Below are 124,673 nucleotides of genomic sequence, written 5' to 3' on the forward strand. Positions count from 1 at the left end.
CTACTAATCATTATACTCGTATCATGCTTAATACGCAACGTCTCGGACCCGAAAACAAAATAATTTAAAAAAACCGGCCAAGAGCATGTCGGGCCACGCTCAGTGTAGGGTTCCGTAGTTACTCTTCCGTCACAATAAGCTAAACTGGAGCTTAAAGTATAGTAAATTGTTAACCAAAGGATGAAACGGTACCTTTCACGTGAGTTAAACAAATAGGCAAATTTGCATAATCAGTACCTAATTAAAGTATGTCTTTTTACTATGAAGGGGAAACTTTTTGCGATAACTCAAAAACAGCTAAACTGATCATGTCCGCTATAGTTTTCATTTAATGTCTTTCTTAAGCTCTACTTCCACGATTTTTTTAATTTTTTTTGGACCTATGGTTCAAAAGTTAGAGGGGGGGGGACACATTTTTTTTTTCTTTCGGAGCGATTATCTCCGAATATATTCACTTAATCAAAAAATGTTTGTTGAAGACCCCTATTAGTTTTGAAATACCTTTCCAACGATACCCCACACTGTAGGATTGAAGCAAAAAACAAAAATTCACCCTCAAAAAAATTAAATTTTTAGATTTTATTGTACGACTTTGTCGGCTTTATTGGTTTATATATCCATGCCAAATTTCAGCATTCTAGCACTAACGATCACGGAGCAAAGCCTCGGACAGACAGACAGACAGACAGGCAGGCGGACATGGCGAAACTATAAGGGTTCCTAGTTGACTACGGAACCCTAAAAATGTTTTTATAAATACAAATGAGTTTGATTCATACTTCTTTATCCCCACCTTTTTCAAATCGGGCACGAGCAGCGCCAGCGGTCCGATCGCAAGCCATTGTTTATTAATAATGCAAGGCTCTTAGTGGGAGTTCAATGAATAGTACGCACCAAAGAGCCAATACATATTAAATTCGCAATGTTCCTTCTGGAGTAGGTCCATGAAACTTTTGTATCATGTAGAATATAAACTGGTTCATTTTTGAAAAAAAAAATGGTGTGGTACCATGAGCCAAACTTGATATACAGGTTGATTCTTTTTTTTTTTTTGTTTTTTTTACAAGAATTTCAATGGTTAGGGGGTTAATATTTTTTTAGCACATAGCTTTTAGTCTTATTAATATTTGTACGAAATTTGAAATTCGTCACTTTCATAGTTTAGGAAAAAATAATTAAAACAGTTTTGGGGTTAATCGGGTGTTTTTCACCCCCAGGGGGTAACAGAGGGATGAAACTTTGTGCAGAGTATAACCTCCCTAAAAGGCATCGTTTGATTACAGTTTTGGCCCAAAATCGCTGGGGGCAATTTTTCCTAGGCTATCCTGCTACACCCTTTGATCACAACTTTACATTGCTAACGGCAGAGGGAGAGCAGTTAAAAACGTTGCGTCTAGAGCATATATTTGAGCAGATACCGTTTGATTACCGTTTACCGAATACCGTTTGAGTCCTTAGATATATTGACATATATCTAAGGACTCAAACGGTTTTAGTCTAATATTATTTGCCATGATAACCCATACGACGTGACAGGGCCCCATTTCTCGAATAATATTAGTCCACGAACTGTCAAGTCGTATGGGTTACCATGGCAACACACTAATAATATTAGACTAATAACGTTTGAGAAATGGGCCCCTGTTCGTGGACTAATAGGGTTGTTTCCATCTACAAATCTTAGGGCAGAATTGTATCCCAATAACATTGATGTACGTAATAGGGGTAGATGAGGTACCAGGCGCTCGATCGTGAGCCACAAAATATAGGTTCCGGGACCTATATTGAATTAGTCGTACGGGTGACGCTGAAGTGTCAACATTGTCATCAAATTCGATAAAATATTGCCAAAGAATGCCGTGTTGCGCCTTTTTCCAGTGCTTCAATAGCTCCAAGCACAAAAACAACGCTCACGGTATCACTTTTCATTCGTAAGTACTGTTATAACATTTGAAAACATAATTTTTTCTAAATAAAATTAAAAAATTTCTTGTTATTGAGTGAGCGCGACAGCTAAATAATGCATTACCCATGTGAGTAACACGTTTATCCGAGTGTCAAGTAGGCCTGCCCACTTCATGCATTGTAGAGTCAGCAATTTTTTTTATAAATAATGCAACTTTTTAAATCATGTGCTCCTATTCCTTGAAACTATAGAATGTAACCGGTTTTTATTTTAATATACGAATAACCGGTTGTTAACCAAAAATTCAGTTTTTCTGATAGTATTGTTAAAACAATATCTTGCATTAACTTGAAATCCAAATATCGGGAATAGTCCATCAAAAATTACTAAATAGTACTTGTACAACAATAGGAAAACTATGGACAACATTTTTAACGAGAGCTCGATTTACAATTTTAATATGCGAGTTATAGTGTAGTTTTAAGATGTATTTATGTATGTTGAAAACTGTGTAAAAATATTTAGAACAGATATTAGATCAATCAAATTTAACCTTTTATCATAAACAAAAGAAATAAATAATAATCATCTCTATTTGTCAAGTAAAATGTATGATGACTGGTCTGGCCTAGTGGGCAGTGACCCTGCCTATAAAGCCGATGGTCCCGTCCCGGGTTCAAAGTTCTAATGATGGAATCCATGAAGAATTGAGGGAACACTTAAAGTCTTAAAGGTACACATATAGTGATTTTTGTGGTTTTTGTTTACAAATTAAGCATTTTCATCCAAAAACTGGCAATTAGTGTAGTGGAACTGCTGATTATAAACAGAACGAAACTCCCTAACTACGTATTTACCGTTTGAGTATTTGTTTTAATTTGTCCTCTTTGTAGAGCAACTAAGGTGATGAAAATGAAAACGATGAAAATCAGAACGAATACTTTAAATTGAACATTCTAATGTAAGGGCACGCTGCCGTCTCAAATCGAGAAAAGTGGGACATTGCTAATTTCGCCTTCGATAGGGAATGATTAAAAAAAATATAACTTCAAAATCAGTATTAACGTTAAAAAAATGAAAACTATAATGTTTAGAGAAAAAACTTTCACTTATTTCTATTTTAAAACGAGCTGCAGCTGTGGAAATGCCTAGCGATTGAATTGTGAAAATTAAAAATGATGCTCGGTTTCGTTTTTGATACAATTTTTTTTTCTCCATACATTATAATTTTCCTTTTTATACCGCCCTCTCCGCATATTTTTTTTAATTGTATAGATAAACTATCGGTTTTACATATAAAATACATACAGTTTTACATATTTTATTTGTGTTAGCGAAAAAAAAATTGTTTTCCATAAAATAAATAAAGTGCCTATTTATTTTAATTTCGTATATATTTTATAAATATTTGTTTCCTGACGCTACCTAATAAAGACCGACGTTGAAGGCGCTTATTCCCATGACTTACAACTTGTCCAATATAAGTGAATCCGTATACGTATCGTAATTATGAATAAACAAGGTTCACACTTTTATATTGGTTATCTTGAGTCGTGCGCTCGGTGAACGATTGGAATATATAAATACCAGGAGTAACTACGAATTACCAGTGTTTACATTATCTCTTGTCAAGCGTACTTGTCTTTTCCGAAAAACCATCAGAAGTGAAACCTCGAGATCCCTATCAACTGAGATCATATCGTTATACTGGTTTTCTCGAGGCGACACGTTAGTTGAACATAGTGAATAGTCGACCAGGGTTTCAGAAGTAAAAAACGAGGGTCAATTTCATGCTTTACAAATATGATAGTCAATCATTTGATATTAATCTCAGTGTAACTCGCTCGCTCAGATATTTGCTTGAAGTGAGAGATGGTCTAAGATTAGGTAATATCAAATCATTGTATTTTTTTTAAAATCGAAATGACTTAATATCACTTTAAGACGACAATGTAAGAAGTATGTACGTCTCGCCTACACATTTGTATAATGTTATTAGTTTTTCTCTGTTGCACCTCGAGGAATACGCAAAATATAGGGGTCTCGCTTGCGCAGCACTGTTAACTATATTTGGTTATCCCTGTTGCTCGTTGTGCACATGTACATTATAATGGTGTGTAGTATTTGCAAATGAGTGGGTGCTGGACCAGATTTTAGTTTTGTCAACTATTAACGTCACATATCTACCCCTTTTACTTACATCAATGCCCAATAAATTCTTTGGGATTATAAGAACATGTTAAACTACTTTTAGGGGACCTGTAATGAGTAATGACCATATTTTTGTAAATATTGAATTTAAAATATCTTTTGGCACACGTCACGTGACCAAACTCGAATCGTTATTGAAGATTCTGATGACTCCACAACTCTCGGATTGACACTGTTGACAGTTAGGCGATAAACAACAAATGACAAATGTCAGTCGACAGTTCGTATCTTCTACGTGTGTATGTAGTTATGTGTCAAACCGTAAACTGTGACGTCACAAGATTTTCAAAGAGCGTTTTGGGCGCGAAAGCATCTGTCAAAATATATTTTGTTAATTTAACATATTTAAACCCGTTTTTAGTATAAAAGTTGTACTTTAGGGCAACTTTTAGTTAATATAGAACGTAATACAAGCGTTTCAAAAAATTGGAAACAACCCTATTATATTAGTGTAATACCGTTCGAGAAATGGGCCCCTGTTGCTAGTAGAAAGTTCAGTAAATATTAGCGATTTTCATAATTGTAACTATTGATATCAAACACAACAGATTGACAAAATGTAACGTCCACAGAAGTGTTATCGATACGTAGGTTAGGTACAGTCGAGGAAATTGATTCTTTAGCAGTTTACGGTCACCTTACATTGGACAGCTCTTAGGATAAGTACGTACAACAAAATTTACTTGAACCGCAAATTGCTAAAGAATCAATTTCCTCGACCGTACATCAACTGTATGGTTGTTTTAGATAATATCTACCGCGATAGGGAGCGTGCATGAACTGTAGGAGGTAGCACAGGAGCTGTCAGATTTTTGGCGCGAAGCGTAAATGTGATGTTTATTGTTCCGATGTAGCCCACAAGATGGCAGAACCTACTATGCACAAGAAAACACTTGACGTGTAAATGTGATGTTTATTGTTCCGATTCAGACCACAAGATGGCAGACCCTCCAACGCGCACGGTCCCTATAACCCATTGACATAACCCAATAACTAAGGACGGACTTCAGTGGTGTCACTCACGAATTTGAGCCAATCGTGCAGTCTAACGCAACTAGTTGCGACCAATCGCGCGCGTGATGCGAACTCACCAAGCAATCGCGTTGTGGCGTTAGACTGCACGATTGGCTCGAATTCGTGTGTGTGACATAGCTGTACTGCCCGTGTAGCTAACGTGCCTATCGTTCACGCTCTGTGGCGAACGAAACGCAACTGTCACAGTCGCACTAATAAGGAAGAGTGATATGGCTCCTCTACATGATGGCCCAGCGTAGGCCAGTCCTAGGGACGCATTTATGCGTTAGAGGGAGCAAGTGATATTGCTATCTCATTTCACCGCATAGCTGCGTCCCTTGGACTGGCCTACGCTGGGCCATCGTGTAGAGGAGCCCATAGAGAGAAATGACAACGCTACGCTACGGAGCGTTAACGATTGTAACGTTGGCCACGCGGCCTGGGGGCCTACCGCGAAAACCGAAATTCGCAAATTCCGGGGATCTTTCTCTTTTACTCTCACTAAGACGTAATTAGAGTGACAGAGAAAAATGCCCGCAATTGACGAACTTCGATTTTCGCGGTTATAGCCCTGGCCCCATTGTTATTGCCCGTAAGGCCCGTCCTTAGATTTTTTAATACTACGTCGGTGGAAAACAAGCATACGGCCCGCCTGATAGCAGTCGCCAGAGGAGTTACATGCGCGTTGCCGATCCTAACACTACGCACCCTCATTGTGCACTGGCAATCATAGGGCCGGTACAGAGGGACTGCAACTTGTATGGGAACTGCATGCCGACTGCACTCCAACTGCAACGTCGACGTGCAGTTCCCATACAAGTTGCAGTCGAGTTGCAGTCCCTCTGTACCGGCCCTTACTCACCGACAGGATTGTCCTCAGACATATATTTCAATGCGATAACCTACCTTTTTAATATATTGGTCATGTTAATGACTTTATGAGTACCTACTATAACTTTTACAATACTTTTCGTTTTTATGGCTAGTTACTATACTCTGGCACACCCAGTTGTCGGTAGAGAAAGGCGACCATTTTTAAAATTTTTGGCGCGAAAGGTTGGCTGCTTATACTGATAGAACTTGGATGTGTAAATAAGGTATATAATTGGGGGGAAACATAATTATATGTCTAATTAAATTTGATTTGTATTCTTGTAACATTTCGGTGGTTAGTTGTGAACTAATAGGGAGTATTACTGCAATGTTCTGCCGCCAGAGTGCAGCACTAGCACCTTTCGTAAACCATAGAGTAACATATACATACCTTTTTTTTTTTAATGAATTTAATGAATTTATTTCATAAACATCAAATTACATAGATTTCCTTAAATTAGAAACTCTGCTTCCTAAATAGGTATAACCTGTACTTTAGGGTAAACAGCGCTCCTCCCCAAAAATTTAATTGCAGGAGATGTTTTATTTATATAAATTTTAGATAAAAATTGAAAAACTTTAGTATCATTAATACTGAGAAATTTAACTTATAAATCTAAACATGTGTATGTGTGTGTGTGTGTGTGTGTGTGTGTGTGTGTGTGTGTGTGCTAATACTGAGAGCTTACTGCGAACCAAGTTCGACGTGTTGCCTCCGTGTCGCACTTACGTACGAATTCACAAGTGCGACAGAGAGGTAACACGTTGAACGTGGTTCGCGGTAGGCCCTCCGTTCGTTAAACTGTTTTTTTACAAGTTTTCACAGATAATAAAATATGACATTGATGCATCAAGGCGGTTGGTTGCGCGCGCGCACAAACGCGAAAATCGGAATTTAGTTATCTGCCTCTTCATTGCTCGAATATGCAAGAGTGATAGAGAGGTTAGATAACGAAATTTCGATTTTCTTGTTTCGCGGTAGACCCTCAGATTGTGATGGATTGTGGTAGTGGCGCCCCCTACGCAGTGTTTCGCGCAATATTCCCTATTATAATTAGATAAAGGTTGATCAATGTTTCATTTTGCTGTCAATCCTTCGTTTTTTCTAGAAATAGTTCTAGGTCTAAACGCATTCGAAGTTATCCCGAAGCACCTTTATGGTGTCGGTTAATGAGCTCTATTCCGAGGGTTCCGGCAGAAATCCTCGGGAGCCTGCTCTTGACGGAGAGTGAGCAACTTCTTGTGGCTCGCTTTGTGCTGGGACCTGCGGACAACGAGTTATTTACGTCAAGCAATCGTCACCAAGGGGTACTATAATTGTGTCTTCTTCCTGGCTTTGTCCCGGCATATTTCCACGGCTCATGGGAGCCTGGGGTCCGCCTGACAACTAATCCCAAGAATTGGCGTAGGCACTAGTTTTTACGCAAGTTCCTTATTGAGATTGTGGGGACATATATACATACTTAAACATATACATCGACCGACGTCGTGTCCGTTATAGAAACAGTGAAATTGTTCTGATAAGAACAGTTTATAGATCGATCGATTGACACTCTGCGGTTAAGCAGAGAAACGGTGACGTTTGCTCTAACAAGAGCAGTTTGAGTTTGCCCTGAGAAGGGCAGTTTTATGTTGCCCTGACAAGGGCAGTTTATGCATATGCGGAGCCTGCAGCATCCTCTTCGTGTCTTCTACCAGCGAGCATCAAGCAGCGGAGCGGGACACGGCGCACCGACGACACGATGTGCACCCTACGGAGGCCGGCCGAGAAAAGGACGGGAACGTTGGCTCGCTTTATTTTATAGGCGCGCGCGAATGCCGCGGCCACGCGCCGCAACCTCGCGCCCGCGCACCTCACCCCGCGCGTCCCGCGCGGGTACTATAATGTATCACACTCTTCCCTGTATATACATCTCTTTCTTACATTTCACAAATTCTGTATAAATTACGCGCATTTTGTAAATAAAATTCATTCAATCTTGTACATAGCTACAAAACGTCTTTCACTCCAAGCAACCTTCTGATACCTGCCCACATGGTACCTACCTCACCATAAGATTAGTCCGGTTTCATCACGGTGTTTTCCTTCACCGAAAAACGACTGGTAAATATCAATGATAATTTCGTACATAAGTTTCCTAAAAACTTATTGGTGCGAGCTGGGGTTTGAACTTGCGACCTTCTGATTGTAAATCGCACGCTCTTACCGGTAGGCTACCAGTACTACCTACTGTCATTGTGTGTAAAGGGCCGCCAAAATGTTACCTTTTTGCCATTGTCGTATTTTTCAAGCAGGAAGGATACGCTGACAGATGAGCAGATGACATCTCTATACATTGTGAGATTTAGCCTTTTTAGGTTATAAATTGTATGGAGCTGACATCTGTCACCGTACCCATCGGATTTGAAAAATACTATACCTAGTCATATACAAATAAAGTACAGAATAAAACTTTTTAACAAAAAAATAAAACCGACTTCAAATAAAAATTACGAAAAGCGCCATACATGAAGAAGTTCTCTCGATTTCTCCAAGATCCCATCATCAGACCCTGACTTGGTGCCAACGGGACCATATCGGGGTTATACCCGTTCGATAAAAAAAAATCGGTTCACGATTCTCGGAGATATCGAGTAACATTCATACAAAAAAAAAAACAGCCAAATTGAGAACCTCCTCCTTTTTTGAAGTCGGTTAAAAAGCAGCGACAACCTTCGGTTTGAGCAAATAATTTATTTTTAATTCTTATCTGAAAACCTGACGGTTAACTAGATTGATAACGTATGCCGTAACTTTGCCAGTAAAAATAACTTATATGTTAATGGAAAATTCCAGCGTTGATAGATATAGATTGTGTCATTCAAGAAGACGCGTGCTTTTACTCGTATTATCATGTTATAGGTTAGATTTGACAATTCTGCGCGTCATCGTGGATGACACGAACTTTAACCACAGAATAATAGTAGGTACTACCACTATGGTACAGAAATGACGGAATGATTAATAACACTTCCTTCAAAACCGAAGTTTGACAGCGATTCAGGGACGAATCATGTCCCTTTCTAATAATGTACGGCACTATCCCTTTCGGCTATTTAGGGTTGTCAAGTCATTATCTTACCTGTGGTTGTGCATGCAAAGGAACGTCAAGTTGTGCCAACCCCAATAATTTATCGGAGCAATGCTGAGGGCCTATCGCGAACGTACGTGTTGTCTCCCTGTCAAACTTACATACGAATTTACCGAGAGCACCCGAAAGGTCGAGTGTCATCCCATTGGCATAACTCTGATCGGAACATAAATGTGACGTTTCCAAGCAAAAAGTCCCAATTTGTCGCTTGCCATAAGGAAGCTTTGACAGGTTATTCGTATAAAGATATACAAGCCATTCTCCTCCTATATGGCAAGCGACGAAGTGGGACCATTGACTATACTTCGACACAAATAATGTATGGCTCTAGCTAGGAATCTTGGCTTCTGGCCCCCAGGGGGGATAGTTGAGCCATTTAGGTCTTTACATTGGAGATGTAGTAGCGGTGAGTCAATTCCAAAGTCTGTGTTGGTTTAGACTCGAGTCTTTTGAGTACTATGCTTGAAAACTCGACTCAATTTTCACTTATAAATCGCTTAACCGCTTAGAAGTTTTCGTCAAACGTGCTCGTCTCGCCGCCGGTACGAAGTTACACGAAATTTTGTCTTATTCATCAGACTGCGGGGAAACGAGCTGGATAGGTATTGTATATGTTTATGTGTCAGTCAGACTACGGTGGATAATTTTCACAGGCCACATAGCATAGGAATTTACAAGCGCAAAGTCGCAAGTCGCAATGTATTTTGTAAAAAAAGTAGAGTATACTGAGAAGGACTCCAGTCTGTATAAGACTCGGGTCGGATAGTTGCAAAACAGTTTCGATTTAATTTTAATAGTCTGAAAATCTGGTAAAGATTCTCAACCATTTTTACAAGCTTTTATTTAGTTTCACGTGTCCCGTTGTCTGTCGGTCTGTAATCAAATCTTGCAAGTTAAATTTGATCCACTTCCCGGTTTCCGATTGAGCTGAAATTTTGCATGCATATGTAAGTCGGGTGACAATGCAATATTATGGTACCATCGAGCTGATCTGATGATGGAGACAGGAGGTGGCCATAGGAACTCTGTGATAAAACAACGCAACCTAATTGTGTTTGGGGTTTTTAGAATTAGCTCGATGTGTATTCGCCTGTCTAAAAAAAAGTACAGTCAGCGATAAAAGCTTGTAACAAAAATGAAATTTTTGCCAAAAACTTATTTCACCTTATTATTTCTTTGGTCCATTCGAAAGCTTCCAAGCTAAGATCGCACAAATGCATAGCAATCCTGCTCAGAATGGTCAGGAACACGACGAAATTCGTGACGAAGAAACAGAAAAGCAGCACGAAGTCTTTCACGATGGTCTGGAGGCAGGTCTGGTCGGTCATCGTTCGGTAGGGGATGTATCTGAACCATAAATAACCAAGTTATTGACATTACTAAATAAGGGGTATCGTCATAATACTCGCGTTATCCCGGCTTTTAGCCACTATTCATGTGAGCCTGGGGTCCGATGGGCGTAGACACTAGTTTTTATAGAAGCGACTGCCATCTGACTTTCCAAGAAAGAGAGGAATCTAGGCCTTATAGGTATTAGTCCGGTTTCCTCCCGCCGCTGTTTTCCTTCACCGAAAAATATAAGTGTGATCACAGAGCCTTAGTGAGGTCTTAGTCCTTCCTCCTCCGTCCAGTTTATTGATTATGGATTTTATGACTTACTATATTTACTTACTTAACTATGTTTCAGTGCCTCAAAAAAGATCTTGGCCTCTGATACAAGAGAATGCCACTCTGCCCTATTCTGCGCCACTTCACGCGAGAACTCTTAGTTGGGTTTGGATTGGGTACACGGATTTTACGACACATGGATAATTATATACCTCTAAAGTTCTTAAATCTGTGCATTACATAGACATAGACATAGAAAAGTTTTATTTAACATCACAAATATGACATTGGTACATTTGAACATAAAATCAAATATCAAATATCAAACATTTATTCAGCAAATAGGCCACAGGGGCACTTTTACATGTCCATTTTTACAAACAATAAATTAAAAAAAAAACAATTACAAATATCGAATCTATGAAATAATAAATACTTTATTAGAGATGTATACTGTCTCTAAATGTCAAATTACACAAAAAAAAACTATGATAAAAAAATAAAACCATAAAATACTAAAATTCTTTAGAGATGTATAAGTCTCTAAGTGTCAGAGATAAAATATAAAAAATATATTAAATTATCCTTAGAGATGTAGAGGGTCGCCAAGGCTTGAATACTTATATAAATAATTAAAAGACAAAAAAAATAAAACAGACAAGAACCGAATGAAGTGTCTCACGTTAATGTCACTCAAAAGTAAAGTTACATACTTTAACATAACCTGTACCCCGTGTAAGCTTAAACAGACCGGTCTCCACAAACAGCACCCGTTCACGAGTATGACGTGTATCTCAGCCATCGCCTCCCAAATCTTAAAACTACTAAAACAATTTAATACTAAGATGCGTTGACTGACATATAAACAGCGTGATGATAAAAAGGGGCTCGACTCAGCATAAAGTTGCAGTAAATGTACTGCAACGCTGGTTTTCAGTCGGACCCTAGTAATAAAAACAAAACATAAGAAAACACATTTCAAAACAAAAACATTAAGACAAAACATTAGGGAAAGGAAGAGAAAAAAAAGTTAGATGGGTGTGTGTGTGTATATGTGACGAAACGGAGTGCAATTTATAAAATTATTTGTGTACCTACTATGTAGTTTTTGTATGTGCTTTAGTTTGTGTACAATATCATATTAGAGTGTTTTAATAAAGCATTTTTTTTGTATATATAAGTTAGGATAGGATATATAGTTGAGTGTGAATTTGTATTTATTAAGAATATAGTTAATTAATGAATTATGTTTGGCTGGGCTATTATAAGAGATAAGAAGGTATAGCTCTACAGCCAAGAGGTAGTGCATTTTGAATATGTAGAAGGTGTCGCTTAAGCCGTGTTTTAAAACTGTTAAGACTATTAAAAATCTGTAATGGTGGCGGGATATTATTCCAGCACTTAGTGGCTGTGTATTTAAAACTACCTCGAAACATTACCTTAGGTTGTACGCAGCACAGTTGTCATAGAAACTTTCTATAGCTCTGGTCAACAGCTTCTTCTTGGGAGACACTTTTTCCCCTTTCGGACCCACTACACAACAGCGGCACGACTTTCCAGCTGTCAGCGTTCCCATTTTACGTTCCAAATACCGAAAAACCTAAATTATAATTACTTATACTAGATGATTAATTTTGAGTGTCTATTTCATTTTTGGCATATAAGATAGTAATATAAAAATAAAAATAATTATAAATCTCTTGGTTGACGTTTGACTTGTGGAAACAAGTGGTATCCTTATTTCTGTTCTTGGAGCAAAGAGGATATATAACATACGAGTATACATAAAGTTAACATAAACATTTTTTCTTCCATTCCACTGGATAATCGCTAGCTATATACATAATTGGTATATACTGTTTTATCAATTAGAAATCTAGAGAATTGGGGAAATCTCAATAATTAAAAGTTATATTTCGTATTTAGATTACCTAAGTATAAAGGAGTTATACATTCTGTCTTTGATTTCAAAGACAAAATGTTCAAAATGAATGGTTCTATCAGACGAAACGTCATTCAAAGTCAGTGTATTCATAAAATAATCATGTGTTCGTGAAATAGTAAAAATGTGTCTTCTAAATTATAAAAATGTAGTTAAATAGCAGAAATGTTCGATCGGCACCACTTGACGGATTGGGCTGCTGGTGGCACAGCTCACCACCGCTTGTGGTGACTCCAAAGTAAAAACAACTGTCTGGTATGTAGTTATATATTCTATAAGACGATTCACAGTCAACACGCCTAGGCGCTTCCGTACTGACTTAGTGCAGGTACATATGAGTCTCCTGCCGCCGCATTTTTTCTTGCTCATAATGGGACCTACGGAACACTATACATGGGTGCAAGCACCGAATAGAGGACGGCGGGACAACTTGGACGCATTCTACCGGTGTATTTGTCCCCGCTGGGCACAGATGGGAATAGGCGCTTCGTATAAATCATTCCCCCCATTGTATGGCGGCGGTGACGTGCGGCGGGGACAAATGGTAAAACAATATTGTACCCGGAATGGCCAGAATATGCAAGCGACACGCTTGAGCCTTCGCCCAGCACTGGTCTAATCTAGGCTAGTAAAAAAGTATAAATAATTAATTTCATTTATTTGTCTACCTCCAACCGATTCTGACATTGCTCCAGGCGCATGCTATTTCTCTTATATTACTAACATATAATAAAAGAAAATGTGCGCGAGCCAAAAGAGCTTATCACAATTGCGCACTCGACCAATAGAGAAGCAGATAACATTTTTATTTGCAATTTCTGCGGTGGGCACTCTTTACTCTTGTGTTAAGCCGCGTTTTCATTGTTCCAAATAGTTATAAGCGAGCAATCGTTCGTTCATTTATTGGAAACACTTGCTCCAATAGTATACAAAGGCCTTGTTGGCGTTTGTACATATTCATTTGCTCAAAACAGAACACTAAAAACGCGGCTTTCGAGCGTCCGCTAACTAGCGCGGGAGCATGGAGCGGGTACGAGGGTGCCGTTCTGGATAAAATCCGTCGCACGCCAGTTAATGTTAATTCGTCACCCGCTCCGTGCAACCGCGACAGCTAACGCATGCCCTTACAATCGCACTTACCATACACCTTTTGCAGTGAAACGTAAACGGGAACCTTGAACAATGACCGCAAACCTTGAAAACGTCGGACTGTACCTTACCCGAAGCAGCCCTGCTCTCAGCGAGCGCCTCTACGATACCAGCGTTACGGAGTCCTCCATGCTCTGTATCGTGGAGTCTGACGCCAGCCACTCCATTAGTTGTCACACGTTATTCCAGACTTGGCAACCATGTAAGATTCTTTTTTACTTCTCTTGGTCGTAGAGTGGTGTTTCGTGGCGATATGAAGTTTAATGAATAGTTTTATGGAGTCGCGTTTTAGTTGTGCCAAGAGGGAAATATAGCACGTGATCGTCGATACAAGAAGAGAAAACGTTTTCTACTTTTAAATATACATTATCCATGATTTTGATAATGGAAAATATTTAAAAGATCATGTTATTGACACAATGAAAACCTAGGTTTATAGGTTTTCCTTTTTTTCAAAATTTTTTCTTCTTCCTAGCGTTGTCCCGGCACATTGCCACGGCTCATGGGAGCCTGGGGTCCGGTTGAAAACTTATCCCAAGATTTGTTAGATTAGTTTTTACGAAAGTGGCTGCCATCTGACCTTCCAACCCAGAGGATAAACTAGGCCTTATTGGGATTAGTCCGGTTTCCTCACGATGTTTTCCTTCACCGAAAAGCGACTGGTAATCAAATGATATTTCGTACATAAGTTCCGAAAAACTCATTGGTACGAGCCAGGGTTGGAACCCGCGACCTCCGGATTGCAAGTCGCACGCTCTTACCGCTGGGCCACCAGCGCTTTTCCTGTTTTCAATATGTTATTAAATATTTTTGTAGCATCCATTCTGAACTATGGTCTCATCATATGGGGTAAATCTGTGGATGTTGAAAGATCATTCCAACTTCAAAAGAGGTGTTTACGTGTAATTGAAAATGCTCCTGATTCAGGCTGAAGGTAGCAGTTGTAGACCTTTATTCAAACAGTTCTACATCTTACCTTTGGCATGTATATATATGTATATTCAAAATTTGTACTTTTATTAAGCGATGTCCAAATTATTTCGTAAAGCGTTCAAACTTGTTTTGCGCTAATCCAAGATCGCAATAGAAATATCTCCTCAATCAGGCACGATGTATGACTAGCATTTATGTAAAAAATGCTTTCAATAAGAGTATTGTGATGTATAACAAGTTGGCTGTTTTAAATTAAAGCTCTTGAAGGCAATGAATTTAAGCAAACCTTAAGAAATTGGCTTCTTGATCGGTGCTTCTATAGTACTCAAGATTTTTTTTATAAAGTAGTCAATAGCTTGTCTTAATTTGTAAACAATTGTTATTTGGTAATTTTTAACTAAAGGTAAAAGTTGTTTGAAATAGTTGTAAAGTTTTCAAATGTATTTATTTTTAAGATTCTTACATGTAGGTATATGCATGCTTTGTTACACAGTTATGATATGATATGATATTTATTGGTAAATATTTACATTTACATGTCATTTTATATACAATTATCTTGTCGTAGATTTTACTATGCATGTCTATTACATTATTTAATTATTTACTATACTCATGTATTAATAACTTTAGACTCATATAGTATTACAGTCAGCGTCAAATACTTTGTAGCAACCAAAGTGGCCAAATAGTTCGGTACACCATATATTTAGTATGGTGTACCGAACTATTTGGCCACTTTGACTGCTACAAAGTATTTGACGCTGACTGTACAATACATATTACAATAGCAAGATTTTATTATATTTCTATAAACCCTTAGTAGGTACACGATTGAGCCAATGACCCGTGGCCATCGGAGAACTCGTCAATAGCAAGCCATTTCTAGTAGTACAGCTTTTAATTTGCGGATAAATATTGCATCGCTAGAAGCTCGCTTTATTTCATCGTCCAGTATGTTGTACAGTCTGATTCCCATTACATGCATAGACTTCCTAGTTTTCGCGAGACGACACGGGCACGACCAACTGATTACGCCTGCGCGTCACACTACCTCGGAGTTGGCTATGTGTAGGGATCTGATCAAGATTTGTCTCACGTATTTGCATACTTCTATTATATACACACTAGGTAACGTAAGTATTTTACATTTTTTTAACAGTTCTTTAGCCGGATGGTCGAGTGGTTTTCTAGTTATAATCCGGAGGGCACGCTTTTGTAATTTAAATAGCCTCTAACGGTCCGCAGCAGTACCCCATAGATCTACACCGTAGATTAATATAGAATGGAAGTAACCATAGTAGGCCTTCCTTAGGTTTACAAGTACGGTTACATGTTCGCACGTGTTACAACTTATGTGTACATATGGCTTTTCATATCGATGCGAGGAAACCAAACAAGGCAAGGGAAATTTGAAAAATCAGTCATTAAAATTATAAACCTACGGCATTTTTTTTCCCTAAAGACTTGCAATCGGATACTTCGTATGTCTGAAGATTAATAATCCCCAACGAAAAACATCAAAATGCAATATTTATAACAACACACGTTTTTTATCATACTGCAGTAATTTTAAAATTATTTGTTCCTTAAAGTATGAAAATCTGCGGGATTACCTCTTACTTTTTAATTTTTTACTTTTTAATACTGCCAACATAATGAAAGTATTTTAGAGAAATAATAATCTTATACTTTATTAACATGAATACCTACGACTGCCGCAGAACTATTTAAGTGTGGCTGTATAAGATACTGCTTTTGCTCATTTATTTATGCAAATTTAACGTTTAAAAAATTCTTTTTGGTTTATTCCTTTTGTTACCCGCCTTATGAAATCAATGTAAATACAATTCAACAAAAGTTTGATAAAAAAAACTTACATCAGTTTTGATAAAAAAAATCCAACGCGGGATCAGTGAAATTAGAAAAATTACTATTAGTTCCAGGCGGGAAAAAGGGAAAGGTTTGCACAATATGGCTCGTGGTAGCTAGTCAGATCACAAAATGGCGGCGTTACATGTGATGCCTAGGACTATCACACCTTGAAGTTTGCACGATAGCAGACACGCTGGGCAGATCATGATTTGGCGATCTGCCTAGGAATATCACACCCTACTTATTTGATATGCTTAGGAATATCTTGATCTGCCCGATTTATTAAAGTAATAAACATTTCAGATTTGCCGGAAAATTGCCTAAAATTTGCTGGTGGGAGTATATTGTCTCTGGACTCCGAGATCGTGTTGCCCCCGGCACGGGCGCTAACTGACTACATCTCCAGTAGAGGCTCCGCAGGGAGCCAGCAGCTGTTCAGTGTTAGCAAAACTGCTCAGGACCTTATCAACGACTACTTAGAACAAGGTATCGTTTCCACTCACATGCTTCACTTTAGTTTTTTTTTTTTTTAAGGTTATAGTCTTCACATTGTCCAATCCCGTATCGGAAATTTTAATAAGTTCCAAAAGTTCTCGAAAATTGACAGAAACCAAAGGAGATTTTCATTTTGGCAATGGATACAAAAATGTCAGTGTAATTGAAATTATGGAATGTTAGTTAAAAATAAATAATTAACAGTTTAATAACAATGATGCCCCGATCCCAGACAAACACGGCATCGGCAGTCCGCTCAGTGCTTAGCGAGCTGCAACCTGAACGAACTCACGGCCCCCGGAATTATCTCTAAAATTGGCCACAATGTCCGTCCGTGCCGGTTTGTAAATAAGAATGCCGATACAACGTTTAACGCGCGGCCATGGTACCTCTCTCTTTGACGAGTCTTATCTACATTCTAAGCCTAGTAAGAATAATATATTGTTGCAGAAACAAACCCGAGCCGCCCAGCTACAGTATACCCGAAGAGAAAAATAAAGGTTAACCAAAAGTCACAATCTGATATTGATGTCACTCCCAGTTTATATAAGAGCAGTATACATACATTAGACCAGAGTATTGACTCTACATCCAGTGGTAATATTATTGAAAGTAAGGCAGTCGATTCCGTAATAATATCACCCACCGACAACTTCCGGGCCGAAGCGTGTACATCTCAAAACGATGCTTCGAAAAATCGAGGACATGTCAAAGTCAAGGGCGCGGCCAGGTCGGCCAAATCCATCTCTCACCACAACCAGTGCAGGAGCTACACCCGCAGGTGCCACGCGCACACCTGGGCCTCCAACTCCAAGTCCCAACCGTTCCTCGACCAACCCGTCTCCACCGTATGCTCATCCTTAGACGTCACCGCGGCCGCAAAGTCACTAGGCGAAGCGTTGGCAGCAAAACTACAATCGCTATTATATTCAGGCACTTCCAATCGAAAGTGCAGTTGTGAGTGTGGCTGTCAATCCAGTGTTACTCGAACTAGCTCACGTCACTCTGGCGTGCGTGAAGAAAGCGGAACAAAGTGCCTAGGCCCTCTATGCGGAAATAAATTAAAGATTGATAAGCAAAACGAAAAAAATAACTGCTCAGGCTCATTGTGCTACAAATCGCTGTCACAGAAATCTTATTTTGGACAAGATATGACTACTACAGTGAATAAAAATATTTCCAATACTCAAGATCATCCACTTTGCAAGCCACCCTGCGTAGGATCACTTTGCCGCGAACGTTCTAAATGTAATGAGCAACTGAACAAAAAGACTCCTACGGAAGTAAACACATCTGAGGCTCCCGGTCCTGCAGAAACAAAAACACTGCCTCTTGTGCCGCCATTATTAAAAGGGCACTGCACCGATTCTGAGAATTGCCGAGTCAAGACACCCGAGTCACAAACCCGACTTGCGAGTTCAACGACCATTGTACTGAAGGCCCCGTGCCTCGGGCCCGGCAAGTGCATAAACGAATCTCTTGACTCACAAACCAAGTGTCCAGGAGGTTGTCAGGCCAGGATAAGTCGTAATGTTAGTGATAATAAACAATGTGGACGAGTACAAAGTAAACAACATCATTCAGAATCAAAGACCAGGGTCGAAGCACCGATTTGGAAAGACTCATGTCCGGGGTTCGAAAAATGTAAACCTAAAACACCGCCACTAACCAGATGCCCAGGTGGTTGTAAAGTCAAAGACCCTGAACCAGTTTTACCAAAACCTGCTGCACAATCACCGATTTGGAAAGACTCATGTCCGGAGTCCGAAAAATGTAAAAACAAAACACCTCCACTCACCAGCTGCCCAGGTGGTTGTATAGTCAAGGACCGTGAACCAGATTTACCAAAACCAGCTGCACAATCATTGGTTCGGAAAGGCTCATGTCCGGGGTTCGAAAAACGTAAATCCAAAACACCGTCACTAACCAGATGCCCCGGTGGTTGTAAAAATAAGAACTATGAACTATCTGAACAATCACCGATTTGTAAAGACTCATGCCCGGGGTTCGAAAAATGTACACACAAAGTACCCCCAGTCACCAGCTGCCCAAGTTGTGATAAAGTCAAGGACTCTGAACCAGATACACCAAAACCGGTTGCACAATCACGTGGTTGGAAAGGCTCAAGTCCGGGGTTCGAAAAACGTAAATCCAAAACACCGTCACTAACCAGATGCCCAAATTTTTGTAAAGACAAGAACTTTGAACTATCTGAACAATCACGAATTGGGAAAGACTCATATCCGGAGTGCGAAAAATGTAAACACAAAGCACCTCCACTCACAAGATGCCCTGGTGGTTGTAAAGTCAAAGACTCTGAACCAAATTTACCCAAACCTGCTGCACAATCACCGATTTGGAAAGACTCATATCCGGAGTGCGAAAAATGTAAACACATAGCACCTCCACTCACCAAATGCCCAGGTGGTTGTAAAGTCAAAGACTCTGAACCAAATTTACCAAAACCTGCTGCACAATTAACGATTCGGAAAGACTCGTATCCGGAGTGCGAAAAATGTAAACACAAAGCACCTCCACTCACCAGGTGCCCAGGTGGTTGTAAAGCCAAGAACTCTGAACTAGGTTTACCAGAACCAGTTGCACATTGCAGATCGTGTCGTTCTGGAGGTTACGAGATACCTACACCCCGTCAGGCCAGAACGCCAAAAATTAACGAAACATGTCAAGCTACGTCCCAACCGCAAGCCACATGTCGAAAAGTCAGTTCATCCAAGCCCTGCAGCTCAAATTTAAGCTCTAATATCGAAGTGCCATGTCCAGGAGTCAGAAAATGCAAAGACAAGACATCTGATCTGCCAAACGATAAACTAGCCAAGTATAGTGTAGCTCACGAAGGCAGACATCGAGACCCTGCTTTTAAGACATTTGAGCAGCAATGTCCTTCGATTTCTCCAAGTGTAGTTTCGCTGACTTCACGTCTTCCACCATCTGAAGTACCTGCACCTTCAAGCGGAAGATTAAAACGCCTAAAACTAGAGATACAAATGCGGAACGTTGGCACTGGGTCATACTTGCCTAGCCCCGCTCTATCGTTCTCGTCTACAGGAAGCTGGGGACGTGAAAAATCTAGACAAAAGCAAAATACCTCGAAAAACTTGCGAAACATAAGTGTAGGACCCGACCGGCCGCTTAGTGACACAAAAAAATCACAATGTTGCGGTCCATGTTATTATTTTTCGGGATCTGCGAAATTAACACAAGGCACCAACACGGGACCCGAAATCATCAATGTCTCGCTGGCTTGTGGTGATGACTATATGCCTAAAGAAACCAGATGTTTAGCTGCTTGTGCAACCGCTGCCAGACCTGCAAATGATGTAATCTCTGGAATAAAATCAGGAAAAGTTAGAGAATCAAGGTTTGATGTAAGTAGTTCGGCACACATAGAATTCAAAAACAATGCAACAAAGTCGGTTGATACTGTTAACTGTTGCCCATGTGTTACACATGCAAAATCTCTTGAGCAACGTCACACGAACACAGAGCCTTCAAAATCTAGTACCGCCGCCGGGCCCGGACCGTGCTGTGGGGACTTAGGATTTACCATCATCCAGCAACGCGGAACTAATACGGGACCCGAATTTGGATCCGGTGAAATTCACGGAACAAATTCATGCTATGTGATATTCAAGAGAACCAAAACTGGCTTATTACGTCCTTGTTGTACTCATGAAGGGCTGAGAAAATCCAAAGAGAAAAAATGTTCATGTACAGGGAAATCTAGTGACAATGTATCGAATAGACCCGCTATAAAAATATCTCGATCAGTTACACATAAAACAAGTACAGCGATAAAAAAATCTATTTTACGATCTTGCTGCAGCTGCACACGAGAGGTGCAGGCAAAAGCCAAGATTTCGAGTCGTAGCATTGGCATCGGTTCCGATTTTTGTCTGGGCAGACCAACACGTTGTGCCGCAACGAATACACCCCAGTGTGTCATCGTTCCAGACCCAGTGAAACCCAGATCCTGCACAACAGTAGCAACCCAAACGAATACATCCCAGTGTGTCATCGTCCCGGACCCAGTGAAACCTAAATCCTGCAAAACAGTAGAAACTCAAATGATTACACCCCAGTGTGTCGTCGTTCCAGACCGAGTAAAACGGAAATGCCGCAAAACAGCAGAAACTCAAATGACTAAAAAGCATAACATACCATGTAAGGAAGCGGCTAAACGAAAAAAAACTACATATATACAAACACTCAACAAATTTTGCGCTAAATATTTTCGTTGTTTTGGATACCGTCCAAGTAAGTCTGTAGAGTTAGACCAAGCTAAGTTGGCAGCGGTTTCAATAGCATAGATTGTGAACGTGATAAAAGTAAGCGTCGTAATTTTCATTGACGGATAAAATAACACTTGCACAGTATATGCTATCACAATCGCTGCAAACTTAGTTTGGTCTGACTCTAGAAATAGTACTTTACTTAAATTTATTTTTATTATGGCCATCCATGGCTTGAAAGTATATCTACTATTAATTTCATTACAGAAACATGTCCTGGCAAGATTCCACCAGAAAATGAATCCAATTGCGATAAGCCCCTTTGTCCGAGTAAGCAGGACCTAGCTACAAGTGACAAGTGCGCGTACGACCGGATATTTAGCGACCAATCACAGGAAATTAGAAGCCAGCAAGAGGTCTTAAATCTACAGGATCCTACCACCCAACCCAAGTGTGAAAAGAAGTCACGTCGTGAGACATCCTGCTGCTCCAAACTAGATAGACAGACACAACCCACAAGCCAAGCACAGAGCATCAATAGCAGAATGCCCGACTCTACACAGACAATCAGAAACCAGGAAGAGGTCTTAAACCCACAAGAGACACTCACCCAACTCACGTGTGAAAAGAAGTCAGGTTGTGAGAAACCCTGCTGCAAACTATATAGAGAGACTCAACCCAGAAGCCAAGCACAGAGCATCGATACCAGAATGTCCGACTCTACACAGGCAATCAGAAACCAGGAAGAGGTCTTAAATCAACAAGAGCCACCCACCCAACCTACGTGTGAAAAGAAGTCACGTTGTGATAAACCCTGCTGCAAACTATATAGAGAGACTCAACCCAGAAACCAAGCACAGAGCATCGCTACCCAAAACTCCGACTCTACACAATTATGTCCTAAAAAAATAGGACTCAACAAAAAGGAGCTCCCTAGTAACTCCACAACAAACAAAACTTCCCAGACGAACAGAAGTCAAACGACATCCATAGAGAGCTGTAAAAATCCTTGTTGTCCCTTCAAGGGTTCACAGATATCTGAAAATCAGACGTCAATAGAGAGCTGTGGCAACCCTGATTTTGCTTTTGAAGATTCGCAGACGAGTGGGAATCAAACTACGTCCATAGATAGTTGTGTAAGTCCTAATTTCCCTTTCAGAGATTCGCAGACAGACCGAGATCAAACTACATCAATAGAAAGCTGCACCAATCCCGATTGCCCTTTTAAAGATTCACAGATGGATGAACAAACTACGTCCTTAGAAAGCTGCGACAATCCTTGCTGTCCTAATAGGGAATCTGAAGCAAACAGAAAAACTTCATCCAGACGAAGGTGGGCAAGTCCTAGTCCTTATCAAGACACGCCGGGTAACAACAATCAGCCTGCGACGCTGTTTTGTAACAGACAGCCCACAGTTAGTTGTAGATTTCCTTCCTGCTGTCGAGTAAAAGGTCCACAAATGCAGAGCAGTGCAACCTCCCGCAGGATGTTACAAACAACAAAAAACAATGTGCAGCAGTACAATAATGAGAAAACCCATTGGGCCAAGTCCTGCTGTGGTAACACCTTTCGGAGCAAACGGGAAACCATACAGGCTAACAGTTTTCATAACTGTAAAGCTAATACGCAATGTGCATGCTGTTCGAGGCACATGATCCTGACTAGCATGCACCGAAGCCCAACCAATTGCAGATCTGTCTGTTGTTTCGAAGTTTTACAAACTAACGAACACCCGCCATGCGTAAACTCATACCCCAGTGCTGATTCACAATCATACCAGTCTAACAATGATGAGCGCGATGAAGAAAAATCCAGTAAAAATAAGTGTTGTGAGTATACACAGGAGACACAGACCCAATCAGTGGAAATGCACTACAAGCCCGTACCACCATACTCATCCAAACTCTCAAGTCGAAAGGGATTGTGTTTGAAATTCCGGCCGGTTGCACAAAAGACACTGAAATACTTCGCGAGAGCGGCACAGGAGCATCCTTCCAGACCGCAGAAGGTTAAGGACCACTCCTCCAATCCACAGGAAGTAGGAGACTACCCTCCTCGTCCTCAGGAGATAGGAGACTACCCCACCAGTCCGCAGGAGTCACAGCGCTACCTGGTGAGCCAGCAGTGCGACTCCTCCAGTCCACAAAGTTATTCCACTAGCGCTCAAGATAGCGTCTCACGGCCACAAGGGAGACAAGGCTACCTTTCCACGCCAAGATGCGATCCTGAGTGTTCAGAGAGCTACCTCACCACTCCAGGATGCGACCTAGAGTGTCCAAAGGGTTATTCCGAATGCGCTCAAGATGGCGCCTCACGTCCACAAGGGACACAAAGCTACCTCAGTACTCAAGCATGTAACCCTGAGTGTCCACAGGGCTATTCCGGGTGCGATCAAGGTGGCGCCTCACATTTACAAGGGGTACAGGGCAACCCCACCACTCCACGATGCGAGCCCGACTGTCTCCAGCGCTGCCAAAGACCAGTCTGCCCACCATACTTAGAACGTGACTCAAACAGGCCAGCACTACTGTCCATATCATTCACTCAAACTGAATTCCCTTACGAAGAAATTAAACCTGAAAAACGGGCAAAGCAGAAGAAAAAATCAAGAAACGCAACTAAATCGAAAGAAATAGTACAAGGAACCGATTATCCTTGTGCTCAAGTCTACCAAGATGACCCGGTACCCTGCGGAAGCGCGTTAAGTTTGAATTCTTCAGAAGGCAGCTCTCTAAAATCAGAAAATTCGGCAACATGTGTAAATTCAAAAAAAGTAAAGTCACAGAAAGCACTTAAATCGAAAAAACAATCAAGAGTAGTCGAAATTCCATGTGTCAACATATCGCAGCAACAAATTACGCCCTGCGGTAGTAATTCTAGTTTAGCAATGTCAAGAAGAGCTAGTACTGACGGTTCAAAAAAATCATCAAAATCGGTAAAACAACCCAAAGTAAAGCCACCAAAAGCAACAAAATCCAAAAAACAATCATGGCAAGCAGAAATTCCATGCGACAACATATCTCAGCAAAAAATTACACCCTGCGGCAGTTATTCTAGTTTGGCAATGTCGAAAACAGCTAGTACTGACGGTTCAAAAAAGTCAGCAAAATCGGTAAAACAACCCAAAGTAAAGCCACCAAAAGCAACAAAATCCAAAAAACAATCATGGCAAGCAGAAATTCCATGCGTCAACAAATCTCAGCAAAAAATTACACCCTGCGGCAGTTATTCTAGTTTGGCAATGTCAAAAACAGCTAGTACTGACGGTTCAAAAAAGTCAGCAAAGTCGGGAAAACAACCCAAAGTAAAGCCAACAAAAGCGAAAAAACAATCAAAGCAAGTACAAATTCCATGCGTCAACATATCTCAGCAAAATATTACGTCCTGCGGCAGTTATTCTAGTTTGGCAATGTCGAAAAAAGCTAGTACTGACGGTTCAAAAAAATCAGCAAAATCGGTAAAACAACCCAAAGTAAAGCCAACAAAAGCGAAAAAACAATCAAAGCAAGTACAAATTCCATGCGTCAACATATCTCAGCAAAATATTACGTCCTGCGGCAGTTATTCTAGTTTGGCAATGTCGAAAAAAGCTAGTACTGACGGTTCAAAAAAATCAGCAAAATCGGTAAAACAACCCAAAGTAAAGCCAACAAAAGCGAAAAAACAATCAAAGCAAGCAGAAATTCCATGCGTCAACATGTCTCAGCAAAAAATTACGATCTGCGGCAGTTATTCTAGTTTGGCGATGTCAAAAAGAGCTAGTACTGACGGTTCAAAAAAAACATCAAAATCGGTAAAAGAACCCAAAGTAAAGCCGACAAAAGCGAAAAAAAAATCAAAGCAAGTAGAAATTCCATGCGTCAACATATCTCAGATAGAACTACCGCCCTGTGGCAGTTTATCTAGTTTAGCAATGTCGCGAATGAGTAGTACAAATGGTTCAAAAAAAATTGGAAAGTCGGTAAAACAACCCAAGGTAAAGCCACCGAAAACACCAAAAGCTTCAAAAGCGCCAAAAAAATCAAAACAAGCTACAGCGGTTGAATCCCCATGTAGTGTCTGTCAGGAGGAATTACTGTCATCCGATAGTTTATGCAGTTTAACAATATCAGCAACGTCGGTAAAATCATCAAGAGCAAAGTCTCCAAAACCAGCAAAAGTAAAAACATCAAAACAAGAAAAATGTTCAAAACCATTAAAACCAACTAAATTGGTTGAATCCATATGTCCTATTTGTCAGCAGAAATTAAGGGAATACGACAGTTTAACTAGTTTAGCAGTATCAGCTACATCGGTTAAATCATCAAAAGTAAAATCACCAAAACCTGCAAAAGTGAAGTCACCAAAAGTATCAAAACCAGCTAAATCAGTTGAATTCCCATGTGGTATCTGTCAGCAAAAGTTATTGTCTTCCGTCAGTTCATCTAGTTTAGCAAAATCAGCAACGTCGGTAAAATCAACAAAACCAGCAAAAGTTTCAAAACCATCAAAAGCCAATTCGGTTGAATTCCCATGTGGTATATGTCAGCAGAAATTAACGTCTTCCGAAAGTTCAACTACCTCTAGTTCAGGAGTATCAGCAACGTCGGTGAAATCGTCAAAAGTAAAGCCAACAAAACCAGCAAAGGTGAAGTCACCGAATCCTGCAAAAGTTTCAAAACCACCTAAATCGGTTGACTTTCCATGTGGTATCTGTCAGCAGAAATTTATGTCCTCTGAAAGTTCAATTAATTCAGCAATGTCAGCAACATCGGTAAAATCTTCAAAACCAAAACCTGCAAAAGTTCATAAACCACAACAAGTTTCAGCAGAATTCCCGTGTGGACACATCTGTCAGCAAAAACTGACTCCTGCTGGAAGTCCAGCGATATCACAAAGTGTTAGTCCATCTAGATCAAAAGTAAAAACTAAATCTAAAGCAGCGTCAATACAACCGCCTCCATCAGATTTCCCATGCGGCCACGTCTGCCAACAGAAAATTTTGCCGCCAATGATTTCACGTGAAGAGTCACCTAAACCTATATGCAGGACCACCGTCAAATTAAAAGATCCCGGCAGTTACAAGGGCGACCAAGAAGGAGTGATCAGCGTAGCGCAATATGAGAAAAACAAAAGAAAAAAGAAGAAAACCAAGCAACTGTCCACGGATGTGTGTTTGCCAATCTGTGGCAAAGATGACAAAAAGAAGAAGGAACGATTTCAAGTGGTGGACTGTGTCAAAGGTATAGTATTGTGCAAATTTATGTTACCCATAGATTTTCTTGATGTAGTTCTTGTCAACTATGATGACGCGCAGATGTGTCAAATCTAACCTTTAAAAACATGACGTTACGAGCCAAGCTACTCGTCTTCGTGAATAACCTCGCCAAGAACCTCACCAAATATCACCAAGGGGGAGGGGGGGTCAAAAACTAGCCGAAAAAACCTCGCGTGATTTGTGCACAAACCCTTACTGTGGGACGTAGTCAATTTGTGTAATAAGGTCCTATAATATTTATTATAATTATTTCTCCCACTGTTAACACATGCAATTCTATCTTGTTTCTTTCTCTTTTGTTCTTCTCGTTTAATGTTTAAACTCATTCTCAATGTTAGTGCTTAAAAATGGAGACCTAGAAACCTAAAAATACGTAAAATTTGCTTTATGTTAGTTTGACTCGGTATTTCGGTCTATGATTTTAATAAAAATGGGTAGGTTCAATTAATGCTCCTTATTATTTATTTATTTAACCTTTATTGCACAAAAGAAAACCTTATAGCACAAAAAGCGGTCTTAATGCCATGAGGCATTCTCTACCAGTCAACCTTTAGGCAAAGCAGAGAGATTGTGGGCGGTGCTACTTTAACCACAACAACCAAATATAGTATCATATAATTACATACTATATATACATATAAATATACATAGTTTTATGTATTACTTATAATAAATAAATAAATATTATAGGACATTATTACACAAATTGACTAAGTCCCACAGTAAGCTCAATAAGGCTTGTGTTGAGGGTACTTAGACAACGATATATATAATATATAAATATCTATAAATACTTAAATACATAGAAAACACACAACAAATATCCATGCTCATCACACAAATACATGCCCTTACCAGGATTTGAACCCGGGACCATCAGCTTCGTAGGCAGGGTCACTACCCACAGTACCCACTAGGCCAAACCGGCCGTCAAATAATATATACATAAACAACCTACATTATTATGTTCGAAATAAACCATTATTAAATAATAGACAAAACAAGAGCATGTCGGGCCACGCTCAGTGTAGGGTTCCGTAGTTACTTTTCAGTCACAATAAGCTAAATTGGAGCTTAAAGTATACTAAATTGTTAACCAAGGGATGAAACGGTACCTTTCACCCGAGTTAAACAAATAGGCAAATTTGCATAATCAGTGCCTAATTAAAGTAAGTCTTTTTACTATGAAGAGAAAACTTTTTGCGATAACTCAAAAACAGCTAAACTGATCATGTCCGCTATAGTTTTCATTTAATGTCTTTCTTAAGCTCTACTTTCACGATTTTTTTCATATTTTTTGGACCTATGGTTCATAAGTTAGAGGGGGGGGACACAATTTTTTTTTCTTTCGGAGCGATTATCTCCGAATATATTCACTTTATCAAAAAATGTTTCTTAAAAACCCCTATTCGTTTTGAAAGACCTTTCCAACGATACCCCACACTCTAGGGTTGAAGCGAAAAAAAAAATTTCACCCCCACTTTACGCGTAGGGGAGGTACCCTAAAAAAAAAATTTTCTAGATTTTATTGTACGACTTTGTCGGTTTTATTGATTTATATATCCATGCCAAATTTCAGCTTTCTAGCACTAACGACCACGGAGCAAAGCCTCGGACAGACAGACAGACGGACATGGCGAAACTATAAGGGTTCCTAGTTGACTACGGAACCCTAAAAAAGAGAATTTCCATTAAGTGGAAGTTTTTGTAGGACATACGGTGAAATTTTGTTTATGTTGTACTGAATAAGGAACTCGTAAGATCTACCAACAAAATTATATCAAAAATCTGGGAATAATGGAAAAAAAAGAACAAAATAAATTACCCTATTTTTTTTCAGGGTCCAGATCAGTTAAAGCCACCATCATTACATGCCAGTGTCCGAAACCAGGTGGGTGCATCAACTTTATCTCATCAGGTGTGCACTCGTTATGCCCTCGTATGAAGAATGCAGTAATCGAAAAAAAAAAATATATTGATAAAAAATTGAATCTATCTATGTGTACCGTAAAACCACCCAACTATAGTCCAAAGCTCCCAACTATGGTCCACAAATAAACTCAATTTTTCTCGTCCAGGTGTGTATTTTACTATACTTTTGTAGTTCTAAGGCAAAGTATGTTTATAAATGGAAGGTAAAACTAGGAGTAAACCACAAGGAACATTGGTATAGATACTTAATTTCCTTTTGAACTTGTGGACCATAGTTGCAGTATTGGACTATAGTTGGGTGGTTTTACGGTATTTATAATATTTTTTAAATGGCAGTAACGCAGATATTTAGTTATGAAAAGTACAGTATTCGTAAAAAAAGCTTAGGATACAAAAATGAAATGCAGCATTTACATCATACTAAAGTAAAACGCAGTATATTGTTGTTTGCTGCGTGTTGAAACAACGTAATTTAATTTATCTACCGCGCTAAACTAAGGTGAATCGCAGCAAGTGCAGTTTTTTATTTATTTATTAAATATCATTAAAGGCCATGTTGATTGTCCTACTATACTCAGTAAAATTTCCTTCACTGTTCCCTCGAGAAGGTTAAGGCACTTTCGTCTTTCTTTATCTTTATATCTTTATTTGCTAGAATCATGGTTAACACAGATGTTACATCAAAATTTTATCCAGCACAATTCTGCCGACTCACGGCGTGCAAATTTTACTATAAATACTTAATGACTAACATGCATTTACTCTATATTTACATTTCATCGATTAATTATTACTTAATAATGCCAATATTTATAATTTGTTAGTTACGTCCCATTAGTATTAACCAGGCTTCCATTAAATATAGGAAAAACAGTTTTTTGTGCAGGGCAGGCAGGAGTTTAATTAAATAAAGCTTTACTTAATCTAGACTTTGATCTATTTAGTGATAGCATTTCAGTAATAAGAAATAAATTAATTGCATTTTATTTGGGTGATACTTCTAGCGCAGGTTCGGGCTCGGCTTACTAATACTATGTAGCTACATGGATGCGTAGGTTTCGTAGGTACATTTAGATTTCATTGTATTTTGGATTCTCGTAAAGTTTTGTATAGTCAGTGGTGCAAGTGCATGGCTACTTTATGAATGAACTCCATTCCTTATATGTCCATGCAGTTTTGCAGCTTGCTGTACACATTAACCTTGGCTTGTGCTGTGGGTAGACAGATGTGTGTGTGTAACTGAACTGTAATTATATTTGATCTTTGTTATACACCGTGTTTTTATTGAATTGCGTTAACTCCGGGGTTTCGGTAAGTACGTTTAAGGAAACTAAATGGCATAGTTAATTTTCAAAAAAAAATTTTTTTTTTTAACTGTTTTTATTTTTATAAAAAGTAACTAAATTTTGCATATAGCGTTGTTGTAACACGGGCATTACATTTAACTCAACCAAACAATTGAAAACTGTGACATATCAATGTCATTTCTAACATCGATCGTCCGAGATAGTACGTACGTTAGTAGCAAATGTATGAACTCGCACTAAACACTAATCAATAAGTAAACAGGCCCTAAGGCAAGTGTACACGCTCGTAAGGGCCTTATAATATAAAAAAATATGATTGATTATCTTCGAAATGGAGTTAATTAGAAAATCGGTGTCTTTGAGAAAGTTACTTAATTTAAGCTCAGGAATGCACCCTCGAAATTAACGCAAATAAAAAAAAACACGGTGTATTTAATTTTTTATAAGTGAGAACCTGTAATTGGCTCTGTATTTCTATTGTATGTTATGGAAATGTTTAAAGCTGTTGGTTTTCCATGTCTGTAATAAAAAAAAAAAAAAAAAATAGCAGCTGTATGTACTATGTAGTTCTGATGACAATACAATAATATGATACTGTCGAGCTGATCTGATGATGGAGCCGGAAGATATGAACTGAAACTTCATGATGGAACATCGTATCATAGCTGTGTTTGGATTTGTTAGAAAAGTCTTGTAATGAACTTTGACCACGATTAGGTTTCAAGGTCTGATGATGAAGCCAGAAGATAGGCACTGGCATTCCATGATGGAATATCGTATCATAGTCGTGTTTGCACTTGTGAGAAAGGTCACGTATGGACTTAGACCCTTTTCCAGGTCGCACCAATCTACAAGGTTTTTCCAAAAAATCCAAATATATTCCAATTAATCCAGCTTTGATGATTCATTTGAAGACAAGTAACATTTCCTGAAAGTGTAATCTAATTTGAACCTTAAATCGGAATGCTAAAGTTAAAATTCTAATGGCACATAGCATAGGTCGATAAATTGTACTATGCCTGGAAATGGCTTAATAGATCGTTATACAACATTCCTTCTAATTGTGTCCATGGTGGTAATGGTGTCATGAAATGGCCACGTTTCATAATCTGGCGGATTTTACGAGCGGCCGCTGACATTTATACACCGTGGGCCAATTAAGCCCGACAGATTTCAAAGGTGTATACTTGACCGCATTTAGAGACTAAAATGTCAATGTTTTCTGAAATCGGTCTTGTTTTAGAGATAATGACAATTTCTGTTAAAATTTGTTTCTTTTATAACTTAGACAAAAACGCCTTTTTAGCTGTGACGCTGCCACTATGTGACTTGGTTTAGACATACCTACTGACAGATATTAAAGTTTTAAAGTAAACTCGCAATTTTCGTCTGTAAATAAAAAAAAACTACTTATTCGTGGTAATGATTTTTTTTTTCATCAAATTGTAAAAATAAATAACGTGTCGTGTGCAGAAAACGCAAAAGGAAATTTTTTTTTCCGAAAAAAAATTTTTTTTTTGGCGAATTTGGCCAAAACTCATATAACATTCTTTGCTCCTTATGACCTCAGAAATGCGTGGTTAAAATCTGTTGGGTTTAATTGGCCCACGGTGTATAACCAAATAGCCCATCTTTATAACAAACATTTTGTTGCAGAGCCGTCAAAGAAACGTGGAGCCTTGGCGTGTGTCCTGGAAACAATATGCAAATGTATGTCTTTAATTTATAATAAGTACCTACCTAAGATACAAACATTACCAAAAATACATGATAATTCGTTGTTTTTTTCTAGAAATCATGTCATACTCCTATAAAAATATGTAGATATCGTATATGAAGAATTTACACCTTTACACCTTTTTTTTTATTGACACGCTGCCCCTGAGCACTGCCAGAGATTTTAACAGTATATTCCTGATCATATTTAAAGACTAAAAAGTCTTATAAACTTTTTTAAATTCGCCTAATTTCAGAGTTAAAGCCACTTAAAAAAAACATATTTTTATTGACAAGTAACACTTTGCAAAAAATAGGTTTTACAAAAACCTTCCGTTTGCTCCAATACATGTACATTTTATTATTATGCTTTTTAGGGTTCCGTAGCCAAATGGCAAAAAACGGAACCCTTATAGATTCGTCATGTCCGTCTGTCTGTCCGATTATGTCACCGCCACTTTTTTCCGAAACTATAAGAGCTATACTGTTCAAACTTGGTAAGTAGATGTATTCTATGAACCGCATTAGGATTTTTACACAAAAATAGAAAAAAAAAACAATAAATTTTGAGGGTTCCCCATACTACATAGGGAACTCAAAAAATCTTTTTTCATCAAACCCATACGTGTGGGGTATCTATGGATAGGTCTTTAAAAATGATATTGAGGTTTCTAATATCATTTTTTTCTAAACTGAATAGTTTGCGCGAGAGACACTTCCAAAGTGGTAAAATGTGGTCCCCCCCCCCGTAACTTCTATAATAGAATGAAAAATCTAAAAAAAATATATGATATACATTGCCATGCAAACTTCCACCAAAAATTGGTTTGAACGAGATCTAGTAAGTAGTTTTGTTTTAATACGTCATAAATGGTATGGAACCCCTCATGGGCGAGTCCGACTCGCACTTGGCCGCTTAGTTATCATCTATGAGAAGAAGGCATTCTCTAATAGGTCAAATAACATTGGAAAGTGGGTCTAATTAAGCTGGCTTTGACCCGAACAATTTTCTAAACGAACATTGCAAGTCAAATAAAAGCTTATAAAATAAATATATTGTTTCAGCCCTGAAACCAGTGCCACCTACACCACAAGTTACTGTCCTGCCCCCTACAGGTACCAACTTATAGTAAAATCATTAATTGATTGATAAAGAAAGGACGCCTTGCTTGAGTTTTTTTTTTTTTTGAATTTCGTAATTTTGTATTTTCGGTATTTCGTAAATTGACCCACCTGTTTCTTTGTTCTCTCGCACGGTGCATTCTTCTTTTTTAGAGGATGGCCTAAAAATACGTTGACAATTTAAGAGGAAAGAGGATGGCCGCTAGTCTCCATATTTTTTATGGTCAATATTATTACATTATTTAATGTACCTACCTATATATTAATGATAGCTATGTATTGGTTACGTGGTCGAAGAAAACACCCAGATGCTTTCAATAAATTATTTTACAGTACATATGGTGCTACTTTACCGCACTAGTGCGAAAATTAGCATATTACGTTACTGTGTCGAATATTTAAAGGGCCATATGTACTGTAAAACGTTGTACGATACATGTGCGAATGGGTAATTTGCAACTCGTGTCGATTTAAAACACTCCCTTCGGTCGTGTTTTAATTTATCGCCACTCGTTTCGAATTTCCTATTTTTCGCACTTGTATCGTAATGTACTATTATTTTTAAATGAAAAAAAACTTTTGCCGAGGGTCGTGGAAAAGGTTCGTGAATTTAAATAATAGCCGGCTTGGTTCCGTGGCAGGACGGTACTCCCCTGTCGCGCTAGCTGGTCGCGCCGCTGGACGCTCCGGGCTTATGGGTAACGATGGGGAAGTTCCGCGGATCGCTGGTGCAGTGGTGGTCGGAGGCCTCTGCGTCCCTCGGTATTCTGCGGCCGGCCGGGGACAGGGAACCAGTTTTTCTAATCCGGAACCTTGCATCCCGGAATTAACCCCAATGATGTCTCTAAGTTAGGCGAAAGGGAGCGGAAGGCAGCTGGTGGGTGTTCATTACCAGAACGGAGTTACAAGGCGGGTGCAAAACCAAGTGGCAAGAATATAAATAGTTGATGCATACCATTAAAAAGACTAATATTTATCTAGTAGTTTAGAGTACTAAGCTCTGTTAAGCGGAAGATTAAAGTTACAAGATGATTAAATGGAATTGAAAGTTGGGCCAAATGTATGGGCAGCCACATTGTAACGGGATTTTACCGTTGCGCCGTAGCGTTCCACAAGCGATAACTCGGCAAATAATATAAATTGCGAAACTCTAAGCATGTAATAAGATAAAAACTTTTTAACAAAAAATAAAACCGACTTCAAATATTACCTATAACATTTGAAGAGCTCCCTCGATTTCTCCAAGATCCCATCATCAGACCCCGACTTGGTGCCAACGGGATCATCTCGTGGTTATACCTGTTCGATTTAAAAAAAAAAATTGAAAATCGGTTCACGATTCTCGGAGATATCGAGTAACATACATACAAAAAAAAATCTGTCGAATTGAGAACCTCCTCCTTTTTCGAAGTTGGTTAAAAACAAATAACACTATTTCGCTTACAGCGATAAGACCGCCTTTATTTATACTATTGTAACTCTGGTTTGAATTGGTTTTGCATGTGGTGCATGCAATAATAGTATATTTCGATGCTAGTGCGGAAAGAATCACATTTCCGCACGTGTAACGAACGACGTTTTTTAATACAGTTGCGAATAAATAAGAATAACAACAAGAATTTTTTTATGCATGTTCTGTAAGACAAAAACAATTGTAAATATAAAATATTATACTATTATTACCTACGTATCGTTATTTACGATTATTTGTGTATCGTATATTTAAATTGTATGAAAACAATATCGAATGTTGCCTTTGGAAACTTAAAACATTCTTGCAGTAAGAAAAAACGCCTCTGCTTTGACAGGCGTTTCGGCAGCTATTCCGTTCCATTCAGACAACTTATTAAGAACGGTTTTTCAAAATTCAATATAAAAAAATAAACGTGTTATAATGATGAAGAGGTAAGTAATGAAATATGCTTATATTTATAAGTTATATCGTATAGTCGTAATCAACCTTTTTATGTTGATTACGACTTTTAAGGAAACATTAATAGTCATTAAAGTGGATAAGTAAAAACCACTAGTTCGCGAAATCGAACTTTACGCACGCTAAACAGCTACGGAAAGTAACACTTTTTGAGCAACTGTATTAAAAATAATATTTACTTACTTACTATTCAAAGCGCATTAGCACTATAGGGACCGTGCGCGTTGGAGGGTCTGCCATCTTGTGGCCTGAATCGGAACCATAAACGTGTACATGTCACGTGTTTTCTTGTGCATAGTAGGTTCTGCCATCTTGTGGGCTACATCGAAACAAACAACATCACATTTACGCCTCGCGCCTAAAATCTGACGGCTCCTATGCTGCCTCCTACAGTTCATGCACGCTCCCTATAAGCAAGTACACTCTAGATATAACGTTTCAACACTTACTCTTTACTCGGGGTGCTCTTGCAATTTTATTACGTATTTCATGTAAATAATTTCATGAAAGACAAGGAATACTAGACCCGTCCGGCGCGTGTAAAGTCACGGCGCGAGGTGCGGGAATACTAGACCCGTCCGGCGCGTGTAAAGTCACGGCGCGAGGTGCGGGAATACTAGACCCGTCCGGCGCGTGTAAAGTCACGGCGCGAGGTGCGGGAATACCAGACCCGTCCGGCGCGTGTAAAGTCACGGCGCGAGGTGCGGGAATACTAGACCCGTCGGGCGCGTGTAAAGTCACGGCGCGAGGTGCGGGAATACCAGACCCGTCCGGCGCGTGTAAAGTCACGGCGCGAGGTGCGGGAATACCAGACCCGTCCGGCGCGTGTAAAGTCACGGCGCGAGGTGCGGGAACGCAGCCGGCACAGGGCACTCGAACGTTATGGTTCCTCTTCACGATGGCCAAGCGTAGGCCAGTCCCAGCGTAGGCCAGTCATTTATGCGTTAGAGGGAGCAAGTGATATTGCTATCTCATTCCACCGCATAACTGCGTCACTGGCCTACGCTGGGCCATCGTGTCGAGGAGCCCTTAGGCGCGGTCAAAACTGCTGACGCCGATGTTACGCCGAGCGTACAGTGGCGTACAGAATATATTACTTCTATTCATTTAAATTCTTATTCAGATTAACGACTCCTACCTTGATTAGAGTATCGTAGATCTTTACAGCATTGACATCTAAGGATGGGCTTTAAGGCCAGTTAGAAATGTTAGAATGGGGCCAGTACAGCGTCAGGCATACGAATTCGGCCAATCGTACAGTCTAACGCCACAACGCGATTGGTTGATGAGTTCGCATCACGCGCGCGGTTGGTCGCAACTAATACGTGAGCGACACCGCTGAAGTAGCACCATTCTTAGTGCCCGTAAGGCACGTCCTTAGATATAATATATCTAAGGACGTGCCTTACGGTTATTATGTCAATGAGTCTAAGAAAAATTGTATCTGTATTGGGTTATAGGTACCTTAGACATACGGTTGTGGCGTGTTATCTTGAGATTACCGCGTTATCGTATAAATCGTATGGATTTTATGACCGTAAGTTGTAATTACGTAGCTCCATGACTTCCCCGTCATATTTTTACATAAATCCGCTTTAGTGCTTTTCAAACTGTCAATAGGGTTGTTTCCATCTACAAATCTCAGGGCAGAATTGTATCCCAATAAATTCTTTTGGATTATAAGAACATGTTAAACTACTTTTAGGGGACCTGTAATGACCATATTTTTGTAAATATTGGATTTAAAATATCTTTTGGCACACGTCACGTGACCAAACTCGAAACGTCATTAAAGATTCTGATGACGTCACAACTCTCGGATTGACACTGTTGACAGTTAGGCGATAAACAACAAATGACAAATGTCAGTTGACAGTTCGTATCTTCTACGTGTGTATGTAGTTATGTGTCAAACCGTAAACTGTGACGTAACACAAACGTGACGTGACGTAAAAAAAATCAAAACGGCCAAACACAGATAATTTCTTTCTCATTCCATTCCCAAAAATTCGTTACGATTAGTTAAGTTTTGCAGGAGGGAAACGTCGAGAACGAAACCTCGATTTCTGAGATTTTTACGGAGGATTTTTCGCCTAAGCTTCAGTTGTCCTTATCGCATTAATTTTATGAGCCGTTCTGCCCGTCCCCGTCAGCGCTACGGAGGTATTTACCTGAAATTCTCAAATGCGAGAAAGGGCTCAGCTGATATATCATCTTAATGTGTAAATCCCCAATGTGAAGGCCAGCCACACATACCATAAAACCAATAAAGTACCCTTTTCCAGGCCGCACCAATCTACAAGGTTTTCCCAAAAAATTCAAATATATTCAAATAAATCCCGCTTTGATGGTTCATTTGAAGACAAGTCGCATTTTCCGAAAGTGCAATCTAATTTGAACTTTGAATCGGATGGCTAAGGTTGAAATTCTATTGGCGCGTATGTGGTCGATAAATCGTGCTATGCCTGGAAAAGCGTTAAACTAACTCCAATAGAAACACATGTTCAGAGTGACTACTATTTGAATGCCTGCAGGTCTACGAGAATTCGTAAGAACAAATATGAAAGATAAATCCCTGCTAAAGTATATTATATTATATTGTGATGGGGTCACGTTCGCCGGGGCGGGCGTGGCCTCATACAACTCCCTTGTTCCAGACGGGAGCAAGGGTTTCCTAATTAGCTCAGAGGAGAGAGAGGGTGCAGGGTGAGACAGAGAAACCAAAGGTAATGCTGTAACACAAATCGGCGGGCTTTTATGCCGGTTTATTCTAAATAAAGGTTCCTTAAATCTAGATGTCCTAGGCTAGGTACGACGCGGGGGATGATTCTAATTTATAGCAACAGGATTACGGGACGGCGCGGACCCTAAGCTACTCGCGAGTTTTGGGATCGGTATCCCCTAAGAGTAAAGGGGCGGTTTTGACGGGAGCGAGATAGTATAGGGGTGGATACCCCGGGTGCCCTCACGCGTCTGTAAACACGCCGGCACAACCGGGATAAGGAATCGGGAAGGGGTACGTACTCCAGGTGCCTTCACGCGTCTGAAAACGCGCCAGCTCGACTGGGCTACGGGGTCAGGAAGGGTACGTACTCCAGGTGCCTTAACGCGTCTGTAAACACGCCGGCTCAACTGGCCTACGGGAATCAGGAAGGGTAGGGTGGCTAGGGACCGGGAGCCATAACGCGTCTGAAAACACGCCGGCTCGTACCGGGAGAGCAGCGGTCCTCACAGCAGAAGGCGGTGAGAGCGACTGCTTCCTATCTAGGCGACCGCGCTGGCTTTTATAGTGCGCGGCTCGCGGGGCGCGGGCGGGGGCAGCGCCTCTCAGTCGCTCGGCGGCCGGCATGCGGCGCGATGGGTAGCTCGGGACAGATCACGCGGCGGTGGCGTGGTATTGTGATGCGTGGCTGCGCGCGCCATCACAGTCCCGTCACCCGTCTGGAGATTTTTACCTATTGGGAAAAATCACCGAATTAGAACATGATGGTTGAAAGATGTTACCTCTCCTCGTTTACTGTTGTTTTGTCTTTTTATTGATATTTACTGGAGCTATTCTATTTATCTATTATTTTTATATTTATCTTAAGTATTCGTATTCCTTTTTTCTGTATGTTTATTTAATTTGAGGCATTTTATTTTATGTCGCACCGGTATTTTGTATGCATATGTTTCGTTTATACTTGCTATCTTAATTATGTGTCTCTTTATCTTCATTTAGTGTTAGCCTATGTTCTCTGTTTTACCCGCGTCGTTTGTTTTTTAAAGTTATTTATTGTAGCTATATTGCTTTTACACTATTATACTATTCCCACTATATTGTTGTTCACTTATCGTAATGCTACCAATTCACTTAATTGTTATTTACGTACCCAGTGTATGTATCCTACTTACTATTGTTATGTGCTTCTATGGTTTTATCCATTTACTATCTCACTTATATAAATTTATTTTAAAGGTATTTTATATTTTATATGATTATTTTGTATCCTTTTGTTTCGCATATTATATTCACGGTTTATTGGTTTTGTCTTTCACTGCATTGTCTGTTTATTTCACTGCACTTTACTTATATATTTTTTTTTTTTACTTATCTGTTAAATTTTTATAGGTTTATTTTTTTATTTTTATTATTCACGGTTTAAACTTTTATACTGGTATTGTCTTTCACTGCACTGTATTTTTATTTCACTACACTATGTATATATCTATATATATTTTTTGTTATCTATTCTTCTTTTCCCCCTTTTCCTTCTTGCGGTGGCGTTCGTAGGGCGGGTGCGCGTGGCTTTTTTTTTATTTATTTCTATTCTGCTCTTCTAATGTATGGGTATCCCTTTGTTTATAACTTACTTGTTTTACTCGGATTTTCTGGTTCAGTCGGATTCGCACCTTATGCTGTAGCGCGTTAGGTCCATTTTGTATTCCTCCCTATATGTATTTTTCTTACTCTAAATTGACGTTTAAGGGTCCCATGTTCCTTTTCTCAAGGTGGCTGATGCCCTCACTCACCTCACTGTGTTTTTTTTTTTTATAGATATATCACTGGTTTTTTTTTCAACGTACAGTCCAACGTATTGAGGTGCTAACTTTGCCGCATAGTCGCACTTTGCTCTGGATAAATTGTGATTTCTTTTCAGGACGAGATTGACTTGCGGGGCCCATTCACGTTTTTTTCTGTCATAATGTCCTTTTTGTATGGCTGACGCTTGTTCTTGCTTACATTTTTCCTCCTTGCGTCGGGGTTCCTGGTCAGCTGATGCCATTTTTCCTGGTACCATTCGTGTTCTCTCGCTGTACTTACTGGATTTCTGGATACGCCGTCTGCTATCTCGTTTTGAGTTGCGCTCCGACACACGATATAGGCTAACCTGCCTGTGGGGTCCTTTATGCTGTTCAAGCAGTGTATTGCTTGCTGGTCCGTTCCTACGGTGAACTGGTCGCCTTCTAGAAATGCCTTCATTTTCTTTATACTCCCTCGGATTGCTAAGCACCTTTTCTCTTCTGTTGTATAACTTTCTCTGTGGTATTGCGTGCGCATCTTTCTCGGATATCTGGTTAATTTTACGGAAATCTACACAGGGTTGGTTCATTTCACTCACGTGTTTATCTATTATTTCTTGCTGCTTCGGATTTCGTGGATAATATCTGTGTTTTACGGGTTCTGTTTGCTTCAGTTTTATTCTATGTTGTACCTGTGTGAGCGGTGTGGTTGGCTGCTGTTGACTGGATTCGGTGGTTGTGCTATTGTGGTTTTCTTCTAAAGTTACTACTACTCGCTTTTCCTCTCCTTTTTCCTGGTTTTCTTTCTGGGTATTCCTGTCATCGGGATCTTCTTCGTCTTGGCTCTCTCCTGGCCATGGTATGGACATACCGAGTCGCTTCAATACGTCCATCCCTATTATAATGTCCGTGGCTGACGGCAACACTCTCAGCCAGTGTCGGATCGTTACCTCCTTGATTACTATGTCGACCAACAGGTTGTCGTGTGCTTGCGTCCTCATCCCATTTGCTAGTACTAATTCTCTTGTTTTTACTTTATTCTGGTACGCGCGGTCCTTACATTCATTGTATACCTGTTGATTGATGTACGAGTTGGTGGAGCCTGTGTCTATAACGCCTCGGTATCGTCTTCCCATTATGCGTAAATTCATGTAAGGGCGGTTGTCGCTCGTCTGTAGACTGTCGGCTGCTCCTACCTTTTCCTGGCCTTTCCAGGTTATTTTCCTGCAGCAGGCTCTGCTCAACACTCCCAGTTTTCCACACTGGCTACAAAATACTTGGCGTCTGCCTCTGCAGGCGTCTGCGTTATGTCCCGGTTTCCCACAGGACCAGCAACTGGTCTTGGGGTCGTACCTTGGATGTACTGTTTGGCTCGTACTCTCTCTCTGTTCGGGTTTCGGTTTCAGGTTGTTGTGGCGTCTGTCGTCCCTACCTTGGGTCGCTTGTTCACTGTTTGTTTGCTCGTCGTCACTCGATTTGGCGTCGTCGCCGGTGTATCGCCATGCTCCTGATGACGTTTTTGTACCGTATATGGGTGTCCTTATGTTTTCATACTCGGTTCCCAGTCTCAATAGCTCCGGTAAGGTCTTGTAGTCTTTTCTTTTAATGTATAGCTTGTAGCTTTGTAACATATTCTCGTGAATGCGGTATAACTTTTCTCTCTCATTGAGGTTTCCGTACCTGCGCATTAGTGTCTGTATATCCGTGACGTAATCGGTAAACCTCTCCTGGACTCTTTGCTTTCTGGTGACGATTTTGGCTATGAGATCCTCTTCATAATTGGCCGGAAAGTAGTACAACTTAAATATTTGCAGGAATTGCTCCCAATCGGTCCATGATTCAACGTAATTTCTGTACCAGAGCAGCGCCCTACCTTTTAAGATGCGTGGTAGTGCTGGTAATATATCCTCCTTCTTAATGTTGCTCGCATTGATGAGTTCTTCCAGCCTTTCTATGAACTCGACGGCGTCGTCTGTGGTACTGAATGATAGGTTCCACTCCTTTATGAGTTTTGTTATTACCTTTGCTCTGTTTTCTGCCATGTCTTCGGTTTTTTCTTCTTTCAGGATCTCTACCAAGCCCTTACGTATCTCTTCTACGGTTAAGTCTTCGGTCGGGATGCCACGTTTCGAGGCTTCTTGTATCAATTCGGGTTTCTTCAGTCGGTATATCCAATTTGTAGGCATTTGTAATACCTACCGGTAAGTAGTGGCTGTACGGTGAACGGTTATTTGTGCGGGAGTTGAATTTACCTGGATGGAGCGTCGGGACTCCTGGTGTACCTCTGTGTGGGCTAGATGTGATCTACGGGTGGGCGGGATGCGACAGTCCCCCCAAATCGGTGCGGTGATGCTACGTATAGCGGGTGTACGGTATATATACCCGGTACGGTATATGGCAAATATTTATTTATTTATTTATTTTTATCCCTGTCCTTTCTGTAGCACCGGTTCTTTTCAGGATACTGTCTGGACTCCTACGTGAGTTATTTAGTTGGGCGCTAGATGTGATTTACGGGTGGGCGGGAAGCGACACTCCCCCCCAAATGGATGCGGTAATGCTACGGTGTAGCAGCCCTACGGTATATATATTTATTTATTTATTTATAACTGTCCCCTGTCCTCTCTCGAGCATCGGTTCCTTCCAGGATACCGTATGGACTCCTACGTGAGTTATTTAGTTGGGCGCCAGATGTGATGGGGTCACGTTCGCCGGGGCGGGCGTGGCCTCATACAACTCCCTTGTTCCAGACGGGAGCAAGGGTTTCCTAATTAGCTCAGAGGAGAGAGAGGGTGCAGGGTGAGACAGAGAAACCAAAGGTAATGCTGTAACACAAATCGGCGGGCTTTTATGCCGGTTTGTTCTAAATAAAGGTTCCTTAAATCTAGATGTCCTAGGCTAGGTACGACGCGGGGGATGATTCTAATTTATAGCAACAGGATTACGGGACGGCGCGGACCCTAAGCTACTCGCGAGTTTTGGGATCGGTATCCCCTAAGAGTGAAGGGGCGGTTTTGACGGGAGCGAGATAGTATAGGGGTGGATACCCCGGGTGCCCTCACGCGTCTGTAAACACGCCGGCACAACCGGGATAAGGAATCGGGAAGGGGTACGTACTCCAGGTGCCTTCACGCGTCTGAAAACGCGCCGGCTCGACTGGGCTACGGGGTCAGGAAGGGTACGTACTCCAGGTGCCTTAACGCGTCTGTAAACACGCCGGCTCAACTGGCCTACGGGAATCAGGAAGGGTAGGGTGGCTAGGGACCGGGAGCCATAACGCGTCTGAAAACACGCCGGCTCGTACCGGGAGAGCAGCGGTCCTCACAGCAGAAGGCGGTGAGAGCGACTGCCTCCTATCTAGGCGACCGCGCTGGCTTTTATAGTGCGCGGCTCGCGGGGCGCGGGCGGGGGCAGCGCCTCTCAGTCGCTCGGCGGCCGGCATGCGGCGCGATGGGTAGCTCGGGACAGATCACGCGGCGGTGGCGTGGTATTGTGATGCGTGGCTGCGCGCGCCATCACAATATAAACGAAAGTCCCGATCTAATCCATATCGTATCTTTAGCAAATATTTGACGAATTTAAAATTAGAATGCTTAGATTGACACTAGGGTTGACCGAGGAGATTTCATAATTTTTAAAAGTTGTTAATCAAAAGTTATATCGATTTGAATTGCCCTGCTTATCGATAACAGGTTTGTCGATGTTTCATTGTGTCAATCCCTTGTTTTTGCTAGATAAAGTCTTAGAGGTCTACTTAAGGGGCCCAGCACGGCTAGCATAAGACGCGCGCGACAACGCGTTGTCTTGCGGACAAATATCAAAGCGACATAATTTTGTCGTTGGATTAATACAATTTACTTTGTGGAAATCCGTATTAATTAATACAAAAATATTACTTCGCTAATCCACGAAATAATTAAGTGCTAGTCAATCAGTGCTAACCCGTTATACTTACACGCGTATTTTTACAGTCAATGCATGCAACCTCCCACCTAAAAAATATATACGCAAATAGTTAAATAAACCAGCACCTAAGTACAAAAACTCGTCACGTGTTTCAATTGACTGTTGGATATAAACCGCGGTCTCGGGGTTTAATTAAAGGCATATCCGGGTACCGATGATTTATAATATGTGTACAAACACGCACCACGTAGAGAGGATGGGAGAGGATCGTGCTGTGAGAAGAGCGTATGTGGGGCACCCGGGTGGAAAACGTCCGTCTGGGCGTCCCAGATACCGCTGGAGCGACGAAGACCTAAAAGACCTGTTCGCCCTCGGAATACCCAACTGGCGTGAAGCGGCGCAGGATAGGGCAGAGTGGCGCTCTCTTGTATCAGAGGCCAAGATCCTGTTTGGGTCACTGAGCCAGTGAAGTAGTAGTAGTAATAGTACAAAAACGCAATATATTTTAAAACTTTCAGAATGGGTAAGGTAACCTACACCTACTATACTTAGGTACCTATTACTTACCCTAAGTAGGTATCTAAGTAGACTTTTGTTACTATATCTGCGTATAATAAAATAATGCAAAATAATGAATCAGATAGCCCAACTCAACCTCCACCTTACAAAAGACCACGGCCGTAATACGAGTATTCTGTAGTTACCACCCTAATGTACGATTCCCACCGACTGGCTGGAGTCAGACCGCACCGGAGCGCATTTTCAATATATCTATACATTATAAGTATATCGCAGAAGCGATAGAATCCGATAGACCGGCTTGCGGCCACATAAATGTGAAATGTGATCCGACTCCGCCCGTTCGGTGGGAGTCGTAGTAGTCGTTCTTAAATCTAAATATCTAAAAGAGGTCAGAGTAAATAAAATAACTTAATGTTTATGGAGCATTTATTTAAAAGTTACATTATTTGAGATCGTGCTTAATTTTCTTTAGATACGTAACAGACATTCTGACATTGTTTTGTGTATTTGCAATATGAGAAAACTTAAAAAACTAACGCTGCATCCATAATAATTTAATAAATAATAAAATAAATAAATATTATAGGACATTATTACACACATTGACTAAGTCCCACAGTAAGTTCAATAAGGCTTGTGTTGAGACAACGATATATATATATATAATATAAATATTTATAAATACTTAAATACATAGAAAACACCCATGACTCAGGAACAAATATCCATGCTCATCACACGAATAAATGCCCGTACCAGGATTTGAACCCGGAACCATCGGCTTCATAGGCAGGGTCACCACCCACTAGGCCAGATCGGTCGTCGAATCCATAGATCGCTAAAATACAAAACAGGCAAAAATAACTCAGTGTTTTTAACACTCGACTCGAGTGTCGTTGTATGGAGTAGGTTCCCAACTTGAGCCCTTCTATGTCCTCCGTGGCAGGATGGCTGCGCCCAGCAGCAGCATGCTTAGGTATAGGCGCCGTGTTTGATGACAGACTTGTGCATGTCATCTATCTTCGAAGCCAGCGGTGCAGCAGCTAGCCAGCCACAAGGAAGATATGTTGGGGATTATCATGAGATCTTCAGTCTTCTTCGTAAAGATGGTAGCTTATAAGACGAAACTTTCGGGTAATCTCAATTATTTGACCCGGGTACGTCCTTAAACTACGTCCATAAGAGAGGTATGGGCTTTGTGAATGTCATCTCGCTTTGTGTGGTAGGGCACAGCCAGTGGATGTCATTCCAGATCTAGAGCAGAGCCCAACTGGGGAAGTACCTCCACCTTACAGAAAACAGCAGCCAAATAACACTAGACCCTACTCATAGTGTTGTGTTCCTGCCGGTGTTCCTGCCGGATTATCACCTATACACCACCATATTACAATAAATAGTTATAATTATAACCGAGCAAAGCTCGGTCGCCCAGGTACTAATATTTATTCAGACAACACATCAATTATTACAAAGAAGATAAAACAGTGGAAGTTGAATAATACAGAACAGATAAGGATGTGACGCTGAAATGGTCTCCATTCAGCATTGCAGTTGGCACGACTAAGCGTTGTCAACGGCGCTAGTTTTCTGTGGAGCCAGTGAGGTGAGCGGAACGGCGTACTGCGCGACTTGTGCGACAGATAATAATAAATAATCAGTTATCAATAGGCAATATCAAATAAAAATACTTATAAATAACAGCTATTAAGGTACACATATTACACATTATACATGCGAGTTCATTATATTGCGGTAACCAGATATCTACTTGGGGGTTAATCATATTTAGGAACTGAGGCTATGTAGAATGATGACCTTAGGCAGCAATACCCTGTTGAGCTATTAGGTGTGTTTTCAGTTTAGAATTGAAGCTACTAACAGTTGCCGCCGTTAAGTCTGTTTATTTATTTTTTAATGCTAAAAGGATCGAACTACATTTTGTAAGTTAAAAATCATTACGAATATTAAAATTTCAACATTTTTTGTAATCTCAAAAGCCTGTAGTAAAAAGTGGAATGACATTTTTGCATAAATAATATTTCGAAACATAATTATTTACCCATAGGTGATGTGAAAAGCAGTATATGTCACATGTCAGCAAGATTATGTTCACCTTACCTCGCCGTAAATATGTCATTTTGGTCCCTTGTGACACAATTTCCTTTTGTTTCAGGGCCTTCTAAGTGTCTGCAGAATGTCCTCCTGACGTGTAAATGTCCAGCGCCTGATTCAGGTTGGATGACATTTAATATCATTGCATATACAGTAGCGGAAAAAATCTATCATGTTGCAAATTTTTTGAAGGCATTTCATTCGAAAAATGGCAAAGGTAGACTTTAATATCATATAAACAATGATTGTATTTTTTACTGTCGTCTTTTTTCGCAAATTCAGTTACGATCCAGCCGGCCTAGCCAAGGTGACAATCGCTATCGCTTCAACAACGAATCGCTTGGTGTCTCTATCACTCTTCCTAATTAGTGCGACAGTGACAGTTGCGATTCGATCGCTACGGAGCGTAAGCGATTTGCACGTTGGCTACGCGGCCAGGTCCGAAAGCCCAAAGATTCCGACCTCGGCGCGTTCTCGTGCATGGCCGAAGGCAGAGCCGGTCGGGAAAGCAGAGCTCGGAAACGAACCAAAGGCTATGCATGCGAGGCTGACTCTACGGAGCGCGTTCATGTAGGCCAAATACGAGCTTCAGAAGAGCTGAGCTCGGACAAGAAGAAATGGCTTTGTTTTAAAAAAACAAGGCTGTTGTATTCGAGCTGCCGTTCGAGGCCAAAGGCAAGGCCTGCGAGAGAAAAGTAAATTGCACCAATGGCCAAGTTGGAGTGATATCAAAGGCCCATAGGAAGGCACCGTTTTTAGGGTTCCGTAGCCAAATGGCATAAAACGGAACCCTTATAGTTTCGCCATGTCCGTCTGTCTGTCTGTCTGTCTGTCTGTCTGTCCGAGGCTTTGCTCCGTGGTCGTTAGTGCTAGAAAGCTGAATTTTGGCATGGATATATAAATCAATAAAGCCGACAAAGTCGTACAATAAAATCTAAAAATTTAATTTTTTTTAGGGTACCTCCTCTACACGTAAAGTGGGGGTGAATTTTTTTTTCGCTTCAACCCTAGAGTGTGGGGTATCGTTGGAAAGGTCTTTCAAAACTAATAGGGGTTTTCAAGAAACATTTTTTGATAAAGTGAATATATTCGGAGATAATCGCTCCGAAAGAAAAAAAAAAATGTGTCCCCCCCTCTAACTTTTGAACCATAGGTCAAAAAAATATGAAAAAAATCGTGGAAGTAGAGCTTAAGAAAGACATTAAATGAAAACTATAGCGGACATGATCAGTTTAGCTGTTTTTGAGTTATCGCAAAAAGTTTTCCCTTCATAGTAAAAAGACTTAGTTTAATTAGGTACTGATTATGCAAATTTGCCTATTTGTTTAACTTGGGTGAAAGGTTTACTTTAAGCTCCAGTTTAGCTTATTGTGACGAAAGAGTAACTACGGAACCCTACACTGAGCGTGGCCCGACATGCTCTTGGCCAATTTTATTATTAAGAATAATTTCACTTTCAAATTAAGTTTTTTCTTCGTATGGGTGATGAAAAACATTGTCTGTAACTCGGGGGTAAGAATATTGTTACTCGAGTTTTTAATTCACTCCAGCCTGCAGCTATCGTGAATATATAAACTCTCGTAGAATATTTCACTTACCACACTCGTTGCACAATGTACTATTGTTTAACAGGTTAGGGTCTTAGGCGTAATCATTTAACAAAATTCATACTATGTGCTGGAAACGGCGGCTGGTTCTCTGTTCAAAGTCGCTTTCATCTACAAAGCGGCAAAACGCTAGAATCAGCTTCGAGCGTAGCGCTACGAGAACGTTGGCAGTGAATGCGTTAAGAGTTACGAATCCCGCCGCTCCCATACAATCGAAGTTAGGCTCTCATTTCAAAACGTCATGCTTCATTTCATGGTATGAACATTTACATATTACTAACGAGTAAGTATTGACCGCGGCCGGCAAAACGTCCCACTTTGTCGCTTGTAATAAGGTCGAGATTTACTTACATCTTTGTACTGCAAATAACGTGACATGGCGTCCAAGTGGGTCGTTTGCCGGCCGCGGTCACATATCCATTTTCGTTATATAAATTTTTTTACCAGGGAAACATTGTATCAGACAAGGATATGTTACTTGAAACTTCACGTTAAATTTCATATCATTTTAGAATGTAGTTTGTAAAAAAAAAAAAACATGACTGGAAAGTTCGTGCCTACATTTACATATTTAATAGGACGAAACCTAAGACTAGGTAGATAAGGATCTTAAACTTAGGAAGATGAAACGTTTGAATTTTTCAGCGTGTACAGCGGTGGCAGAAAGTCCCCGACCGACTGGTGCCGAGACAGGTTAGATCTTTTCGTATTTTTATTAATTTGTGTAATGAGCACAAATTGTTGCACGAAATTGTTCCTGAGTCATGGGTATATCCTATGTAATTTAAGTATTTATAAATATGTATATATTTAATATATATCGTTGTCTAAGTTACCAAAACACAAGCCTTATTGAGCTTACTGTAGGACAGTCAATTTGTGTAATACTGTCCTATAACATTTATTTATTACAAGCTTTTTTAACTTGCAATGTATTTCTTGCAAGTTAAATTTGACCCACTTCCCGGTTTCCGATGAAGCTATAAAATTGCATACATATATATGTACGTCGGGTGACAATGCAATATTATGGTCTGATGATGGAGACAGGAGGTGGCCATTGGAACACGATACATAGCGCAAGAAAGGCGGACTTAATGCCTTATGCACTCTCCTGCATTTTTCTCATAGGCAAGTTCGGTCATCCGATATCGGAAGGCGCTTCCGGAAATTGAAACCATTAACAGTTTTGAAAGATTCACGGTTAGTTTCACTACACTTAAATCGACCGGGATATAAACCGTGCTTACCTTTTGTATTGTTTTTATTCAGTTCCCGATATTTCGACGCATACATGCATCTTGTTCACGGGTAACTGGAGATAGCGGGCGGGTGTCAAAGTTGTGTAGACCGCGCTCGGTCTACCCTCATTCGTGCGCGTCGACTGCGTCCGCTTTCAGCGTTACCGTAACGTTATAAATATTAGGAACTATTACTTATGCAATCAAATAAATTAAAATGTTCGTATATGATTTTATAATTGTTAAATAAGGTAGAAGTACTAGTGCTCGACGCTGCACTAGTACTCGACATGGGCACTTTATGTCAAAGTGACAAGAATTAAGTTCGAATACAGAAAAATCTTCGTTGTTCAAATTTAACCTATATTTCCATGAAATAAAGTGCCCATGTCGGTGACTAGTGCAGTGTCGAGCACTAGTACTTCTACCTTACTAGCCGTGACATTTTTCAAGTGTTTTTCTATAAAAATACACGTTATGATCCGTTATCTTCTTTCTAATGCTAAAAAAACGAACTACAGTGATTTTCATTTTTATCAAAATCCAAGCAAAATAAGCGATACGAGGGTAAAGCAGATCGTACACTGCATTTATTTATAAATTTCTTTAGACGCCGTTATTGGTTTTAGTCGCAAAAATGACAAATTAATAGATTTAGTCGATGAAATTGTACATTTTAACTATTAGAAATACTAGTTTCTATTATTTTAACAAATCAATTTTTAGAAAATAGACATTAATTAGTAATGAATTTTTTTCTGATGGACGTGTAAGTAAACGCGCGTAAAGCACTGATTTTGATGATCTTATTTGTAAATTTCGTAAAGTTTGGACTGCTAAAATGGTAATTTTGTACTACACATATCTTGTACTTCAACTTTAATAAACTACATTTTTGTTATTATAATTTTGAAGTAGTGTAAATGAAAGTTAGAATTAATTATCTGGTGCTTTATTTCATGCATGGTGTGAAATAATTTATCTTAAATACAGTCGAATACCCTATTGCGGGTATCTTACCAGTCAACCATAGAGTAAATCTGAAATGTGTCAAGGTGGGTGTAGTGGCGAAAAAAAAACATTACTTAAGTACCTCCTTTTCTACATAATTAGGCGTAGGACGCTATCTTTTTAATTTAATTGTATGAAATAAAAAATTAACAATAATCGTTCTTTCACCGGTCTCCCTTAGGGGGCGTCCACAAATTACGTAACGTAAATTCCTAATTTTTTGATAAAATCGTGCGTGACGTAACGCAAACCTTGACCCACCCCCTTCCCCAACGTAACAGGACCGTAACGCTTGGCTTGACCCCCCCCCCCCCCGCCCTCCAATTTGCGTTACGTAATTTGTGCACGCCCCCTTATTAAAGTCGGTTTTTTTTTCTTAAAAATTATCTAGATTGAGATATTTTGGGATTTTGTTAAAATTTATTCATTGATTTATATGTGACAGGTAGCGAACAGGCGTCGTGCAAGCGGAGCCCCGAGCTCTGTGAGGCCCCGGCCAACCGGGGCTTCAAGGTGCAGGTCCAAAGAAAGGGCCCCGCGGGGCTCGCAGCGTGGTGCCCCCTCCTCAATAAATGCTGAATTGTGCAAACTGTCACGTACTGTCATTTATAATAAATAGTCAGTAAACTTTCATTTTAACATACTTTTATTTTGCTCGTCCTGTGTATTTGTTTCGATTACAGTAACGGAAAATAATCTTAAGATAGAGAGATAAGAATAAGACACCCGTAATATAGCAACACCCATAGACTACGAAGACCGCTTAGCGTTGCTTGTTAGTCACCGTAGGCTACGGTGGCCAAAATCGAGAAAAAACTGTCCAAAAATTTAATTTTGCAAGTAGCAAGTACCAGGGCCTCATGAGTTACGAGAAGGTGTCGCTGACCAGCCGGCCGCGGCCCGGGGCGGGCCGGGCGCGTAACAAGGTATGCTCGCGCGTCTTGGCTATATACTTTTGCTTTGTTTACCTGAATTAAGATTTATTTTTGTTGACTCCTAGGAAAAGTATTGTATGCAACGTTGTATAAGTAGGTCAAAAAATGCTTGTGGCGTATTCCTTTACAATGTTCGCCTACGCCTTCGGCTCCGGCTCACATTGTAAATTGTAACTCACGCCACTCGCCTTTTTTGACCGTTCTTATACAACTGTTGCATAAAATACTATTATCTACACACTTATCATAAACCCTCTATGATGTCTTCAAAATCCGTAAATAATGACCAACGTACATTACGATATACTGTTTTGTTACAACAAATTTCTAATTTGTGATAATGTTTTAATTGCTTCATAACTACATCAAAATCGATTTGGTTATGATATTCAAATTTGGAAATTTTTATAAAAAAGTATTTTGATTTGACCTCTATTCTAATATCAGTCGAGATGCATTTTTGTTCTAAATGAAATGTCAATTGCATACAATTTTGACATATCTCGCATGTAAGTTTGTATCGAATGATACGGAAGTAGACCCCCGACTCTAGTTTGTCTCTGAATAAAAAAATAAAAACTACGAATGCGTGAAATGCATGAAAAAAGTTTTCATTTACCGCCATTTGACGTACAGTTTATCTTTTAATTAGTTTTAAGTAGGTATACAATGAATATATTTTGTTGTTTTTAAAGTAACTATAGCAAAAGCTTCGTATAAAATGAGCGATAAAAATATTTCGGTGACGCCACCACATATTCACGAGTTCCGCCAAGAGAGCAACGATGCCCCAACGTTGGCTGTAATTTGGGTTAGTGAATATACCATATAAAGTTTATGATGTGTGTGTAGATAAAATAGTGTATGTAACTGTACATAATTAGGCATTAAAACACTCGTGTGATCCTTTTAAGAAACTCACTTCGTTCGTTTCTTAAACCCACACTCGTGTATTTTACCTAATGATGCGATTTAATTTTCAAACGAGAGGCTAACGGGGGCGAAAAATTAATTCATCTAGGTTTTATTGTTGGTAAGATTCCCTTTTCAGCGGTTTCAAATAAAGAATTCAATGGATATATACATGCCGGAGAACGACAGAATTATGCCATCTATCGTCTTTAACAGGCTATTCATCACGCCATATTTGACAAATAGAGCAAGCTAGGGTGTTACGTTACACCTGAGTGGCGTTTGACGCAGTTCCGCCAAGGCGTCATAGAGTGCGCTGTTAAAACAATTGAAATCGAGAACAATTGAAGTTATGCTTTCAATCATTCTGCAGACGGAAACGAGAGAAGATGGCGGTTCCTGGGTCTAGTCTAACCCACTGGCTTGCTTAAGATAAGGAGTGTAACGTGTGCTATGATTTGTAAACTGTCTTGTCTAGTAAAGATTGTGAGTTGAATATCGTATTTCATTGAAAAACCGTCGTCATCCACTATTGAAGGTTTTGATGTGCTGTCGCTAGTATGATACGCCCACGATTCCCGACATTATATATATACCGGGTGTGTTCTGTAACAGGAGCAATAAATTAAACTGTAGGCTTTTTATTTAGTCGTATGGCATATTTCAATTCTTGGTCGCTTTACAAATTTACAAATTAATATCTAAGGTCTTCACTCAATGGGCTGCGTTTTCGCTTAGCTTAAGTAACTCCAGAGGATCTCCCTTGTACTTTCTTTTTGGACACTCACGGACAATATGGTAAATGGACTGTACGGGTGCTCCATAGTCGCACTTCGGTGTATCTCGCCACCCACGCTTAAACATAAATTCTCCGGATCGCCCGCTTTCAGTGCGAAGTCTATTTAGTTGGCACCATTGCCGTCTCGGAGCCGAAAAGCCCTGCGGTTTGCTGGTAGGATCGTAGCTGGCATGGGATGCCCTGAGCAAGTTAGCAATCCAGTCCTCCCTCCATTTATCCTTGATGTTAAAACTGCTTTCTTTAAGTTCCTGTGCCGTATTGGCCGGTGGACGTCGGGATTTTAAGCGTAGCCTAGGCGGACAGAAAAAATCAGAAAAGACGGGTAGCTTTGGATTTGAGGCAATTTTGTTTGCTTCCTTTAGCAGGGCTTGTTGTCTCCTGAGATGAGGCGGGGCAATGTGGCTCAGAGCCGGCAGCCATTGTGTCGGAGTGGACTGTATGGTACCGGTTATGCACCGCATGGTTTTTCGGAGCTGGACATCGACCTTCTCCACATGTGCACTATTGAGCCATACGGGTGCGCAATATTCACCAGCGGAATAAACTAGGCTGAGTCCCGTCGTACGAAGCACGTCAGCGCTGGCTCCCCAAGTAGTTCCAGTCAGCTTGAGCAGAATATTATTACGGGTTCCTAGTTTTTTGCTCAACTTACAGAGATGGGAACAGTATGTAAGAGAGCGGTCAAAGGTTACGCCGAGATATTTTGGCTGTGGATTGTACACAAGGGTTTTACCGTCAAAGTTTACTGAGGGGGTGTATGAGGCCAGTCTGTTATTTAGGTAGGCTGTACTCCTCGAGCTCACCAACATTTGTTCAGCAACTTTTAAAAATAGCTTATGTTTTAATTTATACTACACATTGAAGTTAATTCTAAGACGCAATGTATTGCGAAATTTGTTACGTTTAAAGCGTGACAAGCAACGTCAAATACACCGATGTCAGCGTACATTGAAAATAATATTAAATTTGTATGAAAAAGATAAAAACTAAAGATTTCATAAGTTTTAAAAGTTGTCAATCAAAAGTTATATCGTTTTAGGAGTACAATATATGGTTTAATTATTTGCTCGTGTTACAGGAAACACCCGGTATATATATAATGTCGAGGCATAGGTAGGTGGAAAAAATAATACGAGGTATGATTTTTCCATATAATAGAGATCAATAGCTATAGAGGTAAAAATATATGCCTAGTTGTTTGTGTTGTCCTGTCCCGTCAGCCAGGCGACAATAGTTTCATAGTTTTTCAGAAAAAATGTTATACCTACAACGTTCTACTAATATACTAAGTAGATTAATCTTATAACTGCCATAATATGTACCCCATCGAAAACAGAACATGTGAAAGAACACCAAGTTCGTTAACGCTTTCGTGAATAAAGAAGTGAGATCTAACTGGAAACCAAGTTCTTTCAAAGCCCCTTAGATCACAGTCGCAGCTCCTGGCATGCATAACGCTCTTAAAATGATTTGTGATGTTATGAGGCCTCTGTTTGGCCTGGCCTAAAGTGCCCGCGGTCGGAATCGAATCAGCGTCCTCCGTGTACGCGATGAATGCCCGAGCGGTCGTCTGGGCTCGGTGGGATGGCTCGAAATGTTCAAGTACCTATATGACAATTTCCCGAAGGCATGTGATAGGTAGATAGGAGTGGTAAATACGTACATTTTAATTAATTTTTCGATTAAATAATAAAATAAAGTTTTATTGATTTCGAGATTGAATATGATAGATTTTAATTATAAATCCAATCAATGCAATTCAGAAGTAATTATTTTTAGTAATTATAATACTGGGTATATAAGCGTACGAAGCTGGGTACGAAGCATCATTTGTACACAAGTCACAGGAGAGTAGACGGTCGCAAGTTGACGGCCGGAAAATATTACAGATATCTACAAACTTTTTCATTTTCAGAATTATATACAATGGTGTATTTAGAATAATAACAATAAACATAATGGATATATACAGTGGATTAATATATATATAGCGTAAATCTAAAATTACATATACATAAAAATAATGTTTGTCAATTTCTTGACTTTTTAGCTATTGCGATGCCATGAGCGTCAAAGTAAGAGGTCCTTATTAAAACAGTACGTTGTGTATACATACCTACATGTATTATATAACATGCTGTTTTATACTAATGGCATACTTTGTTTTGCTATCAGTTTTTTTTTCAGAAGACAGGTAAGTGCTGTATTTATGTTTTCCGGCCGAGTCCGTCAAACAGAAAAATAGTATACACACCTCGGCCAGTGAATGAGAAACCTCAGATCACATTTTTGTGGAATTTGGTGTGATCTGACACATTTCTCACTTTATTGTTCTAGGTTTGTAATACACATAGTATTAAGACTATTTATTTATGTCCGTTTTTAAGGATTTTGTAAAAGTGCAAACACGTATTAAAGCGATACATTTTTGCACTTCCTTATTTAAAAATTGTACAACAAACATCAGAAAATCGGAACATTTAGGTAGGGTAGGGTAGGATTGTTAGGTAGGCTCGTAGGTAGGGCACTCGACAGTAGGTAGGCAGGATTTATGTCAAGTGTTATTTAATTTGCATTTATTCATAATTCTCGCTACTATTGCCACAGCCGCTGTCTCGCTCCCAGTGAGTGTGGCGACAGTAGGAGACTCATCCCGATCATACCATTACCTAAGAGTAAGAACTCCTTATTAAAACGGTACGTTGTGTATACATACCTACATGTATCATATAACATACTGTTTTATACTAATGACATACTTTGTTTTGCCATCAGTTTTATTTTCTGAAGACAGGTAAGTGCTGTATTTTTCTGTTTTCCGGCCGAGTCCGTCGAACAGAAAAATAGTATACACACCTCGGCCAGTGAATGAGAAACCTCAGATCACATTTTTGTGGAATTTGGTGTGATCTGACACATTTCTCACTTTATTGTTCTAGGTTTGTAATACACCTAGTATTAAGACTATTTATTTATGTCCGTTTTTAAGGATTTTGTAAAAGTGCAAACAAGTAGTAAAGCGATACATTTTTGCACTTCCTTATTTAAAAATTGTACAACAAACATCAGAAAATCGGAATATTTAGGTAGGGTAGGGTAGGATTGTTAGGTAGGCTCGTAGGTAGGGCACTCGACAGTAGGTAGGCAGGATTTATGTCAAGTGTTATTTCATTTGCATTTATTCATAATTCTCGCTACTATTGCCACAGCCGCTGTCTCGCTCCCAGTGAGTGTGGCGACAGTAGGAGACTCATCCCGATCATACCATTACCTAAGAGTAAGAACTCCTTATTAAAACGGTACGTTGTGTATACATACCTACATGTATCATATAACATACTGTTTTATACTAATGACATACTTTGTTTTGCCATCAGTTTTATTTTCTGAAGACAGGTAAGTGCTGTATTTTTCTGTTTTCCGGCCGAGTCCGTCGAACAGAAAAATAGTATACACACCTCGGCCAGTGAATGAGAAACCTCAGATCACATTTTTGTGGAATTTGGTGTGATCTGACACATTTCTCACTTTATTGTTCTAGGTTTGTAATACACCTAGTATTAAGACTATTTATTTATGTCCGTTTTTAAGGATTTTGTAAAAGTGCAAACAAGTATTAAAGCGATACATTTTTGCACTTCCTTATTTAAAAATTGTACAACAAACATCAGAAAATCGGAACATTTAGGTAGGGTAGGGTAGGATTGTTAGGTAGGCTCGTAGGTAGGGCACTCGACAGTAGGTAGGCAGGATTTATGTCAAGTGTTATTTCATTTGCATTTATTCATAATTCTCGCTACTATTGCCACAGCCGCTGTCTCGCTCCCAGTGAGTGTGGCGACAGTAGGAGACTCATCCCGAGCATACCATTACCTAACTCAGCAATAGTTATTAATACTCGTATTAGAAAAGGTATAGTGTAAGACACATTCATGCCTCGAGCCTGACAGTTGCGCCGCACACTGTGTGCTGCAGTCGAGGTGTTTCATATGGACACGAACAAACTGCCAGAACATGTACCCACTGCCTTGAATCGCGAGCAGTAAGGCCGTGCACGCATATTCTGCCATGCACTGTACTGTGTCCATATTTAATACCTTAACTGTAACCCTGACTGTCAAAAGTTGGCATTTGGCAAGTCACCGACTATAACACATGCGGCGCCGTGTAGCGTCATCTGGTTCGGCTGTCTGTTTGCTTAGACCACACCTGTTCTACAATCAATAACCGTGTGCTGGGAATGCGGAACACGCGGCGGTGTGCAAATATTGGAGCCAATGTACACCGCTGAAGTAGGTGGCGTTTTGCGGCGCGACGCCATACTGTTGATTGGATTGGCAAACGCGAGCGCTTGTCACACTAGTCACCGCATGGCGTACAGGGCCGTGCCCACCTACTGCAGCGGTCCCACTTGAGGGTACAATATTAGGCACCACGTGTGCGTATCCTTGTCTATTCACGGATAATGTTTGAGAAACTAACTAACGAAGCCATTTTCACTTCAGATAAATTATATGACACCCAGTGCAAAGTATTGAACCGCGAGGACGACTACAAATGTAAGTACACCAGCTCTATCTTGGCTACTGTTCTCCCAAGTGCTCATCAAGACGAGTCGGATGACCAAAACAGCGTGTGCCTATGCTGCACCAAACCTGAGTTCCACTAGGTACTGCCAGGGTTCAGGATCAGCTCTATCTTGGGTACTGCTCTCCTAAGTGCTCATTAAGACGAGTCGGATGACCAAAACAGCATATGCCTATGTCACACCAAACCTGAGTTCCACTAGGTACTGCCAGGGTTCAGTATCAGCTCTATCTTGGGTACTGGTCTCCCAAGTGCTCATCATGACAAGTCGGATGACGAAAACAGCGTGTGCCTATGTTGCACTAAACCTGAGTTCCATTAGGTACTGCCAGGGTTCAGGATCAGCTCTGTCTTGGGTACTGCTCTCCCAAGTGCTCATCAAGACTAGTCTGATAACGAAAACAGGGCGTGCCTATGTTGTACCAAACATGAGTTCCACCAGGTACTGCCAGGGTTCAGCATCAGCTCTGTCTTGGGTACTGCTCTCCCAAGTGCTCATCATGACGAGTCAGATGACGAAAACAGCGTGTGCCTATGCCGCACCATACGTGAGTTCCATTAGGTACAGCCAGAGTTCAGCATCAGCTCTATCTTGGGTACTGCTCTACCAACTGCTCATCAAGACGAGTCTGATGACCAAAACAGCGTGTGCCTATGTTGCACCAAACCTGAGCTCCACTAGGTACTGCCAGGGTTCATAAGGAGGATGAGTAATATATCAGACCTTTAATCCCTTGGACGTACCCACTTAGGGCGGCACGTATTGCAACTCTATGAGGTACAGAACATTACGTCCCAAAGAATCTGGAATTTCCTGGATTCAACGGCCATCAGTAATGAACTCTAAAGGGCTGTCACAATAGATCACTGCCTGGTCGACGTGGCACTCACAGGCCCACAAACTACAATAATAATAAAACCCCTTGGACGCCTTTTACAAAATTACGATATTTATTATTGTTAATTGTTAATTATCAATCACATTTTTAATTATCATTAACAATTTATTTATTTTTTAATGGTCTAATTTAATTAATTTCCTTTAATTGATTCTAATTAACCTTTTTAATGGTTAATTGCATTAAGAATTTCATTGTAATTACTTTTTGTATACGAGTCGGTGCTAACATAATTTAAGGAATTGTAACTAACATTTTTCTTTATGGGCCCCGGCCTGAAATAAACGGATATTTAATTTAATTAACTTTCGGCCAACACTGGCAGGTTTGCTGACATTTTGACGCTTGGAGAGCGAAATGCTGACTGAGCGCCCGCCGCGGGCTCCGGGGTGCGATTTGATTAACGCAGTGCGCGCGGGGAAATGTGACAAATCACAATTTTAAAGTCGCTGCGATTTTTTTCTACTATTGTAGTACTATGCGCGCACTGACAAAAAAATAATAAATAAAATAAATCTTTATTTCCAAAAATTCAAGTTACAGAATGTAGCAGGGTCTCCGCACTAGGCTTTGCCTGTATCGCGGGGTACCAGGAATACATTATCCCACAGAATGAAAGTTACAAACATAAAGTCCAGCTTTTGGCAAAATAACTTATAACTAACAATCATATTGCAATACAATGAAAGTATATTATGTACATTATAGTCTGACTATACATACTTACCTATTTATAAAGTAAATTAGTTAAAGTACTGTTATAAATGGTCATAAGCGTATGGACCTGTTTTAATTTCTTTTAACACCTTCACTCCAAAATGAACCTTAACGTCCAGAACAAGTACATTATCTAATATAGCTTCTGTCTCGGCATAACTAAGAGTATTTAAGAAATTAAATAGGAGTTTTTTTGCTTCTATAGTGGTGCTAGATCTAAGGTTACAACACCGTTTAAGTATGGAATTGTAAGTTGTCACTAGAATGCGATTTCCAAAACGTTTCCCAAAGGCGGAACGTACTTCGGGAATTGGTAAATTGAAAATGCGTTTTTGAACTAAGGTATTATATGAAGGCAATGTTTTAGAGACTTTGTGTGTGCATAATAAACAGATTTTGTGTAAGAATAGCTGCCGGACGGTCAAAACTTGGGCTTAAGTGTAAAGGTTAGAGGTTGGAAACCGATAGGGTTTTTTGAGCATTACTTTTAGAACAGAGCGTTGGGCGTTGGGAGCGTTGGGTCGATTTCCAACATACAGGTCTTTGCTGCACTGCCCCAGACTGAAATACAGTAACTGATCACAGACTGACAAAGCGCAGTGTAGATCATTTTTAAAAGGCATTCATCTGCAGAATTACGGAGTTTTTTAAATATATATATAGACTTCCTAATTCTTCCAGATAGATCTTGAATGTGTTGTTTAAAGTTCAGCTTTTCGTCTACTAAAAGACCAAGATATTTTATAACATTAGTTTTCTCGATAGAATTACAGTTGCAGGGGTCAGTGCATGAGTGGATTTTTATTGTGGGATTGAAAGATGGTTGTGTGGAGGCGGTTTTGTGAAAACAGAAGAACTTAGTCTTTTTGCAGTTCAGGGTCAAGAGATTGGTACGGAACCAGTTAGATGCAGTTTGCCAGCCCTTTTCTGTTGTGGTGACTGCATCCTTCCAGCATGTATCATTAAAAAGTATTACCGTATCATCTGCATAGCAAAGAATTTCAGAATTTGGGATTTCGAGATTAAGGATGTCATTCATGTATATCGTAAAAAGAGTGGGGCCAAGAATACTTCCTTGCGGAACACCGAAATTAATCTGTTCAGTAAAACTTTTAAAAGATCCTACTCTAACAAGTTGCCTTCTTCCCGACAAGTAACTTGCGAACCACGACAGTGGGACTCCATGTACGCCCATATTTTGAAGTTTGCGAAGTAAAATTGGTATAGACACAGTATCAAATGCTTTAGCAAGATCCAGGAAGACGCCAATACATTTTACGTATATTTATAGGTTTTCTCTTTTTATTATTATTTTTAATTAGTTTTGACAATGCGGGTTGCAGATGAATTATGTGTAAATAGACATTCTGTTTTGACGAAACTTGAGACGAAGCCTGCGCTGTGGATTTGATGGAATGCTATTTTTGGTTAAAAATCGTAGTGCGCGCTTGGCCTAATTTACCGTTACTTGCCATTTTAGTTCTTTATGTAACCGCTAGATGCCTGCGATTCTATGATATAATTCAATTCAGTTCAAGTTCAAATATACTTTATTCATGTAGGTCTAGCAACAAGCTCTTATGAATAGTAAGACAGTATTACATATTATTAGCTTAAGCTAATAATCAGAGCAATTTATTGATGTAAATATTATTCGAGATATAATACTAATTAATATAATTCATAGATCAAATTTAATACTATGAATTTCACAAAATATCGTCAAACAAAAAACAACAATTGTATATTCTTATTCTGTTTTTTACTATACCTACTTAGAAAGCGACAGAGATAGCTTCGTTTGGAGTGAAGTTAGGCACATTAGACCGTAAAGAAACAGAAATACGTGACATGTGGCCCGTTTATTCAGTTTACTACTGTAGTAAGGTAAACCGAATTTACTCGTAGTTTGGCAGCTCATGGTAGTGGTACAGGTCACGTGTCCGTCTTACGAATTTTCAATCTGTCGATTCTGTCGGCCACGTGACCTGTCGCGAGTTAAACATTTTTTCCCCATCACAAAAAGTGCACAGCGCCGCTAAAGAAGTTTTCACTTCAAAAATAAAAAAAACCCACTCACCCTACAAACATTTTTTATTATGAAAATTGTACTGAAACTTATTATAAATCCGAATTGTTGAATGAGTTAGTAATTAACGCCCATGATTGCGGAATTATGATTTATTGCTAGTAATGGTGAGGTTATGCACTAATAGCGAACCCTAACTTTCAATGAACTGAAGCATAAAGGAGCTCACTGATGACCAGTTCGCCGGACGATAACGGCCTGTCAGTTATTCGCGATTGTCAGCTTTTGGGAATAACTGGCAGGCCGATATCGTCCGGCGAACTGATTTGCTCATCACTGAATAAGTGATAGTTCGCCAAGACAATATGTTTTCACATCATCTATTCGGAAATCAAAATGGCACTTTTCTTCTCTGCTCGGAGGGATCAATGCGGCATCAATCCACCGATGGTGGATTTTTATCTTGCACACGAATGACTTTCATCTTATTCATTTTATTCCTACTTATTATATTTGTTCCGTTCTTAACATTTAGTTTTATGTATATTTTTTTTAATACCACGACGGTGGCAAGCAAGCATACGGCCCGCCTGATGGTAAGCAGTCACCGTAGCCTATGGACGCCTGCAACTCCAGAGGTGTTACATGCGCGTTGCCGACCCTTTAAAAATCTGTACACTCCTTTTTTGAAGAACCTCATACTGTAGACCCTCGGGAAAACCTCGGCAGGTAGCTCATTCCACAACCGGAGCGTGCGCGGGAGGAAGTTCCTCTTAAACCGCACAGTGCGTGACCATTTAGGTTCTAGGGTGTGAGGATGAACACCCTGCCGACGTGTTTATTTGATGATTTATATAATATAGTATGTATTTACAAAGTCAGTGTTTATGAGGGGAATCCACCTACAGTTAATTGAAATTTAATTACTATTTGTGTTCATTTTTGTATTTTATAGTTCAATAATAATTTCAATAAGCAATTGAGTCTGTATATCTATGTTTGTGAAAATATTGATAGAATGATCGACCTCAGACGCCAACCCCACCCTACAGTTTTAGATGCACTCATGGACATTTACGTATCCTTACACCGTGTTTTTACGAAGTATTTCCATGTGTGATATGTATATCAAAATGAAAATGTGTTATTTTGTATCAAAATGTGCGTGTAACTTTACAAGATCTTTTTTGCATTTGTAAGTAATCTTTTGCATGTGTTATTTCCTCACCTCCCCGCCAATTTCATTAGAATTTTTTGTACGCAAATACCTGAGACATAAAAGCTAGTTTAGTTATGTATGGTCTAAGGCGTGCGCCCCTGAGGGACAGAATACACAATGCGACAAAATTAAAAACACGTTTTAACTTTCCTGACAAGATACAAAAAACAACTTACGTAATTTGGTTGAGTTATTGGTTGCCCCTCCTCCATTTCATCTCTACTTATACATATTATTATATAGTCTAAGTTCATGTCATGTCCTTGTGCCACCCTAGCGCCACTGGAGAGAATTCGAACTATTATTTACAACTGACAGCTGGGCCCTTTTACAACTGTTCTACCATAAGAGATTTTCCTCCTTCTTATACACTCCATAATCTTATCAGTTAAATGCACTGCAATGATTAATTATTTATTTATTTTGTTCGGTAAATTAAAACAACAAAATTATATGATTTTTTATTATTATATTTAAAGTTAATTGATTTATTGTGAATTGCCATCTCTTAAAATGTCAGCAAATCATTTGTTAGCAACTTATATAACTGCGGCATAAATGCCCACTTTACCCGAGTCAGTTTATCGGTCCAGGCATAATACTTTATGCTATTTTAATATAATCGGCTATTACTCGTATTTGGTAATGTCTGTTTGACTGAAATTTCTTATTTTATTACTTTCAGTATGGGTTAACAAAATCCGTGAAACAGGCAGTTGCTACCGCCTGATGTTGGAGCAAGAAAGAAGCTTTATTGCATCAAAAGAGCGGTGCGATGAAGACGGGGCCGAGTTGTTAGTCATCGACAACGAAGTGGAGCACGAGGTCGTCAGGGGGTTGGTCCAGGAGTTGGATCCTGTATACGAGTACTTTTACACGGATATAATACGGAGGGATAACGTGCACCACTTTAAGGTAAGTCCGCGAAAAAGTGCACAGTTACATTCATGACAATATAACACATGTTACATACATGACAATCATAGCTTAGTTCATGACATAGTTTTTTTATAGAACTGCCAATATATGGAGTGAAATCATATATTTCACTCTTGTGTTTTTTATAAAGTAATCAACTTTGTTAAGCAATCACTTTAATTACGTACTTTCCTTAGGACATATTTATAATATTTACAAACACTTAACAATAAATGCTCTCATCTTCATCTTCTAAAACGTATATTGTTTTCATCATGGGCTAACTCTACCTTTCTTACAACACATATGCTGGGTACATCCCGATCTACTTTTTTTATTTTTCATAAATGTTAGTCCAGGTTTCTTAACGGTGTTTAATAGTATTTTATGCAACCGTTGTCTAAGAGAGGTCAAAAAAGGCGAGTGGCGAGATTAACAATTTGAGGCGAAGCCGAAGCCCCCCAGCGCGCACAAGTGGTTTACAGAAATCGCGAAGCGTCTGGTAGATACAACGAGGATATCGCCAGCATCCTTGGTACAATGTTTCAAGGGCCTATTTTAGATTTAAGCTAGTTATGGTAATACTCGTGTATATATCCATTATGTATATTGTTATTGTAAATAATAGGAGGGCAACAAATGGTATACTTCAACTAAACACTGTTGTCAACTGTTTCGAAATAGACATCGTAAGTATCCCATAACTTCCGAACTTATTGTATGGTTTCACCACATATAGGGTAAAGGCACTAACTAGTAGTCCGCCTTTTTACGAAATTTCTATGATTAAGATCGTCTAATTTGCTCACTAATGCACGAATAAGTATTGTTAATGTTCTTGCTGTTCTAAATTTAATAATTTTTTTTTATAAAGAATAAAACTTAATTGAGTTTTGTTTTTGGGAATATTTCATTCAATATAATGAAAAGGCCTTTTTTCCAGTAATCAGCCCCCTGTGTACCAATAAACAGCTTATAAGTACCCAGTGTCCAGCCATCCCAATCTATTTGCTGACTAGTTGGTTCTGAGCTCAACGATCTCAAATTCCAGTGGTTGTGGCTGACTATTGGGCATTTAATTTATTTAAATCACAGAAAGTCATAATAATGTAAATAGTTAAAGGTGCGTGATCTATCGACTTATATTTCATTTGAAAATAAAAAGGTCTTACCGATTTCTGGGTTGACGACCTTTTTAAAATTACTGCCTCGAACCCAGTAGTCAGCCAGAAATCATTTATTGCGAGCCATGGTACATAGTTATTACATTTAAATTATAGAAACACATGGCACCCTGAAAAGGCAAGTAGGAGGCTGACTATTGGATTTCGTACAAAAAAAGTAGTTTATTCTGCCGCCTAAACATGTTACTATTAGGTATATAGATTTAAGAATTTTTTATTTTTACTTTTTTTCAGCTAGATTCAGTATTAATTATGTGAAGTAGTCCACATTCTTTTAACAACAAGTTACATTTTGGCTGCTAACGTCTTATCAAAATACCATGTGACACTCCAAAAAAAGGCGGATATCACATAACCCTTCATGCCATAAGACAAGCACTACTTAGCACTACTTTTAAGTAGTGCTGTCTTAAGGTTCATGCTAGACAATTATTTTAAAACGTATGGTTTTTTTAGATTAATATTTTATCAATCTATAATATGACCTACATTTGACATGAATATTACAAAAACTTTGCTAATTACAGCCAAAAATAGGCAAATGACCACTGATGCATGGGTGAGCACGGGTGCATTTACCCTAAGTGCAGTTTTAGCAGTGCGGATAGCACTACCGAGTTGCATCTACGCCATATTGTTCTCAGTAGTAACAACTGACAAAAAATCCAGTACGTAGTTACCACCAACTTACTTGGGTGATAACTAAAGTTTCGCCTGACCTTATGCCGCAAAGGGCGCCGTAGAAACCCTGTATGTAAGATTGCGTGCTCGGAATGTCGGGCTTCGTCTGAGTTTGCCGTGTGGGGCACTGTACCACGCGCACTCTGAATGTATGTACAGTGTACCTGTATGGTGGACAACGTCAGAGCGCGCAAAGCTTACCAGGCACTATATATGTAAAAGGGGTACCTAATGATTCTCCGAAAATTGATTCGCAGATTATCGATTCGCAGACAACGATTCGCCGAATATCATTTCGCAGAGTGATTTATTTGTAGATGTAACTTTCGGTCGACTAACGTCACGCAGACTCTTGATTCACATACAGTTCGCTCCTGTGTAAATTAGCAGAACTATTATTGGACGATTTTCGTATGGCAGAGTAATCTTTTCGTTTAAGGAATGTTTAGTCGATTAACGTTTCACATTTTATACATCATTATTTTCGAAATAAAGTTTTTACTTACAAAAAAACTGACTTCAAAAAGGATGAAATAAAATATTAACCTTTTTTAAGTATATGCGTTACGCATAGTTTTGGTTTGAATAAATGTTTTACTTAAATATGAACAAAGGCATAGGTATTGTACAAACAGCAACACTCTTAACTGTCCACCGGTGGGCCATCGAACCTATGCAATATAGGTTTTTAATATCTGGACGACCGAGCCTTGCTCGGAAAATGTATAGAACTAAAAATGCTTGTTTTCCCAGAGATACGGACCTAGCTAGATCGCTTTTTCGTCGCAAATTTCATCGAAATCGTTAGAGCCGATCCGAGATCCCCAAAATGTATATACATATACATTTAGAGTCTGTTCGGAAAGAGAAGAGTCGTGCACAGACTACAAGAATTGCTCCTTTCAAGGCATACAATTTTATGGTCATTTGTGTTAATGAAAATAAGTATATAAGTAATTAAATATATGAAAACCATACTTATCAGACTCAAACTAAAAGTTGTTGTGTAGGTTAGTAATTTCCTAGTCTAGCCATAAATAAGAGCGAAGTTTTGTTAATCAATATTAATGCCAGATGATTATTCGATCTATTGTGTTTCTATGATTATTCTACGAAACGTAAATATGCGTATCAATGTTCTGCGTATTGACTACTCGTGCAAACGACTATTATGCGTAATGACATTCTGCCAATAGTTACTCGGCCAAATAACCCGTCTGCGAATCGTTGTCGGCGAATCGAAAATCGGCGTATTGTTTGTCGGAAAATCAATAGGGCACCATGTAAAAGCTCGTTTCGCGCGCATTGAACGTCGGCCTTGGCCCGACCATACAGTGTAACCTTCGGCCTTTGCATTTACATGCACAAAAAGTCGAGCTTTCTTAGTCGCATCCTCAGTAATTTGTATAAAATATCGTAAAATATATCATTAAATTTAAACTATCTTATCTATCGACGGCTATCGTTACATCTGGTTTTTGATCCGAGCCCTTCCACTGGCTTTTAAGGACACGTTACACCTCAAAATATCCCTTTCTATGTATCTGGGTAATAACTGCCCTACCGTGTCAGATGTATCTTTACCATTTATAAAAACACAGTTTTGAGTAAATCGCCTTTAAAGTTTTTGGTAAGCGTTAAAAATAAACTCGCGTATTTCGTGAGTTTAGTGAGTAAATTCATTTTAAAAAGGTGTTTTGTGTTTCAGTAGACGGTAAGAATTATTTAAAGGGTGTTTTGTGTTTCAGTAGACGGTAAGAATTATTTAAAAGGTGTGTTGTGTTTCAGTAGACGGTAAGAATTATTTATCGTATGGCATTACAGATACTGTATGTAAATTAAATAAATAATAATAAATAAATATTATAGGACATTATTACACAAATTGACTAAGTCCCACAGTTAGCTCAATAAGGCTTGTGTTGAGGGTACTTAGACAACGATATATATAATATATAAATATTTATAAAAATACATATAAAACACCCATGACTCGGGAACAAATATCCATGCTCATCACACGAATAAATGCCCTTACCAGGATTTGAACCCGGGACCATCGGCTTCGTAGGCAAATCACTACCCAGTAGGCCAGACCGGTCGTCAAAATTAATACATTACATTAATTTTGACGTACATTAAATATTAACCTAGAGACTGATGTTCGCACTCTTCAGATGATTGATTGATTAATTGCTGTAATTATATACATCTATTAATATAATATTGACAAAAAACATAAGGCCATCACGATAGTAAGCCAGTACCGTAGCCTATGGTCGCTTACAACTTAATAGATGTTACTTGTCTAAATACAATGTTTTATATGTTTCAAAACCTGGACCGGATTTTATTAACACGACTAACATATAATTGCAGTGAGTAGTTTTTTTAAATAAAAACCGTGACATAACTTTTCGCCGGATTTTGAAATCCACCCATCTTTGAATGACCATTTAATCCATTCTCACAACTCAACAATATCAACAATCGTAAACAATCAATATAAAATGTATACACAGATTAATGAAGTCACAGAGAGATGAAAATTACTTTATTATAATGACCAGCCTTTTTAACTTATTGCAAATTAACTGTCTAACCACATACATATAATATTTAACATCCTTAGAAAATACATTAGGATTTTCCAAATTATACATGACACATCATAATGTTATTTCCCTTGAAAATAATTAGTATATCTCTGAAACCTTAACTACACTGCACGAACCCGATGAGCTTCTTATCAACCCACACACTGACTTGAGAGACATTTACGACTTGTTGAACTAAGATCTTATTACGTTGACAACATACTTAATCGTTTTTGTATTGAAATTCCCTATCGTGAATAAAGCCAAATATTTGTACTATCCTTGACTGTTACGCATCGTTCATAAAAGGACTTATTTTTGATCCTTCATTCATTAGGTTAAGTTAAGACGTTAATGTTTGCAATTAAAAATCAATAATTTAATGTACAAAATATTCTTATAATTTATTTCATTCAGATTGCATAGTTTTATAATTAAAATATTCAATTAAATGCACAAATTCAATCGTTATTCAATGTCTCCATGTTCTAATTTAACTATGGCAATTTCGTATTCAAAACTTTGACAGTTCTTAGAGCTTTCAAAAACTTACCGTTTGTTATCCGATTCCCAACGACTTTGCCACTTTTTGTATTTTTGTAATTTTGGACGTAAACCAGCGTCTAGACTACAGTCCACTCTTATTTATCACCTCGACAACACCTGAGACCAGCGAGGATTTTACATTGACTTACAATAACACCGTAATACTACTACTACTATACTTAGCAGCGATCCAAAATGAGTCTTGGCTTCCGACACGAGTCCACGCCAGTTGTCTCGATCCTGTGCCATCTCCCGCCAGTTATCGGCCTGGAGATCGCGCAAGTCCGCTTCAACAACATCGCCCCGCGCGCTGCGCGGGCCGTTTTTCCAGGCATCATACCATCGATGATGTCATCCGCAGGGCTTTGGTGTCGGCCAATATTCCTTGCGTTTTGGAGCCTCCAGGGTTGTGCCGCACGGATGGCAAGAGGCCTGATGGTCTGACATTGGTTCCATGGCAGAAGGGTCGATGCATCTTGTGGAATGCGACGTGCGTGAGTACATTTGCACCGTCCCACTGAGTCTCACTATCAGGTCTGCAGGGACAGCCGCGGAGTATGCCGCCAAAATGAAGCATGCCAAGTACTCTGCCTTGGAACCAATATACGACTTTGTGCCAGTTGCAGTCGAGACTGCGGGGCCTTGGGCTGTGGAGGCCAGGGACTTTGTGAGGGATTTGGGTCGGCGGCTGAGGGACAGGGGGTGCGATCCCCGGTCCGGATCGTACCCGGTCCAACAGATCTCATTAGCCATTCAGCGCGCTAATGCTGCCCGCGTAATGGGGACATTTGAGCCAGGTACGATTCGTGATGATTATTTAATTTAATTTAAATTGTATAAATAAAAAACTAACGAAGCCTGATGCGGATATCATCAGTGGTATATTTGGGACGTGACATGTTGTATTTGTAGCCACCTGACGAAGCATGCGTTGCGGATTTCTTACATATAAACTGTTTTTTTTTAATGTTTTAAATGTTGTAATGTATTTCATAAATTGTATAGTTGTTTGTAAGGATTTGTGTAAGAATGTTATAATAATATATCAAATTAAATTTATTTCATTCATTCATTCGGTTAAGGCGCGTATACATCAAGTCCGTTTTAGCCTGATTGCACTCAGATTATAATGGGAAAATGTACCCTTAATGTACCTTACGTGCCATGTGGGAAATCGAACGTACCTTCTTAGGTTGGCAGATAGATATACCTATGTGTTTAAATGTGGTCCAGCTGGAGAGTAAAATCTGCAGCCGGACGACTTCTGGACCCGCCGATATCCGCTACTTCAAGACATAATTTAAAGATGAACATACCTGTTATGTACCTCTGAACTAATCGTTTTTTACTTAAAAAATGGTCTATAAATTATTATTTTTATGATTTTTTTTTGGTTAAACGCGGAATCGTAAGCGCCACGCGTGGTCTGGCTGCAGATTTTACTCCCCAGCCGGACCCTTTTTATATAAACACATATATCTGCCAAACTATAGAGGTACGTTCGATTTCCCACGCGGCACATGAGGTACATTAAGGGTACGAGTACGTTTCACTATTGTAAAAAAGTTATCAGATCTCTTGTAGGGCCAAGCTTCTAACTCTAAAAGCTCTAATTTCACAAACTCTGCAGCTTAGTCAAAATATATGGCTTGGCCGTTTGATAATAAAAAAAACCGATCAAGTGCGATTTCGTTTTACTCGCGCACCGAGGGTTCCGTACAAACTTTGAATTATCTCGTGTAACTATAAAGGCGAAAGACTTTTGATCAGATGTACCTATCCTAAGCATATTTGTGTACAGCGCCATCTATCGGCGAATTGTCTAACTAATTAGTGCGATGTAATGCACATATGTTGGTTTTTCGAGGATAATTCTCTATCATGTATATATCACGATTTCAAAAATTTTGCTTTTATTTGAATAAACGTTTCTTTAATGTAATCTCATAGAAATTTCAAGTGTAATAAACATAAGTAAAGTTGGTTAAATTGCAAACTGAATTCGGAAATGTATTTTGTTAATTAAAAAAAAGTTACCAAGATAATGTTTTTGCTGTAAAATTTATAGTAATGTTAATATTAAGTAAAAATTTCATAATTTTTCGTCGGTAAACTTCGGAGATAAGGGGGGAAATGGTATTTTTTTTTACATTTTCCTCCATACATCAATTTTTATTTACTATGAAAAAAAAAGAATAAAATGTTTTGGATTGTACAATTTGAGTTCTTTCAAATGATACCCCACTTGACCTAGTCACTGGACTTTAAATTTTGCCCCCTCTTCATTTTGAGCATTTTACAATACAATACAATACAAATATACTTTATTGCACACCTCAATACAGAAACAGTACAAATAATACAACACATAAAGAAGAGGTAAACAACAGGCGGTCTTATCGCTAAAAAGCGATCTCTTCCAGACAACCTTTAGGTAGCGGAATTAAAAAAAAAAATGTACATTTTACATAGTTAATAAAAAAATAAAAACTTTTAAATTGTCTGGGTTATCGTTGTTCATAACTATACCAATTCAAATCGATAGCTTAAGTGGTTCTCGACATATTTAGCGATGTGACAGACGGACGGACGGACAGAGTCGCACCATAAGGGTTTCTTTTGTACCTTTTTGGTACGGAACCCTAAAAATAATGAATATTGTATACATTTTTCACCTTACGCCCATGTGACGGTAGCGAAACAGCCAAGCCATATATTATGACTACAGTGTGGAGTTTGAAAAGTTAGGACTTGTAGAGTTAGCAGCTTGGCCCTACAAGAGATCTGATAACTTTTTGTTAGTGCGAGCCTTATGGTCTTGGCCAGCGATTGATAATAAACATAGATGACGAACTAGCTAACAAGATTCAAACTATTCAAAGGTCGTCCTCTTGATGTTTCACAATGGTAATATATTTATATATGTATGTATATTTATGTATCATATGATTTATGTACGTATAATTTTGTGATATTTTTTTATCATTTTACTCTGTATTCTGAATTCTGACCCTGCACCAATTAGGATCTTGCGGTTTGGCTCATGGTTGACTGGTAGAGAATGCCTTCTGGCATTAAGTCCGCCATTTGTACTCTTCATGTATTGTGCAATAAAGTTTAAATACAACGAGGGGCGGCGGGTTTAGGGTCGGCAACGCGCATGTAACTCCTCTGGAGTTGCAGGCGTACATAGGCTACGGAGACTGCTTACCACCAGGCGGGCCGTATGCTTGTTTGCCACCGACGTAGTATAAAATAATAAATAAATAAACTAGCTCTGTAAATTAAAAAGACCCCACACCACATTGTGCCGAAGCGGGCGGGGCGTCAACTTTGTGCCGCGGAGCTATTTAGTTCGCTAATGGCGGCCCGTTGTCACAGTCTTAGTAAGAAGTATTAAAATTATATCTTGAATGAAAGAAATATGCCTTATTGTTCAGATAAATGATGTGCTTGTCGTTTCAACAAACACTGGAAAAATATGGGATTACACACGTATATAGTTTAGCTAGGATCATATTATTTTAATTTCTCTTGATCAAACAAAACAGGTCTTATATGGGGATGATGTTATGCATTTTAAACAATCGTTGATATTAAACTTTCATTTAAAATTTGTTCAGGTTGTTGTTTTAATAATTTAAATTCGTGATAGTAAATACGAATCGTCGTTGTAGGTGGCGCTTTTTATGTGAACATTTTTACTAAGTCTTGGTATCGTTACATACGCGGACGGCTGGACCGATGAATATTTCTATGTCCAGGGACGGTTTGAACGGTGAAAAAATATGGAAAGAATGCGAGGAAAATAGTAAAAACAATAATGATATTTTCCCATACAAACTGTTCCTTGAGGACGTGTTCAATACGATTTCTGCATGTTTGTTCTGATCAAGATGAAAATCGATATCTGAGGATCCTAGAGGACCTTTATAATGAATCAGAGGTCTAAAATAAAACAAACGCCCGCCATCTTGGATTTCTGCATTTTTTTCTCTGATCATAATTAAAATCAATATCTGATAAACGGGCCTTCATTATGATTACGAGGGAAGATTGGGTAAAAACGCCCGACATCTTGAAAATCTCCATTTTTGCTCTTATCATGATGATAATCGATATCTGAGGATCCGAAAGGACCTTTGTAATGAACCTGAGGTAAAAAATGAAAAAAAAAAGAATGTCTACCATCTTGGATGTGTGAGTTTTGGCTCTGATCGAGGTCAAAATCGATATCTAAGGGAGATTCATTATAAAGATCCTCTCAGATCCTCAGATATTGATTTTCATTTTGATCAGCGGAAAAATGCAGAAATCCAAGATGGCGGGCGTTTTTTATGTTTGACCTAAAATTCGTTATAAAGGTCCTCTCGGATCGTCAGATATCGATTTTCATCTTGATCGGATGAAAAATTTTGTCTGTAATTCAAACCTGCGGCATTTTTTTAATTTTTTTAATTCAAATTGATAATAAAAGGCCTCTGGATCTCCTCACAGTCGGTTTTCATCTTGATCAGAGCAAAATATAAAATTCGCAAATGCCAGCTGGTTTTTTCCGATTTTGACCTATCAAAGTTACATTACAATAGAAATTATTAGACATATTTCTGTGCCACCTAACTAAACATCGCAGGTGCCCTATAAGATGAACGATAAAATGTATTAATTGGTTCGGAGGCTTAATTGCCTTTAAACACGTGCGAAAAACAAACAAATAATAAGCCTGTATATTAATATACTTTAAAATAAAATAATAAATTATCATAAGTAATATTCAAAACATTCGATATCGCATGAAACCGTCTACGGGCATGAAACGGTTTACAGGAACATTCGACATTCTTGACTTACACCGAGGAGCCGAACACTCAAAAAGCAATTTCTGAGGGAAAGTGTCATATTTTGCTTCAAATACTAGACTTTTTGGTGGCATCGTCCACGGGCTGAAATTATCGTACTTTTGCGTACGATAATGCTCTTTGGAACGTACATCGTACCTGAATCCAAATTATCGTACATGTACGATAATTATCATACGCCTGGCAACACTGCGTCTGAGGGGTCTATAAGACCGCAGCTAAGCTTTGAGACCCTATTATTATTATTATTATTGAAGTTTGTGGGCCTTTGAGTGCCACGTCGACCAGGCATTGATCTATTGTGACAGCCCTTTAAAGTTCATTACTAATCCCCGTTGAATCCAGGAAATTCCAGATTCTTTGGGCCGTAATATTCTGTACCTCATAGGGTTGCAATACGTGCCGCCCTAAGTTGATACTTTTTTTTGACATTAGTGGTCCACAGGAACAGAGAATGTGGATTGCAGTCTCCTCTGACTCCTTGCAGAACCTGCATGTCGCATCTTGTTTCTTTGCAATTTGAAACATGTGTTTGTTCAACTTACAGTGTCCAGTCAATATTCTGGTCACCGCGCCGGCTTTGCATCTTTTGAGCCCTAGAAGCTCCCTAGAAGTTTTGCTGTTGAACCCTTTGAGGTTTTCGAGTGTTCTTGTCCTTTTACGAACTTCCAGCAATCGTTTGCCCTTATTTTTTCTAAATTGCTGAGCAGAGAATATGCATCCCGTTTTGTGATTCCACAGAACGGTTCTCGGCCGACCAGGGGTGTGTCTGGGCCCATTCTAGCAAGTTCGTTTCCTTTCACGTCGGAGTGCCCTGGTACATCTAAGTATGACTTTGTTGGAGTTAGCCAGTGCATTTAGGTTTGTTTTACAGTTCTGGGGTCGTCCAGAAATCATGTGATCATATTTGACCTATTTTTGACCCCCCGCTCCCCCGTGGTGATATTTGGTGATTTTAACGCAACCCCCTCCCCCCTGCCACAAGATCACGTGATTATAAAATTATGTGACGACCGGTCTGGCCTAGTGGGTAGTGACCCTGCCTATGAAGCCGATGGTCCCGGGTTCAAATCCTGGTAAGGGCATTTATTCGTGTGATGAGCATGGATATTTGTTCCTGAGTCATGGGTGTTTTCTATGTATTTAAGTATTTCTAAATATTTATATATTATATATATCGTTGTCTAAGTACCCTCAACACAAGCCTTATTGAGCTTACTGTGGGACTTGGTCAATTTGTGTAATAATGTCCTATAATATTTATTTATTATTTATATGTTGCGTGTACCCTTATACGCTAAGCAAATCTAATGTCGTTTCTACTGTACGAGTATATGTTTAAGATGCTATCTCTCTCTCGTTTTTGATAGCAATGGCGGATGATTGAGGAAAAACGTCTCATAGCTCCCGCAAATTGTGACAATTCTAAGTTGCGGTTGAAAAGCATGAGTAATGTATATACCTAGTACTTATAATAATTAGGTAGGTAATTGTAAAACAGTTATAACTAACAATAAGTAAATAAAGTTTGATTGAAACCACTTCTTTTCTCCTTGTTTTCCTTGTATGAACTCAGAAAAAAAGGTCTTTGTTCAGATCCCCATGCTTGGACATCATATAAAAATACACATTGGATGCTAATAAACAAATAACTGTGAAACCGTGAATCTACTCGCTACGAAATTTTTTAATATTAATTATTTAAAGTTGGTGCGATGAATGTTTTTTAAGGGTAAATACGCATTTAAAATAGAGCGGAGTATTTGATCTCATTACATTTTGAGTAATATTGCTGTTTTCAGCTTTCCCGCTTTGAAAAAAAAAATTACACGTGATATCTTCTCTGATCCCCCCCTCCCCCATCGTGACCCCCCCCCCCCCTCCTAAACGATCACATGATTTCTGGACGACCCCTTAAGGGTTCATATCATAATCATAATCATAATAATTTATTGATAATATAAAATTACATGTCAGGGTTACAGTATGTAACTACAATATTATACAATGTTAAACTATAGGTTTAACTTTAACTTTATTAATTACATTTTATATAGCTGCTTGTGGTCGTAGAACGTCTGCTCGAGAAGCCATTTTTTAAGCTTCGATTTAAAAAGTGACGCACTTATATTAAAGTATGTATTATGTTAAAGTATGTAACTTTACTTTTGAGTGACATTAACGTGAGACACTTCATTCGGTTCTTGTCTGTTTTAATTTTTTTGTGTTTTAATTATTTATATAAGAATTCAAGCCTTGGAGACCCTCTACATCTCTAAGGATAATTTAATATATATTTTTATATTTTATCTCTGACACGTAGAGACTTATACATCTCTAAAGAATTTTAGTATTTTATGGTTTTATTTTTTTATCATAGTTTTTTTTTGTGTAATTTGACATTTAGAGACAGTATACATCTCTAATAAAGTATTTATTATTTCATAGATTCGATATTTGTAATTGTTTTTTTATTTTTATTTATTGTTTGTAAAAATGGACATGTAAAAGTGCCCCTGTGGCCTATTTGCTGAATAAATGTTTGATATTTGATATTTGACTTGGTGCTGCTATAATTTCCCGCGGTAGATGATTGTACATCTTACGACCTTACCTTACCATAATAGAGGGGAAAGATCGCCTCCTTGTGGGCACCCTTTTGTGGTATAAAATTCATGCTCTATAGTATTGAGGGTCGAGTGGCTACTCTGTTCGAGAGCATGCTATGTACCCATCTGGTGGTGGTTTCGTCAACTGAAGAGTTGAGTATGGTTCGAGACCCTATACGAGGGCTGTTATTTTTGGATCTGGAAAACCAAAAACAACAAATATGCTTTTTTGCTTTTATATTTGTTCACCAAGATAAATGATGCATTAATATACATTGTAACCACTTTCCATAGCATTTGTTCCATTCTGATTTCGGTGTACAAAACGTGAATTTTACGCAAAAACGATTTTTTTGCGAATTTTTATTTTTCTTACTGCTAAATATTTAACTGAAAAGCGGTGATATGGCATGTATCTATTACTCACGCCGACAAATGTAAATAACATTTTGAAAAAGGGATTCTTATGTTAAAGGAAGATTTTACGATATTAATGACTCTAATGACGGATATAATAGCACCATAGATAGGTGCCACATTATGTACCACATTTTAAATGTTTTCATTGATTGATAGCTTGATTAACACCCAATACCGATCAAATCGGCAATTCCATCACAGCCTATATACAGTACCCATAGTGTAACTTTGATCGACATCATAACGTGACGAACGCGTTTGCGTTAAGTCTCATTTTGTATAGGATTTTGAGTTTCCAAGACGTCCCGCTTCGCGCGCTCTTTCGAAATCCAATACAAAATGAGACTAAACGCAAACGCGTACGTCACGTTTGGAAATCGAATTTATTTACACTAGGGGTACAGATCACTAATCAGCCAATACATGTTTAACTCTAATTTTGGTAAATGCTGTGTCATTTCATTTATATTAACAACAACGATAAAATCATTAAGGTTCTTTCTTTGTTTAGTTTTTATAATTACGAATCGAAACATCTTTAAATAGGGTTGTTTCCATCTACAAATCTTAGGGCAGAATTGTATCCCAATAAATTCTTTTGGATTATAAGAACATGTTAAACTACTTTGAGGGGACCTGTAATGACCATATTTTTGTAAATATTGAATTTAAAATATCTTTTGGCACACGTCACGTGACCAAACTCGAAACGTCTTTGAAGATTCTGATGACGTCACAACTCTCGGATTGACACTCTTGACAGTTAGGCGATAAACAACAAATGATAAATGTCAGTTGACAGTTCGTATCTTCTACGTGCGTATGTAGTTATGTGTCAAACCGTAAACTGTGACGTCACACAATTTCAAAAAGAGCGTTTTGGGCGCAAAAGCATCTGTCAAAATATATTTTGTTAATTTAACATATTTAAAACCGTTTTTAGTACAAAAGTTGAATTTTAGGGCAACTTTTTAGCTAATATAGAACGTAATACAAGCGTTTCAAAAAATTGGAAACAACCCTATTGTTCTATCTTGCTTCATTATTAAAGGGAAACAATGTTACTACGATATATTACAATATGGAATATTTTTTACGGATATTTTGCAATTTGGGTGAGTAACACACTTCTTTCTAAGCAAACTTCTTTTTAAAGCAAAAAATAAAAATCGTAAAGTATTCTTTGTTATTCCCAGCGAAGACGAAGGTGTAATTCAGGATTACAAGATTTAATATTATATATAAATATATTGATGGTTTTTTTATAAGATGTTATTCAGAGCCAGGATTTGATATCTATGTTGCCTTTTCTGGTTACACGGATTTTTTGTTACAACCTGTATATTCCTCAAGTGAATACTCTAGACCTTGTGATATCCAAAAATATTGAAAGTAATAATCACATTAAAGCAATTGAAAACATTTCGACGACCAGTTTGGCCTAGTGGGTAGTGACCCTGCCTACGAAGCCGAAAGTCCCGGGTTCAAATCCTGGTGATATTTGTTCCTGGATGAGCATGGATATTTGTTCCTGAGTCATGGGTGTTTTCTATGTATTTATAAATTATATATATCGTTGTCTAAGTACCCTCAACACAAGCCTTATTGAGCTTACTGTGGGACGTAGTCAATTTGTGTAATAATGTCCCATAATATTTATTTATTATTTATTTATTATTATAAATCATTGACGTCATGCCCAAACTGAAAGAGAAGTAATGGATTATTTGACAATATTGTACTCTTTTCAATGATTGTCACTATTTAACATAAGAACGGTGGTTTGAATCAACTTGTAAAGGTATTTAGGTAGCAATAGATGTAAGTATAAAATATATAAATTTATTTACAGAAATGTACACTTGAACGTTAAGTTTCAAATGTCGCTTGTATTGTAAACATATTTATGGCACATTGACTGGAAATATTATTTTCTGTAACGTTCAATGTAAACATGTATTTGTCACAATGTATGTTAATTTTTCTATGGAAGAAAGATTGTAAATATAAAGATAAATCTGTCAGGTGTGTTGTAAGCGTGTTTTGTCACGCTGTGTGTAAACTTATTTAAATGTAAAGATGTTTTTGTAACACTCAATTCCAAAGTTATCTTTGACCTCGACTGTATCTCTGTAATAGAAATCAGTATATCTATCCCTAATACAAGCTAGGCTCAAAACAAGAGTCACCCGCCAACCTGACGTCACGTCAGATTGGCGGGTGGACCTGTGAAATCCTGCATGCAAAACGAATGTATTTATATTGTACCTTCAGTATACCTTTAATAGAAACCAGTGTAATACTCCCTGAAGCGGGATATTTAAAACATAACGTCTTTTTTGTTACACTACACTGGTTTATATTAAAGGTACACTGAGGTACACAGAAGGTACAATATGTTTATAAATAATTATTTCGTTGAAATTCGCTGAGGTTCACCCGCCACCCTGACGCTCACTGAAAAAAGATCTTATTGAGGAAGTGTGACGAAAAATCTATTTTTACATACTATCGTTTATAAAAAAAAACCCGAGCACTTTTCATTCGTCGGAAAGAAAAGTGCTCAGGAAGATCCTGGGACCTGTCCGAAGTGACGACGGCTCCTGGAGGATCCGGAAAAATGCCGAGATCGAAGAGTTGGTGGCTGAGCCCAATATCATCGGCGTAACTAAATCCCACAGACTTCGCTGGCTCGGTCACCTACTCAGAATGGGGGAGGATCACGTAGTCAAGGAAGCGTACTTGGGGCGACCAACCGGCCGTCGACCGATCGGGCGCCCCAGGTACCGCTGGTGTGATATCGTGGAGGCGGACCTGCGTCGGCTGAATACCAATTCATGGCAGGAAACCGCGCTGGATCGGGACAGGTAGCGTTCTCTCGTTTCGGAGGCCAAGATTCTTTTTCGATTGCTGAGCCAAAGCAGTTAGTTAGTTATCGTTTATAGAATCACCTACCGACGTAAAAAATTCCCACTACATTTATTTTTAAATGTATGTAAAGTGAGAAAAAATGGGATTCCTGCCTCGCTTGTTGGTTGCAATAGGTACTTGTAGTTGTGATATGTGGCGTCACAGGAAAACTATCTGGTCTTTAGTATACGTTTATTCTGTCTTAAATGACAAGTACATGCCGTTTATAGTAAGCTGTGAACGGGTGTGGTGTGTGTAGTACACACACTATGATCACTACGTAGTCTCGCTAATAGTGCAATTGGTGTCTGGGAAGTAATTGGTGCGCAGAATCAAAAACGTTTCTTAGGGCGTCGAGGCGCCTCGACCCATGTTCCGAGTTATTCCTGGTGCAGATGCAGAGGCTGTCATGGATGGCAATTTAACGCGGCAACGGAGCGAGTACGATATAATGTCTCGGCCCTCAATACCACTTTGTGGCATTTGGAGTCGAGACACTAGGGCCGTGGGGTCCAAGCGCCAAGATACTATTTAAAGAAATAAGTAAAAAACTCATAGATTCTACCGGTGACCAGAGAGCTGGCAGCTTTCTCTCGCAGCGCATAAGTATTGCCATTCAGCGAGGGAATGCTGCCAGCATCTTTGGCACAAGCCCGCGGGGGCCTTATTTAGATATATTTTAATTTAGATTCGTTTTTAATTTTAATATAAGTAGCTATTTTATTTGATTGTATGTACCATTAGTTTCACTTGTTCATTATATTTTATTGATATATAAGTAGGTAGGTAACTACTGAAAAGAATATTATCCAGTATCTACGTTACGATCAAGTAATTTTTGTGGTAAATAGTGGATTTTTTATCAGTTGTTCTTAGTGAGTTCAATATAAGTATGAGGAAAAATACCTAGCTGTTACCAGTGGTAACAAATTGGTGGTAACAGGTGGAAATAATCTCCTAAATGAGTACGGGAGCGCAGCCTCTATCTTGTAGTTAAGGTGACGTTTGGTTCTAGTCGAGACTCTTCATGAAATCGCCTACGCGCCCTGGGCGTCAGACAATGTTGAAGTAGAGCAGTATTACGAAGCTGTAGCAGCCCTACTCAGGGCCAAGGACGCCATGTATGTACAAAGGTAAGTGTTTTATATCCCAGATACTCTTTAAGCGGAGTAGGTCTCTCTTAGGAAGTCACTTTCTGAAGCCACTTTCTGAGTTCGTCAATTTTTTAGCATAAATTGGCATTCTTAGAAAGTGACCTGCATTGAAAGTGACGTCCTCAGAACGTGATTTTATTTTATTATTATTTAATCTAAACCTTAGTTGATATAATGCTTATGTTTGTATTACTTTTTAACTTGTATTTAATATATTCTATAATGGCTTTTGTTATATTATATTTTAATATAACAACATACTTTTTACAATCAAAAATATTGTTTTTTTTATAGTGTCGCAGTTCTAACCTAACTCACTTTTTGCTAGATATTCTATAGATATTCGTTTGATTGGGGTCTCGGTTTTAACCTAAGCTAACCCACACTGGAAATCTTTTATTTCTATTGAGACTTACATATAATTATATAATGTCACTAGTTAGAACAAATATGTTTTATAGTAAGTAATAATACTAATAATTATGGAACTGTATATTAGACGAAGTCTAAATATACCCTATAACCATTATACCGAGAGTAACATTATGTATGTCGCTGATTAGGTAATTAATATAGTAGTAGGTATGCCTTTTATTACGTTATTAAAAATGACGATATCTCAAACTATAATATATGAAAAGTAATTATAAAAAACGTAGTACACTCTTAGGAGGACAAATATATTACTAAACTAACCGTATAAAGAATAACCTATAGACAATCATTTTGGTCGCAAAACGTCAATAATGGTCAGACTTAGTAAAGCTATTCGCAGTGTCTAAACATTTAGGTACAACGATAGGGAAGGTGAGGGGAGGGATTCGTACACAGGGAGGCTTCGTACAGTGTACATATCTCGACTATCAAACATAAAATAAAGTTTTGTTCTATTCTATTCTATTCTATTCATGCTGAAGCGCTCATATTCTCTGTGTAAGCATGTCCTACGATATTTATTTATTTATTTAAATTATTATGGAGGCCGGTCTGTTTACACGGGCTACATGTTATGTTATAAGTATGTAACTTTACTTTTGAGTGGCATTAACGTGAGACACTTCATTCGGTTCTTGTATGATTTAATTTTTTGTCTTTTAATTATTTATATAAGAATTCAAGCCTTGGCGACCCTCTACATCTCTAAGGATAATTTAATATCTTTTTTTATCTCTGACACTTAGAGACTTATACATCTCTAAAGAATTTTAGTATTTGTTGGTTTTATTTTTTTATCATAGTTTTTTTGTGTAATTTGACATTTAGAGACAGTATACATCTCTAATAAAGTATTTATTATTTCATCGATTCCATATTTGTAATTGTTTTTTGTAATTTTGATTGTTTGTAACAATGGACGTGTAAAAGTGCCCCTGTGGCCTATTTCCCGAATAAATGTTTAATATTTGAATTTCCCTCGTTTATAAGTTTTCTTACGAATTCTTATTCAAATAACGATAATGTTCTTGAATGCCCAACACTGACCGTATCGCACCAAAGAAAAGTAATTATTCGTTCCTTTCAGTTGCTTACGCAAATATACATACAACTCACCATGCATTTTTCTTATGAAATAGAATGTACTTGAAGCAAGACTAGTGGGATTATACTAACCTTTATTTTATTACACAGGAACGTTGGAATAGTATTTGTGTAAGTTGCACAGAGTCATTCGAGCATATTATAGATAAGAAAAGCACATCAGGTGGAAAGTCAAATACGAACAAAAGCTTCCTCTATAATGCAGTTCAGTTCAGATTTTTTTAATAATGGCATCTCATCTGATTTTACTAATTAATATTTACTAAAACGGGACTTGATCGCGTAAAAATAAAGTTTGAAAATTTACCTCCGACGTTTCGACGATGGCGTTGTCCCCGTGGTCTCGGAGAAGATTAAGTCCCGTTTTAATAAATGTTAATAAGGCATCCGTCCAGTGGGATAATTTTGCCCGTGTCAAGGTCGGCAGATCAAATATATACCTACCTATAACATTCGCGCCAATACGAGTATCAAAGGTGTGACCGTGGTTGCTCTTAGTTAAGTGATAGCTCAACCAAAAATATATTGATTGACTAAGATGTGTAAAATCTACAACTTCGTGTTTCTAATTTGACAGGTAAACGAGATGCCGATGGCGCTCTAGAGGTCCATAAATTTTGCGGTAACAAAGACAATTCAGTGACCGCAAAAAATATGGTGCAGTACAGCGCCATCTGTGTTGGATATCCAACTAAGGGGCACGTTTGTTTTTAAAACTTCACCTCTCTATTACAATCAATTCTCTTTGGCTGGAGTTACAACTAGGCACAATGGATTGCCGGGTGTTGACTAAAGAATGGTTAAACGTGCTCCATGGTTAATTCTTCATTCTTCACTTTCACATTATTACTGCATGATATTGATAACGTAAGATAATTTTATTGATTTTTATTTTTGTTTTATATTATTTTGATAGGCACAATAACACAATGCAGGCAAACAACATTTTAAAATATTCCATACATAAGTGTCTTATACACTACCCACACCTCGATTACATTTGTACACAACACAACCACGGAACAATTATTAAGCTAAGTACTAATTTTCACTTAAAATACACGATATAATATAATAATAAGTATTTACTTACAATTTTGGGTCAGCAAAACATTTTTGAACTTAGGTAAAGAATAGTTCAAAATATCTAAATCAATATCTAAGTTTTTTCTTTTTTTTTTCTGGACTAAAACATTTATTTATAGAAAAGTAAACACAAATGGGTGGAAAAACAATTAAAAACTTATAAATAAAAAAATTGTTATATAAACGACACATTCTAAAGACTAGGTATAAGCTACATATCAACATTACACTCTAAGCAATAATAATGAGCAAAACACAAAAAAAAAACAACAAAAATCATGAGACTCTTTGACATTTTGTAATTTAACCAAAGATGATGAGGTGATGTAGAATATGTTTAAATGATATTATAAATGACCAATTTATTACGAAATCATCCTGTTGAGTTTTAAATTTGATATTTTTATTTAAGGTAGCTTTTTACTAGTATTTTAAATGTAGGTTTCAATTACCTATCCTTTGCCAACGCGCAGAAATTCTAGTGCCGTCTCGTTCTGCGGCATTCATATGAGACGCCATCTTGGCGAAGTTCCTAAATTGGTGCGGACCTAAACGCATCCTTTAATCGAAATAAATAAAAATGTGCATCAAATAGCAAAAAACTGTTAAAACAAAGTGAAGTGACGCGTGTGAACTGATGCCGAAGTTTGGCGAATGTTTTAAAAAGTGTTCGCCAGCAAGACATTATAGGACAAGCTCCCAACTAGACATGGGCGCCGGTCAGAAAGAATCAAGCGCCGGCGGTGCGCCGCGAAAAAACCCACGGTGGTGGCGAAAGATTTTTCAACTTCTTAAATATCGCTTGCAAGGGGTTCAATGTTAAGACGTATACTCGAAATGATAAAACCACGCAAAAAAAAGTAGGTACTTAAACACAAGGCGTTTCGATTACTCGTATTTATGTAATAAAATAAAAATTATTTACAACTTTTGCGGTTGTCTCTGTCTCTTCTTCTTTGTCCTCATCTTGTCCCATTTCAGTTGGGGTCGGCTCTCCTAATCGATTTTTTTTTCATTATTTAGAAACAAACAGTCTCTTATGATAATAAATTACAATATAGGGTAATCAGACTTATAGACTTACAGTTTCCTTAATAAGAATATGAAAACCATATAACTTATATAAGTACTAAACTAGAAATATAATTTCTGAGTAGTCTTATGAAAAGTTACAAAAAAAACTCGTACAACCGAACTAAAAAACAAAAAAAAATAGATAAATAGGGTAAAGGCACCAGTAGTCAGCCTTATAACGCATTTTTAAAGTTTGTACTCTCGACGTTTCTACAGGATTAGTCGGATAAATAAACGCATAAAATGGTTAGATCAATTGTTTATTAGAGTTTTAAAACAAAGTATGTCAAAAAATAACAATCCTTTTTATAATATCTATAATTAAGATTAAACAAAAAATGGCACTTTTCTCCAGTAGTCAGCCTCTAAAATCCAGTAAGCAGCCTTTGTGTACCCAGTACTCAGCCTTTATAAACTATTAATAACAATGAAATAAAAAACACTATTATTTGTATTAAAGTTAACGATATTATGATATTTATCATTCCTAGGTAGGAAGCTCTTATAAGTACAATTCTCATGCCACGAAATTTGTAGGCCATAGGTGCTTAAAATTATTCTTGCAAACTAATAAACACTGTATTTATCTTCTTATTTTTTATTAATGAATCTGTTTATTTAATAGAATTCATTATTTTTAAAATCGGTTTAAATGCTGGTGAAACCCGTGCAGGGGCCCGTTAGATATTGGAATATTTCTCAACAAAAGTATGTATACACTTTTGAACCTTATTTAAATGATTTAAGGTTCATAATATTTGGCAGCGACGTACCAAGGAAGATAATGGCTGAGTACTGGATCCGTGAACCCCAGTGGTCAGCCGCATTAAAACGTTACTTCAAATGCGGCTGACTACTGGGTTTTACTTTAAATTGACTGAGACATGCCTAACTAAATTTGAAAATGTAAATGTAACGGTCCTAACGGTCGTATTGGATCGAAAATAAAAAAAAATACTATTAACCCAAAGGTCAGCCGCGGGAGGCTGGGCACTGGATTTTTTGTAAAAAAGTGGTATCCAGTGGTCAACCTCCTCAATTTATAAGTTAAATATTGATATTTCTATTTAAATATAACGCAATTTAATAGATAAACTATCCAATAAACCCATCATTAACAAAAAACAGTAACTTTTTATATTAAAACATGTTTTTTCTCACGCGTTAAAAGAACACCACGTGCAGTAAAAAATATGGCGGACATGACATTCTAGCTCTCGTCAACAAACATCACCTTTATGAACGAGTATATTTCTTCTCCCCGATACCTCACCGCACCTGCCGCGTTACGTATTAACGAATAAGGAATCAGAGCTCCTATTTGACTACTCGCGATTTGTTTAATCGAATATACCAGATATTTATGACCAATAAACGACTTAAAAGGCTGACTACTGGTTCCTGGCTGGCCACTGGTGCTGTTACCCTAGCATGTTTGAATTATTGACACAATCCGTGATGTCGTTTATATAAAGGACAAATAATAAAGGCCCCAAATGTGAACCCTGCGGCACACCAGAACTAATAGACCTATAATGAGAAATATGCCCTCTCACAGCGACAACCTGCGAACGATTTTCTACATAAGATTTTATCCAACGGTAAAGATCCCCGCGTATACCAAAATGCCACAGCTTTAGAAGTAAGCGCTCATCACAGACCTTGTCGATAGCCTTGGCAAAATCATCTTCTTGGCAAGATCTTCGTCAGGCCATTCTATCCTGGGTCGTCTATGGATCTAATTGGGCTGATTTTAGATTTTGGTTTATTTTAGATGTCCACGTGTCTCGGAGCCTGCCTCGTCCTCTCGGTCCGGTTTCAATGTCAAGCACTGTTCTCGTGATGTGCTCTTTTGGGCATCTCATTACATGGCCGTACCACCTCAATCTAGATTTACAAATTTTATCCGGAATTGGTCTTACTCGGAAGGTACCGCGTATGTACTCGTTTCTTACTTTGTGGAGCAGAGTAACGCCTCCCGACTATCGCAGCATTTTCATCTCTGCTACGTGCAATCGATCTTTCTGCTTCTTTTTAAGGGGCCAACATTCCGCACTATATAGCAAGGCTGGTCTGACCGCAGTCTTGTACGCTTTTCCCTTTACCAGAATAGCCATCTTGGGGTCGCATAATATGCCTGTAAGTTCTCTCCGGTTTATCCATCCGGTACTTATGCGGTTCGAGACGTCGGGTTCTATGGTTCCATCGCTTGCCAAGATAGAACCGAGGTATTCAAAGGACCTTTGATAGAGGAGTGACCTGCATATGTATGGTTGCGTTGCTCTGAGACTTTGAAAAGTCACAGTGCATGTACTCCGTCTTATTTTCAGTCAAGCATTTTCCAGAGCTTCTCGCCACTGCTCTAGTGTTGACTCCAGTTCCTTCGGGTCTTTACTAACAAGTACTATATCATCCGCGTACAGAATGTTCCATGGTGGCTTTTTTTGAATATCAGCAGTGAGGTAGTTTATAACCAGGTTAAAAATAAGTGGGCTGAGGGCTGAACCCTGGTGTACTCCCACTTTTACGTCGAACTGTTCACTGGTACCTGCAGGGCTCCTTACCTTAGTTTTCACATCTTTGTACATGTCCATCACCAGGTGGACATACCATTCTGGTACGTTTTAAGCTCTCAGAGACTGCCAGATCAGTTTCCTCGGTACGCGGTCGAATGCTTTTTCGAGATTTATCAATATCATATGCAGGTCGGTCTTGTTGTCTCAGTTCTACTCCATTAGGTTTCAGGTTGAGTGTATAGCGTCGATTGTGGACTTTCCGGCTACAAACCCACATTGATTTTCAGTGATGATTACTCTTTCCCATAAGGGTATGTGGGAGTCGTTTTATGACCCTGTAGTTCCCACATAATCTAATGTCGCCTTTGTTTTTATAAAATTGAACCAGGTAACTATTTCTCCATTCATCTGGTATTCCGTCTATGAGGATCCTGTTAAAGAGATTAGTGAGAAAAGTCACGCCACTACTGCCCAACATCTTCCACATGTCAGAAGGCAGGTCGTCTGGGCCAGTCGCTTTATTGTTAGCCATGCAATTAATAGCAACCTTTACCTCTTCTGGAGTGATCGCAGGTATAAGGCCTTCGATTGGTGTCATTTCTGGGAGCCTTTTACTAAGATACTCTTCATTGAGCAACTGAAAGCAATAAATACACTTTCCATCTCGGCTAGTCCAACCTTTTTTTAGCATGAAACAGGAGTATGGTGATAGGGTTCTTCAAAAAAGTGACAAATTGAATAAGTGTAGCAGTTCTCCAAAGTCATCACTAATCGTATCGCTCACAGGCTTAATTAAGTCCCAGAGTGGTCCCACAGTTCCAAGGCACAGAGTCAGAGAGTATTGGGATCCTTAGTGTCGATATTTCCAGTGACGTCCAATTTCGTAGCCACCTGGGCCCGATTTTATAAAGTTACAAGTTACAGGTTACAAGAGTACAGGCTACAGGCACCTGTAATGCACTGTGAACAGCTACAGGTGTTTTATAAATACACACAGATAATTACAGTTGTAAAGAACCATGGTCAATCTCGATTACAAGTGACATCTACAGGTGTGAAGGACATCACTGTTTAAAAAAAGTTTTTCATAGATACTCATTGAATTTTGCTGCTGTTGTATGTGTTTGTTGTTAGTTTTCAATTATTAATGGAAAAATGGTCAGAAATGAAGGTAAAATCGAGTGGTCGAGATTGGTATTCGATGCCAAAGATACACTTTTCGGGCCGTTTTCAGGTAAAGCATTAAGGCAAAGGACGATAGATTTAATGAAATATATACCTAATAAGTAAATAAGTACTGTTTTACAACCGAAGTTCGTGGGCTATTACATTAAAATATATCGTTTCGGTAGCGGCTCAAAGATACGCTGTGTATCGAAAATTATGAATACACTTTACCATAATGTGTGCACTATACTTATTCGAATAAACGCTTTCTACTCTACTCTAAATAAAGAGACGAATGGTATTAAATCAACGACAAATATCGGCACCAATCCTTTTCCTAGTATATAAAATAAAACGACTCATTAATAAAACCAATATCAAACATATTGTCACTTTATTTACTATATATTTCAGATACTTAACAAAAACTGATAAGGTTAGATCATGGAAAAGTATATAATACGAGTATATAAGACTCTGAAGAATCTCTCAGAAGGAAAATCATTTTAATAAATAGTAAAAATTTCGAGCCAGAGATCGGATCACTGAGAGTACTGAGACACTACTAGTAGCTCTTGTTACAGGACTCAAGACCTATGTCAGTTTCTGTTACAAGTGTACCAACCTACACTTGTAATTTACAATATTTTTATAAAACGCTTGTTCGATTATGAGTTTAAAACTATTAAACTCCCATATTTTCGTCTATGGTTGAGCTACAGGCACTCGTACCGATAACCTGTAAAATTGTAACACAGTACTTTTATAAAACGCAAATTGTAAAAAACGGAGCAAGTGTTCCCAGTAAACGCCTGTAAACTTGTAACTTGTAACTTTATAAAATTGGGCCCGGGAAGGGAAGGTTACGCTTGCATCCAAAAAACTCAATATAGCTAGGCGATACTTTACTCCGGGGCAAAGACTGCTACTATATAAATCGCAAGTCAGTCCCCACATGGAGTACTGCTGTCACCTTTGGGCAGGAGCACCTGGACGCCAGCTTGGACCATTGGACAGTCCAAAGGCGCGCTGTACGAATCGTCGACGATCCCAAACTCACAAGCGGCATTAAACCATTACCTAAGTCTAAGGAGAAACTTTGCCTCCTTGTGTGTGTTCTACCGCTTGTACAATGGGCTGTGCTCTGAAGAATGGTTTGACATGATGCCAACGGCCACTTTCTATCACCGCACCGCTCGCCGTCGGCAGGGTGTTCATCCTCATACCCTAGAGCCTAAATGGTCGCGCACTATGCGGTTTAAGAGGAATTTCCTCCCGCGGACGCTCCGGCTGTGGAATGAGCTCCCTGCCGAGGTTTTCCCGAGGGTGTACAGTATGGGATTCTTCAAAAAAGGAGTGTACAGGTTTTTAAAGGTTCGGCAACGCGCATGTAACACCTCTGGAGTTGCAGGCGTCCATAGGCTACGGTGACTGCTTACCATCCGTATGCTAAGAAGGAAGAGTATAATCGGCCACTATGCTTGGCATTTGTGGACTATGAGAAAGCCTTTGACTCGATCGAGGCGTGGGCAGTGCTTCAGTCTCTCCGGTGATGACGCATAGTCTATTGATATTTCGGAAGACAGAAGTATTAGTGCAAAACGCCATCATATCAGTCCGAATCCAGCATCATATCAGTCAATCCAACTGCACCGACTTGTAACATGTCAGATGTGGAGATGTCATTTCTCCGAAACTGTTTACCGCAGGCATTGCAGGTATCTACCCAAGCTCCTGGATCAACGGCGAGTACCTCACGTTCAATTTGCGATATTTTGGTTACCTCATCAGCAGTTTCACAACAGGTAGGTTTAAAAGTAAACATGGGCAAGACGAAAATTATGGTGTATAATTGTGTTGTGTTGTGGTGGTGGTGTGTAATTGTGGTGTAGACGACCGGTCTGGCCTAGTGGGTAGTGACCCTGCCTATGAAGCTGATGGTCCCGGGTTCAAATCCTGGTAAGGGCATGTATTCGTGTGATGAGCATGGATATTTGTTCCTGAGTCATGGGTGTTTTCTATGTATTTAAGTATTTATAAATATTTATATATTATATATATCGTTGTCTAAGTACCCTCAACACAAGCCTTATTGAGCTTACTGTGGGACTTAGTCAATTTGTGTAATAATGTCCTATAATATTTATATATATATATATATATATATATATTTCCATGTTGCACCTTACCGGATAATCGTTAGAAACTCTGCTCTCGAAGTTGTGTAAGTACTCGTAAGTAGCCCAGTTAGGCAAGTCCAACAACCGAGTTGGATTCGCCGATTCACCTCCAAAAAGAAGGAGGTGAATCGGCGAATCCAACTCGGTTGGGCAGCACTCGCAGAATTGCCTTTATTTTCCTTTGAAGTTCATTTTCTACTCTGCTCTTATAATCTTTGAAAACTTCAAGCACATTCAACTTGTTTTTCAAGAGATAAACATGAACTTTTCTAGTAAAATTGTCTACAAAGGTAATAAAGTATCCAAGAAACTCTTGCTCCATCGGTCCACATAAGTCGGTGTGGACAAGCTGTAGTGCGTCTGTAGCTCTCGTGCCTACATTATTGAATGGCAGTCGGGCCTGCTTTCCCGTGAGACAGGTAGTACAGGTAACAGGACTCTTACTTTTCTCAAGAAACGGTTCAACTCCCTCGGCGCACTCCAGCAGCTTTCTAACATCTGTAAAGTTCAGATGTCCCATGCGTCTGTGCCACAGGACAACATCATTTAAGCTAGCAGAACAAGTCAGGTTGGAGACAACTTCTCGGTGTGTATTCAAAATGAAAAAATTGTTTTCATGTGTTCCTGTATGGTTGCCGCCGCTGTCGTATATAATACCAGCTGTCATTTGTAAAGTTTACTGTGCAGCCATTTTTCACCATAGCACTAACAGATAAGAGGTTTGAACCAATTTTAGGAATATACAGAACTTTCTTACCTGAATTTTGCTATCTTCATTACCATTCAACATTAAGTTTACCTTTCCCATACTTTCAACTGGAAGCGGTGTCTTACTGGCTTCCATCACGTTAGCTGTCGGTGGATTTGTGACGTCATACATCCGATCGAGTCTGTTGGTCATATGCATGGAGGCACAGGAATCCACATACCAACGGTCGGGATATTGGGTCTGAAAAATGCTGCAGGAGTTTAGACTTGATGGAATATGCGCTGTTCGTGATACCCGACCTCTCCAATCCCATAATCATTGGCTTATAAGTTTCAGGTAAGCCTGCCAACATCAGCGTTCCGAGCCATTCGTCATCAATACTGAACTTAATATTTCTTAGTTTGTGGGCGGTTGACATTATCTTGTTTACGTAGTCATCGACATTTCTGCACGAGTCCAGCGTGGTAGTAATAAGGTCTCTCAACAAGGCTACTCTTCTGTATAATCCACTATCATCAAAGGCCTTATCTATATTTTCCCAGGCTTCTTTACATGTAGTGGCTAGTGGCATTCTGCACATGTACATAGTTGAACGGGTCTAACAGCAAGATAAGCTTCGACTTCGCCTTTGCCACGTCCGCGCCCATGCACGTAATAGTTAAGACCCTTTTTTATTTGTCAGGATGTCGCCGTCGACGGATACGTCTGGGAGGACATCATCATCACTGTCGGTATTGGTACCAGTAACACATGTCCACAATTCTTCAAGCTCGAAGTAAGCTTGTACAGCAAATTTCCAACTTGCGTAATTTTCTCTCCCGACAAGTTTATCAAGATGTATATTGTTACTGCCTGAATTCGGCATATTTACGTGGTAACAATAATTCGATGAACATCTGACGTAACAAAATAATTCGCCTTTCAAACTCGCCCGTCGGCGTTCGAACAAATTGAAATGTTAACTACCTACGGCGTTTTATTCCCCGACTCGTTTACTGCTTACAAACCACGTTCTGGGACCAATGATGAATATTCGTAAGATATCTGAGAGTTGAATAAAACGGCAACAAATAGCACAAACGTACAAAGAGCATATAATCAATACATTTTACAAACGTATTTCATATATTGAAGTAAGTCAAGAAGTGACGTGACAACACATGTCAGTAAGAACAGAAAAATAATGAGGTTGCGTTCTTAAGCTCTAACAGTGTCGACTAATGTAGATGTCGACCATCGGTAGGTGCCGACTATCGGTAGGTGCCGGCTGTTGGTAAGTATCGAGTATTGGCAGGTACCAATTATTGTTAGGTGCCGACTATTGGTAAATGTCAACTATTGGGAGCTGTCGACTATTGGTAGGTGCCGACTATTGGTAGGTGCTAACTATAGGTAGGTATCAACTATTGGTAGGTGTCGACTATTGGTAGGTGCTAACTATAGGTAGGTATCAACTATTGGTAGGTGTCGGCTATTGGTACGTGCCAATTAGTGGTAGGTGTCGCATATGCTTCCATCAATTATATTAGTATGGATAAATTAAAATTTTAGTGTTTAATAAGTATACACAATACAACATAATACACACCCTCTTTATTGCAAAACCTAAATATAACATATATTGACTCAAAAACATACCTTTTATAAGCAACTCTATAACATACCTTTTATAACAAAAACAAAATTGGAAGTCATTCTAATAGTCTCCGAGTGGGTCTGTGAGCTGTAGACCTCGCTTCGTTGACTCATTCTTATGGCACTTTAATCACTGACAGCGAACTCTCAATGGTTAAAGTGCCATAATCCTACTGGCGCTTAATTCCTTTATGCCAATTTCCACTTTTTAGAACTTTTCCTAAAAACCAAAGGACAAAAGAATTATATTTAACTAGCGAAAACAAAATTTCACGAGAATTGGTTGATAATTGCGACCAGTACCCCTAGTGTAAATTTATTCGATGGCGTAACGTGACGTACGCGTTTGCGTTAAGTCTAATTTTGTATGGGATTTTGAGTTTCCAAAACTTTCCGCTTGGCGCGCTGTTTCTAAATGAGACTTAACGCAAACGCGTACGTCACGTTACGAACTAGGAAAGTGAGGCCTCTGTTGAGGAAAACATATGCTATGATAGCATATTGCGCGAGTTAAAACGGAGAACTTCGCTAATGATTCGGTCAACAAAAAACGATTTCGACGAATTAAGAACCTTCTTTTTTAAAGTCGGTTATGAATATCATATGTGACGTTCCACGGTAAAGGGACCTTATGGCGGTCGGCGTTTACGCTGTTATTACCAACGCTCCAATGCTAATGCGCTGCCATGCGGCGTAAGCCATAAGGAACCTTTATACGTGGAACGTCACATATTTGGTTCTAAAATTAATAGACTAATTAATAGATTGGAAAAGTTAATCGCTGGTAATTAGTCGACGATTAATTTAATCGCGACCAACGTTAATCGCAACTCTTCGACTAAAACTAATTAATCGTCCCTTTTAATCGTCGCTCGCGATTAAGTCGGTTAATTTTAATCGTTAATCATTAGGCGATTAAACGTTGCCCATCTCTGGTTGCAGGTGGAATTCGAACAAAACAGTAGAACTGTAAGTATTTCGCCATCCTGGTGGGCGACAATTTTTTTGCCGCCGCCTTTACGCTTGCTTCCACTACGTAGCCCCATAATCATAGTCTAAGAGCTGGCAACTTACTTATGTTAATTGTTAAGTAAGCTGGACCGATGGGCGTTTAACTGGGTATTTGTAACGAAATAAAATACGGATAGGAAAAAAATCTAATGTGTCTATTACAAAATTATCTTTTAATTGTTTTACTTTTAAGTAATGTTTAAATGATTTTTTTCCCAATTTACGATACTCGTAATTCTCAGAGTCGAAAATATACGAAGTCTCACGAACAATCTTAATAAATAGTCCGCAGGGAAACACAAACATGACCATGTAGGTAATTTAAATATTTCACTTCAAGGATTTCCGTGTAAATAGTGCTAAAATTATGTGTAAAGGCAATCTCTAATTTTTGAACGTACTCCTTTATTTCCTGAGAAGGCACTCGGTGGCAAAGTTTGTTCAACGTCTCTTGCTTTACGAGGGCTCGCACACTTAAAATTCCACTTTTTGAACCACTCGCTACGCTCGTGGATCAATTTAGGAATTTTTCGCTGCCTCGGGTCTCAATATAATCGCGAGAAGTTAAACAACAACTTTGCCCCCTTGTAAAATAAATAAGTATTTCACCACACCTATGCGAGGAAACTAAAATCTGTATTAATTGCAACAATTCTTATTACATGTAATAAATATTAATTATATATAATATTTATTATTCAAATTAATCGTTTAAATATTATTAGTCAATCCAACAAGCTAACGCGTGAAAAACAAATCGAAATCTAATTACTTTGCCTCTCTAGAGGATAAAATGCAACTTTACTCACTGTATTTAAAGGGTAATATTAGCCTTTTAGAGTGGGTGTGGTGAAAAATATTTTTTTTTGGGTGAATGTCGAAATTGTTGAAAAGAAAGTACGATTCACGAAAAGGTCACTAGCTCTTAGACTATATCAATCGTCAAGCTACTTGACGACGTAATTATAGGTACCTTCTTGTTTAACATTTTGTGATACATTGTTGTTGATATATGTGTGTACCTATAAGTTATTTATAAGGAATAATTTAGTAGGTCCTTGATAGACCTTACCCAGGCTTTTGACAAATTCTTAGGAGTAGGTATTTATTATAATTCATTTTAATTTGTTTTAAAGCGCTTTAGTTTTATGCAAACAAAACGAATCAAAAAGTTAAAGAATTTGAATACTTAATATTTATGTTATGGTTTAAAATTAAAATTCACCAAAATGACTTAACTTTCAATATCGTCCAGGATTTAAAAAAGTATTATTTCTGCTTCCTTGTTTTGTATGGGGAAACAAGATTAGTTAGACTATATTATTCGAAACTTTACAAGACTATTCCTAACGATGAATGAGTAAACACGAGTTTCAGGTTTTTTGAGAAGTCAACCCCTAAAAGGGGGAAATATGGTGACAAAGTCTAAAAATCAACATGGGTACTATTTGGTTTATCTGGTCGCTGATTACGTAAATAAAAACGATTGTAAAATCTAACGAAGTGGACGTGAAATACAAATCCCCTGTTGGGGTGCGCTGGGGTTGAAATGACTAAATATCAATATGGGTGTCGTTTTATGTTTTTTTGGGACTTTTTTTTTGCGAGGCCCCTGTTTTTAGTGCTAAATAAAAGAATTGGTAGGCCGTATCACGGAAACGCCTTGTAGACAGTCCAAAGGCTGAGCTTCAAGAAAATGGAGCTCGGTTGTGAACTAAGTACCTATGTGTTATAAAGCGAGAAGCGAGGCAGAAAGCCGAGCTCCACCTAGGACAGAAGATCCGGGACATCAAATCTCAATGGCTTCCCGTGCGAAGCCGAAGACTGAGCTGCAGGAAAGCAGAACTTGAGCTGAAGCTCGAACTCGCAGAGTGAGCGAGGCCGACGGCTAAGCTCCGCAAAGATAGGGCCGGCAGTCCGGAATGTGCAGTTTCCTGCGAGTCGGAAACCGAGCAAGACCGTAAGCCAAGCTTAGCGTTTCAGTAAGGCCTATAAACTTTCCTGCAGCGCATTTATGCGTGGCCAAAGGCCGACTCACAGACAAAAACCAATGGCCAAGTGTTTTGAAACGCAAGGCCTAAGGCCGAGCTCCACGAACGACCGAAGGACTTCCGTGTGAGGCCAAAGGTCGAGCTACGATAGATCAGAGCTTGGAATCAGACAAACGGCCGAAGGTTCAACCAACCGTTCGATCGAGGAGCGTTTCCATACTGCAGGAGAGCACAGCCAGGACTTGCTTGAAAGCGCGACTTGCTTGGATGTTTTGGGCCTTCAGCCGTATGCAGGTTTGTTTTTACCCGACTGCCAAAGGGAGGAGGGTAATGTTTTTCGAGTGTATGTATGTCTGTTTTTTTGTGGCCTCCTGTAGCCTAAACGGCTTGATGGATTTTGATGTATGAGGTATCGTTAGATTCGTCTTGATTACGGGAGTGTGATAGGATTTTTTGGGGGTAACTAAAAAGTTATAAATATTTTTTTTTTAATAAAAAAACAAAAAAACTCGACTGCACACTAAAAAGAGGAAAACAAGCCCCACAAGAATATTGTTGTTGATGGTAAGTATCACAGGCGGGGACCAACAGTAGGTTACTAACAGTCATTTTGGTTGTTGGTTGTTAAGTTCACCTTTTAGCAGAATCTTACTTTGGTGGCGGTCAAGTTGGTCCCCGCCTGCGATACTTACCATCAACAACAATATTCTTGTGGGGCTTGTTTTTCTCTTTTTAGTGTGCAGTCGGGTTTTTTGTTTTTTTTTATAATATTTTTTTTTTATATTTGAGTAATATGATCACGGCTGTGTAGTATATCGGCATTTGACCTCGGGCTGCATATTTCTGGCTTTAGGCCTGACGTGGAACGCGCTCTTCGGCAACCTAGGGCCTTGAAGCTCATTCTTGCGATCCGATCATCTTTTGTGTGTCCGAGCTCTGCTATCCTTTCGGTTCATTACTAAACAATTAACCATTGTCATTTCCGAATTCAACCCTCCTGTAGCTCCTGTAGCTCTTTCTCGCTGTCTGATTTTGGCATGCCAGTTCAGATATACCAAATTAAATACGGTGGCGAAACAAAACAAAAAAAATGATTGCAAAAATGTAATAAGCGATCTTGCCATTATGACACAACTGTTTTTTTTTTTGCAATTTAACCCTGTTAGGTCTTTTTACAAACTTTTCAGAGTCCATCTTAGATAACTTCTGCAAAGACTTTGACTCTATTCATGTTCCACGTAAACTTCTCAGCCTGTTGAGCGAGGCCCCGGGCGGTTGCCCCGTTCGCCACCCCCAAAGCCCGCCCCTGACCTCACCGACTCGAAGTGGACTTCTGTTCCCAGGCACAACACTACAGTACTTTCTGTTAAAGTCGAGTTGAATAGAAATGGCTTAAGTTATAATGTAAACAAACATGACATATTTTGTAAGCAATTGAAGCAGACATTTAGTATGGAGATAGTTTAAGGCCCGATGAAGGACATACAATTATTTTTGCGGAACGTTAATTCCCTGGAAGAATGGTATGGGACGCCACTTGCGTGTGTCCTACCTCTCATCGACCAGCAGGCATGCTGGTGCGGCGGCGGACACTCGGGAGCGTCAAAAGGTAGCCAAATATAGCTGTCTCGGCGGCGCTCAATACGAATTCGTCGCGTTGGCGTCGGCACACTTGGTTCGTGGGGCAGAGGGGCACAGATACTCCACAAGGTGCTGGGGAAGCGGCTGAGGGAGGCAACGGGCGACCCCCGCGCGGGCAACTTTCTCGCGCAGAGAATTGCAATAGCAATCCAGCGCGGGAACGCTGCCTGCGTGATGGGCACCCTACCAAGGGCGCAAAATTTTGATAGGTATTTTTAATTTTTAGCTTTAGTTATTTTAATTGTAGTTAGATTTAGTTTATTATTCATGTTGTGAGATTTTTGGAAATATATAATCTAAAAGTATTCAATGATGTTTAATACAATTATTTTTGTCAGTCATCATCATAGAATCTATTATAGATTCTCATGACGATGATTGACATCATGATATTTGACATAATGATGGTGATGATGATCGGCATGACGATGATAACTATTTTTGTCAATCATCAATATCATCATGATGAGAATCTACTCGTAGTATAGAATATTTATGTGCTTAGAGAATTGTTTTCTCTCATTGCACTAATAACCATTTATTTACTTACAGTAAAGATGATAAAAGTCCTGCGCTGTACGGATTCTGTGAGAAGAGAGTAGCCCCACGACCGCCTTACTAATATTTCTGCTCCTCGTACTAACTAAACGAAAAGAGCAGGTCGGGCCAAGAGAAAATAAACGGTTACGCCAACTCACTGCTGTTTTACTTAGCCCCACTCTGCCCTCCGTATATTTGGGTAACTTTTGACTAATATAATATATTGTAATGGAATTAGATCCACTGTCTGGTTGAGTTGAAATGGCGTACTTCCGTAGACCCGGTACAGCCCTAACTTCACAGACTCTACATCTTAGTCAAAATTGGGTACTTGACACATGTTGAATATTATAACAAAATTTAGTTAAATGGATAGAAAATGAGCCATACATTATAATAAAGTGAAATTAAAAAAAAAATATTGAGATTATAAAAAAATACAAGGCTCCGAATTCTCAAAAAAAAATTTTTTTTGTCTTTCAAAAATAGAAAAGAAAATGGTACCATTCGTTTTTACATTTTATTAAAAAATAAATTGTATGACAACTATACACATAAACGCATATTCAGGGTCAAAATGGCAATTTCCTTGATCTTCCATACATTTAGAACAGACTTATATGATCACCTTCCGTAAAACCACCCAACTATAGTCCAAAGCTCCCAAATTTTTCTCGTTCAGGTGTGTATTTTACTATATTTTAGTAGTAAGTATGTTTATAAATGGAAGGTAAAACTAGGAGTAAACCACAAGGAACATTGATAGATACTTAATTTCCTTTTGAACTTGTGGACCATAGTTGCAGTATTGGACTATAGTTGGGTGGTTTTACGGTTATTATTTTGTTAGAGGCGTTTCAATCGTCGAGTGCGAGCGTCAGACGTCAAATGCCATGAGTCCTATATAGACATTTGATCCTCAGGAAAATCAAGATCGTTTGACATTATTTACAAAAAACAGTCAAGTAGCCAATTATGTGGCTTGGCCGTTTCGTTACTACAAGAAGTATTGTATGTATAATAAAAAATAATGAATATTGAATAAATATTCCACCTTCCGCCCATGTGACGGTAGCGAAACGGCCAAGCCATATTATATTTTGACTAAGGTGTAGACTGTAGAGTCTGGGAAGTTAGGGCTTGTAGAGTTAGAACCTTGGCTCTACAAGGGATCTGATAACTTTTTGACAGTGCGAGCCTTTTGGTTTCGTCTTGGCAAAATTTTACATGAAAATGTTTTTGATGGGATTAGTTTGCCCAGAAGCGAGAACTCGCGGTTCGGCAAAAACTATAACTACATATAGAGTAGAATCATATATATTTAATAAATTTCGATGCGATTTAAAGAAGTGAGGGAATTCAAAATGGCTTCTGTTTTATTTTATAATTTCGACTACGGATTCATAGTTTATTTATTTATTTAAACTTTATTGCACGACTTAATGCCAAAATGCATTCTCTACCAATCAACCATTGGGTCAAACAGAGACATATATGTTGGTGCAGAAGATATTCATAAATTATTTAACCGAAAAGTCAATTATATATAAATAACAATATTAAAATAAATCTACAAAACTATGATTAAATACTACTACTTATATGATATGCAAAAGATAAACTAATACATATTACTACATGCTCATGCTCAAGATGAAGAACATAAAATTCAAATTCTTCTGACAGAAGATGCTTGCGGAGTAGTTGCTTAAAAACTGGTTTGCTTTCGAATCGAAAGAGGGAATTCCAGAGACGGAGATTCCGACTCCTTCAACGGCGAAGGAGTCGGATATATGTACGAATAAAACCAGTACGGTGAGCAGCAAGATAAAATGTATGCCATTATAACGATCGGTACCCCTAGTGTAAATAAATTGGATTTCGAAACGTGACGTACGCGTTTGCGTTTAGTATCATTTTGTATGTGATTTAGAAAGAGCGCGCCAAGCGGGACGTTTTGGAAACTCAAAATCCTATACAAAATGAGACTTAACGCAAACGCGTTCGTCACGTTATGATGTCGATAAAATTTACACTAGGGGTACAGATGTGTTTATTTTATTTTGTTCAGTTATATATAATATTTTCCTCTTAGGTTAAATATTTTATGAATATCTTCTGCAACAGAGCTCGACGAGGGGGGGCGGGTTTAGGGTCGGCAACGCGCATGTAACTCCTCTGGAGTTGCAGGCGTACATAGGCTACGGAAACTGCTTACCATCAGGCGGGCCGTATGCTTGTTTGCCACCGACCTAGTATTTAAAAAAAACAGCACATACCCAACACGCCCGACATCTGGTTGTCTTGATTTTTGGCCCGATCATAATGAAAAGTCATATGTATATGGATCTGAAAGGCCCTTTAATACGTGTATACCTATATAATATATTAGGACATAGGTACTTGCGGGCTTGGTTTCCGCAACTCAACGTCTTATATTTATTATTTATTTATTTATTTAAACTTTATTGCAGTCATAAAGAAAAATGTACAAATATGTATAAATGTCAGGAAAAATACAATCTACTGGTTTCTGATTATGCTACATATTTTGTACGCTTTACGTACAGTATTATTAACACATTAATACTTGTAAAATATGCTATTATTAACAAACCGGCACGAAGAGAACATTCCTTGGGGGCCTTTTGTCCGGGTCTGCCTAAAACGTAGCTAATTCGCGTTATGCCTAGACCAACCGAGAAATAGTCGCACTGAGACTTAGGCCTAATGAGTTTTTGTCCAAATGCGAATCTGGCACAAGAAGACTTAGGCTTCTTGCATTATTGTCGAAGAGCGAATCTGGCACAGAGAGACTTACACTTATGTATTAAGTAACATATTGACATGCATTTTTTTAAATGAACCCAGCAAAATATTATATATTTATGGGCTTAAGATTTTGTACGTTTCTTAAGCTTTATTTCTGTATAAATAAAGTTCGTTTTCGTATCGCGGTTCCGCGATATAACCAAAGTAAGTTCCTAGATAGAGTGGGCATACTTTGCGAACTTTCTAGCCGCTGTTAGGTAATTAAACTAGACATAGTCAGTTTATTTGAGGGTTTTTTTTTAATACTACGTCGGTGGCAAACAAGCATACGGCCTGCCTGATGGTAAGCAGTATCCGTAGCCTATGTACGCCTGCAACTCCAGAGGAAAATCGTGAGTACAAAATTTTCTGGCCTCTCGTTTAGTAGAAAACATTTACATAACACGTACGTAACGTTTACGTATTTATGGGAAAAGTAGAGGGGGTTGCCGGGAGGATGCTCAACAGCAACCCCAAATAGTTTCGGCTTGTAGTCCTAATCTGTTGAGGTTAAATTTTTTTTAGTAAGTACAAATTGAGTACCTAATCTCTAATATAATCCTCATATAATAAAAAATGCAAAAATGCAATGTGGGGTTGCTGGAGAACATGACATATTTATAACTACAGATATATAATAAGTGCCTTTTCAGATCATTTGTTATAAATTTTTGGGGTGCGTCCCATGAGATATAACTACATAATATATAATTTAATTTTAATAACGTGCACAAGATATAATGAACGTTTGCTATAATAACAAAATCGTAATTTTTAATAGGAATAACGGTCAATTAACATAATACTCATTTTGTATAATGATATCATGTATAACACTCAAATACTCTATGTATATAACGTATATCGATCATAGTATATACTATCTTTTAGTATCTTCTTCTTTCTCGCGTTGTCCCGGCATTTTGCCACGGCTCATGGGAGCCTGGGGTCCGCTTGACAACTAATCCCAAGATTTGGCGCAGGCACTAGTTTTTACGAAAGCGACTGCCATCTGACCTTCCAACCCAGAGGGGTAAACTAGGCCTTGTTGGGATTAGTCCGGTTTCCTCACGATGTTTTCCTTCACCGAAAAGCGACTGGTAAATATCAAATGATATTTCGTACGTAAGTTCCGAAAAACTCATTGGTACGAGCCAGGGTTTGAACCCGCGACCTCCGGATTGCAAGTCGCACGCTCTTACCGCTAGGCCACCAGCGCTTTTTATACTATCTTTTAGTATAATGATTGTAAAATATAATAGCGTATGATATACTAAATAGGTTATAACTGCTACTCCTATACAAAACAAGCTGTTGCCAGAAAAGTAGGTTAGGTTAGGCTAGAATTGCGACTTCTACAGAAAACCAACTGCTGGCAGGAAAGTGGGTTAGGTTAGGTTAGAACTGCGACCTCTACAGAAAAAAACTGCTACTAGAAAAGTAGGTTAGGTTAGGTTAGAACTGCGACCCCTACAGAAAACCAACTGCTGCCAAAAAAGTAGGTTAGGTTAGGTTAGAACTGCGACCTCTACAGAAAACAAACTGCTACCAGAAAAGTAGGTTAGGTTAGGTTAGAACCGCGACCTCTACAGAAAACCAACTGCTGGCAGGAAAGTGGGTTAGGTTAGGTTAGAACTGCGACCTCTACAGAAAACAAACTGCTGCCAGAAAAGTAGGTTAGGTTAGGTTAGAACTGCGACCGCTCCGTCTCCCACGAGGCAGCGTGCGTGTTGGCGGGGACTCCGCCTTGGGACCTCGATGCAGCAGCGCTCGCTGATGTTTATTGGCGTATCACCGAGGCACGAGCCAGTGGGATCCAACCACCCCTGGAGGAGGTTAGACGGTGAAGACTTGACTCCCGTCGAGTGCTCCTCCAGAAGTGGATAGAAAGGTTGGAGGCGCCAAGTGCCGGTCACTGGACCGTCGAAGCTATTCGACCCGTTCTGGAGCGATGGGTCAAAAGAAAGGGGGGGTTCCTCTCATTCCACCTTACTCAGGTCCTCTCGGGGCATGGTTGCTTCGGGAGATACCTGTGTAGGAGGGCGAGACGGGAACCGACGATGCAGTGCCATGACTGCGGCGACGCCGAAGACACGGCGCTACACACGTTAGCGGTATGCCCAGCGTGGCCATAGTGGGGAGCGACGGGTCTCTATTGTTTCCCATAAAGTTTTAAGTCATAATGTATTGTTTGTCCGCATTTTCGTTAGTCATAAATTGGTTTTTCTCAGAAACGCGTAACTTTTCAGGATTGCCATACAACAAACCTAACCTAACCTAACCTATCTATAGGATAATCTAAGGAAATTCCTGAAAAGTTAACGGTTTCAGAGTTATGACTAATGATAATATGACTATCATTACATTATGACTTTCAATAATTATGTCAAACAAAGGGATCCGGGGGAGCGACCTTTCCTTGCCAGCGGTGGTGAAAGCCATGCTTGGTGGGGAGAGGCCATGGGTGGCTGCGGTCTCCTTCTGCGAGGACGTGATGGCGCAGTAGGAGGCGGCGGAGCGCGGCAGGGAGGAAGATCCGGCCTCCCAGCCAATGCGCCGCAAACGTGTCGGGCGAAGGCGGTTGGCATACGACCGCCGATTACCCCCATAAGGGTTCCTGTGGGCGGCAGGCTCGGGGACGTCTGCCGCCTACACAAGGGTCCCTGCGCAAGCGGGCGCGATGTATGATCAACGCGCCCACTGAGGTGGAGGGGTGATATATATATTCCCCCACGAGTCGAGTCCGAGTCCGGACGGCCGCTGGCCAGGTTGCGGAAGAGTACTTCGGCGTTCCTGGGACCACGCCCTATAGCACTGAGGCGGCAACAGAGGGGTTTAAGTGGGTAAACCATGGGTCTCATCAGCCTATATGGGAGTCCCACATAACCATCCCAGGCCCGTCCCCGCGTCTGGGTGGTATGCAAAACGCATTTCCCCTCTTAAAAAAAAAGGTTAGAACTGCGACACTGGTTAAAACAATTTCAGGCGCTATTATTCTATATGAGCATTATGCATTTTGGTATTAGATGCATTGAGTAATATACATTATAAATCTTAGATATTATGGACGTTATACATAATGATCGTTATATATAATGATATTATACTTAAATAACGTTATACTTCACAAAAATAGATATTTTGATGTTATACCAAACGTACGTTATACAACTTGAACGGTATACAAATCAAGTTTATACCATGTGAGCGTATACAACATGAATATTATCGTATATGTTCTTATATCTTGTATTACTTACGCCATGTACCCACCACTACTGAACCGACAACAGTCCATTTACCCTATATATGTACCTACACTTTTGCCACGCATACTTTCTTGTCAAGGAGTTGATCAGTATACCTATTTATTACTTTTATTTTATTTATTTGGAGATCCAACAGCTATGATATTAACATAAAAATTATAGGTCAGTCAGCATCAAAAGTAGCGGATCAAACAACGCTTCAAAAGTATCTACCATTCTGTAACAGCTTAACAAAAAGTGATGGAGCTATATGTAGAACAATTAACTGAATTAACACTCTAAAAAGTTACTCTAAAAGTAAATAGTTACTCTAAAAAGTATTCACTTTATCAAAAAGTTTTTTGGATCTGTGACGTCTCCGCGGATTCTTTGGTGCTGGCTACTTACCTTTTCAGTACATTCTTTGACAATATAATTGTCATACCGCGATAGCACATCTTCCTCTCGTTGTTCCGGCATTTTGCCTCGGCTCATGAAAGCCTGGGGTCCGCTTGACAACTAATCCCAAGATTTGGCGTAGGCACTAGTTTTTACGAAAGCGACTGCTATCTGACCTTCCAACCCAGAGGGTAAACTAGGCCTTGTTGGGATTAGTCCGGTTTCCTCACGATATTTTCCTTCGCCAAGAAGCGACTGGTAAATATCAGATGATATTTCGTACATAAGTTCCGAAAAACCCATTGGTACGAGCCGGGGTTTGAACCCGCGACCTCCGGATTGCAAGTCGCACGCTCTTACCGCTAGGCCACCAGCGCTTCATGCCGCGATAGCACATATAAAGATTATATCATGATTTATGTTTATTTCAATATTATGATACTTGGAGGATTTAACTACTGGAGTCGCCTTTAAGAGCTTATACCGGTCTGTCTATGGAAGGTAGAGGCAAGGAACAGAAACTCCTTAGGCAGAATTGTTGCAAAAGTGTCCAGCTGTCAGCTATAAATAATAGTTCCAAATCTCTCCAGAGTAGCGCTAGAGTAGCTAAGAACCTAGGCGTTATTGACGGAGTGAAGAGCGCTGTCTATGATTAGATTTTTTTCTCAAGTATTCTAGGTATTGTAGCGCCACCTATTTATGGTTTTTTGTCGGACACTTTTTGGTATATGGAGATTTTGTTCCTTGCCTGTACCTTCCATAGGTGTCGTAAACCTCGGCCAATGATCATATTGTATTGTACGGACTGACGTTTATCTATGGCTATTTTTATGTTACGTAATTTATACATTTGACGTGCCCTTTCCCCGCAAAAATCGGCAGACTGTTTTGTACAGAAAATTACAGACAAGGCGACATGTGATAAGCAAATACAATGCCCGGCAAGTTTATATGTGGGCCCGAGAGTGTCACTATTAACAGCTTACATATGAAAAAAAAAAATGAAAAATATCTTTATTATCTATTTACAAACGGCAATATACAGTGTACAGAGCTGACACCCCCCTCCCCCTGCATACAATCAGTCTATACAGGGGGATCACCTCTCTCTGCATCTGACTGTACTGTACGTACATCATGTATAGTCAAATAAAATGTAACCAGCCATGCAAACGGCTAATTTAACCTCGCGGCGAACTCGCTGTGCTCTCGTTGTCTTTTCTCAGTACAAAAATTATTACTCAACCCGTAGCCATTTTGGTGGTGGGTAAGCTGTTGAGCGGAACGGAATAGCGATTAATTGAAGCTTCGAAATCATAACTAAAAATTAGTTGAGATTTTCGAGACGGGTAAGCTCTTAAAGGCAGCTCCGGTTGGTTGAGCGCTCTAAGGTTGAGGTTGAGCACTTTTCCTACAGGCTTTGAAGAAAAGGCCACAAGAGTCTGTTTCACAAAGTATCGGGTAGCTAATTAACAAATAAATTAACTGCCAGATAAAACTACCGGCTAAACTTACCACTTTATCGACCAAGCTTATTTGAAAATTTGAAACGCCAACGATGACTTTATTCGTCAAATAAGTCGCAAGTAGCTTATTCAGGACTTTTCCTACTCCTCTACTGTTATCTGTAATTTATAAATTCCTTGACACGAATATAAAAACATACATAAAAGGTTTCAAGAAAACTCTATTTTGTCTATTCCTCATAACAGCACTTGTGCTTTAAAATCGCTATAACGTTACTGCGATTAATATGGCTACCAACCTAACAAAATCAAAACGAATACAGTTTCAAACTAAGCGCATTGCTGCCAACTTACAAAATATTCATTTTGTTGCATAGTAGAAACAATTGATTCATAAGTCAGAAACACGCATGTGACACCCGTAATATAGCAACACCAATAGGCTACGAAGACCGCTTAGCGTTGCTTGTTAGTCTCCATAGGCTACTGTGGCCAAAATCGAGAAAAAAACCTATCAATAAATTTAATTTAGCAGTGGCTTAAGTGGGACTGGGCTGGGCTGCCGGATGAATGATGACAGATGGGCTAAAATAGCCACTAGCTGGCATCCCCGGTGTAGTCGTGGCAGAGGCAGACCGAGAAAGAGATGGCGGGACAACTTGGATGCGTTTCAGCGGGACTGGCGGGACCTTGCTCAGCACAGGGAGGAAAGCTAGAGGGGAGGCCTTTGCCCAGAAGTGGGACACACAAATAGGCTAATAAAAAAAAAAGAGCAAAGTACCAGGGCCTCATAAGTTACGAGGTGTCGCCGACCGGCCGGCCGCGGCGGGCCGGGCGCGTAACAAGGTATGCTCGCGTATCTTAGCTATATACTTTTGCTTTGTTTACCTAAATTAAGATTTATTTTTTTTGACTCGTAGGAAAAGTATTGTATGCAACGTTGTATAAGTAGGTCAAAAAATGCTCGTGGCGTATTCCTTTACACGCCACGCCACTCGCCTTTTTTGACCCTTCTAATACAACTGTTGCATAAAATACTATTATTAAATTATGAAACAGACCCTAAGTTATCATGTTCACATAATTTTATAACCATTTTTCATGCTTGAAATGAAACAGAATTTAGTGGTTGACGGAATTGTCATTTTTAATTTTTGATTTATATTATATTTATTTTGGTTAAAATACACTATAAAAGTATAATTATTTCTGACACTCTAAACTAGACCAATATTGGTAGTTTCATGTTGGTCGAAAGTTAATTAGAATTGAAAATATTAAATATTAACCACGGTTACGGTTCAATTTGTAATGGTTACAGTCAATTCTAATTGTTCGGCCAACACTTACATTAGACCCTTTTAAGAAAACATGACGTCTAAAACGATTTACTTACAGATAGATATACAGCGCTCAGTTCTGAAGCTTAATTAATATACAAAATAGTGAAGACTTTCAACAAAAACCAAGCCGAATATAAAAATATTGTAGACCTTTAGTGACCCGTGCATTCTATCTTTATACTTACGATAAAGTTAGCTTTAGCTTAACTAACACTAAATGACCGGATAAACCTATTAGACGCCATCCCTCGAAACGATGCAGCCATACCTTTGGCCTTTGATCTAGATGACGCCACGCCATATTTAAGAAATTTAATATCAGTGAAAGGATTAAAATCAAATGGCGTTCTAAAAGTTTTAGTCATAAGTCGAAGGATGGCAGTAAATTGTAGCTACAAAATTTTCTTTGACAATCCACCTCTATTTCAAATTCTCTTTGCTATTAACGAGCTTTGTTGAATGTTAGGTAACAAATTATTTTACAGTATATATGGTGCTACTTTACCGCACTAGTGCGATAATTAGAACATTACGTGCTTGTATCGTAATAACTAAATCATCATGTGTATATAAAAAAATTAAAAACTACAATTGATTTCACATATGAAAAGTGACCAAGGCCTAGTCGAACCAGTGTCCTCTGCATTCGCAGCAGATGCCTAGACCACTCGGCCATCCGGGCCTCGGCGGTATAGGTGGAATTTTCTTAAGAATATACGATCCCTTAAGAGTCCGCAGCAAGCTCGGCCATATTTCACCTTCCCATACAAACGGAGTTTCGTTCTGTTTTTTAAACTACGTGTTGGATTATAATAAAACTTTGAACATACATGAGGTATATCTAGTCCTGTAATTCGTTTATATGGCCCCAGTTTATGAAACAAACGAAGTAGAGCAAGAACAAGTTTTGTATGAAACACTTAAATTCGCTGTATTTTTGAAGTGAAAACTTCTTTAGCGGCGCTGTGCACTTTTTGTGATGGGGAAAAAATGTTAAACTCGCGACAGGTCACGTGACCGACCGATTAGACGGATTGAAAATTCGTAAGACGGACACGTGACCTGTACCCCTAGTGTAAATTTGATCGACATCATAACGTGACGAACGCGTTTGCGTTAAGTCTCATTTTGTATAGGATTTTGAGTTTCCAAAACGTCCCGCTTGGCGCGCTCTACTAAATGCAAATGCGTACGTCACGTTTCGAAATCGAATTTATTTACACTAGGGGTACTGATCGAAAAACTGTTACTATTACTATGTGATTGAAGCCAGTAGACCGCCGGCGCGACTTGAATATAAACGTTATGCATTTTTTATGTTAAATAATTGTAATAGTTCTGAAATCTTCAATTTTTAATTGTCATGTTTGTGTGCGATAGCGCAATAAATAAATATTGTATTTTACCACATAAATGATAGTACTTTTATACTGATAATTAAAACAATTCGTGCAGAATTATTCCCTAACCATCAAAAATGCACAACGTTAATGTTCAAGTTTTCACTTCTGCCGGCACTCCCGGAGTGCAACCCGTTGTTTTTTATTTAACTATAGTATCTGAAGCTCTTCTACTTCATCTTCCTAGCGTTGTCCCGGCATATTGCCACGGCTCATGGGAGCCTGGGGTCCGCTTGACAACTAATCCCAAGATTTGGCGTAGGCACTTTTTAAGAAAGCGACTGCCATCTGACCTTCCAACCCAGAGGGTAAAACTAGGCCTTGTTGGGATTAGTCCGGTTACCTCACGATATTTTCCTTCACCGAAAAGCGACTGGTAAATATCAAATAAATAAATAAATATTATAGGACATTATTACACAAATTAACTAAGTCCCACAGTAAGCTCAATAAGGCTTGTGTTGAAGGTACTTAGAGAACGATATATATAATATATCAATAATTATAAATACTTAAATACATATAAAACACCCATGACTCAGGAACAAATATCCATGCTCATCACACGAATAAATGCCCTTACCAGGATTTGTACCCGAATCAAATGATATTTCGTACATAAGTTCCGAGAAACTCATTGGTACGATGCCGGGTTTTGAACCTGCAACCTCTAGATTGAAAGTCGCACGCTCTTACCGCCAGGCCACCAGCGCGGTATCTGAAGCTACATAAACTAATTACAGGCATAGATATACCTTATCCCATTGTAAGTACAAAGTTTCAGAGCAATCTAGCGAGTCGTTTTAAAAAACAATACATATATATTAGTTGTATATTAGTTGTTGCAATAAATAAATAAATAAATGGGAGCGTAGCTACGTTTGTAAGGAGAACCGAGTTTGCTGGGACCCTTAGGGTCTTACGGCGCCATCTAGACTATGTTTTAAATACTTCAAAAAATAACAAATGTGATTGCGAATTTTAGCATCGATGCGAACTAGTAGCAATTTTAGAAGAGGTTTAGTCTTTTTGTGTTAGCTAGGCATAACCTAAGCCTATGTGTAATTATGTATATGCGGGCGGTCGTAAGATCAGGCAGATCGTAATGTTTGGACGATAGTCACATTATACCAATAGATGGTAGGATAGGTTCGGTAGGTTGGCCCAAACTGTCCAGAACTAGGAGCCCCGCCGTCGACTCGGGGAACGAGACCAACATTTCACGTTTCACGAAATGCCTAGGAACTTCACGATCTGCCTGATCTTACGATCGGCTACCGACATACACATATACCTATAAAATATAAATATACTCATTTGGCATATCTAGCACACCGTTGTCCACAGGGGTTATGAAAATCACCCGTTTCTCAAAGAAATTTATTTAATGATTTTCGAATTCAAATATTGTATGAAGTTTGAATTCTTATTTAAAACGAATAATTTATACTAATTTGCAACGTTACATTCAATTTTCAGTTTGGTTGAATAAACAACAATGCGACGTTCTGGGGGTCTAACCAAGATTTGTTTCGTTGGCTAGGCCACCTGGTCGGTTCAACGAACAGCTATTTTTCCCACAAATTCAAACAACTCTACCTCGCGCGTCGAATGATGGTTAATAAGATAGTTCATTTTATATGGAGTAGCTGTCACCTGAAAAAATTGTAGGATTTTTCTGGAAGTTATGACCATACCAGTACCAATAAATATTAAATAATAATAAATAAATATTATAGGACATTATTACACAAATTGACTAACTCCCACAGTAAGCTCAATAAGGCTTGTGTTGAGGGTACTTAGACAACGATATACACCGTGTTTTTTTTGATTTGCGTTAATTTCGAGGGTGCATTCCTGAGCTTAAATTAAGTAACTTTCTCAAAGATACCGATATTCTAACTAACTCCATTTCGGAGATAATCAATCATAATTTTTTATATTATAAGGCCCTTACGAGCGTGTACACTTGCTTTAGGACCTGTTTACTTATTAGTTAGTGTTTAGTGCGAGTTCATACATTTGCTACTAAACGTACGTACTATCTCGGACGATCGATGTTAGAAATGACATTGATATGTCACAGTTTTCAATTGTTTGGTTGAGTTAAATGTAATGCCCGTGTTACAACAACGCTATATGCAACATTTAGTTACTTTTTATAAAAATAAAAATAGTAAAAAAAAACAAAAAAAAATATTTTTTTTTGAAAATTAACTATGCCATTTAGTTTCCTTAAACGTACTTACCGAAACCCCGGAGTTAACGCAATTCAATAAAAACACGGTGTATATAAATATTTATAAATACTTAAATACATACAAAACACCCATGACTCAGGAACAAATATCCATGCTCATCACACGAATAAATGCCCTTACTAGGATTTGAACCCGGGACCATCGGCTTCATAATAAGAAAAAAATAAGATTAAGGATTCCAAAAAAGCTTTTTGATGAAGTGAATACTTTTAGGAGTATTTCGAACGTGCTCAGAATAATAAACGAAAATAATTTAAGTAATGCGACCTAAAATAATAAAAAATACACCAACTTAATAAAAATTAACATTGAATAAGAAAAAAAAATTGTTCAATGTGAAACGGAGACGCTTAGCTCGTGCTCCACAGTCGCTTGGTCAGTAAAAAAAAACTACAAACCTATCTTGTTTACTTTATACAAGTTTATACAAAACAAAGGTGATATATTATAGGCCGGTACGGTAAGTAATAAGGTAGTAAACATTTCTTTAATTAAATTCAAGCAATTGAGATTAGAAGAAACTTTCATACAAACTATAATTCGGCGCGAGAGGTATAAGCTAACTTCAAAACAATCGTTATAAAAAAAAATAGCGAACGAATACGTACAAAACAAGTTATATGCAATCTATTGTGAACGTAGGGTAAAACCCGGATAGATGCCCCAGTTGTATAGTTGCTCCACTTTCAAAAAACTTCCCAATATAGGAACGAAAAAATAATAGTTTAAGTAGGAAGCACGATCCCTACATACCTCAGTCTTCCAACCGTTGCCCAGGATATTTTTAATTGTTTTATTCCATAGGGCATCAATCCGTCTTATCAATTTCATGACGAGGCATTCCATACCTGTCCTCAAAAACATCTACTGGAAAAACGAATATTCTGCATAAACTGTACTAACTGTAGTTATTAGAACAGATGAGACAAGTCTCAGAGTGAGATTAGACTAGCTAATCTAATTGAAATTATTCTCGTAAGATTAAAACATTCGTAGTCATGAGGCTTTTTCAAAAAGTATGGCATCTATCCGGGTTTTACCCCATAGGTATACATTACAAAGTTAACCCAAAAATTGTACCAAAGTTCGATACGTAACTCAAAAAAGTCGTATTATCTTGAAATATCAAGACGGTAAACACGAAAAACATAAACATGTACAGTCACCATCAGATTTATCAATTTATCACAACATAAATATCTGAGCACGACTCGTGTTCAGATATTTGTGGGCACCTCGGCCGCTCCTATATATCTGAAGGCGACTGCATCAGATATAAACGGAAGAACTGATTTAAAAAATACGAAATAATTTTACAGTATATAATATACCGTGATTAAAAGTAAAGCATAGAATATTTAATGATAAAAACATAAAATGCTCCATAGACGTAGTCTATATATATGTGTGATGCATTTAAATGCCTATAGTATAAAAATAATTAACTAAAATATTAAAAATATGAACACTAAATTTCGCTAAAATCAAAACTAAATCAAAAAATCCCTCGTCACCTAGCCACGTCCCAAAAAAAAACTAAAATGTATAAAAGTACAGGCCCAGCAATTTTTGACACACGTATATGGATGTTTTTAAAACTAATAATATCTGAAGTTGATCTCGCATGGTCTAATATGAATATAATACTATATTTATTATATTTTACAACAATACACGTTATTAGTTTACTTAATAATCATGACACTAAACTTTTCTTATTAATGACTGTAGCGCCATCTATGCAACAAGCACAGACTCCCACCTCACAGTTCGACGGAACTTATCTTTCAATTTAATAAAAACAGGCACAAAACTAAGTTGGCCGTAAGACCAAATTTCAGTTTTATCAGTTCAACACAAAACAGATTTTTCTTAGCTGTATCATTACCACGAGTTTGACACTTACATAACGTGAACTAACTTACAATGCATCTCCCTCGCACTGACATTGGCGCAAGCGAGATGCACGGCGTTACAGTTGACACAGTTTAAGGCCGCATACAACTCATGATAAGTCTACTGTTTTAACGATACAGCTGTCAAACTTGCGTCGGCGCGAGTGACGAAGGCCGAAGGGACCCGATGACTGCCGAAGCCAGTGTTGCCAGGTGCGCGGAAAAGAATTATCATATTTGAGTGTCAAAATTATCGTACCGTTAAAAAATACTTGCGAAATAAGCTTAAATTTCCAAAAAAAACAATTTCCATATAAATTGCGCAGAAATCAGTTTTATATTTGTGTATTTTTGTGACAGCTCCAAACGGTTTACAGGAAATTTCGACGTTTTTTGACTTACACCAAGGACCCGAACACCCGGAAAGCTAATTTTAGCCTCTGAGGGTAAGTATCATACTTTGCTTCAAACACTAGACTTTTTCAAGTCCAAGGGCTGAAATTATAATGCCCTTTGGAACGTACATCGTACCGGAGCCCAAATTATCGTACATGTACGATAATTATCGTACGCCTGGCAACACTGGCCGAAGCCGACCCGAAAGTTGCCGAGCTAGGCCTGCGGTAGGTGACGTGAAGTGATGAGGGGAGGACAGTATGATGGCGTAGCTCTAGTCACCGACGCCGCTGCTCGCAGCACTACGCCTCCTGCAAAGGTCATTATCTTACCACGCGTATTATTACATTAGGTACGTCGTATGTTAGCGTGGTAGTGGTAGGTTAGCGTGGTATGGGCATTTAATGAGGAGGGATGAATGCCATATAGGAAAAAGAAAGTTAGGAATGAATGTTGATGGACGGAGAGCGGATGGTAGACCCAAAAAACGATGGATGGATTGTGTGAAAGAGGATATGAGAAAGAAAGGAGTGAGTGCTGAGGTGACGAAAGATAGAGGAGAATGGAAGAGAAGAACATGTTGTGCCGACCCCACATAACGTGGGATAAGGGCAGGAGGAAGAAGAAGGTACGTCGTATGATATACCATTGATAGCGTTTTATTATGTTTTCCCTGTCACACAATGTCATATAACATTTTATCTACACACATATCTAAACCATCTCTGATGCCCTCGAAATTCGTAAATAATTGTCAACATTAAGATACACTAAAAATGTTGTGATTGCTTCATTCATTACTACATCAAAATCGATTTGGTAATGACATTCAAATTGCGAACATCTCTGAAAAAAAAAGCAATTCGATTTAACCTCTATTCTAATATCAGTCGATATGACGTTCTACTTGAAATGAACTGTCAATTGAATCGGCGTCCGAGTCTAGTTTGTGTCTGAATCAGAAAAAAAACTACGGATGCGTGATATGTTTATTTTATTTACAGTATTTTTTTTGATTCGTATTAATAGTGAAAACTTTCACTATACGGGTATTTAATTAATTCGTTGTTGTTGGAGACGCCACCTCATATCCGCGAGTTCCGCCAAGAGAGCAACGATGCCTCAATCTTAGCTGTAACATCAGGTTAGTCTATATCATAGAAAGTTTATAATATGTGTATAGTTAAAATAGTGTATGTAACTGTGCATAATTAGGCATTAAAACACTCGTGTGGTCCTTTTAAGAAACTCACTTCGTTCGTTTCTTAAACCCACACTCGTATTTTAATGCCTTTCATTATCTAGCAGTTACATAAACAACCATTGTAACACCCATGGTGGTACCACTTACATACTTAAATTGCGACCATAAATATGGCTCGAACTTTTAGTTCAAGTTTCTTTATTTGGCGAAGTAACAACAGAACACTAGCATGTAAAAATACAGGTCAATGCTAAAACTAATCGTGCAATGTCTTATTAGGTATATAGGTAGAAAAAATTATGTAAATCAAAATATATTAAATGGTAAATGATCAAATACATCAATATAATACAGTATAAAAGCACCTACGCTTAGAATTATTTTACATAATAAAATCATAATTTTTCATTTTATCTGTAAATTCATTGATTGAGTAAAATGGATTAAGTTGGAAGAAACGTTTAAGTTTATTTTTAAATTGTATGCATGTTAAATTGGTTATGTGTAGAGGCAATTGATTGTAAAGGGTAACCTTGCTTAATTGTTTTTACTAGCTTCGTCGAAGGAACGCATAGTTTATCCTTAATTATTATTATTTAGTGCGGATGACGTAAAAATTACGTCGTTTTGCACACAAGACGATATGGTTAATAATAGTATAGACCGCGGGCCAGGAGCATATATCGTCAGTCGTCGCCTCCCGGCTGAGACTTTGTCAGATTATTTTATTTATCGTCAGATTATTATATTCGTTACATGTCACTGGATATAAAATGGTAGAGAGTATAAATTATAGTAAGTAACAACTTAAAATTTAAAATTTCGCCCTACTCAGGTAAGCCACCGCTTCTTCAGCCAGGATATTGAAGTCGTTCACTTGGCCCATGTATTTTGTGAGGGGACATTCCATTACTATGTGATCGATGGTCTGGTCTGGATGCCCACACTCGCAGGCAGGAGAGGCGCTCCAGCCCCATTTATGCCAGTGGTGTGCGCAGTTACCAATTCCGGTTCTAGGGCGGTTAAGGGCTGACCATACACGACGGGGTTCTTTGAAGCCGGAGGGAGGTGTTTGAGGTGTGAGAGGGATAAGAGGGTTTGTTTGGTCCTTGACTCCTTGACTTTGTCAGATGAGAGTTTAGATGCTATCATGAATTAAAAAAAACAGTCAGCCGGTTGTATCGCGGTTGAACGTCAGTTGATGGTATGAACATGTCAAAAATTCTCGCCTTACCACTTTATGCACGCAAAGTATGCGTAATGTGTAAATTGCTTAACCGTTTATTTGGAACGCCTGATGGAATGCTATATGCAAAGTTTCATAATTTTTTATTACTGTCATAAAAAGGTAAAACACTTATTTTTTACATGCTCATGCGACCAGCTGACGTTCTTACCACCGCGATACAACCGGCTGACGATTTTTTAACCAACAATAGAATCTGACCTATCGTCTGACAATATCAAACGGGAGGGTATGCCATTTTTTGTTTACGTGTTTCGGTGGCTGCCATTCCCTAAGCCACCAACGGAGCGGCAGTTGACGTCCATGAGGGTTCATCATACATAGCTACTTAACCACTATATGAGTTTTCGCACGGGAGGCGGTTGGTCATGGAAATCTGTGCCTGACCCGCGGTCTAGTATATTTCATAGCAAAGTGTGTCATTAACATTAGTTACAGTGTCTCCCTGTACCTGTCAGCGGCCATTAACGCCTGGTGCGCCTCGCGCTGCGCAGACACCTGCACTAGCTCGGCCACCGTCGCCGCCTGTTGCTCCGCTGGAACAAATAATACTATAATAGTATTTTATGCAAAAGTTGTATAAGATGGGGATGGGAAAAAAGGCGAGTGGCGTGAGTAACAACGTTGCATACAATACTTTTCCTACGAGTCAACAAAAATAATACTTTAAACTTAATAGAATCATATAGGTAAACAAGCCAAAAGTACAGCTAAGATACGCGAGCAATCTTCTCACGCGCCCGGCCCGCCGCTGCCCGGCGGGTCAGCGACCCCTTCTCGTAACTCATGAGGCCCTGGTACTTGCTCCTTGCTAAATTCAATTTTTGGACAGTTTCTTCTCGATTTTGGCCGCAGTACCCTATGGAGACTAACAAGTAACGCTAAGCGGCCTTCGTAGTCTATGGGTGTTTTTGACTTATGAAGCAGTTGTTTCTACTATGCAACCAAATATTTTTTTTATGTCACCACCGTCTAGTGAACGTTAATTGAAAACAAAGTTCACCATAGACAATGTTTTTCATTTTGACGTATCCGGCGCTTATGAAATTAATTTTTGTTTTATTTATAATCTGACCAAGATAAATTGGCAGCGATTTTGTCAGCTCCGACAGTGCAAGTGTTAATTTAAACGTCGTCAACGTCGTCGTACGACGTCACGTCGTATTTCTATGAAATTATGACGTTTACTTAACATTTCCACGGGCTGGGCTGTCAAAATCGCTGCTAACTTATCTTGGTCTGATTCTAAGTTAGTAGGCGTAGAAAAAGCATTGTATGCAACGTTGAATAGTAGGTTAAAAAATGCTCGTGGCGTATCCATTTACAATTTTCACCTACGACTTCGACTCCGGCTCAGATTGTAACCCACGCCACTCGTCTTTATTGACCTTTTAAACAACGGTTGCATAAAATACTATTTCATAACACACTCTTAAAGCATAGTCCATTATAGAAGTGAAATGTGAACAATGACCCTAAGAGACAGGAAGACTTAAATTGACCGGGATATAAACCGTACCAATTTAAGTCTAGTGAAACTAACCGTGAATCATTCAAAATACCCCCTTATTCATAAACGTCTACTAAGTTAACAAGCCGCTAATAATCGTTTGTCTCTTTCCATCATACCAATACGTCGGAAAGGGACAATCGATTATTAGCGGCTTGTTAAGTTTAACATACGTTTATGAATAAGGGGGTTAGAGTATGGAAGCATTTGAAAAGTGGTGCTAGAGGCGAATGGAAGGCATTAGTTGCTGAGATAAGATAACGAATGATGAGGTGTTACGAAAAGTGAGTGGAAGGATGGTATTATGAACACTATTGAAAACAGCACCATTTCTTTAAGAGCCCGGTAACGATTTTAGAGCAAAAATGTACAATTGATAGATTTAGTCGTTGAAATTGTACACTTTTTGTTACGTTATATCTAAATAACAAGTATTGGTTTCTATTAGCACGTCTTCTCATCTTGCCTTTTAATAATGAGGTCGCAAGCGTGCGTCCCCGGTAATATGTGACGAGAAGGGACAGTTTTTAAAATTCATCGAAAAATTATGGTGGTAAATTATGCAAAATGATGTACAAGAACAGTTTCAGCAAATGTTGTAAATTGTTTAAGTATCAAAATTACATGGAAATTAAGTCGATTTTCAGAGAATTTGGCACTTATTTTGAAGTAATTTCTGGAGAAAATTGATTTCGTCTAACTTTCATTTACACTACTTCAAATTTATAATAACAAAAATGTAGTTTATTAAAATTGAAGTACAGGATATGTGTAATACAAAACTACCATTTTTAGCAGTCCAACATTTACGAAATTAACAAATAAGATCGATAAAATCACTGCTTTACGCGCGTTTACCTAAACGTCCATCAGAAAAAAAAAACATTACTAATTAAGTGAGTCTGTTTAAAAAAAAAATGATTGATTCAAATGAAAGATAACAAGACGTGCCAATAGAAACCAGTACTTGTTATTTATAATAGTTAGCAAAAGGTGTACAATTTCATCGACTAAATCTATCAATTTAACATTTTTTGATATTGAAATCTTTATTGACATATTGTGAGTTACAATGATCTTAAAATTCATCACAATCAACCGCGATGCGGAGTACAATGTTAATACTAAAACTAATCTTACAGCTAAATAATTATACAATACATTTTTGCGACTAAAATCGATGAAGGTCTCAGAGCACAGCCGCGAGGCATCCGAGCCCCTCATATTGTTCAAGTAGTGTCAATTAGAGATGCAACGAATAGTGGCTTGGCCGTATACCGAATATTCAGCGGAGCCATCGGCCGAATAGCCGAATATTCGGCAAGAAGTTTTACCTAAAATGAAGTAAATTCGAACGCGCGCTGTGCAAATTGAAACTTATTTCTCGCTGCAGGCAGTCTTTGATAGAAATTGCGCTTATTCTGCACGACATTGCGGTGCGTTAGATTTCGTCGTGTGTGTAAAATAGTACATTACGATACAAGTGCGAAAAATAGGAAATTCGAAACGAGTGGCGATAAATTAAAACACGACCGAAGGGAGTGTTTTAAATCGACACGAGTTGCGAATTACCTATTCGCACATGTATCGTACAACGTTTTACAGTACATATGGCCCTTTAAATGTTCGACACAGTAACGTAATATGCTACTTCTCGCACTAGTGCTATAAAGTACCCCCATAGTACTGTAAAAAATATTTTGTATTATTTTTCTCATCTTTTTGTATTACTATGAATATGAAGGTAGTCTGACTTGTAGTTTGTTATTTTTTATACCCCTCGTTAGCCGTTATCTACGTGTTAAGAGGCTGTCAATACCTAAAGCGCGCATACTGTCTATTTGTATCGGAGTAAATGAGATAGCACTGTCGCATGTTACTGGGCCTGGGCAAGGGAATAATAAGAAAAATATTTAATTAAAAAAAAAGTGATTTTAATTGTGATTTTAAGACCAATCTTTGCAATTATTTTCTATCGAGCCGATTTCGTTCAATCATGTATCGAGTACAACCACGGTCTTTGAAATATAATTAATATGAACATATATTTTTCTTACTTGACTAAAACAAATAGTCTTTCTTAAAAAATTGTTTAAGTAACATCAATTTCAAGGACCTTGGGTGTTGACAGCCTCTTAATGTACTATGCGATATTCGGCCGAATACTATGCTACTATTCGGTATTCGGCCGAATAGTGAAATTGTGACCGAATAGGCCGAATACCGAATAATGGCCGAATAATCGTTGCATCTCTAGTGAATGAGGGCATCTACCTGACAGCGGCCTGGACAGCCGCCGCTCCAGCCGGGCCAGCCGGCCGTCGCGACGGGGCTCGCGGGCCCGCCGCTGAGCGACCAGCCGCGCCCACCGCGCCTCGAACCACAGCTGCATTGCGTCTCGCTCGTCCACGTCCGACGGCCCTGCTGTTAGTTTGGTTATGGGCGGTGAGTCTGATGATAAGAAAAGCGAATGTTAAAGCTATGAATGAACGCAGATATCGTGATAGGTGCTTACTTTGCTCTGGAATCCGAAATTTATAATGGATTATTGTAGTATGTAACACACGATGCAACACGAGGGACCAGAAAGATTTTTAACAGTCTAACACATTTAAAGACTTAAATGTCTAAGTTAACAATATCAATATAGTTAATTGAACGATTAGCTTGGATAGATTGTGGTAAAATCATTGCAAAACGATTATAGGGACCGTGCGCGTTGGAGGGTCTGCCATCTCGTGGGCTACATCGGAACAATAAACATCACATTTACACCTCGCGCCATAAATCTGACGGCTACTGTGCTGCCTCCTACAGTTCATGCACGCTCCCTATAGTTTTAGAGATATCCGCTCTTGAAAGTTTATTTAGGGCTCTCAATTTTATCCTAAACTAGGCCGTGTTTGATACCGTTTTCGTATAAATCGGGGTTGCTGAATTCAACACCATTCCTAAGTAAAAACAATATATATAAAAATACTTATTTACAATTGTTTCTGTCTTATAGAACATGCATAAAAAAATAATTGTTGCTTTTTTTCATTTTTCGCAACTGCATTAAAAAACGTCGTTCGATACACGTGAAGTAATGACATACTTTCCGCACTAGCATCGAAATGTACTATTTTCTAAACTCCTCTTCATGCTTAATCCGCTGAACCGATTTCGTTGATTTGGTATAGAGATAGTTTGAGTCCCAGGGCAGGACATAGAATAGTTGTTCACGCGCTTATTTACGTAAAATTATTTCTTGTACTTTTCTATACAGGATGACCATTGGACAAACCCTGAAATCCCACGTAGGGTTACTTCCCAGGAATGCTCTGACGTTAATATTTTTTAATTAGAACAAAAGATAAATAAATAAATTTTTCGAACAAAAGTTATTTGCAATAATCGACAACAAAAAGAAACACACTGTGTTAATCTTTGGCAGTGTTTTTGACAATTTGTTCGAAATATTTGATAATGATGACATTTTTCAAAAGTGAGAAGCTTATTAGTGTCATAAATAAAAAAGATAATCAAAAAGGTCGAAGAAGGTTCTATTTCTATTCTTTGAAGATATTACCTTAGGAGCTACTAACACATACAGGCTGCTATTCGAAACCGCTACACCGGTTGTTATGATACTTTGTACACTGGTTCTAAATACCCTAATGCTGTACATTTCGGCTTTGTCCAATGGCTAGGGACACTGTAGAAAGGGATACGTTGCCGGCAACCCCGTTTCTCGCTGAGATTTCTATAATGCTCTTCACAAAAATACAATGAAAAAAAAGTAGTCAATTTGTTGTATTGGTAGGTTTCCACAGCTAAGAACAAATTAAGAATCTACTACTATTTGATGGTTGAATGCCAATACGTTGTCATAAATGTGACGTTTAAAAAGAAAAGAAGGTTACTTTACAGGCCTAGATGACATGAAAGGTAGAGTTAAGGAACGCAATCTCCATAGGCAGAACTTATGCAAGTGTCCAGTGGTCAGCTATAAATAATAGTTCCAAATCTCACCAGAGTAGCGCTAGAGTAGCTAAGAACCTAGGCGTTATTGACGGAGTGACGTGCGCTGTCTATGATTTGTTTTTTTTTTTTCAAGTATTCTAGGTATTGTAGCGCCACCTATTTAAGGTTTTTTGATGACACTTTTTGGTACATGGAGATTCCATTCCTTATCTCCGCCTTCCGTACTAGGTGTGTAAGGCTGTATGAAATTCCGTTACATATCATCTTCACTCATCGCAGTGAAGCTAATTTGAAGTAAGTCGTTGCAAGTTTGAGAAAAATGTAAACCAATACGGCGTACCGTCACGTCTGAAAATATTGACACGTAAAAAGTGCCAAAAATATGTATACACGACTTTATTGCCCACATATTAAGTGTATACATTTTTAAAAGAAGCGCTGGTGCCCTAGCGGTAAGAGCGTGCGACTTGCAATCCGGAGGTCGCGGGTTCAAACCCCGGCTCGTACCAATGAGTTTTTCGGAACTTATGTACGAAATATCATTTGATATTTACTAGCCGCTTTTCGGTGAAGGAAAACATCGTGAGGAAACCAGACTAATCCCAACAAGGCCTAGTTTACCCTCTAGGTTGGAAGGGCAGATGGCAGTCGCTTTCGTAAAAATTAGTGCCTACGCCAAATCTTGGGATTAGTTGTCAAGCGGACCCCAGGCTCCCATGAGCCGTGGCAAAATGCCGGGACAACGCGAGGAAGAAGAAGATATTAAGTGTATACATATTTGGCACTTTTTTCGTATTGATATTTTCAGACGTGACTGTACCGTACTCTGTAAGGTCGTAATCAAGATGGCAAATGCCAAAAAAGTAATGTATTGGAATGACAGATGCGAATGAAAAGTTACGTGATCTATATGCATTGTCAAGTTTCGTTGGGTATTTTCTACAAACTATTCTACTACAAAGATTTCATGCCAAGTGTTATGTCTATTATGGAGCTTATATACAAGTCCGTACATTTCTTATTTTAAGCAAGCCAGTGGGTTTGACCCAAGAACCGCCACCGACGTCATCTTCTGGGTCAGTCGTACCACTAGTCTCAGCTGGCAGCGGGCAGGGGGCGGTAGAGCGTCGGCTTGTAGCAACTCTCTTGTGAGCGAGGGCGGCTGCAGCTTGAGTCTAGCTGGTGAACAGTAGGGAGGGAGCTGTAACACTCTCACCTGATAGCGGGCAGGGGAGGCAGCAGCGCTTCGGGGGCTTATGTAACGACCCCGTCGGCTTGTAGCAACTCTCTTGTGAGCGAGGGCGGCTGCAGCACGAGTATAGCTGGTGAACAATAGGGGGGAGCTGTAACACTCTCACCTGATAGCGGGCAGGGGAGGCAGCAGCGCTTCGGGGGCTTATGTAACGACCCCGTCGGCTTGTAGCAACTCTCTTGTGAGCGAGGGCGGCTGCAGCTTGAGTCTAGCTGGTGAACAGGAGGGGGGGAGCTGTAACACTCACCTGATAGCGGGCAGGGGAGGCAGCAGCGCTTCGGGGGCTTATGTAACGACCCCGTCGGCTTGTAGCAACTCTCTTGTGAGCGAGGGCGGCTGCAGCTTGAGTCTAGCTGGTGAAAAGTAGGGGGGGGGGGAGCTGTAACACTCACCTGATAGCGGGCAGGGGAGGCAGCAGCGCTTCGGGGGCTTATGTAACGACCCCGTCGGCTTGTAGCAACTCTCTTGTGAGCGAGGGCGGCTGCAGCTTGAGTCTAGCTGGTGAACAGTAGGGGGGGAGCTGTAACACTCTCACCTGATAGCGGGCAGGGGAGGCAGCAGCGCTTCGGGGGCTTATGTAACGACCCCGTCGGCTTGTAGCAACTCTCTTGTGAGCGAGGGCGGCTGCAGCTTGAGTCTAGCTGGTGAACAGTAGGGGGGGGGGAGCTGTAACACTCTCACCTGATAGCGGGCAGGTGAGGCAGCAGCGCTTCGGGGGCTTATGTAACGACCCCGTCGGCTGGTAGCAACTCTCTTGTGAGCGAGGGCGGCTATAGCACAAGTGTAGCTAGTGAGCAGTCGGGGGGGGGGGGGGGGGAGCTGTACCGCTCTCACCTGGTAGCGGGCAGGGGGGGGCGGTAGCGCGCCGGGGGCGGCGGCACGGGCGGCGGCTCCTGCAGCGCCCCCGTCGACTTGTGGGCACTGTAGCAACTCTGTGGTGGATCCTGGGGAGAAACGGGGTCAGTCGTTACACTATGTCACATTTAAGATTTCCTCGAATCTCGCAAAAAATTGCCCGATATTTTATCATTTCACCGGACCGTTGTTTTCGAAAACCGTTGCATTTTAAGTCACAAATGTAACTTAAGGGTGTCTTTAGAATATCTTAGGTGAGCAATTTGATTGTATACAATTTGCAAGAAAGTTGTATAATGGGCCTTTAGAACATTATATTTTCAATTTGTCACCCCTTCGATTTATCAATTATTAAGCAATCAATACAACCTTATAAAATTATTTAATTACAATCACATCCATAAATTATTGATTATTTTCTTCACACGTCATAGAAAGAAAACCATAATTTATAAATAAATAATAATTGTTGTATGTACTAACACTATATGAGTTTTTAGCTCGAAATAAAATGATTTCAATTCAATTCAATTATTTTCAAATTTTGAAATCCTAATTAGACCAAACTTATGTACGAAATATCATTTGATATTTACCACTAGCTTTTCGGTGAAGGAAAACATCGTGAGGAAACCTGCTTACATCTGCGAAGAAATTCAAAGGTGTATGTGAAGTCCCCAATCCGCATTGGGCTAGCGTGGGGACTATAGCCCGAGCCCTCTCGCACATGAGAGGAGGCCTGTGCCCAGCAGTGGGACGTATATAGGCTGAATTATTATTATAATTAGACCAAATTTGTAACTCCAAAAATTACAAGCTTCAACCAAACATATGTATGTCACGACAATTATTTGCAGTCAACTGTACAAGTACAGTCAAGGTACTAAATATCACAAAGTGACAAAAATATGTACACACTACCTTAATATATAGGCAATAAGGTCGTGTATACATATTTTTGGCACTTCGTCCGTATCGATATTTAGTACCTTGACTGTACGCTTACATGCAACATAAGCTTAAGCAACTGCACAAACAATAATAAAGTTATAAGTCATAAAACCCGCCGCCAATAAGCGCTTCCATACAATCCAAGTTCCTCCCTCATTTTAAAACATGCTTAAATGACATGAAACTTGACATGAACATGGACGCAGCATATATCTACACAGTATTTTTTTAACTTTACTCCGGGGTACAGTCGCCATCAGATATATCAGAGCGGCCAAGATGCTCACAAATATCTGAACACGCCTATATTGTCAAGGTGTTGGAGTGCGTGTTCAGATATTTTTGAGCACCTCCGCCGCTCGGATATATCTGATGGCACATATAAGGAAACTGAATGGCGTAGTATTTTTTTTCTAAGTACCCTAAGTTGTCTAAGTACCCTCAACACAAGCCTTATTGAGCTTACTGTGGGACTTAGCCAATTTGTGTAATAATGTCCTATAATATTTATTTATTTTTTTATTTATTTATTTATGTGCATGTCAAATTTGATGACATTTCCCAATGTCGTTTTAATATGAGAGCGTAACTAGAATTGTATGGCGGCGCCTAGGGCTCTTAAAATGATTATACAAACAAGGCAAAACAAATTAAAAAAAAACATAAGATAATATTACTAGATTCCTACACAATTCTAAGCATTGACATTCAACTTAATTAGCTTCTGCCCGCATCTTAGCCCGCGTAATTAGTATGGACTTAATCCCCCTTCTTATTTATATGACATAGGGGGCAAACGAGCAAACGAACCGCCTGATGGTAAGCAAGTACCGTTGCCCATGGACACCTGCAACACCAAGGGGGATGCCTTACGGGCCTTTAAAATAGTACGCTCTATTCTTGAAGGCTAGGGTGTTTCACTTTTCTAAATTTCAGTTTTTCTCGAATTCTTCTTGTCACAGATTAAAAAATATTAGGTGCAAAAAAAATCGGTTAATTTTTAGAAGTTGCACAACATCAACAAAGATTTCCTCAAATAACCAACGACTCCACGTCGGAGGGTAGAAAATGATTTAATCGGCTACCATCAAAGCGGAGAGGAGTGTGATACTGAACCTTCTACATATCAAGAAATTTGAAAATCATTAGTAAACTTGGATTTTGGTAATTCGATAAATGTACTAATTAAGATTTTTCCGTTTTTCCACCAGTTTCCAGAGGAAAAGTGCTGTTATTATGTTTTAGACGCAAAATTCAGTTTTTATATTATCAGTCCATTATATTATTAACCGACTTCAAGATTTCAAAAGGAGGAGGTTCTCAATTCGATTGTATTTATTTAATGTTTGTTACTTCATAACTCCGTCATTTCTGATTGAATTTATATGCATACAGATTGGTCCCGTTTATGTCAAAAATCTGTACTGATGATGGGATTCATGAGGAATTGAGGGAACTCTTCAAATGTGAAAGGCATACATATAATGATTATTGTATTTTCATCACCATATCAAGCATTTACATTCAAAAAAGTGACATTTGATAAAGTGGAATTGCTGATGCCGATCAGAATGGAACTCTTCAACTACGCATAGTTCCCGCTTGGCGATTTTTTCGTCTTATTGTATGAAATTCAAAATCAACAATAATCTTTCTTTCACCGGTCTCCTTCAATGAAGCGTTTTTTTTTTTATTATGTTATTTTAGAACATAGTTAATTTTCACACAATGTATGGGGTTCTCCCTTTATACCTTTTCAATTTGTGCAACCTTTAAACGTTATTCGATTCTTATGAAAATTTAATAGATAGTTTTTAGAGTTGGAAGACTCGATTGGTGAGCGAAG

The 124,673-nt window shown here is 39.0% G+C and overlaps 4 protein-coding genes across 7 annotated transcripts in view; 2 read left to right on the forward strand and 2 right to left on the reverse strand.

The window, feature by feature from the left end:
* Positions 1-6,396: 6,396 nt before the first annotated feature.
* LOC133526428 (uncharacterized) lies at positions 6,397-12,472 on the reverse strand. The gene is made up of 3 exons (XM_061863061.1): positions 12,183-12,472; positions 10,300-10,482; positions 6,397-7,268 (listed from the first exon to the last, which is right to left on the reverse strand). The coding sequence occupies exons 1-3, from the start codon at positions 12,317-12,319 to the stop codon at positions 7,172-7,174; spliced, it is 417 nt and encodes a 138-aa protein (XP_061719045.1). The 5' UTR covers positions 12,320-12,472; the 3' UTR covers positions 6,397-7,171.
* Positions 12,473-12,646: 174 nt separating this feature from the next.
* LOC133526023 (uncharacterized) lies at positions 12,647-50,190 on the forward strand. The gene is made up of 11 exons (XM_061862499.1): positions 12,647-12,940; positions 13,842-14,036; positions 16,946-17,128; positions 17,588-21,412; positions 21,655-26,610; positions 28,486-28,536; positions 31,541-31,594; positions 32,666-32,716; positions 45,760-45,819; positions 47,951-47,998; positions 50,003-50,190. Exons 2-11 carry the CDS (start codon positions 13,868-13,870, stop codon positions 50,134-50,136), a joined length of 9,531 nt encoding a protein of 3,176 aa, XP_061718483.1. The 5' UTR covers positions 12,647-12,940; positions 13,842-13,867; the 3' UTR covers positions 50,137-50,190.
* Positions 50,191-53,498: 3,308 nt separating this feature from the next.
* LOC133526372 (uncharacterized) lies at positions 53,499-96,774 on the forward strand. Of its 2 annotated transcripts, XM_061862973.1 has the most exons (7): positions 53,503-56,762; positions 62,340-62,569; positions 63,201-63,261; positions 79,394-79,511; positions 81,162-81,182; positions 92,381-92,407; positions 96,634-96,774. In XM_061862973.1, exons 1-7 carry the CDS (start codon positions 56,669-56,671, stop codon positions 96,701-96,703), a joined length of 621 nt encoding a protein of 206 aa, XP_061718957.1. In that variant the 5' UTR covers positions 53,503-56,668; the 3' UTR covers positions 96,704-96,774. The 2 variants fall into 2 exon arrangements, with proteins under 2 accessions (XP_061718966.1, XP_061718957.1); XM_061862982.1 differs by lacking the exon at positions 81,162-81,182 and having other exon boundaries at positions 53,499-56,762.
* Positions 96,775-105,666: 8,892 nt separating this feature from the next.
* LOC133526033 (F-actin-monooxygenase Mical-like) overlaps positions 105,667-124,673 on the reverse strand; it is a 59,665-nt gene continuing 40,658 nt past the window's right edge. For 2 of the 3 annotated variants that reach the window (XM_061862514.1, XM_061862513.1), the window contains exons 18-21: positions 121,856-121,965; positions 118,078-118,254; positions 114,745-114,829; positions 105,667-112,154 (exon numbers count right to left, since the gene is read on the reverse strand). In XM_061862514.1, coding sequence (XP_061718498.1) covers positions 114,748-114,829; positions 118,078-118,254; positions 121,856-121,965 — 369 coding nt within the window. In that variant the 3' untranslated portion in view covers positions 105,667-112,154; positions 114,745-114,747. The remainder of the gene's footprint in view (positions 112,155-114,744; positions 114,830-118,077; positions 118,255-121,855; positions 121,966-124,673) is intronic. The other variant, XM_061862512.1, reaches the window with a different exon arrangement.

This window comes from Cydia pomonella, chromosome 1 (assembly GCF_033807575.1).
Source record: "Cydia pomonella isolate Wapato2018A chromosome 1, ilCydPomo1, whole genome shotgun sequence".
NCBI classification, from domain to species: domain Eukaryota; kingdom Metazoa; phylum Arthropoda; class Insecta; order Lepidoptera; family Tortricidae; genus Cydia; species Cydia pomonella.

What these genes read in the sequence shown, in the direction of transcription:
- LOC133526023 (XM_061862499.1), top strand. Translation starts at nt 13,868, where the DNA reads ATGACCGCAAACCTTGAAAACGTCGGACTGTACCTTACCCGAAGCAGC. An exon ending in CAACGACTACTTAGAACAAG is followed by an intron (nt 17,129 to 17,587) that starts GTATCGTTTCCA and finishes ATATTGTTGCAG; the next exon opens with AAACAAACCCGAGCCGCCCA. An exon ending in TACTGTCCTGCCCCCTACAG is followed by an intron (nt 32,717 to 45,759) that starts GTACCAACTTAT and finishes CTTTTGTTTCAG; the next exon opens with GGCCTTCTAAGTGTCTGCAG.
- LOC133526372 (XM_061862973.1), top strand. Translation starts at nt 56,669, where the DNA reads ATGTTTGAGAAACTAACTAACGAAGCCATTTTCACTTCAGATAAATTA. An exon ending in ACTGTTTCGAAATAGACATC is followed by an intron (nt 63,262 to 79,393) that starts GTAAGTATCCCA and finishes GTTTGGTTCTAG; the next exon opens with TCGAGACTCTTCATGAAATC. An exon ending in TCGAACAAAACAGTAGAACT is followed by an intron (nt 92,408 to 96,633) that starts GTAAGTATTTCG and finishes ATTTACTTACAG; the next exon opens with TAAAGATGATAAAAGTCCTG.
- LOC133526428 (XM_061863061.1), bottom strand. Translation starts at nt 12,319, where the DNA reads ATGGGAACGCTGACAGCTGGAAAGTCGTGCCGCTGTTGTGTAGTGGGT. An exon ending in TGTGCTGCGTACAACCTAAG is followed by an intron (nt 10,483 to 12,182) that starts GTAATGTTTCGA and finishes TTTATGGTTCAG; the next exon opens with ATACATCCCCTACCGAACGA. An exon ending in TGGACCAAAGAAATAATAAG is followed by an intron (nt 7,269 to 10,299) that starts GTGAAATAAGTT and finishes CGTTGTCCGCAG; the next exon opens with GTCCCAGCACAAAGCGAGCC.